Genomic DNA, 144,179 nt, shown 5'->3' on the forward strand with positions numbered 1-144,179 from the left:
GTCGCTTTGGGCAACAAACTGGATTCCAAAGGGAGGAAAGCGTAGCAGGGGGCGGCAGAAAATTAGGTGGGTGGATGAGACTAAGAAGTTTGCAGGGGTCAAGTGGATGCAGCTCGCACAGGACCGGGTTAATTGGAGGAATATGGGAGAGGCCTTCGCCCTGCAGTGGGTATAGTCAGGCTGAGGATGATGATGATGATCTAGATGCTTAAATTAGCATTACCTCATGGTATAGACATCCGCTCACTGGTCCTTGTTGTCATCCATGGCTTGGGCTTGCAACCTCCGACTGCTTGCTCCTTCACACCCTCGTAGGATAGTCGTGCATGGCGTGTGAGTGCCGTACATATAAACCAGTATCCTTCAGTGCTCTAACCTCACCCAGTATTATTGAGCACTAGACTGGCTTCAGCATTTTGCGCTGCCCTAGCTTAAGCATCTGTTGCGAAATTAAATATTAGCAGCCACATTCTCCTGATGTTATTCTTGCTTTAAATGGACATCAGTATACAGAACAACAGAATGATGATGGGAAATCGTATTTCCACAGATACAACACAAATGGAGTTTTAGGCCTCAGGAAAGCTTTAAATAAATATTTAACTTGATCTCAAACAATTCAGGCCTGCCATAGTCAAGCCCCCACTTCGCTAAAAAAAGAAAAGCAAACAAACAGCAACTGCACGCTAAAATGCAAATGCATATGGATACATTGACGTCATTTGAGAGGCTACACATTTCACATTCATGCGACGCAATCGTGCGCAGCCACTGTCACTTCCTTGATACTGTCCAGACCTGTACCTGCTCATTGTGCCTTACGTTCCCTATTCCTGTGAACTGTTTCAAAGCTTTCTCCTTGTCAGCGGCTTGTGTCACCTTCTTCCCACGCTTACAGCCACTTTTGCCCTTGCATGCAACATGCTTGATTCCATGATCTTGAAAAGGCTATAACAAGTTCTGCATGCACATGGAAGCAAATTTGTAAATATGTTGTAAGGCACAATGCTTTGGTGTTATACTGCTACACTTGTCTGTTTATTTGTTTATCTGTTATGTCTAGGCAAGTTCTGTTATGTCTTTTTTTTTTTTTTTTGTCCTACTGTTATATGTGCTTGGTTTTTCCATAACCACTTCTCTTGATGTCATACGACTCGAGATGCTTGGGGCATTAAACCCCATAAACCAGTTACCAACCAACCGTCTCTTGGCACTAGCCTGATTTCTTTTATTCCAGTTTTTCAGTGGCAAGAAAGCATGCTGTCATCAATCTTTCCTCCCTCCATCCTTTTGATCGCTATGTGGTTATTTCTTTCCCTGTATCATATAAGGGGGACGCTCTCCCATGTATAGATAAATCAGCAACCGTGCGGTACCCGCTTATTGCAACATTCTTAACAAACCATATTCACTGCAGCTTAAATGTGGTGCTGTCATTATATCATAAGCAGAACAGGCCTCTCGGCACCCCTGCTCCTGACCTGAAGCTCCGGATTCTACACGGCCTACCCCGACGTGAAGCAACTTTGCTGTGCTGCCTGTGGGTTTGTGTAGCATTCACAAATTCTCATTCGTTTGTGATAGTGATAATGATAAGTGGGAGGCTTAGCGTGCAACAGACAAGGACAGGAGAGGCACACAGGACGAGCGCTAACTTACAACTGAAAATTGGAAGGGAAAAAGTACGAACTCGAGGAAACAATTCATTCATCCATAGACTAGGAACCGATAAGTGCGTAAGTGAAACGTCGGTTGTTCTGTTGAAAAAGGAAGCATCGTTTTTAAATGCTGTGTAAGTTTTTGTATGCTTCCGGTATTTCGTCTCTATTCTGTTTTATCTGCCTTTGGGTGGCCCGAGATTATCTTGAATTATCTTCCCAGTCATGCAAATTCAGGGCTTTATAGAGCATGCGCACATATTGTTTCCTCGAGTTCGTACTTTTTCCCTTCCAATTTTCAGTTGTAAGTTAGCGCTCGTCCTGTGTGCCTCTCCTGTCCTTGTCTGTTCCGCGCTAAGCCTCCCACTTATCATGTATTACCAACTAGCCCAGAACTCTACTTTGCTCTCGTTTGTGATAGGTATGGCTAATAGCCCTGCATGTGCAACCTGTGGGTCTGACGAGACTATAGGCCACATTCTTTGCGAGTGGACCACATACAATGCGGAAAGACAGTTTCTCTGCCCTGCACTAGAGTGTCTATATGGACACCCGCTGACAGAAATCAAGAATATATGCCATTGGCTACGGCGATCGTCTGCGGTGAAGACCTCCCAGGCACTGCTCTGCTTCATGAAAACCACGGGCCTGATCGGTAGACTGTGATTTTGCTGTGATGCGACGTGATATGGCTGTGATGTGACAGTGCTGACTTCATATTTCTGTAACTTTCTTTTACACATCACTTTTATATCCACTTACCCCCTTCCCCCAGTGCAGAGTAGCAAACCGGTTTCTTCTTCGGTTAACCTCCCTGCCTTTCCTCCTCTTCCAACACCCCTGCCTATAGTTACACTCAGAACTTGCCTGTGCAATGAACCTAAACCTGAAGTTGCAAACCAAGATGAGGTGAAAAGCAACATAAAGTACTGCAGTTCATGTTCAAGACTTTTATAGAGACTCCAATTATAGTTTGAGTCAACGGCAAGTATCCGAAGGCTTTTTGCTATGCAGCACGCACAGTGTGGATGTTCTTGATTGCATACAGCTCCCAAATTTATTAAACTGTCAGCACATAGAAACGAAAGAATGCGTCATTTCAAGCATTTAGTCGAGTATCGAGCACACTGGTGATATGTTCATGTTCTCCTTCTTTCCCCTGGCGGTCCGTGAATGGAATGGCTTAGCCGATGAAGTGGTTAATTGCTCATCACTAGATGGGTTCAGTTCACGGCTGGCAATTGTTCCTTGAGTACCCTATATATGTGTAGCCTGACCTCTGTACAAATATAGTGAAACATGTCTTCAGCGTGATTGTATTGTATCATATCCTTCTTTTCCATTTCTTGTTCCACACTGCCATATAGAATTATATATAAATTAGACAAGTGTGGATTGCCAGTATTCCTGTCATTTGCTGTTTCTATATTATGCCCCAAACCTGCAACAGCCTCCAAAAAGAGGCTAGCAGTATGTATGAAATAAAATAAACCAGTTTAGAAAGCTTGTGCCTTTCCTTGCTTTTTGGACGGAATACAAGTTCTCGGGCCATACAGGATCTGCAACTGCTATGGAGGGTCGCACGGACAAGCTAGGCGCTGCCCGATCAGTTTCATTGTCAGCATATTTTATGTATATACTGAGGGATACCCCCCCCCCCCCCCCCCAATTTTTTTTTTTCTCACTGTGGCTAAGGCCAGACAGGAAAGGAAAGAGGACAGGCCACTAAGGGATAAATTTAAGAGAATGTGTAAGGTCACTAGGGGTGAGTTGGCTCATTTTCCAAGGCTAGGGAACAGTGGCCTATCTTACCTTTTCTGCCTAGCCTTGGCCACACTGCCATAAGTTGTCTCCGAGTGTAATTGAAGTCGAAAATGACTATTAGTGGGATTTGTTTTTATGCTATGTATGGCGTAAATTTTTTTTCGTAGCCAAACTGAATCTCCCTTTCATGCCTGGCGTCTGCCTATAAACTCGTCGACTTTGCGCCTGATTTAAACGAAAAACGCCACCCTTCTGCGCAAATTAAATTTTCAAAATTCGCGGCCATTATCATCATTATCGTTTTTGTAGCGTCTCGCGCCATCTGTTGTGTATGTACACCAAAAAGAGAAAAAAAAAATAAAACATTCAAGATGGCTGCCTCCATGTTTTGCGCTGAGATGCGTAGTGACCGTCTTTTTTTTGAAGATTTCTCGTCCTGAATGTTTACCCATAGCAAAATTTCACGGTCCTCGCTAATAAATAACACGTCCCGCATCCAAGGTGCTGCTTTTTCTTGCAGGTAAGGACATAAGACGTCAAAGGGCCGCCGCACGTCCTCGCGACGGCGCGATTGTTCCCGCTATACGATGTGTTGCGTTTTGTTGCGCCGGTTGTTTTGTGCTTTATGAAAGTTACATCTTTGTGCTTAGGTTCAGAAGTGTGCACCTATGTGCCAAGGAATGGGTGACGCCGGGACTAAGGAGGTTGAATCAGGACAAAGAATGTAGGCTTTTCTCTGGCTGTCCAAACTCTTACCGCTGTTTTTGCCCGAATTCCGTCGCTTTTAATATAATTTATTAACCTTTTTTCCTTGCCCAGCACATTGATGAGCACTGTGGCTACGTAGGGCCCATCGCGCGGTATTCGAGGGAACTGCTCTTGATGGCATAGAATGCCACCACGGTAGGCAAGATTTCTCCTTTGGCTACTACTCTTGTCTGCACCCCTCGCTCTGTTGATGACATTCGAAACGGCACCGCATTTTCATTTACCTTATGGAATGAAAAACGCAAGCGGTTTAACTACTACCGAGGCACTTTTTTGTGCGACTTTTATGCTTCTGAGTGTTCTTTGCTAGAAGCTCTCCGGCACCGATGCTTGCTGCTTGTGCTAGTGGAACGGTAGTAGTGGCGTTCACGGTTTACATTGCTTGAAAGCAGTTTGTCTAGTGAACACTTCGCAGACTTGCAGCTTGTGTCAGCAATACGGCTATTTAATGCAGCAAAATAGAAAAATATTAATGCCATTGTCATGAGGCGAGCCCAAGCTTTTAAGAATGGAATTATCTAGTGGTTGCATAGCGTTTGACCCAACAGACAGATGACTCCACAGGCTGAGAATATTTAGTCAGCCATTTCCTTTCCTGTCCTGTGTACGTACCCTCTCTCTATTTTGTAATGTTGGTAATTTCCTACACCTAGAATAAAGCAGCTTGTGCTCTGCCCTGTGAACCATTTAACATCTGCTGTTCTAGACCTGCTCAGCACGAGTGCCAATGCTTTTTTGTGGGTAGTGCACCAATCAGGCCAGTAGAAGACTTTACTGCCAAATAGTGTCATAAGCTTGAGCTTATTGAAGGCACTGTGCAGCTGAAAAAAGCCATTTACAAATCGCCATTCCTTGCAACTTTCAGGCTCCAGGGTGTTTCCGAAATGCAAATTTATTGAAGAACCCTGGCTAGTTTTGTTCAAGCTTGGTTGCGGGTTAAAATGATGCACATTAGCCTGCTGGCAAGCTTGCACTGCAATAATTTGCACAATGCTAACGAATTAGGAACAGCCCAACAGCTTGAGTAAGCTTGAAGCAACAGCTTGAGTAAGCTTGAGGCTTTGTCACTGCAGCCTCCTTGCACACAGCGCAGGTTGTGCACAAATGTTGCTTGTTTGCCAGGCAAAATCTTCTAGAAAATGTTTCTGCACCTGAAAAATGTTTCTGCACCTGCCTACAGGTACACCAGCTGGGAAAACTTTTCATGCCGTAGATCTGTTTTCAGCCATGTTCACTTGTACCCTGCTGTGGTGGCTCAGTGATAAGAGAGCTTGATTGCCGATCCCAAGGATACAGGTTTACTCTCAGCTGCGGTGGCAGCTGATGGAGGCGAAATGCAAGGCGGCTTTGTACTTTGCGATGTCAGTGCACATAAAACACCCAGGTGGTCAGAATTTTCTGGAGCTGTCCGCTACAGCATCCCTCATAGCCTATAGACATTAAACCCCATAAACCGAACAGAACACTTGTCAACTGTAAACTTCCATAAGGAGAAAATCTATGCAGCTCAAAAGCAGGCCCTGTGGCTGCAGACAGTTCACCAAAATGTATATGCGAAATTAATTGCAAAATAATGTACAATCCCTTTGTGCACGTTACATAAGGCATTGCAATCCAAGGCAAGCACAGATGGTGGAGGTAGGTGCAGCGTATGTCTAGTTATCAAAAGGCAGTATTTCTGTGCATATCAGCAAAGTATATGGGGTTTTATTTCCAGGCTGTAGGAGGGCCACAATTTTAGCCTCTTGGGAACCTTTATTGTGCACTACTAATACTGCTGCATATCATACGGGCATTTTCGCATATTGCCTCTATTGAAGCAGCATCACTTTTCTATGTAAAAGTGAACATTCTAGTGTCTCATTGCAGGTCTGCAATAATCATTGTAAAAATGTTGAGAATCTTTCAGACGACTGTGCACAAACTTGACTAACTACACATAACTTTCCGCATCCACAAAACCATATGCTGGCTTAGTCCTTTATCTCAGAGCTTCATTTGTCATTGGCAATTGTGCCAGTATTGCCAGTGACAAGTGGCACTTGTCCAACCTGCTCTTACATTGCTTGCACTGCCAATGAAAAAGGAATAGATTTGGTAAATACATTGATTGCATTTTCAACTCTACAGAGCAATAGTTATCCATGGAAAAAAAATGCGCATTTCAGTCTTTAGCACACATTTTTGGCATGACAAAAGTCATTTTATGATAGTGCCACACACAAAGAGTGCCGGTGGCGGTGATGCCTCAACAAAAAAGAGCTCTTTCGTAAAGTAGTTCAGACAGCAGCTTCGCTGACAATCTAGAATTTGTACCTGACAGTTACTCTGACCCCGTTTGCGATGTGCGTACACTGGTAAAAAAAACAAAACAAAGATGGCGAAGTGACAGCATGCTTTACTAATGAAGGAAACTTTTTAGAATTAGAATGGTATGAAAAACATTACAACTAAACCTGCCGATGTTAGTATGTTTTTCGGGAGTTAATTTGGCGGTTACCGGGTTAACGTGCAGCTAACTCCATATAATTAGCATCAATTAAATGCTGTGTATCTTGGGGACCATCATTAACAATGTGATGCATGTGAGCCATCACATGCTTGAGTTCATTAAACATACAAGATACGTAGGCACCTTTTATTCAGAAAGCATTTGTATACAAAATCAAAAGCACCATGGCAATGTCAGAAGCAGCTTAGGCATATAAGCACAGCCTATTTTGAACATGATGTGGAACAGGTTCCTTAGCCCTCTTATTTTTCAAAGTCGGCTAACAAACAGATGTGCATTTGCAAAAACCTGCATGGTATGCAGATGAGCCATTCCTGCCACTAACAAAATGAGCCACTTCACAGATTTCCATATGGTCCTTCCAGTCTTTGAACTCTGCAAAAAGAAAGATTTTCCAAGTTGTCAAAAGTGAGTCTCAAAAAAAGACAGCAAGAAACAGAACTCTTGTAGACTGGAAAATACAAAATAAAAAAAAAAAAGTACAGGTATTGCCAACACCAACGGATTGCACAAGTAAACTGCGTATGTTGACATCAATTTTTGGAAGCAGATTTCAGAGGCTAGGCTACACTGCCATGCAGTCAGCCATAACTACTGCTGGATGAATGTCAACATATCCAAAATGAGTTATCAAGTTGTCCTTTGTGTGCCTTCATAGAGGCTCTGACTAGGCTCAAACATGGCAAATAGACTTGTCCTCCGCACTCATTGGTTCTTTACGATGCCTGTCACTGGAAAGGCTTGAACGAGAACATCTTCAGTGTAACTCCGCCTGGTTGGGTACTTGAAACAAAAGTTTAAGAAACACCATCACCAACCAAATTTTTTATTAGAACCCGACGTTTCGGGTCCAACTCGATCCCTTCCTCAGGGGCGACTAAAGTTTAAGGCCCGCAGTAGCAGGCACACGTGGCGAAGTCCAATTGTGTAGCAGAGCCAGGGTAGCGTCCCCAGATTCCTGTTCACTGCTGCAGCTGTCAGCCGGATGAACCGAAAAAAGACGTGACGTCTTTTGAAAGGGTTGGTCTCCACCACATCAAGTATGTTCACCTCGCCAAAGGCGATTTTGTGGTCGGCGCATTCGCAGTGCTCGGCGAGGGGGGTTGCTTTTCGAGTTCAATTGCCGGGCGTCATTTTTGTGCTGCAATATGCGCAGACAGATTTTTTGTTTCGCCGATATAAGAGGCAGAGCACTCTGAGCACGAGATTTTATAAATAACGCCTGGTTATTTTTCTCTAGGAATACGGTCTTTTGGTAGCGGCAGAAAACGGCAGACTGTTGAAGTAGGTTTGTGCGACACACAGACGTGTTTGCGCAGGATGCGTGCAAGCGCCTCACTGGTGCCCGCCACGTATGGGAGCACAATGCGAGGGCGCTTCGTCGTTTCCGTGTTGACCGACCCTCTTGTCCTGCAAGCTCGACGGCGGAAAGCACATTGGAATAAAGGCGCGTGTATAGCCATTCTTCTTCAGATCGGCTAAGCATAGGCCGCTGCCTGCTACTGCGGGCCTCGAACTTGTCGCCCCTGAGGAAGGGACCGAGTTGGTCACGAAATGTTGGGTTCTAATAAATAATTTGGTTGGTGATAGTGTTTCTTAAACTAGTGGTTCATCACACCGATTAACAAGCTAATGGCAGAAGGAGCACAGGTAACGTCTTCAAGAGCCTACATATGCTCTTTGCAACCATGTGTTCTTATTCCATCATTTACTATCAGCCAAAAAGAACTCAGTACTCTGTTTGACAGCATTATCTGCACACTGGATTCACTTTTATTTCGTTGCAACAAGGTGCCAATCACGACAAAGGCACTGGTCATCGAACAACAGAATGCCCAGTGCTCAGTTTAAAGGCAACATGTTAACCTGCCAAGTACAATGATCAAGAACAATGTAGAAGCAGTGTTGTGTTGTGGCAATCATTCGAGGTAAATCTCATCATTGTACAACAAAATGAGTAAAAGCTGCGTCCAGGTGGCGTAAAGCGTGAAAAAAAAAAAAAAAAAAAAAAAAAAAGCTTTGCGGTATGACTTCCCCCTCAAAGAAGCATCGGCCCAATGCTCTACATTGAATAGAAAGGTAGGCAAAAATAAACATCAAGCAAAATATAAATAGTGTCCATCAGTTATAATAGGGCTTTAGGCACACAACATACAATTTCTGGACATGTATCACCCCTGGGGTACTGTCAGTAACATCTGGGGACAATTCCATAGCCCATTTCATCTAGATGAGTGAACTTGATTTGCGGAAACAGCAGCGTAAAATTTATAGTTTTCATTAAATCCACGATGGTGATTCAGCATCCAAACCTAGAGTCGGTCTGCTGGCTTGTAATCTTCATTGTCATTGTAGGTTACGTTAGGCATTGGTGCCTTGCTGGCTTTTTATGCGCAGCTGGGCGAGTCGTCGGGCTACTTCTGCACGCTGAAGGTAGGCAGTGACACTGAGGCTGTCCTTTTCCGTTACATGTGGCATCAGCATGACATCGAGCGCTGTATTAAGGCGAAAGCCTTTAAAGGGAAACTGCACTGGTTGTAGATTTTGATGAGTTTCAAGGAATCAAATGATTACAGCTTTCAGGTTAAGCATGCAAGATATCTTCGCGCTAGCATTTCAAACAATGGCGCAAATAGCGATTTAAACCGCTTCAGCTATCGAGCTTCTCCTCACCACACAGCGACGCTTGGGGGGCACATAATGACATCATTGACGGCACCAGTATGTTTCCCGCATAGAATGGCTTGGTTGGAAGAAGTAAAAACAAGGCTACCAAAATTGAAGGCCCAGGAATATTGTTCGATGGCATCAAAAAAGGCACCGCATGATGTGGGCGAAGGTAACGTAAAGAAAAAATATTACCATCCGTGATGTCATCATCGAGCTTCTACGCAGTCCTTCAGTGCTGTGAGGAGAAGCTCGAATTGTAATCGTTGATTACTTCATCAGTTTTAAAGATAGCACACAAACACTTTGCAAGCATTACCGACAGCTTATGGAGAGTCAAATTTTTGAATGTCGCAGAATTCTCGAAAAGTGATGCAGCTGCGCTTTAATGGCTCATACTGTCGGCGTTCGTTCGGTCACAATATAGCTTTCGATCAAATTACATCACCTGAAACCGAAACTAATGTCATCGGAAAGGTAAAAATCCTGCATCCACCGGGAATCGAACCTGCATCCCTCGCATCGCCAGCCTAAGCTTTAACCAACTGTGCCACACCCGGGATCGTGAACTGCACATATATCTTGTCTACAGTGATTTGGTTTGGTTTGGTTTGCGGGGTTTAACATCCCAAACCGACTCAGGCTATGATAGATGCCGTAGTGCAGGACTCCGGAAATTTCGACCACCTGGGGTTCTTTAACGTGCACTGACATCACATAGAACACAGGCGGCCTTGCTTTCGTCTCCATTGAAAAGCGGCCGCCGAAGCCCGGTTACGATCCCGCATTCTTGGGAACAGTAGTCGAGCGCCGTAACCACTGCGCCACCCCGGCGGGCCCTTGTCTATCATGAGGATGAGTTAAAACACACATCATAATTCTCCTTGTCTGCGTGATGCTGATGCGGCCACTCCCCTTTGTAGCGAGGGATCACAGAGTTCTTCATTAGGCCAATAAATAAAGGAAGAGAAAAAGAACAAAAACTATACCAACTGCTGTGCATTGGTCAAAAGTCCAGAAAAAAGAAATGAGGAAGGAAAAGGGGGAGTCCTTCAACAATCTTTTCGTTTACGCCACCAGTCAAGGCGGTGCTTTGTCACCTCTACTGCCCTACCCAGGGTGTGCTCTTTGGGTGGTGACATCGACTGCAGACCAAGTGCTGTCGAAAGAGTCTCCATCAGTGCTGATGTCGCAGTTGTAGGGGGGGGGAGGGCCACAGTTTCGGGCACTCGATCACAACATGCCGTATGGTTTTATCGGCTGCGTCGCACTCGGAGCACTTGTGCGCAGAAAACCACTCCGTGCCTCGCAGAGTAACCCGCTGCCGTCGGCTGTCTCGTGTGTTGTCATAGATGTTCTCATTAGCGATCGTGTGTTTTGTGCTGGAGTCCACCGCCAGGGATGACTTTGCCCGTGCTTCGCTGTGCCATCTCTTCATTTCTGCTTCTCAAACCTGGTTATGGATCTACTCTCTCCACGCAAGCTGGAATATCTCCAACAGGCCGGCTTGTGGAATTCCGTACTCCTATGCCAACCTTCGCGTTCAAAGCATCCATCTGGTGTTGGAGCACTTGAGTACGATGTACTTGTATACCTCGCTGGACCATCTATGGCGAAGTGCTCAGCTGGCGCTGCAAGGCAAGCTTGCGGTTGTCTCACATGCGACGATAGTAGCGCTGACAATGACGCTGCAATTAGTGATAATGACAATGACGGCATTAGCAATGATAACGGTGCATTTAGTTAATAATGATAATGAGAGCAAACGGATGCACCGTGTGCACCAGCAACGCTCAGCCTTTCGCACTTCTGCAGTGTAGATTCCACAGTGCTTTTGGAATTTTCGGGCTCCCTGCCATACACAAGGTGGAATGGAGTTGACCTGCTTCTCCGCTCCTAGCCGGCAGCAACAGCGCGGCAGGCTACTGTGCTGACATTAAAGCGAGAAACTAGTTACATCGGCTTAACTTTCAGGCCGACTGACTGTTAATGCATGCAAGGAGGACAATGCCACGGACAACGAGAAGTGGGTTTTTTACACGACAGATATGATGTGCTTCTCGCTTTCTACAACGATAATTAGTCTGAAGAAGCCTTTGGCCCTTTGCTTCGGCGTTGCGAGTCAGGTAGTCAGTTGCTACTATTATCCACTTGTTGCTAGATGTCAATGTCGGGAAATGACCTAGTAAGTCCATGCCGATCTGTTGGAATGGCCTCGCAAGTGATTGGTTTGGTTGTATATCCTGCAGTCTTGTTAGCAGTGTTCGGTGGCGTTAGCAGTCACAGCAACTCCTGACATAGTGCGTGACATTAGCAGATAGACGAGGCCAATATGGGCCAATATTATTTAACCTGAATGCGACTGAGAGTAAAATAAAGTTTAGACGCCCAGCTGTGGGCTCATCATGAGGGGCCTGTAGGATTTCATCGAGAAGGCCCACAGGGACAAGTAAGTAGGCGGTCAGGGTGCGAACGCCATTATAAAGCGCAAGGGAGGCAAGTCCACGTTTGAACACTCTTAAGTGGCAAGGATGACTTTCCTTCAAGGTAGTCGAAGTCTGAGTGCTGAATTTGCGTGAAGTAGGCCCCAAAATAGCATCGTTATTGTCTTCTTCCAGCACTTTTGGACAGGGGCTCGTGAAAAGCAGTACCATGTGTGCGTGGCCAAAATAGGTGTTTAGAGCAGCTCTTGGAGCAAGCAAATATGCTTTTTGGAGCAGCTAAATGGAGCAGAAAGCAGGACAGACGTGCTGAAACAGCTATGGAGCGGAAATGTTAATGTTTTATAGCAGAAATATCGGCTTTTTGAAGAAACTTCAGAGCATGTGGTCAATTAAATCTCCAATAAGTCATAAAGGCCTTTCTACCCTTCTTGGCAGCAGAAATTGTGCTGCTTACAAACAGGCCCGCTGTGTTCTGAAGATGTTTTACTGCACACTGACTGTAACCAACATGTGACCAGCGTGCAGTTTAAAGGCCCATTCACGATTGAGGATTGCAAAGGGTGTGCGATTAAGGAACCGCTCAGACTGACCGATGTTCACACTTGCAAAGGCAAACGGTGGGTCGCTTTCCCAAATTGGCCTCATTCAGAACGAGACTTGTCGACCTTGACTGCTCACCAAAACAGAAGCCGAATATAAACCGAACTTCGATTCATATCAACTGTGTTGCTGATTGGTTACCGATTTAAGACCAGGAAGGAAACGTTGGACATGTGCCTTTTTATATATGGGAGTGCTTGTTGCTAAACAAGCTAACTCTCAAAACGTAAGAATAATGTGCTTCAGATTGTATGCTTAAATAATACAGCATGAGCACATCTATTTTGGCCTTCTCGACAATCTCTAGACGAAGCCCAAAACAAGTCCAAGGATCGCTAAGGTTGCACACTATAGTGAAGGCTTGCCAAAGTAAAAATAATATGCGAATGAAATATTTTTGCTGAAGAAAGAAAAAGGCTCTCAGTGACCACAATCCACGGCATGCATGCAAGAGTGCCGCAGTCACCATGAATAGCAGAAAGCATGGGGATGATATCGTGTAACGTCAGCGCCCAAGGTTGCCAAACCATAAAGCTGCTTTCGCTATTAATAATAAAAAATCATTATAAACTATCTACTGCACTGAAATCTCAAATTTCGAGGATTTATAATTTATGTGAATGGAGTGAAATGCAATAATCAGTTTATGCTCAGATTTTAGCTGTCATGACCCCTTTAAGTGAATATAAATAGTTCAAGCATATGGTACCAACATAAGAAACACTACAGAATTATATGAAAATGTCACTGAACTACGAGCACGTGAATGATTAAGCTGCTAAATTTGAAAATAATACACAAGACGCGGGCAGGGTCATTAAACAGAGCCTTAGAATATAATTTTTTCCATCTCCTGGAAAAAAGCAGGTGCATTATCTGCTCTGGTTTAGAGCTCTGCTCTTAGTTTAGTGACTTCATATAAAAACAGAACCTCATCTGGACGTAGAACTTCTCTATGCGAAGAGTAATTTTTCTGTCATGGGCAGAATATCCAGGCTCGGGAACATCTGGGCTTTTCAAAAACATCGCGAAATTATGAATATTGCTTGTCTTAATCTCAATTATTGAAATGAAATAAATAATTTAAAGAAATCGAATTTTCCAGCGTGTTTACGAGCTTTGCAAGCTCTGCAGACGTATAAAGAAGACCTCGGTGGTCAAAATTTGAGATGAATTCTTTTTTTTTTTGTTTTGTTTTGTTTTTTTGCACACATAATTTGCTCAAAATTAGATACAGAATAAGTACTACATTTTGATTTGTGCCTGAACTTTCGAGCCACATATCTTGCAATATACCGGGTGCACGAGGCATTTGAGGATGCAATGTCGGCTTCAGGCAGAGAATATCTCCAGCAAATATATATATATATTTTCACCAAACTTTAGGAGATATTTTTCTTACTGTTTATTTTCACATTACTCAATGAATGCGCCACTTGCAGCAATAACCAATTCAATTCGGCTTCGGAAATGGCTGCATGCACGGATCAGGTGGTTCTTAGAGGTACTGCCCATTGAGTTCGCAGTGGCGACCTTAAGAGTTTTTTGTATTATGTGGCCTTTTGTCGGCTTCTCTCTCAACGACGCCAGTGATTTCAAATCTGGACAACTAGGAGGCCACAAGTTGGGAGTGATGTGGTTATTGGAAGTTGTTGGCCAGCCACTCGTGGGTGACGCAGGCGGTGTGGGCGAGAGCCGAATGTTGCTGAAAGACACAAGATTTTCCTTTCGAAACAGTATCAGTCCAGGGCTTCACAATGGTGGCAAGCACCTCTGCGTACTCGGCAGCATTAACGCGGAGTCCTTCTGCAAAACAGTGTGGCAGCATGACATCACCCTTGTTGCCGACGGCTGCTGACACCATCACAAACAGAAATTTTGTCTGCAATGCTGTCGGCACCTCATTAGCGCTTCCGTAAAGCCATCTTTCATTATGGCAATTAGCTTTTTGGTCTTGATCGAAGTTCTTTTCATCTGAGAGAAAAAAAAAGCATTCCAGGCTCTTCAGCTTGCCTAGCAAGCGCTTGGACCAGAGCAGACAATTCTCCCGACCTTTACCAGAAAAGAATTGCGGCCTCCTCATGACACAGAAATGGTACCGCACGTCCTCGTGCACAGCAAGCCTGGCAGCTGACTCTACGACACATCGAGCTCCTTTGCAATGGCCCGCATTGACTTCTCTGGGTTGTCACTCACGATGACTTGCAGCCTCTGAAGAAAATCAGGTGTTCTGACGACGCCTGACCGCTGACTGTGCTTTTTCCTTTTCGCCACAGCGTCACAGCACATCAGTTCTGTCCGCACTTTGTTAACGAAAGGCTTCGCAACATTCAGAAAGTTGGCAATTTCCAAGTCGCTGTGGCGCACGGCCAGTGCGATGAGGACTGCATGGCGTTTCATTTCCTGTGTCAACTTGTGCTTCCATTATGCAACAAACTGCGCAGTATAAATGATAAGGGGTCAACCAACAAGAAGCCGCATGCCTAGATACATATGCTGAGCCTGCTGGTGTCTATGGCGATAAGGAGTAGTAACCTCAAATACCTCATGCACCCAGTGAGCTACGAGACTGCTATAACTGTGCCTAGTGACGGGCAATCGAAGTAGCTTCAACGTCCTCGAGCCTTCCCTCGTGAAGCAGGTGGTCAAATTCATCATTCGCAAAGAACACGCAGTGAGCAAAAAAAAAAAAAGAGAAATTACAGGCTCTCAATTTGTGTTGGAAGTTTTCAGGTGCAATCAAATCCATTCGCTACAACCCATCATGCTTCGAAAATCTTAATGAAAAGCATGGGTGAAAAATTGTTCAGAGTGCAATACGAAAGACCTGCAGTAGACCTGCAAGTAGTGCTAAAGGAACACTGAAAGAAAAAGTAGGCTTGCAGCGATGGTATACTGGCTCCTAATCACAAAAACACCACTTTCACTGAAAACAAAACTCTTATAAGGTAGAAAAAAGAGAACAGAAATGCAGGCATTGCAGAAATACAGAAATCGCAGATGCATGCACAATGACATGCAAGGGATCCCGGAGGCTGCCTAACATGTATTATGGTTGCATGTTTGAATTGTTAATTTTTGTTTCAAAAATGGCAAAAAGACAGGCTAAATATTGGAAGCCAAAAATAAATTTGCGCTTGGCAGTGCCACAGGCAGTCAGGTTCGTTGTGGTATGTTTTGGTTCTTCGAAGTCACAGCTATGCATTTGGCATCACCACATGGTTTCATTTTTGATATACATGCTTTGGTTTACAAGTGCGGAGCAGCAGAGTTTTCCTCTGATGAAGTTCATGCCCCAGTAAGCGCTTCTCTATTGAAAAATCTGGTATGAAATGCACACAGGATTAAGTTACAACTTACTGGGCAGAATAAACCTGCACAGACCCGAGTGGAGCTGGGAAAGAAAAGAAAGGCTGGAAAAAGTAAGATTTAAATTGCATGGGTGCTTAAGAAAAAAAAAAAAGAAAAAAAAAAAAAACGGCCTCGAACAGGATTTAATTCTAAGTCCTTTGGAGTTTTAACTGAATGTCTTAGCCATTGCACCACACGAACAGCTGAGACCTCTCGCATTACATTACTTGTGTAGTGCAATTGCATTTTTTTACACACATTTTTCACTCACCGCTAAACAATTGCATCCCAAGTGTGCTGAATGCTTTTGCTGGCTGTTAATAGTGTCACCGATGTCTCATATCTATGATAAGCATAGGAGTTTGCCAAACTATCTCGTAATATTTCTATTTCTCTATTTTCTACTCTCCCAGTGTGCATGCACAGACCTTACTGGCACATCAGTTTGCCATCTGCAGGGCAGCGACTCTAGAGTGCACCACATAAGGTGTAGACACCCAAGGAAGCATTGAGCGAAAGGGAGCTCAGTTGGTTCATATTAGGAAATACAATAGTGAAGGAAACTAAATAAATTGAGCAAAACAGGCCCTGTGTACCCCTTTTTTCTTTTAACTTTCTGCCACAATGCATTGTTCACCCCTTGCTGCTATTAAAAAAAGACGGATCTGTAGCAGTCTTTACTCGTCACTCGTGATGGTAGCTCGGCAATGTCTGTGGCCGCATCCATAGCTTCGCTAGCTACAAACTTTGCCGCCACGCCGGCACTCGTACATTCTATCCTGTTAGTCAAGTGACCTCAACTCTAAAAAGCACCGCATGCTCTGTGGGCGCAAAGGTCAAGATTCACTGCGAGAACTTTGCAGTCAAGCTCAAGATCTATGCTTGGTGCAAACAAATAGACGGCTTTGGCGAACTGTAGCTTTAATTTCAGCTGCTGCTAGATTGCACTGCTCGCTATGCATCAAGAATCACGGAGTCTATGTCTACACCATCATTTGCATCATTTTCCCAAGTCTAAATCCCTTGGAAGGAAAACAGACCTCTTCAACTTCAAATCGAAATATCTCGGCAATAAATGTGTCTTGCTGCCGGACAAGTGACAAAAAAGTCACGAAACACTGCACAACTGGAATCTGGCAACAAAAAATATTGTGATGGGTCCCATACTGCAGAAAATCTGGCATCCATGAAAAATTATGGGCATGTATCTGGCAAGTGGCAGGAAGGTGACGCAGCACTGCAATGACTGTCCGTCAGATTGTGTGACAACACAAGGCTACATGACATGACCAAGTCAGCAGGTGCTGCCACACAGGGTGCTTTTTATGGTATCAAGTTAAAAAGGAAAACAAAGAGAACATCGCTTGGAGCAATTACGCACCACTATTTGTTTCTTGCAGGTGTATCCGTGACAAAGGTGAATGCAGGGCTACCTGGAATCACTTGAGGCAAATCTTTGAAGCCTTTGTTATGAAATATTAAATATTGCAGAGGTTCAGCTCTCTTTGAACCAAGTCAAAAGCATTAGCCATCGGCCGGTGCCGCATTTGTAGCTGCCGCTTCAGTCTTGGCTTGATTCCGCATTTGGTAAGCTTCTCGGCAATAGGCTAGTCTGGCTTCTCGTTCGATGTCTTGGCAACCTGTCTGGCATGGTTGCAGTCTCTGTCTTTGGCGCAAGTGGATTCCTCTACACCACACTGCCTCCTTTTGTCATGCCGCCTGGTGAATTCACCCAACACTATGCTCGCGGTCTCGACTGCACTTACCCAGAAATGTTTTAAAGCAACGAACAGAATATGGGCGCACAAAACACAGACAACAGAACATGTTGGTGCCGCTGCAAATGAATGAACAACGAAATAGCTATTAGAAATGACAGCAGTGCCTACTCTGCTGGCAGAAATCTTGAGCAAAAATTTCTCGTCAATTGGCCCTAATTGGCTATACAAGGCCATGCGACATTTTCCCATGAAAATAGCAGTGACTGAAATTTTTCATACTTTCACAATCATCTTCTAGCAAATAATGACCTCCGTTTGTTTCGTACTACATGCGCCATAGTGTCAGCAAATAAATTGCAATGCTGTTTGTACAGCAAGCGACTGCAGGCAAGGGACACGTCTGGGTGATATTTTTGAGGTAGTCGTGTAAGCAAGTTTCCAGGGCAAAAAAATTATGGCATGTAATTTCTTCCTAACAAAGATTACCAAAGTACTGCCTGCTGAGAACTTATTCTCGGCAAATAATTTCAACAGTGTATGGAGCAGAGCATGAATTCGGGCAGCCCGAAAACCTGGGCCGGGCTGGAAAATTGCCGTTTTTATGGGTCTGGACCTGGCTCGGGCTTGACATGCAGGCCTGGGCTTGCAGCTTGCAGTGGCGGAACGAGGCCAGGCTGGGTAAAGCTGTGTATGGCTTCTTTTGGAGATGGAATTCCAGCACTAAAATCATTCCGGTGGTTTATGAATAAACCACTACTAGTACATATGTTGACAGAGAATGAGAGAAAGCTCATTTGTAAACAGAGTTTAATCAGTGCCACTCGGTGTTTTGTCCAAGTAATTTAGTACGAACATGCCGGGCTGCATTCAATGACACAAGTGAAAAAAGTTAAAAAGGAAAGGCTCAAAACTCGATAGCGAACTGTACTACAATGGAGGTGTTATGAAGTGCTGTGACCTGTCATGCATGACACAGCCCGTTTGCATAAGCACGTGAGCACGTGCCTACTGAAGTACTCAACACCATCAGCTTAGGATTTCTCAGCAATCAGTGAGCAAGAGGGTAGCTTCTAACCTTTGTGTTACCGCTAACGGCTGGACATTTGAAGCCTTATAACAGCCCCTGGACAAGGACCTTCAATTGACTGCTCGGCAGGCAGCCACCTGTTCATAAAAATTCTGACTCCCCCCCCCCCCCCCCCCCCCCAAAGAATGTCTCTACGCTACAATAAATGCTGTAGGATAAGAGCTTATTGCTTTAGGAATCTTTACATATCCAATGACATATACATGCAAAATGAACAGACGCTACCGCTTTTCGTCTCCACAGAGATGTGACAATGTGGCTGTGATTTCTTCAATGAATATGTAAATTTTGGTTTTTTCTGCCCTTGCCCACTAATGTTCCTGGGGCAAAGTTGCCAGGGGCAGTATTTTTGTAGGTGATTAAGCAAAGAACTTGCACCAAGAGCCAATTGCTTATAAGGAGTCATAGTTAAAATGCCCATAATCCACACCTTTTAAATGTACATTGTGCTAGATAGCTTTACATAAAATGTCTTGTCAAAATATTCTTCACCATGCCTTTGCTTCTGTCGGTGCTTTAACTGTGCCCTTCTCAACCAAGAATATTTTGCAAGGTTTGTCTCTCATCTTGATTTATTGTTATGTGCTAGTTAAGCAATACATTTTTAAGGCGCCTGTTCAGACTTACTTTGCAGGTTTGGCACAGGCCCTGTCGTGGAAGCGCAGGCCGGGTCCGGGCCATTAATCATTGCCGATGGGCTTGGAACCATGGATCCGGGATGGTCTTCAAACGTGGGCCAGGGAAGGGGCTGGAAAATCCAACCCGTGCAGGGCTCTAGTAAGGAGTGTAAGAAACTAAAGGTACAGGAAAAAAAAAATCACACACACATAAGGGGAGTTCAGTAGCGAGTTCATTACTTCGAAGCACCTCTACGTGGTCTCCGTGCTACAATGGAGTTGTCTAAACGGTATTTACGTTATCATTTCTGTTGTCTCAACAGAGCTTATCCTTTTGTCGTACCCGACGCAAACTAGGCAAAATTTCATCAAGGGTACGCAGAATATCATCCATATAGCTGCCGCTTTTAGCTGTGAAAGGTTCAGTGCTAGTTTCGAGCTTTTGGTGCTCAATATGTATCACTAGTTTCAAGCTAGTGATGCTCGAGCGATATCATAGGCAAGTACTTCACCCGGATGTGATCAAAACGAACAGCGTATGGAGAATCGGGGCCAAGAACGTAAAAAGCATAAAATGAGCTTCGTCGCCCTAAGCAGCTAATCACTGACGAGTGCCGTGAGTATCTGGTTGATAGAAGACAAAGCATCAAGCGCCAGTTAGCAGCATCATAAGACAGTGCAGTGCTCGCCTTCAACAGTGCTAAATTGGCGCGTGCTGCAAGTGCATACCTTGGCACAAATCCCTGCAGTATGTGACAAATAAGAACGGTAAGCGGACAGCATATAACCACGAACATTGCACGCAAAACTGGCAGCTAAAATTTGAACATGGCGGCACCTTCATTGGCATGCTTTGTCCACAACTAAAATATTTTCACAGACCGGGCACTAACCTTTCTGTACCGAAGCCGCAGCAGATGTGCCAGGGTTGTTCATGGCGCGCACACCAGTCAGTTCGATCGCACCCGTCCGTGCAACAGGCACAGTCTCGTTTACTACAACAAAAGCCACGGCACCAAACCGCCGCCGCGGCACCGGCGGCATCCCCAAGCAGGGTGGGTGGCGGGCGATGAGCGGTGGCCCGCCGGCACGCCGTGCCGTGCCCTCAACTAGGGACAATCCGACCTAGGGATTGCTAGGGATTCAGGGCGGCTGTCCAGCAAAAATCCAGGCAACACTGGCATTATTCATGGCGAGTTTTAGCCGCTCCCCGTACGAGATGGCTGTTCCACTATGGTGGCTAGAAGGGGGAGGTGGCGCCAGCGCCGGCGTATCCGCCGAGAAGGAGCGATCCTCTGGTTCATGCGCTGCCGCGAAGGCCGCGGTGGCGCTGTGGTCAGCTTGGCGATGCATTCACGCGATCGCGCGCGTGTGCAGGTTCGCGAGCGGTGTATGGAGGGTGCGGCAGCGTTCCTGTTTGTTCGCGGCTGCCAGCGTGATCTCTCGTTTATGGCCAGATGTGTTACGCTGCTGACATGTTAATGTGAGGGCCTAACTTCACCGAACAAATGAACTCCAGCGCAAAAAAAAAAAAAATCACAGTATGTCCCTCCCAAGAAAAATTATCAAATTTTATGTTCTTACCAGGCAGCACTTCTATGTTAAGGCCCAGAACTGTAAGTGCAACGCTAAGCAGGGAAGAATGAAAGTGCTGAAACTTAAGAGGGTGCTCTAAGTTGCATATTTATTCAAGGTCGAATGTAATATATATATTTTTTTATTTAGCGGGAAGGAATATCCTTGCCTCCCCATTTCTTAGTGCCAAGCGATGCATGCAGTGTTGGTAATCAATGTTTAATGTTTTTTTTTCTTTCTAATTACACAGAAGCATGTGTAAATGTATCTGTTATTTTTAATTACCCTGAATGTTATTATGTGCAGTACATTGCTATTACTACGATATGCAATAAATTTTTGCTATGCTTTGTTTTGCTTGTTTGGATCCCCAATCACATTTTTTAGGAGTAATGCTGATGCTTCGTATCCTTGAAACTGAAGGAGGTGGAAAACATCGACCAAAGAAGAGCCAATCTTTTTTGTTTCATTTATTACCCCTTTTAATTTTCTTCTTACATATTATTTTATGCCCTGAGGCAAACAACGTTGTGGGAAAAAAATGCGACCGCACGGAGCCAAAACATCCTTCCATCCTCATTCTCTTGAAAGAGTGCGTTGTTGGGCGAGTCGGTCAGACATATCTTCAAGGTATACTGCGCGCACACAAAACAAGGAGGAGAAAGGTACACAAAAAGCGCAACACCTGCGCTTGTTGTGTACCTTTCTCGTCCTTGTTTTGTGTGTGCGCAGTATACCTTGAAGACTCATTATCTTGGTCTGTCTTCTACTTTCGACATGCACTATCTCGATCCGACGGGACTCATTCAAGACCCTCCAATTCCTGGAACTGAAAGGATAGATACGCCCGTATTCTACGCACCAGAAGTATTGGGGTACCAACCGATCGATTTAAATTGTTTTGTTAGTTGGCTTTCATGTGCCAAAATTACTCGGGCTATGAAAGACACCGTAGTGGAGGACTCCGGAATTTCGACCACCTGGAGTTCTTTAACTTGTACTAACATTGCACAGCACACGAGCGCCTTGCTTTTCGCCTCCAGTGAAAAGCGGTCGCCGCGGCCGGGATGCGATCCCTCATCCTTGGGCACAACAGTCGAACGCCCTAACCACTGCACCACCATGGCTTAAAATTGAATTCTGTCAGCCGTAATCAGGTTCGACTAGAGTTTAATGAGCTAAACCATTACCTGCAACATCACTGAAAGGCCGACGCGTTGCACGCACGGCGGGCATACGTATGTTCAAGTACCGTGGCTGAAGGCGAGCGGCGCGTACCATGCATCGCACTACGGTCAACAGCGCCACCTACACCCGGCTTGAAATGGAGGAGCGGCTTTCGTCCGCCGTTGGCGTCACCTCCCCCTTCTAGCCACCATAGTTCCACGACCTGCCGGTCGCCACCGCGCGATCTTGGTAAGCTGCGCATGCGCGAGAAGAAAGAAGGTAGGCGAGGAGGATCTGTTTGTAATCTGGCGGATGTGACGTAATAAATTGCTTATTTTTGTTTTTTGCTTGCGTGTACGCTCGCACCCAGACGCTTTTTTATCGTCGCCTCCGCAGCCGCTTTTTTTTTTTTTTTCCTTTTCAATTTTGGCGCGCAGTGGTACAAGCAAGCGGGAGGCTTGTTCGCGCCGTGTTTCAGATTGACCAGACTGGAATGTATTCTGCAAAATAGACTGGGTGACACCTATCCTTGCAAGTTTCTTCAGACTTTCGTAAGTACAGCGAAAATGCAGCGCAAAACACTTACGGTGGCATCCCGTACGTTCCTCGCCAACTTAGGAGAGCTCATGGCGCCGCTCTTCTCACGATACAGCTTGTCTGCATCGATGCGTTATTGCTAAGTGATCTCAATTCTTTTTGCGGCATCTTGCTGTGAGTCGGTGGCTTCAAGTAAAGCGTGGAGGATCTACGAAGCTCTTTTCCGTGCGCCAGGAGGCAGTCCCTTCAATATCCATGCTTCGATCGGTCGCCGGCGGCTCATTTTCGAGTGCGCCTCCGTTTTGCTCCCGAATAGCCCTGTCTTAGCAAGAGCAACCATTTCTATTTTTCGTTTCAGTGTGTGCCGAAATACTCTTGCTGCACAGCGATTTTGGGATCTTGGCTACGTCGCAGCTTCTGCTCTTGGGCTCTCCTGCACCATGAATGCCTTGTGCCTCATGAAAGGTGGGTACAAAATGTGTGCTGGCAAAAACAGGTTGCTCCACAAGAGCGCTACTATATGAAATAGAAGTTACCTTATTTATGAAGCTGGCACTGGGCATGCATTTCGGTCAGCACCGTCACAGCCAAAGCAGTAGAAAAGGGTGAGGGGGGTGGGGGTGCCAGTACATATCTGCCGGACCGTTCTGACCACTAGATGGGACTAACCCGGTCATACGACTACATTTTAGCTAAGCGTGATAATATTAATGACATTTTTTTATCAACTCCAGGTGAATTCAAATTCTGTTTCTAGTTATGACTGTATATTGTCTTGTGCACCATACAAGGTAATTGCTGTTGATGGGCACGGTAAAAAAAATGTTTTTCAATGTTCACCAGCAAATCTACTCAGTGACAGTGCTATTTCTGTGGCCATTGTATAGATCCTTTTTGTATTCCTGACTAGAGCTGGTGAAATCGCTTCTTTCAGCTGTAGCGCGTTGATAAAATAAATGCTGGTGCATATTTTCCAGTAGCTGTCAAATACAGTGAGAGGGCATTCAGGTGCACAAGGTGGGACTAGGCTGATTCAGTCTGTTCCATATAGAGATACTAGTGCCCACGTAGGCCTGTCATGGTAGAAAATAGAATTGTATAATTGCTCGAAGAGCTTTCCAGTAGCATGCTTTGATGGGCTAGCTGGCACACCACTGCAGTGTGGTTTGGCTGTGCGAACAGGCCAAGGACGAAAGGAACGCACATGGAAATGCCAAGTTTGTTTTATCATTTCTTCATCTCCGTGTTTCTTTGGTTTACAGTGCCAAATCATATTCACGCTTTCCTATATGTTATCTTGCAAACAGCAAATGCACTGCTGACACTAGGGGCAAATTATATTTGCTCTTTTTGGTTGAGGCCAATTTATTTTACTGATAGAACATTAAATGTTTCCATGTGAGTGCCATGTGACAGCTACTAGCATTATACTTTCCTTCTGTGTTGCAGCGAGATCATTCATGTCTTACCTTTCCCAGGAGCCGGCATTTATTGCATTGTTCCGATTTCCAGGCCCTTCCCTGTTTGGTGCGTGTGCTGAAACAGGAATCCCTTGGAGGCGATTTGCAGCTTTTGTTCATCATCTTGATTCCGTCCCCACATAGGTAATAGCCACTGCGGTGGCACAGGATTAGGGTGCTCAATTGTTAAACCCAAGGACACAGGATGAAATCCTGGTTGCGGCAGTCCCTTTACAATGGAGGTGAAAAGCAATGCCGTGAACTGTGCGATGTTGACACACATTTAAAGTTAAAGACAAGGTTGTTGAAATTTCTGGAGGCCTTCACTAAAGCATGTATCTATGTCCCAATATGGAAACAGTCTGTCCGGGCAATGGACAGGGAGAAAATCCAATGAGGTCATTGAGAGCATATTTACCACGGTAGCAGGGGTGAATTTAGGTGCCTACCCTGTTGGGGGGGGGGGGGGGCACAGCTAGTATTATTGCAACATATCTGTAGTGCTTCCTGATATATATTTTTTTACATAGTGGCCATGCAGACCAGTTGGTGCAAACCTAACTTGCTGGACATGGACATGGGAAGCCAAGGACATGGGAACTCAATACAAAGAAGTACATGGGACAACACTGTTTGGTCTGAGACCCATTTCCAAAGCATTTCACCCCAAAAGAGCCAAGCATCAGGTCAGGGGAAGTCCTGTACCAGTTGGAAAACTGTTGAGTACCTGGCGGCACCTGGAATCAAACCTGGTACCTTCTGAATGCGCAGCATTTCTTTTTCTTGTGTTCCCGTGTCTTTGGCTGGTCCAATATGTTAGATTTAAGTTTAGTACAATACCCCAAGAAAACAAAAATGACAAAATATTTTTGGTCAGTACATAATCTAATTGCCCACTGTTCTTTTAGTTTTCATGGCATTGTTTGTCTATAAAATATATATCCATGAAATTTGTTGCCGCTTAACTAAATTTGTGCAGAGCTAAACACAAAATTTCACCGATCCAGTTTTTGTGTGTGTGTGAGTGTGTTCAGGTAAAGACTATCAGTGTTACAGAAACATTGTTCTACATGCTAGTTTAACATATTTGACAATGGCTAAGTTTCAGAAATAAAAAGCACAGCTATGAGGTTCCTGAAAATTTTCAGACAGCTCGTCCCAGTGTATATTATTTTTTTTTAAGAACATTGGTGAGTATGCTGAGCACTGATGTCTTCTTGCAATGAAATTTTTTCTAGCCTGGTCAGTTCTTTCAAGAACAAACTTAGTATTATCCTTTAACCATGATCATCACGGAATGACACGGATCTGGTGTGTGAATCCACCCCAAGTGCTCTGTAAAAAAAAAAAAAAAAAAAGACGAAAATGTACTGCATACACCAGCGCACCTGTGACCAAGGCCTTTCTGAATTCATGAACGATCATTAAGCTTTTTTAAGATCTTCCAAAGCCACGTTGAGCACCATTAGAACGAGAACCCGAGCAAGGGCTACTACCCCACCAAGACATGATGGCCTTGTGACAGAATCTGCCTCACATTCAGGAGGTACCAGTTTCGATCCTGGTGCTGGTGGGTACAAGATTTCTCCCGGCCTGATTCTGGACTCTTCTGGGATAAGATGCTTGGGAAAGGTATTCTAGTTCACTTCAGGAAAAGGGTCATGAACCAAAATTCACGATTCGTTCCACCATTAGACAACCCTAAGTCCGCTTCGTGCAGCAGAAGCCCATATGCAGTTCCTTTTTCCTCCTTTCCTAAGCCATACTCCCTGGTAAGCCAAGCACCAGGCTGGGCCATAGCTGGTACACATTTGAGAAAATTGTGAGTGGAACTCGAACCCACCACATTGCTGTAATGTGGAATGATGCTGAGATAAGGAAATAGTGAGCCAGCCCAATTACTAACCATTCAAGAAAGACTACTGATTACTCACACTGTGGTTCATTAAAAGGATGTACTCAGGGGTGCAAGAGCTCAAATAAGATTTGTAGCGATTTTTGGAGCAGCAAAATCTTCGTTTTAGAGCAATAAAATTCATATTTGGATCAGCTCACAAGAAAAAAAAAATTAATTCAAATTTTGGAGCTGTTAAACAGGGAAGAAACTTTACTTTCGGCACAAAAGAATGAAGAGGTGTGAATATCGGACTGTATGAATGCGATCCAAAGGAAATCTAGCAAAGGCCACCTATCACCGATGCTGCTTGTACTATTTATTTTTGTAAATAAGCTTTTTGTACTGCTAGGCATGCTATCACACACACAAAAATGTGAATCATAAAATTGAAGAGGCTAAATAAAAAAAGCTAGAGAATATGCTTTTTTTTTTTTTTTTTTTTTCATTTAGCACGGTTTGACAACCTTAATCATGGGACTTCATGTTGCTTGCAAGGCTCAAAAAACATTGTTTTACTCTCTGTGAAATCCACAGCTCGTGTTGTGCGAGGGCAGCTTCGAAAGAGCTTAATTTGAAGCAGTGACTGCGATCAGCCTGTGTCCAGAAGCGAGCGCAGTGCAAAGACAAAATGTTGATTAAAAAGCAAATACAGAAACAGACAAAAAGAAACGCCGACCAAAAGGCGAAATGGCAAATGCCGAAAGCAAGTGTTAAGCAAAGAAAACCGACGAGCGAGCACATCTTCGGCTTGTAAATTATACTTCTTGTGGACTGGCGGTGGCTTTGACACAATATTTTGATAAAGGAGAGGTGGACGATTATTAGGTTATGTATTTCATGCACAATGCATACCTTATAGTACTTCAATGTTGCAGCATGCATAAATGTTAATTTTGGCAGTCTTGGGCTCCACTACGGCATTATGGAATTCAATAGCTAGGCTGCTGTGCGTTTCTCGACCTTCTGATGTTCGAAATAGATTTCACATGTTCCACCTCCAGTTGTATTAGCACAAACTTCGGCGGTGATGCAGGCATTGCGAAATCAGGGGGTAGACGAGTCGTACGTGAAAGTGCTGCAAGATATATTTAGTGGGTGCACAGCAATCATAGTTCTGCATAAAAAAGTAACAAAATTCCCATACAGAAAGGTATTAGACAAGGAGACACGCTCTCCCCAGTACTATTCACAGCTTGCTTAGAGGAAGTATTCAGAGACTTGGAATGGGAGCAGTTAGGGATCAGGGTAGATGGAGAATACCTCAGTAATCTGCTGATGACATTGCCTTGCTAAGTAACTCGGGGGATGAACTGCAAATGATGATTGATGACTTAGACAGGAAAAGTAGAAAGGTGGGCTTAAAAATCAATATGCAGAAGACTAAGGTAATGTTCAACAGCCAAGGAACAGCAGTTTATGTTAGGTAGCGAAGCACTGGAAGTAGTAGGCGAATATGTCTACATAGGACAGGTAGTAACCGCAGACCCGGACCATGGAAAGGAAATAACAAGAATAAGATTGGGATGGAGCGCATTTGGCAAGCACTCGCAGATTATAACTAGCAGCTTATTGGTATCACTCAAGAGGAAAGTATGCAACAGTTGCATCTTACCTGTACTCACCTATGGGGCTGAAACGTGGAGGCTAACCAAGAGGGTTCTACTTAAGTTGAGGATAACTCAGAGGGCTATGGAACGAAAAATGGTAGGGGTAACATTAAGAGATGGGAAGCGTGCAGAGTGGGTCAGAGAAATAACTCAAGTTACCGACATTCTAGTGGAAATTAAGAAGAAGAAATGGACATGGGCAGGACATGTAATGCGAAGAGAGGATAACCGATGGTCGCTTAGGGTAACAAACTGGATTCCAAGGGAAGGAAAGCGTAGCAGGGGGCAGCGGATGAGGTTGAGAAGTTCGCAGGGGTCAAGTGGATGGGAGAGGCCTTCGCCCTGCAGTGGGTATAGTCAGGCTGATGATGAAACACAGAAGCCACCTCCTACACTATCTGATGATGGGAAAGTGAGTCTATCGACAAGACAGTATAAAAATAACCTTAGTGTACATGAACGAACCAACAGGATATCGAAAACTTCCATGAGCCGCATAAAAAACTAAGATACATCCAATAAAAACATGCAGCACTTAAAATGCAGGGTTGAAGTATTGCTCCAAAATCACAAGTACCACTACGGCCCACCACGGAAGCAATAGCAGTGGTGCCTTGTCACAAACAGCCCACTTGCGTTATAGGGTTCCTTCAGCGCATAGACAGTGACTGAACTGGAAAGCGGTGAAAGCACATGGATGCAAAGAAAATATGAGTAGCCATTGGAATGCCATGACGCCATCTCAAAATAAAACTAAAATGCCAGTGACGCATGCTACAGTGTCTGAAGCATCGTGATTGGTTATATCACGGCCGCAGAAAGTTGTCACTGAGTATGGCAAACTTTTGTGGATAGTCGGGGCATTTTGGCACAGCATGGCGCAAATTTCACGCTTAATGCACAGCTTGGTGCAGAAATATGTAGCCGTATCAAAATATGCAATTGGTGCAGCTGTTGCACCCCTGTGTGCTGTCCGCTCATCATTCTTGGATATTCAGCCACCAAGCCGCTTCTGCTCTTTGAGGCCTGGGAGAGGTCTGGTGTCTTTGCCTTTTTAACTGCTTGGAGCACGACAGATTTTATTAACCCTATTCAGTATGCCCACTCTTTTCAGCCTTCCATTAATAGCCTGGTACGCAGATTTAGGGTGTCTTTGGCAGGCGCACCTCCTGCATATCCTCCAAAACCTCTAGCAGTCTCTCCACTGCTTTGAAGCTCCGTTCGATCGATAGCCTTTGTCCTGCGAAGCTCCCTAGAAATTAAATACTGAAACCAAATACTAGAAACCAAATACTCTGGGAAGTCTCGACACTGACAAGAAAGAAAAAGTAAGGGGAACAAAGGACTCCTTTGCGGCGCGACGGAGTCCTGTATTTTTTCTTCATTGTGCATGATCATCCTTTATAGATGTATCGTTGTCATACCTGCTTAAGTGCTTCCGCACTAACTGGGAACCAACATGGCGGCCCACCAAGCCTGACTGCCGTTTTTAGCCAAAATAGGGAACCCTAGCATGAGATGTCACCACCCTAAGCCGGGCGCCGCGGCGCAACATGTAGGCTCCCTATCCTCTGAATTCGGCGCCATTTATTAGTGTTGTGAGAAAGTGTCTGCTGTCCCATATTGCCTCCGAGATCATCCCCACGCTTGCGGGGGTGATCTCTGAGGCCATGCTTCCCGCCCTTCCTCGCAAACATCTCCTCGCCTTCGACTGTCTTTTGACCGAGCCGCTTTTTTAAAAGAGCGAGAATGAGTGGTGACTCACTGAGCGGCCACTCTTTTGGAGAGCAGTCGCTTAGTGAGCAGTGGTTCTTTTGGAGAGCCGCTGGTTCAGTGAGCCATCGGGAACCGTGAGCAGCGTTTCTTTTGGAGTGCTGTTAGGAACCGATCTGCCAGAGTTAGGTCTTCTGTTTGCTGCTACTTTAGCGCCATCTATTAGCAGTACGAGAAAGCAACTCCAGTGGTCAGGCACAGGTGGATTGGGCCGGCATATAAAGAAAAGAAAAAAGTGTGCTGTCTGCACAATCCTTCGCACGTAGTTGGTCGGCTGCTTCGGCGCCGTGTCGAGGCTCCGCGCCGGCGACCTGGTAGCCGCAATGTGTGTATGCTTCGGGTGGTCGCCGCTGTTTTTGTGCGTCTTTTGTTTTGCTTTCAATAATTGCTATGTATAGTTTTCTCAAGCTGCATTACAACAGGGCGAATGTGGAATGCATGGCCCCTTCCGCAGCCAGCCCAGCAGAAAAAAGATATCTGGTTCAGTCATGAACAGCACTGACTGCAGCGCGTCGTGTGCTCAAAACGGGAACAGATGCTTTATGAAAATTAAAACCACACTTCACAGCATGAATGGCGAGCGATTCGGCTTGAAGTAGATACAAAATGAATGAATGAATTAAATACGGTCGGTGTATGTATGTGGCGGCAAAAACAGGAAGGTTGAACAAGTTTGGGTTAGGGTACTGGGCCAGAAACCTGTTGCCAGGAATAAAGGAAGCAGTGGGAGAAGCCGGGGCACTGAGAGCTGTGGGCATTGAGAAAAACTGTCGCAAAGTTGAACAGGGTTATAGGAATATACGAAAAACGAATCAACTAGAGAAAGCATGTGGGGGGAGGGGGGATTTAGAAAGTGAAAAAGGACTAACGCGGACTCAAGCTACAAAGCGCACACTGCATTAAAAAAAATGATGCATTTATACTTCAGGCTCCTCTTGAGTTCACTGTCTCCGGGAATATAAGAGGGACCTCGAATCAGGTAATCTGCTTTCTCTATATTTATAATTCACTATCTATATCTGTCTACATTGTCACTATCAGTATTTATTAACAGTCAGTCCACAAGAGATTTTGGGCTAGAGATTGATGGCCCAAAGTATTTATTAAGGATAATTCTCAGTGTGTTTAATGATGGCCAATGTTATTCAGATAATTTTGAAACGATAGGGTACCAAAAGAACGAAGTCCTCTCTTGGACTTCGTGGACATAAACTGGACATAAAGAGTAAGAATCGAGCCTAAAAAAATATGGATGTTGCTGTTTACTGAGATTTTGTAGTCACCATTAGGGGAGACAGGATGGACACACAAATATTTCCACGCTTTCGTTAAGTTTCGGGAGGTCGAATGGGTGCGTATCAGTGAACGAGAGAGAGGCAGAGTTGGCTTTCTCTCTCTCTCCAATAGACCACTGTTCGCTCCTGAGCGACCCAGGCTTAAGTGAGCCGGTGAACCGTTCAAATGAGCCGGCTCACTTCAGTAAGCTGAGCCGTTCTGAGCCGCTTTGCTGATCTCTAGGTCGTCGTCTCTTCAGCTCACTGTTCCTGAGTCTGCGTCGCTTGGATGGTAGCTATTGGAAGGCACTCTTGAGAAGATAAAGGTGGCAAACACCTGCCACATGGCGGCTGCGACGAGGCACTGGCTGGATTCCCAGGATGTTTTACCCAGCACCTCCACCAAATGTAGCGGATGAAATAGGTTTAATACAGGTCAACGTTTGAATAATGAAGGCTGCTTGCAAACGGCCCAAAGCCCAGAACAGTCTGCACGCATCTCTCTCTTCCTCGAACTCCTCAGTAAGCACTTCCTCATTTGAAAGTAAAAATGGGGTATTTCACATATAAACCTCTGGCACCCATTGCATTGACTTATGCTTTAGTCCACTTCAGCAGATCATAATGGTTGCGGAGCACTGAAAGTTTCATTTTCAACCGTCAAAATGTGGAGCACATGCAGTCGAACCCTGCAAAGGAATTTTTTTTTTTTTTTGTTCCCGCGAGAATTTCACTCTTGCAAAAGTTGACAAATAAGTAAATATTAGCAACTGGCAATTCAGCTATAAGTTGTGATGGCTCAAAAAGTGAGCATGAAAACGGCGAATATGCACTTGTCAGAATTCACAACCAGGCCGTGCTGTTGGAGGTGCTGTAAACTGCACGCAGGTAGTTCTCGTTATCTATAGACATATTGCTGACTGTGTTCGCATACATCAATGATCGATGTATGCGAACACAGCTGGGAGGCCTCTTGTGACCTTAGCAATGAACTGCTGAAAGGTTTGAGTTGGGTTCTGAAGTCCAAAGGGCATCCACACATACTCTAACAGCCCAAACGCAGTTGTGATGGCTGCTTTAGGTATGCTGGCAAACACAGTGGGTATCTGGTGATGTGCCTAACCAGGTCCACTTTGTTAAAAATGGTGCAGCCATTCAGATGTGATGTGAAGCAGTGGATAGCTGTCGTGGACAGTCTTGGCATTCAACACTTATAGTCACCGCACGGACGCCAGTCACTTGGATCTTTTTTTAGATATGAGATGGAATGAAGCCCATGCGCTGGATGATGGGTGTATAATGTCGAGTTGCATCATGATTGAACTCCCGTTTAGCAGGTGACCACCAAACAAGAGGTGTGATCGTGCTGGTGGTGGTGGTCACACCATATGCTTTGGTGGCTGGGTGAGATTTAAACGCTTTGTCAGTTACTGAAATCACACCGGGATGTTCTCAAAGGAGGTGATGGTATCAGCATGCCGATGCCAGTGGGGACAAGGTTAGACTCGACGCAAGATATAGATAGCCGAGTGAAGCTGTCTGTCGGGCTGCATGCTGAATGAAGCCCAAGTTAAAGTACGATAAGAAATATGCGCTGATGATTGGGTCAACATCAGCGATGACGAACACTCATCAAAATGTGTGGCAGGGTACCAAGTTGAGGGTGAGGGAGCGAAGTCTATATGTCACTATGGTCGAAGGGATGGCAGCCCGTTGCGATTGCCCCGCCAGCTAGGCAAGATGGCCTTTTTTTTTAAGGATCACGCTGACCTCTGCACCATTGTTGACAAGGAACGGATTATGACAGGTCTTGTCAATTACCACAAAAGGACCCCGCCGGGGTGGTGCAGTGGTTACGGCACTCAACTACTGTTCCCAAGGACGCGGGATCGACTCCCGGCCTCGGCGGCCGCTTTTCGATCGAGGCGAAAAGGAAGGCGCCCGTGTGCTGTGCGATGTCAGTGCACGTTAAAGAACCCCAGGTGGTCGAAATTTCCGGAGTCCTCCATTACGGCGTCTCTCATAGCCTGAGTTGCTTTGGGACGTTAAACCCCACAAACCAAACCATGAAAGGTGGCCGCATTGGGGAGCCACGAGTTGCCATTAATGGTCTTGAGGGGTTTTTCCCAACCACGAGACATGCACTTAGTGGCAGGATGTAGGAATTGCCAGTCATACCAGCAGTGTTAAGTTATGGCTCTTTGTGCGCGATGGAAAGTGGTGACTGGAATATGGTGAATGGTTTCTTGGGACAGGCTCCTGAGTGTGTCAACTGAGGTAGTAAGCTCATCAGTACAGGCCTCGAGGCAGGAAATTGCCGAGTCTGCCAGTGGTGAGACAGCTGTGGCTTGCTGGAAGGCCACCTCATGAACCTGGTTGGTCAGCTCCATGGTTGTGTCACTGGCCGCTGGGAAGGCAAGATGCAGATGCTTGGGCATCAGCAAGAGCTGAAGAAGAGCTCTCGAAGCAGCGGAACATGGGTGGTGAGTCCTCACCGAGGAGCTGCCAAATCCGGTGAAGCAGTTGTGAAAGGCGACAGTCGTCAAGGTCCACCAGTAAGGAGCTGCTGTAGGTGAGAGCGTTCTTACGCCATAGTTCTCTCGGGCACTTTGGTCTTGAGGTGCTGATGAGGGCATCTCCCATGAGTTTACAAGAATATCCTGCAGGTCACTGATCATGTCAGGAGAGAGCGCAGATACGACATGATTGTACTAAATCACCTTGTGAGGTGATGCAGTCAGTAGAGATGTGCACGGGCCGAAATTCTGAGCCCGAGCTAGCTTGGAATCTGTGTTACAGACCAGAGTCTGGCATGGCAACGTGTTCAGACTTAAAGGGCCCACGAAGAGCTGTTTACGAAAACTAGAAAACGCACTCTAGATATAGGTATCCTATCAGTCCTCTTTGCAACACACAAATTTTTATGCTAGTGTCAGTAATACCGAAAATATTGGCGACTGAAATGGCGCTCGTCCTCTGCACGCTTAACCTGACGCACGCCGCCACAGAAGAAAAAAAAAATGAAAAGCTGAGACGGCACCCCACCACGTTCCATTCTGCCCGGGTCACCTGGGAGCATTCAGTGAGCGGGCACAACCAGCAAGCCCCGATGGAGGTTTGCGCGGGGGAACATGTCGCCCTAATCAGTTGAGAGCTTTAACCAGGAGCACTTTTTAAAAATTAGTTGTCAATTGTCTCCACACAAAGTGTTTAAATTTGACTCAAATACTCACAAAGACCATCTCTATAAATTTCTTTCACTAGAATATTAGAGCAAATATTGTTTAATGGCCCTTTAAGGCCCTGGTCTGGCCCAGAATGATACAGAAAGAAATAATTTCCAAATAATGAGTTGACCTTGAAATGCTCAGTTTTTGTAGAATTTTGTAGAAATTTGTAGAATATATAGAGGCACAGCACAACATAGAATTATATTAATTTTTTTATATTATTACGCAAGAACAATTTATGCATTGATGAATGCTTAAGACATTTGTGGCACTCCTGGATTGTGAATCCAGCAACGCTGAAGTTCTTTTTACTGCTGTAACTTGTGGCTGCAATGAATAATGTGTTCTTAGCAAGAAAGGAAAGATTTAGGTACATGGTTTCCTCACTTCACCAAAAACACTCGGCCTCTGAGCAAGGGGTTGATTCTATGGCCAAGTACTCGGTAAGCTTATCTTGCTCACTGCGTGTCTTTCATGGCATCGACAAGGTCGTGGACCGCAGATGCTTTGACTAGGTGCTACGGCCCATTTCTACTGAGGCTTGTTGAGGCCTGGCACAACAGGTGTGGAAGAGCTGACAGCATACCGCGAATCTGGAAACTGATACCTAAACATCTGCCGAAGAGGAAGAGACAAAAGTCAAAATTCGATAGCCCACAAGCAGCCCTTCTGCTTGGTCGTTGACAGCTAGCAAAGATCTGTTCATGCCAGGGGTGTGTGTTGTAAAGGTGCATAAAAATCTGTATAGAGAATTCACACACTCTTGTGTGGGAAGGATGCTGCAAAATACTGCTGTATTGTGACGCCTAGCACACCACAACCATATTCGTGCCTTTAAAAAAGTTGTGAATACTCTGGATTGGTGTGTCCGGCCTGGCCCCGCCCAAGCTTGAGGCACAGAGCTTCTGAGCGGCCAGAGTACGAGCTTTTGGGTAAACCGAGCCTTCGCACACCTCTAACGGTAAGGGCTGAGTTGTGCCTCAATCTGGAGAAACCACATTTGCGGGTTCTGGGGTCAGAAGGGTGAAAGGCAAAGTTGCAATGATGAAACGTTCTGCGAGAGTAAGGGCGGCTCTGTAGAGCAGGTGCCGGCTTCAGTCATCCTCCAGTCCTAGGCAATCAGTTGTAGATGTGGTGCTCTAGGTCGCAGGGAAATATAAGCTTCCCACACATTTTAAGGCATAACCGAACTACTGAGCTGTGGCAGCACGTGCCTCCGGCCCAGTACATTCTTTGTTGTCCTCCTCTTGTGCAGCCGCGCTTAAGGCACAGCCAAAGAAGGATGCTGCAAGGGTAGCTTTTCTAACCAATTGTTCCAGTTTATTTTTTCTGATATTTTATGTTGAGCTTCTGTACTCTGTGAAATTTCTGGAACTCAGCGGAGAGTACTATAACTGTCGCAGCATTCAACAAATTCTTTTATTACAGTTCTGTATTCTCTGCATGAACAAGACAAATTTATATAAAAAAAAGGAAATGAATACATAACTCTTCAGGGCTGTTTCTTGGACTAGTTAGTAGGGTTTACTCATTTTGGTGAGGTCTGAAGTGCAAAACAGACAGTGACGTGAAAGAAACACAGGGCAAAGCGCTAACTTGCAAATGAATACTGAGCTCATAAAAATATTGGGGGAAGGGGGGGCTTAAACTCTTCCTTTAAGGTCATGGCATGCCAGCGTTAATGGCGCCAGTTGCCGGTTTTCCTTGTGGACCTTCGTGTAGACACACTTTGCCACTCACTTGTTCAGAAGCTTTTAACTTGCGGCTGCATTATCCCATACATAGTCGCAAGATACCACATTATAAAACCACCGCGACAAAGATCTAAAGCACCATTTTAACCAAGCCACACAAAGGTATCTTCGTGGCCTAGGGGTCCTGAAGGGCTGGATTCCGATTTCACCCTTTCATATCACACCTGTGTTGGCAGCGCCTGCCAATTCGGCCATGCCACGTCTCATGCCATCACACAACTCAATGACTAGCCATGCATGACCATGTCGTCTGCCAGCTACCACTTGCCAGAGCCATGCCCATGATTTTTTGCTCATAATGCGGACAATGGCTTTTCTGGGGGACGAAGCCTTTAATGGTGCTGAATGGGAGAACTAGGGTTGGAACACTTTCATCCAGCGATAGAACTAGTGCAGTTTCTTAGCACCAAGAACAGTCAAGGGCAGTCCAGGCTGCACTTCAAATACAAGTTTGAAGGACGTCGCCTGACATCAAAAACACTGCATAATTGCTGTTTCACTCCTTTTAGCAGAACATTTTCGAGAACACTGCAGGATCTGCACTGGACAAATGCGTAAGCATGCTCATTGCTGTGTTGTCCGCAAGATGTGTCAGCGGGATTCCGCGAGTAACAGATACTGCGCCTTTCCTTTCCTGTAAACCAATTATAGAAGGGTGGTGAACTGTGATGCGTTCAATGGAACACTGGTTGTGTTCAACAAGAGGCATGCGATGTACCGTGTGCAGCAGCAATGCTCAGGCTTTCGCAAGATCAAAAAACAGCGCGGCTACTTGGGACAAACAGAGAGGAGAATAACGGACAAGCGCTTGTCCGTTATTCTCCTCTCTGTTTGTCCCAAGTAGCCGCGCTGTTTTTTGATCTTGCAATGCACCAACTAGCTCAGATTTCCGTTCTTCAGGCTTTCGCATTTCTCCACTGCAGATCCTGCAGCGCTCTCGGAATTTTTCAGATTGCAATTGGCTGATTACCTCTCTTTACACACTTTCTAACCATTCCTACCATTTGTGCACGCAAATCACGCCCTTTCCCGCTTGTTCATGTTTCAAACATTTCAAATTTCCTGCCACTGGAAGTTAGTACCACGTGACCCGTTTGGATGTTGCCATTACCCCTCTAATTAATTACCTAGTTAACCCACATGCATCAAATTATTTACCCAGCAAGATTTTTTGGCCCATTCTTTTTCTTATAACTTGTTTCGTTCACATGTAATTGTGATGACAATTCTGGTGACATGAAACTGCCGACATACCTACATAATGCTGACACATTAAAATGGCAGTGACAAAGCATTACTGCCCTGTGCAGTCATACCTATTTGACACATGGTGCCTCTGTTGCCACTGAGGACATGGGCTCAACTTCAATGTCTTAGCCGTGAGAAGCTGAAGAAATGTAGGTTAGCATTTCATTTACAATCATGCCAGTCACAATACTGCGGTCTGGCTAGCGGTGGTGATCGTTCAAGGGGCAGAACATGCACACCCTCTCTTGGCATGCTACTGCACTGCTCCTTACTACTTGGCATCTCTGCTCCGGTCCGCCTAATGCAATGAACTATACGAGTACTGATGCGACAGCATTTGCTGACCGAGAAGAATGTCAGGCATTCGGCGTCAGTGTCCATGCGAAGCCTTCGCCTACTAACTGTGGCAGGTGGTGTTAAGAGGTATTTCCCGCCCTCCATTTATGGGAGAGGAGGGAGATATTTGGACACGAAAGATTTAGCAAAGTTGAACCAAAAGCCACGACGAATAGAAATAGAATATAATCGAGATTGGAATAATTGGAGAGTGAAAAAACGATGGAATTAAAATTGGATTGGTTGAAACATTCCAAATTGACTGGCTATGAGGGACGCTGTAGTGGAGGGATGCAGATAATTATGACTAAGTGAGGTTCTTGAATGTATGTACTCTGAAATCTCACAGCAGGTGGGCACCTTGCATTTTGTCTCTATTGTAACATGGCAAGGGTCGAAGCCGGGTTTCCAGGCTCTGTAGTCAAGCACCCAATGACCAAGCCACCACAGTGCACAATGAGAGTAGTAATACATTGGTGAGTGAATTTCGTCTGCAGTCAGTCAAACTAACCGTCCTTAAATTTGTTTTTCCTACAACAAAACTTCCTATGAAAATGCTTTTTATGAACCGTTCCCAGCACTCAGGGGTGTCAGGCATTGCCCCTAGTATGTGGGCCATTCACTTCTGATCTCTTCAGTAGGCACTCCAATCCTGAGTGACCCTAGTTCATAGCTGCAAAGTGGTGGCTGCACAGGATATTGGTGGCTGCAGGAGACAGGATAAAATGGAAAAAGGTCCAATTGACTTATTTTCAGTAATGCTACTGCACATGTGCGAAGCCTTCTTCTCTATTTCTACATAGTAGGGCAGCAGTTCACTGCGTGTATGAAAACCATGAAAGATGTCTGCTGGGTCATTGACGCGACAAACTGTTGCGCAATAATTACATGCATTGCTAGCATGTACTTGGCCCTCAGGACCACATACATTTTCCCTGCCTGCTATTGCAACAAACGAAAAGACGCTGCCAGGTTTGCCTTCTAAGAGATCAAGTGCCGCTTGGAAAATAAACCTACCCTACTATTGTGAAAGAATTTCTGCAGAAAATATGTGAGGGAGCCTCGGTAACCCGCCCTGCCAAACATACCTTGCCTGACGTCTGCAAGAAGAGGCGCGACTGGAAAAAGGTCTATAGCAGAGCTACATTGCATGTGCTTAACAAAGTTGTTTCCTGGGTTAACTAGTATAGCATCCTAAAATTTGAAAGTGCTTGGAAAGACAAGGACAAGAGAAGTGGACGAGACAAAAGCGTTTTTCCTTGTCTTTCTGAGCACTTTCACATTTTAAGACTGCAAGTGCTGCTGTGTATAGCAATAAATTTGGTTATTCATAATTTGTGTTTTTTATTCTTTTGTTGGCTATTCATGACAAGCTTACAGAGGGGTATTTACATGACCTCACACGTGCCGTTTTATTGCCCAGAAGATAGCTTTTGCTAAGAAATCCGGAGTAAATTGTGGTGAGCCTATGAGGCATGCATAGCAGTTTTTTGCAACGCTCCATGAACAGCAAACTGGTGGCCACTGTGATGTTGGTGAATAGACCAAACGTGCACGCACAGTTTTATGTAATGTAAACCAAGGATTAAAAAAAAAAAAGGCTGAGCACTGCAGCTTACTGAAACCGACGACATATTATTCATCTTCGTGTAGTTCTGTTTGGAGTATTCCTTATATTTTATCTAATTGGTTAATTAGTTGAGATTAATTATTCTATTTTTTTTTATATTCAGTTTAGGCCCAAGTACCCTTAAGTTTTAGAGGGGGTTCAAGTACAAATGACCCAGTTTTTTCTACTAACATACTTCCTGCACGATTGTTTTTTCCAGCATTAAAGCAAAGTGCACAAATATGAAAGGAAAAGAAAATACCACATGACTACGGTCTTGCTTTGCTAAAGTTTGAATTATCCGAATTCAGGTTTTATCTTGCATGAAAAATGACAGAATCCTCTTCATGAGTATGTGGCTTCCGCCCACACTGAAAATCCGGAAAGCCCGTCTTTTTTTTTTTTTTTTTCGAATCAATGAAGCATACACGCCCACTGTTCCAAAGTGAGCAGCCACCGCCACTGTCAGCCAACTCTGACAAAGCTTTTATTGAGCTGTCCCACTGACAAAATTTGGCAATGGCGAACACAATGATGATCCCCAAATTTGGTCCAAACCACCCTCAAAATTTGACTTTGTCCGATTTGGACCAAAACCGACGTTCAGGCTAATTCAGCTATGTCAAGCATGATGGTGACTTTCAAATTTAGTCCAGGCCACTCTCTGCTGAAGCTGGATTCAGTTTATTGACAGGCACACTGGACAGCACTCAAAATATTGTTATGTCACTAGTGAGATCATGTATGTAACAATGCAATAAAACAAGGTGAGCGCTTGTTAAAGAACAGAGAGCACGTGCAATAAAAAAAATCGTAGACTTTTTCCCGAGACGTTACGTGGTTACAGGGATGATGACAGTGTTTCACCGCAAGATATTCCTTCAGTCGTTTTTATGCAATTTCAGTGCCAAATTAAAATAAATCCTCAATTCTTGGATATTGTAGTGCTCGATCTATACTAAATCAGACATTTTTTTTTACACCATAATCTAATTTAATACATATTGTTACATTTTGGTCCATGTTTTGTCCCTTTACAGGTCCAATGGGCACATTCAAGTGCAAGGCCCTTAGTAACGATTGTGCAGCAATAGTACCGTGTAGCTGTGCACTATCAGACATAAAGGGCCAGTTCTGGAAGGCCTTTTTGGTGTCCATGGGATCGAAACATAAGTTATAGTCCTGTGCATTGTTGATAAATTCAGCCTAGCCCCACCATCCACTGGTTGTCCTGGTTAGATGACTTGGTAGACAAACTGCCCCACATGAGTAACAGTCCAGGGTTCACTCCATGGACCACGTCAAATTTTTCACTACTGAAGCTTCTGGAAAACATATAGCTTTTCTTTTTACCTGTATGGCTGCACTTATATGGGTGCTAATGAGTAAGTAGCCTCTATTTGAAGTCTACTTTATCTTGTTTCCACTAAGTATACATTTGACTGATCTAGCAGCCAATGCGTGGTACTGCTTTCTTTGATACACATCGCATAATTCAGCACTCTGCCTGAGATGAGCAGTGCACCTGCTGCTAATCATATTGCTGTAACGCATGTAGCTCAGCCAGAATGTTCTCCTCAGTTGAGCAAACCAACCGTTTTCTGGTCGGAGCATTTCATCAATTAAAATAATTAGTGGACAACACACTTTGAAACAAAATTATCTTTATTATTTCAATCAGTAAGCTACTATCATTTGCTTACCATGCATGAAACATTTTGTAGATTTTGAACTGTATACTCACCACAAGATGAGTTGAAACGGTTCCGACTGATAACAGCTACAAGTGAATGGCATCCATCCTTCCACCAGTGTTCTTGTGATCTGCAAAGAGCAAGGCTCCTGAAGTGAAAGCTGCATGGGCCACAATCTCCACACGAAGTCTTGTATCAAGGCATTTCTAGAACAAAAGAGTTTATTCTAGTAATGTCGATAGGCAGTTCATTGAAAGGTTTTACAGACACAGCTGCTTCTAGCCAAGGAGGAGCTTCAGTTTCTTGGGGTGTATTACCATTTTATTTTTGTTCATGAACTTGCCGCAGAATACATATCTTTATCTGCCAACAGAACTTTTTTTTTATGTACTTTGTTCTTTTCAAGGCTGAAGCAGTACAAGAAAGATAAGGCTGCAAAATAGATTGATTCTTGTGGTAAAGTATGTGAAGTAAATGAAATAGGCTTCTGCCACAGCAAAAACCCTGCACCTAGTAAACAATCTATTTCACTCCGGCAATGTAGTGCAAAGAGCGACGTGTCAAAGAACGCGAACTAAAGAAAACTAAGCGCTGTTAAAGCTGATCACACCATCGATCACTTCAAATCTTGCGTGCACGTTTCTGTACGGTCCTGTCGTTTTTCAGAGAATAACTGGCACTTTTTACATCTGAAACAATAAATTACTTTCTTCCTGCCGATACATTCCGAACATGTTTTTAGTGCGCTCGCCCAAGTTCTGTACTTGCCCCCACGCATTGACATTATAAATGGCACTGAACCATTTTAACCTCGCAGAAGCCGCTGAAATCATTGTACTCTCCTAAGCTCGTTTCCGATGCACGGACATTTTTTAAATAGGAGCGAACTTACCAAGATTAGGTGAATTGCGCGTATCGGTCGGTGGTCTCGGTTCGCCGACGTTGCAAGTGTACGACAACAATGTTTTAGCACAGCGTTTAAGGGTCTGGTTGCAGACTTATAAAAACTGCGAAAGCATATGACAACCACAGCGGTAAAGAGGAAATGTAACAGCATAATAACAGCGCATATTTCTGCCTCTAACGCCGTACGTTAAATGCTTCAAGCACGGCGCCATGAAGAAAAATGCAAAAGCGAATGCAGCGCCACTACTGGAAATTACAATTGCAACTTCATGGAAAATATTAGTAACAGAAAAAAGTTCCCTTCTGAATGACATCTAACGACATGACTTCAACATTTAGAACTGTATTCTTGATGAGAAAGCTGAGTATGTTGCATCCTAAAGAGAAAAAAAAATGATTGATAAGTGCCGCCATCTGCACCGCTCGCAAATGCAGGTTCGGCGCCCTATTTGAAATAATTATTTTAAACGAGCGCATGTTCGCGCAGATAGACCTCGCAAGGGCCGCTTTGCTCCATCGAAGCATTTGACGCACGACATGTAGCAGTGATCGCAAGGCACATCCGCGCAGACCTGTGAGGAACCAGTGCAAATATGAAGATGTTCCCTTGCTCCTTTTTCTTCTCGCAAGCAATATTCCAAGCACAAATAGAAGTGACTATGAAAATACTTTGCCGAGCCCAAAAGGAAGAATACACTGACGCTGAACAGTCCCATTACGAATCCAACTGGATTGACATGTTGGAAAACAAGTGGCTGATTTGAGCCTGGCAGTTTTGTTGATGTGCTCAACTGACAGCAAGCAGCCTAACTACTGGCATCAACTAGGGCACAACTCACCCTTGACGATTTTTTTTTTTACTTTTTACAGTGACTCATGCTATACAGATATTTTATAAATGCACTAAACAAAGCGACCCAAGCATACAAACAAGCGATAGTTTGTTTTGTCTTGCACTCTTATTTTTTCCTTCATGCATGAGCGCCCACACACTAGGAAGATGAAAATCCTGCAGGTTATGCACCTGTATGGATATGAACGAGGAATGACCAATGATGCAGCATTTGTCCAAACAAAGGCACATAATGCTCTTGAAGAGCCTATAGAAACTCTCAAATTGAAATAATCTTATACTACAATCCTTCTTTTTTTTTCTGGATGAACACAACGCTTATAAAATATGTTCTGTAATGCAAGCACCTTTCCTGTCATCAGCAGGACATCCGCAGCTATGCATCTAAAACTTGCCGCCACTGTGGGGAAGCAATATGAAATGCAACAGTAAGATGCACTGCTTTGATCTAGCAATCTTTTTCCGCCTCAAATGAGAATTCAGTGTACTCACCACGTTTACAACTATTACAAGGTCTTTACTACCCATCCGGTTAGCCCCTGAATTTAAATCTCCAAAATGTGCTGCACTTAACATATTTGCTAAATATGCACTCAGGCACAACAAAACACAGTGCCTTTCAGGTCTTGCAGACATGCGTTATGTTCATCTGTCAAGAAATGTCTAAATACTTGCGTGTCTAGTTAGAAACAAGCCCCTATTTCACAAAAACTGGGGCAACTAAAAAATGTTAGGAACTCACACAAGCCGCACAGTTTCATGCTTGCAGAATAGCAGCTATGTTCTTCTACCAAGCACATATATGACCAACTGCTTATTTCTGTTATCTGAAACTGCTTCCCCAACAAAATCTTGGCTCTTCAGTAAAACTTCCCATCATGTCAGAAAAGAAAGAAATGAAGCACCATACAACACTTCCTAGCTGCGCCATAGAACTGAGCAGTGTCCACTTTTATTTTTTTGGTAAAGTTGTTTTTCTTTTTTAGATACGAAATGGCTGCGCTATTCCAAGTTTGACATTGTGTCCACTCCTATCTTCGTCCAGGTTGGATCGATAGTATGTATAAATCGATAAATAAAAAATGAGGCTAGTGTGACTCGATGAAAATAATGCTCGGCACTTTCTGCACATAGGAAAGTACAAAACACTAACCATGCAACAATGACTAGCATCTCACAAGTAGGTTTCCATGGATATTGTGTACGTTTTTATGTAGGGGTGTCTTGCACTTTTTTTTTTAGGTGAAGAGGATGCGATAGTGTGCAACAGCAAAGAAAAAAAAAATGGCAAGAGCATAGCCGAACAGGTTCCTCATCATCATCCTAACCAGCCTGACTGCAGGATAAAAGTCTCCTTTAATTCTCTTGTAAGGAGGAAGATGAGCATGCAGGAAGCTCAATGTCGGCAGCCACAGCCAGTTTGCTCAAAGTGGGAGACAAATCATCAAACTGCATGGGAGAAGTTCTAATTAGGCATTAACGCAGATGATGATGATGATGGTGCCATGGTCAGAGAGAAAGTCAAAACCTGAAATGGTGTCACAGCAGCACGACGAGAGAACAAATTCTATGGTACATAATGAGCTGTGAATGGTGGCCCTGGCCGTGCAGGCAGTCAAAGGCGAAAGACACTGCGCATTACGATGTGAGAAGCGAAAGATCAGATAATGTTGTCCACACTTTTATTAGCAAGTGCAGTTTCCTACACATCACAGATACAGTAGCCCCAGTATCAACAAGGAACGGCCCTACATTTGTTGACGTATTCGCAGTTCTTGCCTCAGGCAGTAACTAGTTTTCCTGGGGCAGAGATGCAGCAAAGAAACCGAGTGGCATTATGAGGATGGAGGCGAGTAGGCAGGTGGTGAGTGGAGGTGTCAAAGTTGTCTGCAGGACAGACGTGGCCAAGGCTCAGGGGCGCGTAAAGGCAGGCACATCTGCAGGTGGCGACAATGACTCACAATGTGACCAGAAACTCTGCACGCATAACAAATAAGAAGGTTGTCATATATGCACCAGGAGTCCACACAAAGAGGGGACAGTTACGTAGGAATGAAGGTGGCAGGCTACAGTGGAAGGCGGAACGGGATAAACATGTCTGACCAGATCTGACGTTGCCATACATGAGCGTTATTGCAGCAGGAACCTGCAGATGAATGAATGGCAGCACTTCAGACACTAGCTCACAAATCAGCCTGAAGGGTCATGGCCAGGCTAGATGAAGATCCCCAAATGTCCTCAATTAGGAGTAGCTGTTATGTCACCTCCCCAATCGCAGTCTTTAAACTGGTCCAGCAGCAAGCTGCTGACGGAACTAAGCTGGAAAGTGATTCAAAGTGCACAGAAGGTGGCTGAACCAGAATGCGCTGCTTTTCTCCTGCCAAAGCATGAATTTATTGGCAACAGTGATAGGGTTTAGGACAACTGCGTCAGCCTCAATGTTTTTGAGAATGTGCTTTATCTGATCCATCTCTGGCTGGAGACTTCTAGATGTGTACACAGGTTCACAATGTCTTCAGTATAACTGGTGAAGGATCCTTGCAGCTGGGTTTAGGCTCACAAGTACTGTTTGGAACACAGCTTTTGTATGCAAGGGCAGCCAAAGATCTAAGAAAAGGCGCGTTTAAAAGCAGACTAGGTGGTGAAGTTTGTACTGTGAAAAACTGGGGCGAAATAAACACTCCACAAGAAAAAAGACGGGACAAAGGCGACAAAAGCGCCTTTGTCCCGTCTTCTTTCTTGTGGTGTGTTTATTTCGGCGCAGTTTTTCACAGTACAAATATGAACCAACTAGCCCAAGAAACGGTGAAGTGGTGAAGTTTGCTTTGCGGTTTCTGTTCTACAAACTGGCAATGCCTGTCACATAAAACACCATGTCGTTCAGCTTCACAGCGTCGTCTCCCTGGTTGTGGACGCTTAACCGCTTGTAAGAGGTAAGCCAATCCTATGTATCTTGGTCATTGAACCCAGTGAAAATGGCCGGGTCCCACTATCGACATCAAGGTCCCTACATACCTATCTTAATGTTTAGCCAGCTGTGGCGACCTAATCCTTGAAAACTTCATCTCATTCGCACACTTCATTTTCTGCTGCCCCTTGCTACAGGAAGTCAAGAATGTAGCACAAAAATAAAGAACAATGGACGAAGAAGAACACATAAGGCGATTGACTAGCGCTGGTCAATCATTTTATATGTCCTTCTTCGTCCGCTCTTTATTTTTGCGCTAAATTCTTGACTTCATGAATCATCAACTAGCCCGGCAGCAAGCTACACTTGGGAGGGAACGAATAAGGTTTGCCACATGAGGGACGGTGCATGAATTCAGGATCTCTGAACAGAACAGATATTCAGCTTAAGCGACTAAGGCGATCTTAGTCTAGAAGCAATGAGCGATAATTTCAGAGCCATTGATAATGAGTGCATGGCAGAGGTAGGCAGTAGGACAATTAGACAGGCTACCAGTAAACTATCTAAGCAGACGAAATATCTGATTATGAAATGGCAAGGCGTGAAAACCTCCCTCCGATGGGTCAGGATAGAACTGGCAGAGATGTTAAAGGTACTCAGTGAACGTAATTTGTTCGACGCAAGGGAGTATATTACGGAGAGAATCGAGCATGCTCTAAAATACAATGCTAGCCTGAAAGAGGTGAAGGGGAAATTAAGTAGGTGAAAGTCCGATGTATGCATACCAAGGTAGCCGAGGAGTTTTACACTTAACCAGGCTGATAATGAGATTAGCAATAGTGAAGAGCAATCAGACGTTCCGTCAGTGACAAAGGAAGAGGTTAAGAAAGCTTTAGAAGCTATGAAAAGGGGGAAAGCAGCTGGGGAGGCTCAGGTAACTGCAGATTTGTTGAAGGACGGTGGCGATATTGTGCTTGAAAAATGGCCACCCAGCACATGCAATGTCTGGACATCGTCACCGGAGTTTTGGAAGAATGCTGACATTATTTTAATCCTTAAGAAAGGGGATGCTAAGGACTTGAAAAATTACAGACCAATCAACATACTACCTGTTGCATATACGGAATTTACTAAGTCATTGCTACTACAGTTATATATATATTGAACTCGAAGTGGATCAGGGAATAGTTAGATACATAGGCAATTTCGTATATAAGGCAAACCAACAGATGAGGCTCTCTATAATCCAGAAGCATGAATATGGTACATGTATGGCAGTGGTGCGTTGCCTGCCGGCAACACACTGCTCACCAAGGGCGCGGCGATGACCCGCAAGGCGTACACACGCATTGAATGTCACCTCCCACCTAGTGCCGAAAAGGAGAGTACATTGGGCACACTTCCAAATGCCACTTCGCAGGCGCCAGAAATCTTGGCAGGCAGCAGCTGCCATGACTGCACAACCCGGCTCTATGCATGAAAATGATTGCCGGTGAGCTGTTAAAACAATCCTTTGCAGGGCACGACGCGCAATTCGATGGACATGAACAACGCTGCTAAACTTTAATGTGGGATTTTCAGGGGGATATTTTGAGAGTTCGATATAGGAAAATGATATATGTGCATTTGATATATCCGGGATCAAATACAGAATCAGGACAACCTTAGACTTTAATCAACCAAATGATCAGGCAGGTTTTCGGAAAGGGTACTCTACCATCGATCATATTCATCATGCTATCAACGAGGTGATAGAAGGATGTTCGGGGTATAACCAGCCTCTATAAATGGCATTCGTTGATTAGAATAAGCATTTGACTCAGTCGAAACGTCAGCAGTCATTGCCTAAGGGTGTATATGAGCCGTATGTGAAAGTATTGGAAGATATCGATAGTGGCCGCATAGCAACTATAGTCCTCCATAAAGAAAGTAATAAAATTCCCATAAGGAAAGGCACTAGGCAAGCAGACACGATCTCCCCAGTACTATTTGCCACTTGCTTAGAGGAAGTATTCAGAAACCTGGAGTGGGAACAATTATGAATAAGGGCTGATTTAATACATTGCCTTGTTAATTAACTCAGTGGACAAATTACAAAGAATGCTTAATGACCTAGGCAAGCAAAGCAAAAACATAGGCCTAAAAATTAATATGTGGAAGCCTACGGTAATGGTCAATAGCCTCGGATAAGAGCAGCAGTTTACAAAAATTCCGAGAGCACTGTGGAATCTACACTGCAGAAATGCGACAGCCTGAGTGTTGTTGGTGCACAAGGTGCATCACATTTGCTCTCATTATCATTACCAACTAATTGCATTGTCATTGTTAATTCCATCACTGTCATTATCACTAATTGCAGCATTATTGTTATCGCTACTATCATCCTCACTGTAGACAAGAAGAATTATGATCTGTTTCACAATTCCGGGCATGGCTTCAGTTTGGTAAAACTGAAAAAGTTTTAACCCGCTGTGTCACGCAAAAGTATGCTGGCACGTTTTATTGTTCATCGTCTTGTTTTGAATGTCCAAGTCGGCAATAAAGAAAAAAAGAAAAAAAAAGGGCCCATGGCGCGCTCGGCAGGGGATCCGAGGTATGGAGGTTCGATTCCCGGTGGAGATCGGACTTTCATTTTTCTAGATTTAAGGACAAAGTTTTCAGCGCAAAGGCATGCGGCCAAAGGAAAGAAGAAGAAGGAAGACTATAGGGACGAACACAGCGCAGTGTTTGTCCCTATAGTCTTTCTTTTTTTTTTTTTCTTTGGCCACGTGCCTTTGCGCTGAAAACTATGTCCTTAAATCTAGAATACCAACTAGCCCAACAACTTACTCTACTGAAGTTCATTTTCCTGATGATGTTATTTTCGGTTTTGGGTGATGACGTCATAGGATTGATAGCTATGTCTGACCGGACGAACAAACAGCAACAGTATGAGCCATTGAAGGCTTTCGCCTTAATAGGTACAGGGGTGGAAGCAGGCTCGAGCATTTTGGAACAGCTCAGGGAGCACTGGTAATGCCACTTTGGAGCACTCAAATTATGCTTTGGAACATGTTTCTAGGGTCAAGCACTTTTAACAACTACAATTTTTTTTCTGATATACAAAAAAATCCATTTGATTACTTTTTATTCAAGATTCAATGCTGTACTACCTATGCATATAAAGATGTTTAAAGTAACACAGCTGACTAAAAGCTTTTGCCAATTCTGACTTGACAGCTTTAGACATGTCCACGCTCAAGCACCACCACTACCTTGGAATTAAAATAAACAAGCTGCACATCGCTACTTTGATTCCACAGCTGTGCTGATAAATTCCTGGGCACTGCTCAGTAGTACCTTCAGGAAGGATAGATGGCACTGAAGGGTAGCCTTTTCTTCCTTAAGCTTCTTTACTTCATGGTTGTCTCCCAGTGACTCATGTTTTCTTTTAAATAACACTGGGGCTACACGTCGGCAACAGGCTTTCTATGCCTTTCCAACACCCTTGAAAGCATTTCTTGCAATTAACACCGTCCTGGCATCACCCCCATAATGCTTCAAGTATGCTTTTGTCTGATGTAGACTGGACAGGTTTGTTGTTAACAACGATTCTATAGTGAAGTACACACTCATTTTCACAGCAGAACTGTTGGAACAACTCGTGTAGTTCTTTGTAACCAGAAAAGTTTCCTCAACAGCTCGTGGTAGTCTGTGGCAATTGCTTCGCTCCTTGCCCTCACTTCTCTCACCACCGGCGATTCAAAAGGCTGGGAGAAGTTGCTGTCATGCGCACAAAACATTTTTCTCGCAATTAATTCCTCCTAGTCGTTTGTGACTCGTTTTAGAATAACTTGAGATCAAAATATTTCTTATGCTCGCTTTTCTAGTTTATTAAAATTTTATATGTGTTAGCTAGGCCCAGCCAATGTGCATTGTACCTCCACCACTAGTGTGCTGCCATCGTTTAAACTATGACGACCCTTATAGACCAGAATACGGAGGGTAAATTGAGGGCGCTATAAGGCTACCTAGAGGTGCTGCAGCGAAATGACTGCTCTGCACTACCAAACGAGGTGGCCATGGCTATTCATAGCGCTAACGCCTTTATGTTTCTTTGAAGTTTTCACAACTTGCTGCTCACAAAATCGTCAAAATTGCATTTCTGCCTCATGGCAAGGCTGTTCTACACATCTCGCAATGGCAGAGGCAAGCACAGCGTCCACAAGTGGAGCGAGTGGTTCGGTTAAGTGCATGGTACCTTTCTATGCAAAAAATACTACGGTTGCGACATTTCTTACCCTCGCGTGGTGTCTGCAAAAATTTGTTGCAGTCCGCACCGCACAAACAGGTGGCATGCCACAAGTGCGAGTAAACCTGATGTCTCCGTTTGCATTTCAGCAAGGAAGTGCCTTTTTTTTTTTAACAGCCATGATAAGCAACGCCAACCAGTCACAAAAATAAGACCTTGATATCTCCTGTTTGGTTGATGTGCTGCTGATTCATTCTTCAACCCTGCTGGAAAGGAAAAAAAAACAAAAGAGACACCGGGGAATCATCGCCAATGAGAAGCATTCGCTCGCAGTAGCGGCATGCGGTCTGTTTTGTGAGGTGTGGGCTGCGGCAGATTTTTTGCAGTCACCACGCAAAGGTAAAACATATAGCAGACTGCAAAGGTTTTGCTGGTACATGGGACATTACTTGGGGGTGCAAATCAAATCAGAAAAGTCACAGCCATAGCAAGCCTGCATTCAATGGTACCATGCGCTTATAGGAACCACTCACTTCACTTGTGGACACAGTACTTGCCTCTGCCCTCGCAAGATGTAAAGAATAGTCTTGCTGTGAGGCAGAAATTAACTTTTGACAATTTTATCAGCAACCAGTTGTGAAAACTTCAAAAAGAAACATAAAAGCGCAAGAGCTAGACACCCACGGCTGCCTCGTTTGACAATCCAGAGGCATAGTTTCACTGCGGCAACTATAGATGGTGCTAGAACGCTCTCAAAATGGCAGTGTTCAATTTACCCTCCTTGTTCTGGTCTATAGACCTTTTCGAAAAGTAGTCGTGGGCGCTGCCATATTGAATACTGGGCTGTGCTGCTAGCATAAGAAAAGTTGAGAATTATCTCTCCCAAAGCCGCCCCACAGCCCAGTCAAACCGGTTTCGCCGAGGCTCGTGAAAAGGTCTATAGCACAACATGCCACTGCCCTGCTGCACTTCTCACAGTCACCTAACCAAATTGCATCGAACCGCATTTCTTGTACCTGGCGCAATTAATGGCCAAATACAATTAATTTTAAGCAAAAATCATGTTTCGCTAAATTTTATGGCAAAATACCAAGGCATCAAAACATCATGGCAAAACATCAAGTTTTGGAGTTTTGGAACAATATTGTGTTTTGGGGCAGGATGGCGCAGGCAAAGCAGTTTGGAGCAGAATAAAGCAAACGGAGTGAATGGAGCAGTACTTCCACCCTGCAGGTAACAAAGCTCTGGATGTTGTTGGCAAATGTGTCTGCATAGGACAGGTAGCAACCGCAGATCCGGACCATGAAAGAGCGATAACTACAGGTTTTCCCCCCGAATTTAATCCTAGTGCTAGTGCAAATAATCTGAGCACTGACTGATATAATCTGCGTGCCATGTAATTTAATTCGAGTGCCAAGCATTTAATTAAAGCGCCAGCATATCTATTTCGAGCGCGAGCTCAAATAATGCCAGCGCCAACTAATTTAATTTGAGTGCCAAAGCAATTAATACAAGTGCTGGCAAATTTAATCCGTGTGCCAACCAATTTAATCCATATGTGGAAAATGAATGCAATAGAGGGCTCCAAAGCACGAAACATGAATTCCAGAAATAAATCAAAATTGAGATCATCTTTCAGACAATGCGCCGAATCAGCAAAGTGTCAACGTATAGGATAGCCTTCATCAGTATTATGACAAACATTGCCTTGATGCAAGTGTTTTAAACCTAATGTCTCCCAGAAAATAAAACTGCATTTTAAAGACGGCCGCTTCTGTGCTTTTACAAGCCTGTAGTTTCCTACGCCGCTACAATTACAGCCCAGGCAAATTAAGCACTGCTGTTTGGGTTAAAAGCTCTGCTGTACATAGTTTCAGCCACTTTGCCATGTCAGAGCCAGACTAAATGCAACGGCACGCGCTCTCTCTTTCCGTGGTAGTGGCCGTGTAAAATTGAGAAAGCGGTAAAATGAGATATGTTTCTCTGGCTCCATGTCTTCTCGCCTGAACCAACTCTGCTTTACACTAATCCTTCTTTTCTGCTAGTAGTGTTGAATCATTATTAGAAACACAAATACATTTCTGCACCGGTTGCCATTTCACAAAAACAGCAGGCTGTTGTGTGAAGGCCGAAATGCCATCAGCATGCAGATTCAGTGCATATGACAACCCATAATAAGCAGTGCTTAACCAGCCAATTAGAAGATGACAGTCATATTTATTCACTTGTCATGCGTCTAAACTAAAAGCTGCAAGAGGCGTGTCATAAACTGCAGTTTTTCAGCTGCACGTGGTCCTTGGTTTTTGCAAGATACAAGAACAAAGCAAAATAGAGCATGCAGATGTGACGCTTAAGCGTCGCATGGTCTGCGAAGTGATCTCAATTTCGATTTATTTCTGGAATTCATGCTTCGTGCTTTAGAGCCCTCTACCGCATTTATTTTCCACATATGAATTAAATCCGCTGGCGCTTGTATTAATTGCGTTGGCAGTCTGAGTCAATTGTTTGGCGCTGTCATCATTCGAGTTGGTGTTCGGATTAAATACACTGCCGCTTTTATTAAATGCTTGACACTAAAATTAAATTACACGGCGCGCAGATCGTATCAGTTGGCGCTCACATTATTTCCGCTGGCACTAGGATTAAATTCAGAAGGAAAACCTGTAGAACAAGTCTAGGATGGAGCGCATTTGGCAAGTTCTTGCAGGCCATGACTAGCAGCTTACCGGTATACCTCAGGAAAACGGTAAACAACAGTTGCATCTTACGAGTACTCATCTATGGGGCTCAAATGTGAAGGCTAATTAAAGGGGTTATACTTAAGTTGAAGTAGATGCATAGAGCTGAGGAATGGAAAATGGTAAGTGTAGTCTAGAGATAGGAAGTATGCAGAGTGGGTCCAAGAAATCAACTCTAAATAATGACATTCTAGTCGAAATCAAGAAGAAATGGTCACAAGCAGGACATGTATTGCAAAGAGAGGATAACCGATGGTCGCTAAGAGCAACAAATTGAATTCCAAGTGAAGGCAAGCGTGGCAGGGGGCGGCAGAAAGTCAGGTGGGTGGACGAGGTTAGTAAGTTTTCAGGGGTCAAGTGGGTGCAGCTAGCACAAGACCGGGTTAACTGAAGGATTATGAGAGAAGCCTTCGTTCTGCAGTGGGTATAGTCCAGCTAACGATGATAATGATGATGAGCTATGGACAAAGAAAAACCATATGGCAACAAAGGGCTCCTTTATCACATAAAAAACTGAATTAAAAAAAAATCTTCCCACCAGTTGAACCAGACTTGCAATGACCTCATTAAAATGGCCAGTTTGCCGCCACTCTGAAATTAATGGCCGAGCAGCATAACTTTTGGGATCTGCACTCGCAAAATCAATACTGACATATACATTTCATGAAGTAAGATTAACCGGCCAAGAAGACGCACACAGGAAAAATCGACACAGAAAGAAAGAGGCTGGACTACCAACTGATTTATTAGCAAGAACGGGGCTCAAATATATATAGGCGCTCAGTCACATGACCTTTCCACAATCGCCATCACATCCTTCCGTCGTGGAACCACAATTCACTTCCATCGTAACTCCTTTATCGTACCTACGCTTACCCAGTAATCACAACGTACATATAAAACTATAAAACAACACTATCTATGCAAAGCTGCGCCTGAAGGAACTAAAGTCATACACAATACAAACATACACGTGATTACAAACAGGTGATTACAAAACAGATTGAATGAACCTGATTTCCTTACTTCGTAAAGCAACAGAACAATCACTACAGCATGCATCTCCTTTCTGTGTTATCATAAATGCTTCAAGAACTTCACGCGCTATTTTGTCGCGACTTCTGCCGAGAATCTTAATGCCGTCAAGCACTGGCTCACACCTGCACTCTTTACAGTGAAGGGGCAAATTAGACCCGGTTCCATTCCTTAGGGAATTCGAGTGCTCCAGTGCTCTGTCATTCACACAACGACCCGTCTGGCCTATATAGACCTTGCCGCAGGTCAGTGGTACTTCATACACCACACCGACCGCACATTCCACGAAGGGTTGGCCATGCCTCTTTTCGCACTGGGGCTTCTTTTTCCGCCCGATGCGTGCACACAAGCCGCTCAGCTTCCTCGGGGCTGAGAATACGACAGGCACATCATACCTGACTGCAACCTTTTTCAGGCTATGGGCGACACGGTGCGTATAAGGGACCACCTGTGGTCTCCCTTTTCGAGGCTTAGCGGTGAAGCTTTTCTTGCCTTTCATTTTTTGTAACAGGGTCTCTGCTACTGCAGACACAACAGAGCACGGGAAGCCTGCCTTTTGAAGTCTGTTAATCTGATTATTAAAACTTACTTCCATCATGTGAGCGCAGGACTTGATCAGCGCCGATTCCAAGCAAAGAGAGGCGATCGCCCTTTTTACCGTCTTAGAATGCGATGAAGCGTAAGGCAGCAATTCTTTCTTGGCTCTGGGGAAATACATCCAACAGGCACGTCCTTTTGAAAAGCTGATGTTAATATCTAAAAATTGCAGGCAATTGTTCTCCGGTATCTCATGGGTGAAAGTAAGGCCTTTTCCTTGTTGTCCGAACAGGCTTAAGATTCCTTCTACCCTACTGGCATGCGTCAAGTTACGGTTAGTCTTTAAAATCACCAGAAAGTCGTCAACATATCTAAAAATTCGCAGGACAGAGCCGTTGTCAATAGAATGTGCTAAGGCACGGTCAATAGAAGACAAAAATATATTACATAGCACTGGGGCGACACAGGAACCTATGCAAATTCCCCTTTTCTGAATAAAAATCTTTGTTCCAAGAGACACAAAAGTGGAGCCAAGGTAAAACTCTAAATAGGTTCCTGTGTCGCCCCAGTGCTATGTAATATATTTTTGTCTTCTATTGACCGTGCCTTAGCACATTCTATTGACAACGGCTCTGTCCTGCGAATTTTTAGATATGTTGACGACTTTCTGGTGATTTTAAAGACTAACCGTAACTTGACGCATGCCAGTAGGGTAGAAGGAATTTTAAGCCTGTTCGGACAACAAGGAAAAGGCCTTACTTTCACCCATGAGATACCGGAGAACAATTGCCTGCAATTTTTAGATATTAACATCAGCTTTTCAAAAGGACGTGCCTGTTGGATGTATTTCCCCAGAGCCAAGAAAGAATTGCTGCCTTACGCTTCATCGCATTCTAAGACGGTAAAAAGGGCGATCGCTTCTCTTTGCTTGGAATCGGCGCTGATCAAGTCCTGCGCTCACATGATGGAAGTAAGTTTTAATAATCAGATTAACAGACTTCAAAAGGCAGGCTTCCCGTGCTCTGTTGTGTCTGCAGTAGCAGAGACCCTGTTACAAAAAATGAAAGGCAAGAAAAGCTTCACCGCTAAGCCTCGAAAAGGGAGACCACAGGTGGTCCCTTATACGCACCGTGTCGCCCATAGCCTGAAAAAGGTTGCAGTCAGGTATGATGTGCCTGTCGTATTCTCAGCCCCGAGGAAGCTGAGCGGCTTGTGTGCACGCATCGGGCGGAAAAAGAAGCCCCAGTGCGAAAAGAGGCATGGCCAACCCTTCGTGGAATGTGCGGTCGGTGTGGTGTATGAAGTACCACTGACCTGCGGCAAGGTCTATATAGGCCAGACGGGTCGTTGTGTTAATGACAGAGCACTGGAGCACTCGAATTCCCTAAGGAATGGAACCGGGTCTAATTTGCCCCTTCACTGTAAAGAGTGCAGGTGTGAGCCAGTGCTTGACGGCATTAAGATTCTCGGCAGAAGTCGCGACAAACTAGCGCGTGAAGTTCTTGAAGCATTTATGATAACACAGAAAGGAGATGCATGCTGTAGTGATTGTTCTGTTGCTTTACGAAGTAAGGAAATCAGGTTCATTCAATCTGTTTTGTAATCACCTGTTTGTAATCACGTGTATGTTTGTATTGTGTATGACTTTAGTTCCTTCAGACACAGCTTTGCATAGATAGTGTTGTTTTATAGTTTTATATGCACGTTGTGATTACTGGGTAAGCGTAGGTACGATAAAGGAGTTACGATGGAAGTGAATTGTGGTTCCACGACGGAAGGATGTGATGGCGATTGTGGAAAGGTCATGTGACTGAGCGCCTATATATATTTGAGCCCCGTTCTTGCTAATAAATCAGTTGGTAGTCCAGCCTCTTTCTTTCTGTGTCGATTTTTCCTGTGTGCGTCTTCTTGGCCGGTTAATCTTACTTCATGCAATGCACCAACTAGCCCAACAACGTGTTTTATTGTATATACATTTCACTTGAGAAATCTGTCACCAACGGTGACACCAGCATTTCATCTCTCCTCTTGAGTATACTCGTAACTCCCTTCCACTAAAAAGAAATATTGCTGACAAGTCGTATTGTCTACGAAGAGGCTTCACAAATTCATAAAACATTTAGCGTAAATATATGTGCGGCTCCAACGCCTCAATTCGTCTTTTAATTAAACTGCACGTGCTCTTTTCTCTCTGTCTGAGCACGTGGAGGGGCAGCTGAACTGTGCATGTGCAAAGGTTATCGCGGCGCGAGACTTGTGCTTGACGCGGCAGAAAGTGTAGATAAAGGGACAGAATGGAAGAATCGGGGGAGTCTGGCAGGAGCCCTGCTTGGGGAGCGATCACGTTGTTAGCTGTTGGCGAGCAGCCCGAAGCATCCTGATGTAATGGACTGTGGAGCAGAGCAATACCAGGATGAAGACGGAAGCGATGCCTCCTGAGCTGGGTTTTTTTCTTGAGTTGCAGCCAGACGAGGAGCAATGTATTTTGTACTGCTCGGAGCCCCTTTTGCCATGTCACATAGGCCATCTTTACACCCCACTATGTTTTGTCTTGCCATGTAAAAGCACTGGCCCCTTACTTTTGTAGCAAAGCATTGTCCTGTCACGAGTCTCGACCACATGCTTCGCATTGCAGCAGCGTGCAGTGTTGTATCTTTGCAAAGTGCTTCTCTGCTGACCCGGAAATAAACTGGCATTTTTATCATCATCATCAGCCAGACTATACCCACTGCAGGGTGAAGGCCTCTCTGATATTTCACCAATTGGTATTTTGGAGCAGAATGGAATTCATGTGAATTTGTGACTAGTAGTCGGGCGAGGCCCTGACTCGCGGACCCATTCTTTAGAAGGCGGGGCCTTCATATTAAACTACAAATAGATTAGGTATTTTTAGACCTGCATCATTATCATCACCACGTCGCTTTGTTGCTTCAGCAGCGAGTCATGGCGAGTCAGTGTGCCAGGTTCATCCATGCTATGATAGATGAAAGAATTCAGAAAATGTTGATGAATTCTGAATCAACAGTTCCTGAATTCCTGACCAAACCAAACCGAATTCTGAGTCAGGTGAAAGTAACACAGATGAAAAAAGAACCTGGAAGGAAGTGAGGAGCAGTCACAAAAAAAAAAAAAAAACTTGGCAGTGAAAGGGTTAATAACAGTGCGCTCTTTGTGATTAGGGTCATCAGCTCTACCTCGTCCATCCATCCCAGAGGTCTTTCATCCTGCCATTTTCCATTCACTTCACGACATCTGCCATCTCAGCATCAGAGCCACATAGTGCCTCATTACCCAGCGGTACGTCTGGCCAAACATTAGACGTTCGCCAGTGGGCCCGCTCGTGTTTTGATTGCCAGTCCGTCAAAATAACTCACTATACAAAGACTCCTCCCCAGTCTTTCCTGCCATCTGGTTGTTGCTTTGACCACGTTCACCTTGACTTGGTTGGACCACCACTTCCATCTAATGGCTGCCGGCACATTCTGATGATGACTGACCGCTTCACTCGTTAGCTCGAAGCAGTGCCCACTCTGGACATTACTGCGCAAACAGTTGCCAAAGCCTTCATTCAGCATGGATTTCCTACTTTGGCTGTTACCACGGATCGTGGCCGCCAGTTTGAATGCATCCTCTTCACTTCCCTTACCAGTCTGCTCGGCACTAAACACTGCCGCACCACAGCATACCATCCTTGTGCTAACGGCATGGTTGAGAAGCTCCATCGTCAGCTCAAGACTGCCCTCATTGCTCGCCTAGATCGCGAGCACTGGGCTGGTCACCTTCCTATGGTGTTTCTTGGCCTACGCACCATTTTTCGTCGCGACCTTGGCTGTTTGGTGGCCGAAGTCATCTCGGAGACTTGTTCGTTCCTTCGGCTTCCTCGTCCCAGCCCCTGCAGTACCTTTAACGCCTTTGGGACTGCATTCAACACCTAAACCCAGTCCCACCTCTATCATCTGACCGTCAGATCTTTGTGCACCCAGATCTTGCGTCCTCGAGGCATGTTTTTCTAAGGCGAGACACTGTAAAGGCACCTCTTAGTCCCCCCTATGATGGCCCGTACCATGTCCTCAACAAGACTACAAAGTCGGCGACTATCCTGCTGGATGGTCGTGAGAGGTAGTCTCCCTGGATCGCCTTAAACCCAAATATATGGAGACACCTCCCCAGGAGCTCCCCTCGGAAGTTGCTGGCTTATCTGTCGACATGCCTGCCGCTGAGGCACCCTCATCCCTGCCCCGTTGGCGCGTACATTTCGCCGCTCCGTTTGGTCGGGGGGCCCTGTAGCGCACAGCGCCGCTGTAAAGCGGAGGCGCTAAGATCGGCGTTCACAGCCAGCAAGCACGGCACAGGCTGCTCGGTTCGAGAAGCCTGCCATGCTGGTCCTCTTGTTCTGGTGTTCCGCTGCAACGCCATAAATTCCTTACATGCTCTTCACTGCAGGACACTTCCTGCCGGCTGCAAATATACACAGAACCAGCACTCCACTGCTTCAATACAATGCTGCTTTAGGCTTGGGCACTGCCAACTTCGACAATAAAGGAATCTGCTGAAGGCCACGGACACAAAGAAAAATTTAAATGAAGCTGTAGTACAGCAGAAGGATCAGAATTCCCCGCAAAGTAATTTGAGATGCGGATCAAAAAGCTGCAAAGAAGACTGTTCTTTGCCCGCAGCTGCGAGGAGGGCTATCAAATGCAGGTGCCATATTCGGTTTGAGGTCGAGCACAGAGACTGGCATTCAACAAAAACAGTATGGAGCTCCTATCGGGATGGAGTCTGATGCCGATTTACGACCTACGGGAAGTCGGCGCAGCCGTGGGCGAGCAGCGCACCACGGGCGTACTGGCGGCCCATGACCGGTAAGCGAGCCATGATAATTCGCCCCCTTGTGTTTCCTCGTGACTGCAGCGACGGGGATTTCAACAGAACGAGTCGGATGTACGGCCTGCATGCGGGGCCCGTTCGGCATAGAGGGTGGCCTGCCTCACTTTGGCAGCGGCACCAGGAGCAGAGCCCAACAACCCAAGTCCCGACCCCTGCCCTGATTCCTGTATTACATGGGCCTGCTGAAGGACCAGCCATGCGACTCCCAAGGGGAAAACGGCACCCAGGTGGAGGTCATGATTAAGGGAGGAGGGTGTGGGAATTTAAGATTACCCACGCTTGCACGACACGGCTCTGTCTGCCTCACGGGGATACCTCATCTCTCTCCTTCCCCTGAAGCAGTGGCGGAGAGGGCAGGGGCGAGAGACCTGGCGTAGCGTGCCGGGCGGCCCCTCCTTCCCCCTACCCTCTAATATTGATGCACAGCATCTCATCGGGGGGAGACGACGCCGCAACGCCAGAGCCCGCGGATGCTGCTATGACCAAGGATAAAAATTGGGCACTCCCAATAAACAGCCCAGCCCGGTGGCTCTGCCTCAGTGTTTCGTTCTTCCCTGCCACGGATGTGGTCAGAGCTAGCGGCGGGGCGTTCCGTTCTGAGCACAGAGCCAGAGTCCCGTGAGAACCCCCACAAGGTGTTGTTACATGTCTCCTTGACGTCAGCTCCAGCATCCATTGCAGTGAAGAGCAAGCACAGAGCTACGCCAGGGTTCAAAGCGATCGCTGAATGGAAATGTTTTTTTTTTTCATTTAAAGCACAAATTAGATTAAACTCTAAAAAATAAATGCCATTGAATGGTACTGTGTCATGCAATATATATATATATATATATATATATATATATATATTACCCCGCACCTCCACCAAGTGTTAAGTGGAGATCCAGGCACTGGTAGCGGGCACTGGTAGCGAGAAGAACCGGAGCGGTGGTGGCTTAACTTTTGAGTCAGCTGGTCCGCAAAAGCACTTCCTCTTCCTCCTTCTCGGCTATCTGTCCGCTTAATCAGAACTTCTTCTTTACAATACACATATATAACTGCAAAAAATTTGCACATTTAAAGCTGACAGTGCCCAGGCCTAAAGCACCATTGCACTCAAGCAGTGGACTGCTAGTTCGCAGCCAGCAGAAAGTGGGCTGCTGCGATGAGCAGGCACAGAGCAACACCGTGGTTGCCTGCAAAGGCTCAACTTGAGAAATTATTTTCTCACTTAAAAGCACCCTGATTAAACTTGCAGTATTAAATGGCAATGAATGGCTCTGTGCAAACTAGTATTTTTCATATCTTTAATAGGGCCACTTCATTACATAACTGACGGAGGAATAAACCTCAAACCTCAATAAGGTAATTTTCTCTGATTTAGAATACTTTTGCAGGTGCACCTTACATTGTTTGATCTCTTTTATAATGTTTTTGCAGGTGCAGCTTAAGTTGTTTGATCTCTTTTATAGGCTTTTTGTCTTCTAAAAAAGTTGGAGAAATAGATTGAGTACTATAATAGTAATAATTGGTTTACAGGAAAGGAAAAGTTTTCCCGTGGATACCTGAATCACGCTACAAGGGAAGGAAGATGGGAGCGAAAGCGGAAAGAGAGAGGCCCCATAGTGGAGGGCTACGGAGTAATTTTGACCACCTGGGGATCTTTAACATGCATTGACATCGCACAGCACACAGATGCCTCTCCGCTTTGCATCCATCGAAACGCAGCTGCCGGCAGTCAGATTCGAACCCAGGCACTCTAGTCTAGTGCCTAGACCATAAGAATATAAAATTTGACAAACATTTCAAAATTTCAGCTTTTTGTACCATATTTTATTATTTATATTTGAACAAATATAAGGCAGAGTTTGTTTATTTCCTGCACATCAAAAGAACAATGCATTTTATTAATATGAAAATTTTTGTTTATAGTGATGCATCAAAAAGTTAATTTTTTTACAAATTTATCTGTGTGACTAGGTTTTGCTATTACTTGCAAGCTTAAAGGAGTATAGACCACCTTCACTCTGGCTACGTCATGAAGATGCGGTGGCGCTGTCGTAATAACAGACTTTCGCGTGGTAGGAAAAACAATGCTTCAGTTGCTTTCGCCTATTGTGATTGTGCGATGGTTTGCTGCAGCCGAAAAAAATAAAAAACAAAGCACCATGCTGACTAGTTGCATCACCGTGGCATGTGCTGGAAGGCAAAGAACGCAAAGTTTAGTAAGCTTGCACAGGTTTCTTATGGGCGAAGGTCGCCGTAAACAGTGGGCCATCGCAGTGTGGCGCGAAGGCTGGATACCGACACCTTTACGCCAGAGCGGTTATGGGCTCAAAGGCCATGAATAACTCGAGTTTGGCCTTCTTTATGACGCGTAATGGTATTTTGTGAGTGCACGTAAAATGTTGACGAGGCAGCCAGTATATTAATGCGTAGACACCTGTTTATAATGTAAGCAATTCCTGAAGCAAATTTTTTTTTTTTCACTTTCTAGTTGTATGTATTATGTGCATAGTGAGCTGCTGCGCATGCGATCAGTATTGCACTCCTCCGTGGTTATATTGTATGGCTAACATTAGCTTTGTTCACCTCAAATTATTTTAAATTTTGTGATGAAATGTGCGTGTGCTGACAGCCACTGATTTGCTCAATTGGAGATGAATTTTATTATACCGAGGGGTTTGAGTGGTATTCACTGCAGCTAATTTTGAATGCGAGTTGTGGGGTTGAGCGTCCCGAGTGACATATGGGCCCCTGTTTCAGATTTTGAGGATCTTTACATCAACTACGTACTGCATGGCACACTGTCGCATTCAGAGTTTATCCTACATAGAAACGTGGTCATGGCGGCCGGGACCGAACTGGGTAGCCCTAACTACGGAACCAGCATGTGGACGCTGCAGCTTGTAATGCAAGCTAAAAGCTTGAATACCCATGAAGAAATTATAAACGCTGACGCCAATAACCTTCCACGAACAGAACAGATAGGCGTGCAGCGTGGTGATTTAAAGGAATAATGCAAGGATAAGCAAACCTGTACGGTGCCAAGGCACAGTGCCCTTGCTACTGTTGCCATGCTTACCAACAACGCTCATTTGATGCTCGGTATGAAGAATCATCCGAGAATGCAATGATGTTTTGAGCGGAATACTTCCTACCTGGTTTGCGTGTGCTGTTTACGAGCGAGAAAAATCACATTCCACTTACCCGACTGAAAGTTGTTGTATGCACCCAAAGCTTTACAATTCTCGATGCATTCTGCGGCTAATGTGCTGGGCAAATAGCAAATAGATATCAATCAACGCTACTCATTTTCAAGGCAGCAACAACTTCACTCGTGCGCTTTGAACCCGCTCTTGGTCTGGTACGGTGTGCAGGACAAGGCGATGCATGCTGTGTACGTGAAGTTTTTCCAAGTATTGCTTTTGTACTCACACAGCGCGTGGGTATTTTATCTGCCAAAAAGGTGCCTGCATATCACAATAACACGCTCTTGGCAAGTATGGCCACAGCAGTGGGGTGGCACCACAGTGCCGCTCCCGTGCTTTCCGCCTGCTCTGGGGCCATAGACGACTGCCACGCCACTTTGATTGCTTTGTTTGTTTTAAACATGGCGGAGACCTATAGACACCTAATTTTTGGGTTCGTGTTTAATTAGCTGTAATGATGTGCAAGGTATTACTGTACAGAAAGCACCAGGTGATATCCACCTATGACCGCTAAACAATTTATCATTGAATTTCTTTCCTCATCCGTTTCGGTTTCAAAAGCTGTGTGATGGCTGTGACGCCAAAGTTAAGTCTAGGTCACGTGACGGGTGAAAAAAAATTGTGATATCCTGCGATGTTTAAATTCACTGCAACGCTGAAGCCAGCCTGCCTCAAGAACAGGAATCGCGAAGAGCTGGAGATTATACTGCGGCTTTTTCATGCTGTGCATGGCTTGAACTTGATTGTGATGTCACAGCCATCTCTCAGCCGTTGAAACCGAAATTGGCGAGAAAAGAAAATTGAACTGAAAATTATTTAGCAGTCGTAGGCAAAAACCACTTGGCGATCCGTATACAGGAATGTCTTACAAAAATGCCACCAAAATTTGGCGTCTATACTCCTTTAAGATGGTGGTCACGGGCAGAAAATATTTTTTCGCCAAAAACAAGCTGGGATAATATTCTTCATAGCAATACAATTTGCTATGATTTTTTAAAAAGAAATTGAGGATGGTCAAGCCCACAACCTGTATCAGTTGGTGTGGAATGAAACCGGCACCTTTACCTTAGCAGATCATGCTAGCCATAACAGCCTAGCATTATCCTTGATGCATTAGCATGACAGGGAAAAAAAAAAAAAAAAAAACAGTGGTAGCATACCATATATACACCATTACAAAATCGAAGAACTTGAAGGTAAGCTGTCTAAAAATTGTAAAAACATTTTTTTTTGTTGTGGAACTGCAGCAGCATCACACTTTGTACCAAAAAAAATTGCCTTGACAAGCACTGGACCATATATATGCTGGTCTGCAAATATGAAACGCCTTTGCCCACACGTACCAGCCACAGCTATCCGATGGAAACTAAGGCAGAATCAAAAGCACAGAAGAAAGCCCCAGGTTGCCTCCAAAGGATCCCTGTTTCAGCACACGCACCAAAGACAGGGAAGGACCTGGAAATCAGAACAATGCAATAAATGCCCACTCCTGGGAAAGGTAAGATGTGAAGGATTTTGTTACAACACAGAAAGTATAATGAATGAAAGTATGAATTCCGCAATTCATGGCAGTTGGTTGTGTCTACTATCTTTGCAAACATTTGTCGTCACTTCAAGTAAAGGATCCATTTCTCGTTCCTAATTCTGAGGCAGTTGCTGATTTGCTCCAAAATGAGAGCTTGGCATACAGTGCTGGTTTTAGCGTAGATGTGGTTGATTTGTATAATCTCTTCCACACTCTCAACTCATCCAGTATGTTCAGCAATTTATTACGAAGGACAATGATGAATGCTGGTTCCAAAATGAGTGTGGAACCTTAACCGGATCCTTTTTGGAAATGTTATCTTACTACCTGAGTAACACGTTTTTTGAGTGAGATGGTCGACTTTATACGCAAAAATCTGGTGTGTGCATAGGTGCCAAGATAGCTCCCATCCTCAGCGACATTTATCTAAGCAGGGTTGATATGAAAGTTGAGAATGATTTAGCCAGTTGTTGCATGCACATTTTCCGTTTCGTGGAGGATTTTTTGGTGCTAGCTAGCTCTGTGAATCCTGAATTTGTGTCAAATGTTCTTGATGTTTTTGCACGTAATGGGTCGGGACTAAGTAAGGCTCACGCATGAAGTCCCCCAAGAAACAGCCTTACAATTTCTCGATTTAAAGTTGTCTTTCCAACCCCACCATGTCTGTTGGCAGTATTCACCTAGGAGTGAAAAGCCCCTTCTGAATTACAGGTCCTTTCATTCAAAGCTCGTAAAAAGTAGTATTGTTACGGGATGCTTAGGCATGGCAGTGAAGAAATCTTGTCATCATAAAATGATGTCCAGTCTCTTAACTCAGGCGGACAAATGCAGGGAAGCTGGTTTCCTGAACTCAGTTCTCGTCTCGAGTGCAGCCAAAGTCCTCTGCGCGCTAAAATTGTCTTCAAGCATGTGAGGGCGGGAAAAGTGTTCGGAGGAAGGAAGAAGAAAGGTATGTAGTAGTCATGCCATATGTACACACGCTGTTGCACCGAATTAAAAGAGTAGGAAGCAAGCATAATGTAAACGTTCCGTTTCCTTCTCCTAACAAACTAGAAAGAGTGGGAGCCGCGGTTCAAAGAATGCACGAGGGGGCAGAAGAAATGTGTGCAACATAAATCATGAAAATAGATATGTTCCTTGTAAGACTGGCATAGTATATCAAATCCCTCTGTCCTGTGGCCTTACCTACATAGGCCAGACTGTGCAATGCATTAAAGTGCGGCTCATGGAGCACGCTAATTCGCTGAAAAAGAAAGAAGCTAACCTAGCGAAGCACTGACCCATGTGCGAATGCACGTCATTTTTTGATGACAGTGATGTTCATTCTTACCAGTGCACTAGAGAAGCTTTTCACATCAGAAAAAGTAAAGGGTGCGTGAGTACGCCTTTTGTCACATTATCTCCTCGGGAAATGAATATGCTGCACAGTGGGCAGCAGTTCTGCCGATGCACTCGTGCTTTTAAATGCTTTTTTTTTTCTTTTTACCAAAACTTGAGGTCGTTGACGTTGCGCATGTGCGCTGTTTCTCCGTGTGCGTATATATGATGTGATTCTTCCCAATAAAAAAAAAATCAGCTGTAAGTTCAGCGCTATTCGTGTGTCTCGTTTCGTTTATTTCTTGGTCTCTGTATTTTTTTCGCTGTTGGGCCACCATTAATTTCGATACTCCCCCGCTTTTTATTGCTTTGGCTGTGGCGGTGCTGATCGAAATTCATGCCCTGGCCACATCAAAGTCATGCTGTGGACTATCCTCATAAATAAGGTGAGTTTGATTACATATATCAGCACCCTTGTGGAGCAACCGGTTTTTGCCAGCACATATTTTTACAAGCGGGTGCACTCAAGTGCTACTCACCTTTTCATGAGGCACAAGGCATACCATCGGGAGAGGCCATGAGCAGAAGCTGCGACGAAGCCAAGATCTCACAATCGCCGTGCATCAAGATTATTTCGGTACATACTGAAAGGAAACAGAAATGGTTGCTCTTGCTGGGACAGGGCTAGTCGGGGCCAAACGGAGGCGTATTCGAAAATGAACTACAAAAGGAAAGCCCTTTCGTGCGAGCCGCCGGGACTGCTTTTAAGCGCACGAAAAAGGGCTCCTTAGTTCCTCTACACTTCACTTGAAGTCACTGATAAATAGACTCATAGCAAGATTACAAAAAAATAATTGAGATCGCTAAACAATAGAGCGTCGATGCAGAAAAAAAATTCCAAACAATTTGTAACGAGAGGGCAGCGGTGCAATGGGTTGGCGAGGCAAGTACGGAATGCAACACGTGCTTTGCGCTGTATTTCGCAGTACTCACGAAAGTTTGGAGAAAGCAGCAGGGATGCGTGCCACCCAATCTAATTTGCAGAATCCATTCCAGTCCGGTCATTCTGAAACAACGCGGCGCGAACAAGCCTCCCGCTTGCTTGTACCACTGCGCGCCAAAATTGAAAAGGGAGAAAAAAAAAAAAGGCACCTGCCTGCGGCTGCAGAGGCGGCGATAAAAAAAAAGCGTCTGGGTTCGAGAGTGCACGCAAGCAAAAAACAACAATAGGCAATTTATTACGTCACATCCGCCAGACTACAAACAAATCCTCCTCGCCTACCTTCTTTCTTTTCGCGCATGCGCAGCTTATCAAGATCGCGCGGTGGCGACCGGCAGGTGTTCCACGCCCCTGGTTCCTCCATTGAGCGGCCTGTGACGTAGTTTCCGCAATGCTTTTCTAAGTGGAATACGGCTTTTCGAAGGCCATTTTCTCGGAAACTGTGGCCGAAGAGGGGAAGAAAATATTTTCCCGCATAGTTTTTTTTTATAGGTTCATCACTAAAGACTGTTTCCTGAAGCAGTGGCTTCGCGCGCGCTTAAATAAAGGCGTAGGTGGTGATGCAATTTTCGCGCGTAATTTGAACCTGTTGCACAAACAACCGGCGGCGCCCGGTTGTTCGTGCCCTGAAGAAATTGGGGCATTCCCAAATGAGAACAACGTTGGTGTTCATTCAAGTATGGGAAGTAAATAGCACTCTTGATAGGACTGCTAAATAGTCCCCTCTGAAACACGGTGGTGGCAGTTCGCACGTCCCACATTCGAATTGTACGTTTTTGGCATTCATCTTAGTTTGTTCTTATAATTCGATGCGCTATTTCTTTACAGTGTTCTAGTTTATTGTGATAAATTTCTCTTTGCCACAGAATAGCGCAGCGTCCCTGGCTGAGTGTGCCTTGCGTGCTATTCCCAGCTTCGCTGAAGGTCTGATCGAGCCAAGCAATGGCCAAGTCAAGTGGCCAAGTCGGATAGTTTCATTATAGTTTCATGGAGGAAGGATGTTGTTTTCTTCCTCCATGGCTAGTTTCGTTTCGTTCGTGCGAGCGCGCGCGTTTTGTTGCACGTTTCATTGCTACAGCACATTTGCGCGATGGCCTTTGAGACTTCAGAAGCAGGACAAGGTAAGCGGCTAGTAGGTTCCTTTATCACTCGCGTCGCGCCTTCGTGCGAATAAGCCACGGCAGCTATGCAGTGCAGAAGTTTCGGCGCTCCCGAAATTGGCATACGAAAGAGGCACGTTCTTTGTAGACACTGTAGAAGATGCCATCGATTTCTCGACTTGCAGTCTGGCGGAACCCGCTGTAGTGTGGCGAAGTTTATTGCTCATTCATTTGCTGACGCACGTCATTTCATGGAGCCAACTTCAGAGAAGAGAGCAGCGAGAATTAAGAGCGCCTTCCACAGGAGATTCAAATTTGGTTGGTTGAATCTGGGCCATACCAAGTGTTAATCGCCGAGACGCGCATTGCGCGTGCCGTGCTTCCATGGAACACAGGCGGATGCTTGGGGTAAAAAAAGCATTTATTCTTTGTTGTTGCGGCTGTAGGAAGAAGGAAATAAAATGTGCGGGCCTACTACTGGCTCTGTAGCTGAGCGACCCCCGCTGCCTCGTGCGGACAGCGGAGAAAATAGAAAAGAAAGAAAAAGAGGGAGAAAGACGACGCAATCTTTCTTTTTTGGGATGTAATTATACATGCCAGAAACATATATCTCTGCGCCCCAATTCTTGGCCGATCCCCCTGTGTGGGTGTGTGCCCTCAAATTAGAGAACAACAACAGCCGTTTTCCACCACCGAAGCGGTGGCGGGTACAATGGCGGCTGCTCCTGGTCCTACGGGGCAGGCTAGCCCCCGCCGGTCCCAGCCCCGTAGGACCAGGAGTAGCCACCGTCCCACGCTCGTCCGCCTTTATTCGTGCACCTCTCAGTCAAGGGTGAGGGGAGGAAGGAATGCGTGATACATGCACTTGGCGTTCGCTACAGTGATAAGGCAGAACGTTTGCAACATTTCTCTTCCCTTAATAAGGAAGTTGCTGTTTTGGCTTCTTTTGCCGTGTGGAATGTCTCAGTGGCTGAAACGTGTATGGTGGCTGTGCCGATGCAGTTTTTTCCTGCTACTGCTACTGAGAACAGCCATTTGTTTTTTGCGCTGCTGACGAATTCGCCGGTGATGTAGCCACTGGAGGTGGGGTATCTGCTCGAGGGACCACGCACTCCACTCCTTTGTCGTGAGAGACCGGCGATGGCGTCTCTGCTTGCACAGCGTTGTCTTCTGCTGGGTTGTGATCCTGCGCACGTGGAGGAGTTGTGTGTCGAACACGCACCTGGTCGAGGTGACGCCTGACCGGTCTGGCTGGCGTCTGTACGGTGACCATTTGTGACCTTCCAGTAGACGTGACTGTTCCAAGAGCCATTTTTATCCTACGCCAAAGTTATGTGCATGCACTGCAGCTCCAGGTAGAGATGGTGACCATTCATCTGTCTCCGAGACTGAATCTGTAACAATGGGTGGGAAGCATATGATCTAAATGGGACCGGAGACTATAACCAAGAAGCGCCTCTGAAGGAGACTTTCCCGAGCTGTTAGGTGTCCTTCTGTAATTAAAAAGCAATCTGGAAAAGTTGGTACCTAATCTTCTGGCCCCCATCTTCTTGACGCCATTCTTAATCGTTCTGACTGCTCTTTCAAGCATTCCATTTAATTGTGGGTGAAACATAGCCATTTGAAGATGCGTTATATTATACTTTTTCATGAAAGTAGCTAATTCATGACTGGTGAATTTAGTTTCACAGTCAGAGACCACAATGCTTGGAATGCCAAACCTGCTGAATAGTTCATGCAAGCAATTCACTGTAGCTGTAGCATTAGCTTGCTTCATAGACACTGCCTCAATTCACTTGCTGTGTGCATCCACTACAACTAGAATCATACTTCACGCAGCTACCCCGGCCAAATCAACATGCATCTTGGACCAGGGCTCTCAAGCACTTGACCAGCTCTCTGGAGGTGCTGCAGCTGGCATGGGCAAGTTTTGGACACAGTTCTAACATGCTGCTACTAGTCGTTTTATGTTGCGGTCCAACCGTGGCCATCAAAATGATCTGGCAACTGCTTTCATTGCTGAAGACCCGTGATGTGTTTCGTGCAGTAGGTGCAAAATATGATGTCGGACTTCCTTCGGCACTATTACGCGGTGCCCCCAGTACACCAGTCCATGGGCCAGAGACAGACCTTGTCTTTTATCAATAATGGGATATTACTCTCATCATCTACACATCTCGCAGTCGACGGCCAGCCATCCTTTGATAACTGCACAAATCTTTTCAGTTGCGGGTCATTTGCAGTTAATTGTTTCAGTTCATCAACTAACACTGTTCAGTCTTTGAATCCTGCTAGAGCAAGAATGTAATTAGGGGGATTGTCTGATTGCAACTCTGTCGTAGGTTGTGGCAGTCGACTCAGCGGGTCGGCATGCAAAAGTTGCTTACCTGGCGAGTACTGGGAATTGTAACGAAAACCTCCAAAGAACAGATACTAACGTTGTGTATGAATGGCTGCCAGGAAAGGGGTTGGTCGATCTACCCTCGGCAATCCCAGGAGAGGCTGGTAGCCGGTAACAAGTGTGAGCTCTCAAGCTATGAGAAAATCCCGGAACTTTGTTACGCCAAATACAAAAGCAAGGGCTTCGTGTTCGAGTTGAGGGTAATTCCTCTCAGCCTTTGTTAAGGTTTGTGAACGGAAGCCTATGGGCTTGTTCACCTTGCCATGTCTATGTGGAATAGCATGGTACCAACCCCATGTTGCGACGCGTCACAGTCCAGCTTGAGGTCTACAGCCGGAAGGATTTGCTTAGCGTGCATAAATGCTACCTCCTGCTCGGTTTCCCAAATCCATCGTGTTTTTTTCTAGCAGCTTGTACAAAGGTGCAAGGACGGATGACAAATTCGACAATAACTTTGAGTAAAATAACCATGCCCTGAAATGCACGCAGCTCCTGCACACTTTGCGGACAAGGAGCTTGCACGGTTGCTTCGACATGCTGCTCTGTAGGATGTAAACCTTCACGGTCAATTCGGTGACCTAAGTAGGAAACCAACACCTGTTGAAATTTACATTTGTCCAGTCTGAGCTTAACCCCGTGTTCTTGGAAACGCTGGAGCACATGCCTTAGTATGACGGTGCCGCCGTGTTTTTCCGATATCAGAATATCGTCAAGGCAAGCCTGGACACCTGAGATGTCTTGCAATACAGTGTCGACTTTACGTTTAAAAATTGTTGGCACTGAAGCCACTATGGCCACTAAATTTCGGTTTTATTGACGCAGTCGTAACTCTATGTTCTTTGATATGCATGCTGGCAATCGCTGTCAGAATTGACCTAATTTTCGTGGACACCACATTTTTTTGCGAGTTGTGCATAGCTAATTCGAAAATAGCTCTTTCAAATAAGCTGTAGAAATAGCAAATAATAATTTAAAAAAGAGTGCCTCTGAGATTAGCATGCGTCTTCGGCTTGAAACAGGAAATGGGGTTTCTCCCGTGGTGGGTGTGTTTATTTAGATGTTTTACATTCAATAAATCCCTTATGCCCATATGGAGACACTATTAGCGCATTAAAAGCTCTCCATCGTGGTCAGGTGCTCGGTGCCGAGACTCTCCCCGCAGACAAGCTACTGTCGAAGCACTATGTAATTAGTTATGATTGGAACAATACTAGAAGCAGTCACCCCCCCCCCCCCCCCCCCCCAAAAAAAAAAAAAACACTGACACACGTGCACACATGCCGTCCTTCCACAGATCATACTTAGGTGAAATAATGGACAGAGCTATAAAGGAATGCTCAGTTTCTTGAACAGGAATATAATTTTCTCCTTCCTTCATCATCATCATCATCAGCCTGATTATACCCACTGCAGGGCGAAGGCCTCTCCCATATTTCTCCACTTAACCCGGTTCTGTGCTAGCTGCATCCACTTGACCCCTGCGAACTTCTTAATCTCATCCGCCCACCTAACTTTCTGCCACCCCCTGCAACGCTTTCCTTCCCTTGGAATCCAGTTTGTTACCTTCAGTGACCATCGGTTATCCTCTGTTCGCACTACATGTCCTGCCCATGTCCATTTCTTCTTCTTAATTTCTACTCCCTTTAATTTCCTTAAAAAGGGGGCAGCTTTAAAGGAGAATAATCTCTTGTCTGCCGCTCTCCTTACTTCTGCAGAACAAATATTCACGCCCGACGTCTTGATCAAAAGCTGTTGCGTCAATCGCAAGACTACATACTCTTTCAGCCGATTGATATTGTTCTGAATGTACCGTATGCGGAACTTAGAGAAAAGTTCATTTGCTTTTTAATCTCAATCTGCAAAGTGCTAGGAATGACTTTAATGCTGCTTTTTAGCTAGCTAAATGAGAATGGCATCGATTGAGATTCCAGGATATTATTTGAACTTTAGAAGCCAAGCAAACGCTTTGAGAATGAATTTCGACACACTGCATGACATATACATTTTGTGTTTGCTAAAAATTTAGGGCTAGAAAGCTGTGGTGAGAGTAGATCAGGAGGCTCATGCGATCATGCAGTCGCACCGAGAGGAGCGCCTGTGCACGGGATATATCTGTGTTTCATGTCTCATAGATCACAAATCTCGCGATGCTGGCTGCGCAGTCTTTGTATGAACTATAAAGATTGAAATGTGAGGGCTTGCAGGTTGCAAGTGATGAGGGTGGGGCATGAAGCGGGTGCTTTCCTTGCGCGTGAACGGCGCTAGCTGAAGCAGAGTGGTGAGGTCGTGGCGACCCTGCCGAGATATGGAAACATACCCCATTGAGGAGGCCGTAAGAAGCGCACTTTCCCTCGAGACAGGCTATGACTTGTGTTCCTACGTGGGTAGCTGGCCTGGTCTGAATAGAGAGGGCAGTGCATGCAAATTTTCTTGATCTGAAAGCTGGAATAAATTTTCATTTGAAAGTTAGCATTCATAGCGAAATTCTCCTGCTTTGTTCTCTGGTTTTCACTGTGGTGTATTCTTGAAGTTAAAGGGAGTGACAGCAGAATCGTGCCTCCACTTTCAGATCAGCTTTCAGTTCATGTGTTGCCTTACGCAAACTATGTATACTGTGAAGAGGAAGAAGTGCACAATGAACATGCCAGTCAGTGGCATCGTGATCGCTGCGCGTGCTGGAGCTGACTGTGTTCGCTGCCGCTGTATTCGCCGCTGATCTGCTCAGTCCTGCTGATCAAGTCCTGTTGATCTGCTGAATAAACCCCCCATTCTTACATTTGGTGGAGCTGCCGGTCAAGATCTATCCTCTCGCCCTGGAACTCCGCAGCCGTACATTACCACCTCCTGCGATGCCTGAGGACGTCAACCACCAAGCCGTACAAGTTGGCTCGGCCATCATCTGTCCCGGCTCCCTCCGCCAGCGAGACCCCGCCATATTCAGCGGCACTGACGACCACGATGTCGAGGACTGGCTCACATCCTATGAACGAGTGAGCGTTTACAACAAATGGGACGTGGAAACAAAGTTAAGCAACGTCATTTTCTATCTCACCGGCGTAGCAAACCTATGGTTTCGAAACCATGAAGCGGACATTCCATCATGGTCCGCGTTTAAAGCCAGCTTCTCTGAAGTTTTTGGCCGACCAGCTGTGAGGAAACTCCGCGCTGAACAGCGCTTGCGTACGCGGTCTCAGCAAGTTGGCGAAAATTTCACGAGCTATATCGAGGACGTCGTCGACTTGTGCAAGCGCGTTAACCCACACATGTCAGAGGCCGAGAAGATCAAGCACATTCTGCAAGGCATCGATGACGATGCCTTTCAGATGCTGTCGGCTCGTGATATCCGCACCGTCGCGGAAGTGGTCACACTATGTCAAAGTTATGATGAACTGCGGAAACAAAGGGCCATAACTCGCGCGAACACCATGCACTCTGAGTCCCTTGCTGGCCTGACAGATGCAGGCGAACATTTTGCGCTCCTGCCACAAATTAAGACCTTCATTCGGGAAGAAGTTGCTCGACAGCTCTCCCTTATATCCTGCCATCAAGAACCTTCCTCACACCTAGCTCCCAGTTTGCACCACATTATTCAAGAACAGGTAGCTGAATCTCTTCCTCCAGCCCCTCAACCCATGCCTGTTACAGCGCCGTTAACATATGCGGCTGCTGCGGCCCAACCGCCACCTACATATGCTCCACCGCCACCAGCCTACGTTCAGCCGCCTCCTGCGCCTGCGCGAGAACCTGCGCAGTTTATGTGACCGGCTCCAAGACCACGTAATCCCTGGCGCACGACGAATAACCGGCCAATTTGTTACACTTGCAGGCTTGCTGGACACATTTCTCGTTATTGCCGCAACCGTCTCCCGGTGTCGGCACCACCTACTCATGGTTCTGCATACTGGTCTCCGACGCCTCAGTATTCCGCGCCTACTGAGCCTCCAGCCCGCCCTCAGTTCCCCCAGACCGCTCAGCCATGTCCGACCGCTGTTCACAGTCGCCGCGACGCCGCTCTATCTCTCCGATGCGACGTTGACAGAACGCTTCACATGAGGAAAACTAGAGGCCGCAGTTCCTGAGGCGAGAACTGCGACCCAGTCGAACTTCCCAAGTCCTCATCTGTCGCCGACAAACCTAATTGAAGTTTTCGTCGAGGGTGTTGCTGTCATGGCCCTAATTGACACTGGTGCTGCGATTTCGGTAATGGACGCAAAACTATGTCGCACTTTAAAGAAAGTGAAGACGCCAATTGCGGGACTTTCGTTGCGAACGGCCAGCGCTCAGCATATCAAGCCTTTAGCAGCGTGCACCGCCCGAGTAGTCATCCCGAATTCCCTTTATACGATTGAGTTCGTCGTGCTGCCAAGTTGCTCGCACGCTGTAATTTTAGGCTGGGATTTCCTGTCGCGTCATGCTGCTATTATCGATTGTGCTCGAGCTGAAGTGGGGTTCTCGACTCTGCCCGATGCCTTACCAGACGCTGATCAATCAAATTCCGGTGCTAAAGCCCTCGTCGCCGGAGATATCGACCTTCCTCCCTGCTCTTCAGTGCTTGTTCGTGTCGCTTGTGCATCTATTAGCGATGACACCGTTCTCTTCACACCAGCCCATACTTTCCTGTGCCGCAAGTGCCTTCCATTGCCCTACGCAGTGCTCGCTATTTCCGCTGGCCTTTCCATGTTATGGGTCTCTAACCCATTTAACTCCCCTACTGCTTTGCGCCATGGCGAATGCCTCGGAAGTATCCAGCCAATCGCATCTCTTCTGATCTCTGAGGAACCTGACGACGCGCCGCACTGTGCCGTGACTGCGCTTAGCCCCCCTTCACCTGCGCCCGCTCCCCCCTCTACAGACTTGTTCCTCCGTTCCATCGATGCCGATCTTCCTCCAGAGAAGCGTACTCAGCTTTTGAACCTACTACATCACTTTCGCTCCTCCTTCGACTCTCATCAAAGTTCTTTGGGTCAAACTTCTACAGTCACTCATCGCATCGACACCGGCACCCACGCACCACTACGACAGCGCCCCTTTCGTGTGTCTGCAACCGAACGCCAGGCTATTGAAGAGCAAGTCGACCTAATGATCCAGAATGGCGTGATTCAGCCCTCAAGCAGCCCTTGGGCCTCACCTGTTGTCCTTGTAAAAAAGAAAGATGGTTCTATCCGCTTCTGCGTCGATTATCGCCGCCTTAATAAGATTACGCGAAGGGACGTCTATCCTCTCCCACGCATCGACGACGCTCTTGATTGTTTGCAAGGCGCCGAACTCTTTTCTTCCCTAGATTTACGTTCCGGGTACTGGCAAGTCCCCTTGGAAGCGGCTGATCGCCCCAAAACTGCCTTTGTAACTCCCGACGGCTTGTACGAATTCACAGTTATGCTGTTTGGCCTTTGTAATGCTCCAGCAACATTTGAGCGGATGATGGACACCATTTTGCGTGGCCTAAAGTGGAAGACATGCCTCTGCTACCTCGATGACATTGTCAGCTTTTCTCGTGACTTTGACACACACCTCTACCGTCTTAAGCACGTTTTGACCTGCCTATCTGATGCCGGACTGCAGCTGATTTTGAAAAAATGTCGTTTTGCCGCCCGCCAGCTCACCATTCTCGGCCACGTTGTTTCCAAAGAAGGTGTATCTCCAGACCCTGCCAAACTTCGTGCCGTAACAGCCTTTCCGAAACTGACTTCCATCAAAGATCTACGTAGCTTCCTCGGACTCTGCTCTTACTTTCGCCGCTTTATTAGGAATTTTGCTTCCATTGCTGCTCCCTTGACAGAACTTCTGTCCGGCAGTTCCGACCTTTCGTCGTGGTCACCAGCGTGCGACGATGCCTTCAATGCTTTACGACACATCCTCACGGCACCGCCTGTCCTACGTCACTTCGACCCCACAGCGCCTACTGAGGTCCACACAGACGCCAGTGGTATTGGTCTTGGCGCTGTGCTCGCTCAGCGCAAAGCAGGTTGTACTGAATACGTGGTCGCCTATGCTAGCCGTACACTCACGAAGGCTGAATCCAATTACTCTGTCACTGAAAAAGAATGCTTAGCGATTATTTGGGCTCTTACTAAATTCCGCCCTTACCTCTATGGTCGCCCTTTTGACGTAGTGACGGACCACCATGCGCTTTGCTGGCTTTCCTCACTGAAAGACCCGTCCGGCAGACTGGCAAGATGGGCTCTTCGCCTTCAGGAATATGATGTCCGCGTTGTTTACCGCTCTGGCCGCAAACATCACGATGCCGATGCACTTTCCCGCTGCCGCCTTACAGCTGAGGTCGCGAGCCTTTCCCCTTCCGACGATTCCCCGCCATCGCTTCACATCAATAACATGCCGTCAGTGCAGCGGCAAGATCCTTGGATAAACTCTATCCTTGATTTTATCTCCAATCCTACAGCTGCTTCTCCATCGCGTGCTCTCCGCCGCCATGCTTCCCACTTCGCCATTCGTGATAACCTCCTCTACCGCCGCAACTACTGTGCAGATGGCCGCAAGTGGTTGCTAGTTATTCCCCGGCAGCTACGTTCGCAAATTTGTGATTATTTCCACGCTGACCCACAATCCGGTCACGCGGGCGTCTTCAAGACATACACTCGTCTCCGGCTACGTTACTACTGGCGGGGTATGTACACCTTTGTACTCAAGTACGTTCGCTCATGCCTCACCTGTCAACGTCGCAAGCCATCTCCTCAACGTTCTGCTGGAGAGTTGCTGCCGTTACCCAGCCCACCACGCCCTTTCGACCGCGTCGGCATTGATTTGTACGGGCCGCTTCCCTACACTGTGGCCGGCAACCGCTGGGCTATCGTAGCCGTTGATCATCTGACGAGCTATGCCGAAACCGCCGCACTTCCATCTGCCACAGCATCAGAAGTAGCTTCCTTCATTTTGCAGCGATTTGTTCTTCGCCATGGCGCACCTCGAGAGCTGCTCAGCGACAGAGGACGCGTTTTCTTGAGTGACGTTGTGAAAGCCTTGCTCACCAAGTGCAACATTATTCATAGAACCACCTCCGCCTATCATCCCCAGACTAATGGCCTCACTGAGCGTTTCAACCGTACCCTTGGCGACATGCTCTCTATGTACGTCTCCTCCAACCACTCAAACTGGGACCTCGTCCTTCCGTATGTCACGTACGCATACAATACCGCAACGCAGTCTGCTACTGGCTTCTCCCCTTTTTTTCTCCTCTACGGCCGTCACCCCTCTGCTACAATCGACACCATACTCCCGTATCAGCCAGACATATCAGAGTATACACCTGCGTCTCAAGCAGCCCAGCATGCGGAAGACTGTCGACAAATCGCTTGCGCATTCACGGCTAACACCCAGTACCGCCATAAATCCAACCATGACAGCCAACACTCGACACCGCACTTCTCGTCTGGCGCTCTTGTGTGGCTATGGATACCTTCCAATGCCCCTGGACTGTCTTCAAAATTTCTTGCGAAATACCATGGCCCATACCGTGTTCTGGAGCACACCTCTCCGGTTAATTATGTGGTGGAACCTGTTATGCCGTCCCATGATCTACGCCGGCGCGGACGCGAGATTGTTCACGTCCAGCGTCTCAAACCCTATTACGACCCTGCCGTCTTGCTCACGCCGTAAGTCGCCAGGATGTCTCCTCTTCGTCCCGCGGGTAATTGTGAAGAGGAAGAAGTGCACAATGAACATGCCAGTCAGTGGCATCGTGATCGCTGCGCGTGCTGGAGCTCACTGTGTTCGCTGCCGCTGTATTCGCCGCTGATCTGCTCAGTCCTGCTGATCAAGTCCTGTTGATCTGCTGAATAAACCCCCCATTCTTACAATACCAAATTTCCTAGGAGTGATTGTGGCTTTATAAAGTTCATGTTTATGTGCCAGCCATATTGGCTTGTACACTATATAATATAGTCAATGCCAATGTTGCAGGTCAGTTGACAGCATAGCGCTGCCACTGTTCTACTGCAAGAATGAATACATAGAATGGCATGCAATATTCTCGCCATGGCAGGTATGCTGGATGTATTGAAAGTATCGTATGTGAATGAAGAAAACGAAAACGCAAAAAAAAAAAGATTTAAAAAGGACACGTCTTTTTTTGCGCTGTGTATTCCTCCATTCACAATACACTAATTAGCATAGAACAACTAGCTTTAAGCAGCATTCTAGGAATCCTAACATGGTGCCTAATCCTAATCGTGGCACTAGGCCCATTGCTGGAGTCTACACAAGGGGTAGCGCTGACTGGGTGCACCAGTGGTTGCCGATGCAGAGACGGGCTGAAGATAAGAAAACTCATTTATTAATGCAATAGCTTATAGTGCATATGAACAGAAAAACGAGGTGTTGGCAGGAAATGTCCTGCTTGGTGGAGAGGTCAGGTAATGTATATGACCAAGCGCTGTTTGGTTGGCGAGGAGTGTGATGTCACAAGACCATGTGACGTGATCTCCCCAGATTGGGTGCAATCTGCATTAATTCACAAAAGTTGCTTGCCAGTTCTAAAAGTTATGAATTTGACTCTGCCCTTTTTTGTACGTTGTGCAAAGTGATGCAGGCAAGCTGTCACCGAGTCATTGCATACTTCGAAGAGATAACAGCAGAATCCAAGACAGTTTGTGTGCGTTAAGGCTGTTGCTGTTCGCATCCAAAATGTGTCGTCAGTTGCCTGTCAATTAAAGAGCATTAACTTTCAAACTCCACAACTTGGGCCTTCTGTTGGCAGGCAGTGGTGGAAGAGTTGTTCTCAGACATTTACTGGCAGGCATGGACAGACTAACGGGCGAAGGTATAGGCTGACTAGCATCCTTGAAACTAATCGCTGCTTTAAGTCGAGGTACCACTGACACTGATGCAGAGGACACCTTCAAAAAGAAATGGGTCTCCGCATGTTGTATCACAAAAAGAAAAAAGAAAAAAAAAACCACAACAAAACAGCCCTTCCCATCTGCACATGTGCCCCTTCCCTTCAGTTAGATTGGTGTTTGACTGAAGGGAAGGGGCACATGTGTTGGAATTACGCACCACGGGCCAATAAAACGCTGCTGAACTATAAATCGCATCATTCTAAGGTAGTGAAATGTGGAATTGTTGTTTCATCATTGTCTTTTGCGTTGTCAAAATCCTGTCACCATGCTATGAAACAAAGTTTCGATAGCCAGGCTAAGAGACTTAGGGAAACAGGTTATCCAGCTGAGCTTATAACTTTGGGTTGCAATAAAATAATCAAAAAGCTTACATCGCCGGCATTGCTGCCGCCTTCACAGAAAGAACAGAAACGGAGAAAGTTCGCAGTCCTTCCCTATGTTCATCGCCGCTGTGCTGTTAAACATGATAAAAGATTTGTGCCGTGCTCCAAAGGGGTAGTTTATAAAATTCCCTTGTCCTGTGGTCAGATATACATTGGGCAAACGGGACTATGTATTAACACACATCTCAGAGAGCATCTCAACTCATTAGAATCTAATTGCTCCACTAATTTAGTTGATCATTGCCATGAGTGTCAATCCTGTCTTCCGTCTTTTCATTTTACTGATATTTTGTACAAACACCCCGACCAGTTGACCAGGGAAATCATCGAGGCGTATAATATGGCTAAGAAAGAAAGATTGTGTGTCAGCAAACCTTCCCTGCTCCTGCATGACTGCAAAGTTGCATATCTGAACATCACATAGTAAGACGTGCGGTCTGGTTTTGGTGTTTTATTGTTTTGGTACCTTATATAAATGTGTTTTCTGCGATTAAACTTTAGTTGAGAGTCAGCGCTTGTTCCTGTTGTTTCTTCCTGTCGTCCCCGTTTGTTCGCGCTGTTTTTTTTTGGATGATGTATCACCAACTCGCCCGCTTAACTATCCTCTGAAGGAGACTTTCCCGAGCTGTTAGGTGTTCTTCTGTAATTAAAAAGCAATCTGGAAAAGTTGGTACCTGATCTTCCGGCCCCCATCTTCTTGAGGCCATTCTTTATCGTTCTGACTGCTCTTTCAGCCATTCCATTTGATTGTGGGTGAAACATAGCCATTCGAAGATGCATTATATTATACTTTTTCATGAAAGTAGCAAATTCATGACTGGTGAATTTAGTTTCACATTCAGAGACCACAGTGCTTGGAATGCCAAACCTGCTGAATAGTTCATGCAAGCAATTCACTGTAACTGTAGCATTAGCTTGCTTCATCGACAATGCCTCAATTCACTTGCTGTGTGCATCCATTGCAACTAGAATCATACTTCACGCAGTTGGCCCGGCCAAGTCAACGTGCATCCTGGACCAGGGCTCTCAAGCAGTTGGCCAGCTCTCTGGAGGTGCTGCAGCTGGCATGGGCAAGTTTTGGACACAGTTCTGACATGCTGCTGCTAGTAGTTTTATGTTGCGGTCCAACCATGGCCATCAAAATGATCTGGCAACTGCTTTCATTGCTGAAGACCCGTGATGTGTTTCGTGCAGTAGGTGCAAAATATGATGTCTGGCTTCCTTCGGCACTACTATGCAGTGCCCCCAGTACACCCGTCCGTGGGCCAAAGACAGGCCTTGTCTTTTATCAAAAATGGGATAATACTCTCATCATCTATACATCATGCAGTCGATGACCAGCCATCCTTTGTCAACTGCGCAAGCCTTTTCAGTTGCGGGTCATTTGCAGTTAATTGCTTCAGTTTATCAACTGACACTGTTCAGTCTTTGAATCCTGCTAGAGCAAGAATGTAATTAGGGGGATCGTCTGATTGCAACTCTGTCGTAGGTTGTGGCAGTCGACTCAGCGCATCAGCATGCAAAAGTTGCTTACCTGGCGAGTACCGGGGATAGTAACGAAAACCTCCAAGAAACAGAATACTAACGTTGCGTATGAATGGCTAGCAGCAAAGGGGTTGGTCGATCTGCGCTCGGCAATCCCAGGAGAGGCTGGTAGCCGGTAACAAGTGCGATCTCTCGAGCTATGAGAAAATCCCGGAACTTTGTTACGCCAAATACAAAAGCAAGGGCTTCGTGTTTGAGTTGAGGGTAATTCCATTTCAGCCTTTGTTAAGGTTCGTGAACGGAAGCCTATGGGCTTGTTCACCTTGCCATGTGTATGTGGAATAGCACGGCACCAACCCCATGTTGCGATGCGTGACACTCCAGCTTGAGGTCTACAGCCGAAAGGCTTTGCTTAGTTTGCATAAATGCTACCTCCTGCTCGGTTTCCCAAATCCATCGTGTTTTTTTTCTAGCAGCTTGTACAAAGGTGCGAGGACGGATGATAAATTCGACATTAACTTTGCATAAAATGTAATCATGCCCAGAAATGCACGCAGCTCCTGCACACTTTGCGGACAAGGAACTTGCACGGTTGCTTCGACATGCTGCTCTGTAGGATGTAAACCCTCACGGTCGATTCGTTGACCTAAGTAGGAAACCAACGCCTGTTGAAATTTCAGTTCAGTCGTTCAGTCGTGTCCGACTCTTCGTGACCCTATGGACCATGTCACGCCACGCTTTCCGGTCTCTCACTATCTTCCTAACATCATATAACTTCATCTGCAGTGCCTCGAGGATGCCATCTAACCATCTCGTTCGCTGACTACCCCTTCTCCGGCGACCCTCAACCTTTCCCAGCATCAAATCTTTCTCCAGCGACTCCTCTCTTCTCATCAGATGACCAAAGTAGCTGAGCTTTAACTTTAGAATTTGACCCTCCAATGAGCAGTCAGGGTTTATGGTCGACAATATCGACTGATTTGATCTTCTGGCAGTCCAAGGAACTCTCAAGAGTCTTCGCCAGCACCACTATTCAAACGCGTCAATTCTTCGGCGGTCAGCCTTTTTCACAGTGCAACTCTCGTATCCATTTATTACAACTGGAAAGACCATAGCACGAGTTATACGGATCTTGGTTGGCAGACTAATGTCTCTACTCTTTACTAGGAGGTCAAGGCTAACCATTGCTCTTTCCCAGAAGCAGGCGTCTCCTAATTTCATGGCTGCAGTCTCGTTCCGAGGTAATCTTGGAGCCCAAGAAGAGAAAATCTGTCACAGCTTCCACTTCTTGTCCCTTGATGCTCCAGGACTTGATAGGGCAAGATGCCATGATCTTTGTCTTTTTAATGTTCAGTTTAAGCCCAAACTTCTCACTCTCTTCTTGTACGTGCATCAGAAGTCTCTTGAGTTCCACTTCACTTTCTGCCATTAAAGTGGTATCATCCGCATATCTAAGGTTGTTGATACGTTTTCCAGCAATCTTCACTCCAGCAAGACTCGTCCAGACCAGCCTTCCTCATGATGCACTCTGCATATAGGTTAAATAGGAAGGGCGACAGTATGCAGCCTTGCCTCACTCCTTTCTCAATCGGAAACCAATCAGTAAGACCATGCCCAGTTCTGACTGTGGCCCCTTGCCCTTTATACAGGTTCCTGAGGAGACAGATGAGGTGAATTGGAACTCCCATCTCTTGGACAGCTTGCCACAGTCTGCTGTGATCTACGCAGTCAAACACTCTCGCACAATCCATAAAGCAGAAGTAGATGGGTTTTTGGAACTCTCTTGCTTTTTCCATGATCCAGCAAAGGTTGGCAATTTGGTCTCTAGTTCCTCTGCCCTTGCGAAACCCAGCTTGCAAGTCTGGAAGCTCCCGATCCACATACTGCTGCAGCCTACCTTGGAGGATTTTCAACATCACCTTGCTAGCATGCGAAATAAGCGCGATCGTGCGGTAGTTGGAACAATCTTTGGCACTGCCTTTCTTTGGAATGGGGATGTAAACTGACCTCCTCCAATCCTGTGGCCGCTGCAGGGTTGTCCAAATCTTCTGACATAATGTATGCAGAATGTTAACTGCGTCATGGTTGAGGTTTTGAAGCAACTCAGCTGGAATGCCATCAATTCCGCTAGCTTTGTTCTTAACAAGGCTGGCTAAGGCCCATTCAACTTCACTCTTCAGGATGCCCGGCTCGAGATCAGTAATCACAACCGTCTTATGTTGGGTTTGCACATTCGGGTCCTTCTTGTACAGTTCTTCTGTGTATTCCTGCCACCTCTTCTTTATCTCTGAGGCTTCAGTGAGGTCCTTGCCTCGTTTGTCCTTTATCACGCCCAGCTTAGCACAGAAGCTTCCTTTGATATCTTTTATTGTCTTATACAGAGCTCTTGTGTTTCTTAACTGGCTGTTGTCCTCAACTGCTTGGCACTGCATGTTCAGAAAGGCATTCTTATCTCTCCTTGCTATTTTCTGAAAATCCGCATTGAGAACCTTGTATCTTTCTCTTTCGCCCATAACTTTTGCCATCCTCCTTTCCTCAGCTTTTTGCAAAGCCTCTTCAGATAACCAGTTTGCTTTCTTGCATTTCTTTTGCTTTGGAACTACCTTAGTAGCAACTTCTTGTATTATATCACGAACCTCAGTCCACATCTCTTCGGGCTCTCCGTCTTCTAAATCTAATTTTTGAAATCGATTCCTCACTTCCACAGCATATTCTAATGGAATTTGATCCAGATCATACCTGGATAGATGGAAACAACTTTATTTAATAAAGAAAAAAAAATGTCTTCCAGGGTGGTCCCTTACTAGTCCAGGAGTCCACGGGCGTTTGCTTCACATATAGCCCGATCTACCAGCCATTTCTGACCTGCGGGTTGAGCTGTCCGCAAAGCAGCCTCCCAGAGAGAAAAGGTGGGATGGGGGATGGGGGGCACTGCCTGGGGGGAAGGACATTCCCACAGGTAGTGGAAAAGTGAGGATTTGGGCTCGCCCAGGTGTCGCAGTGAGGGGGCAAGCCAGGGTGAAGGCATGAGAGACGGTAGGGGGAAATGAAACAATCCGTCTGCAATTGTCGCCATGTAGCACTGGATAAGGGTGACAAGGTGCTGTGGGGTGGTGGCAGTGTCATGCGCTTGTGTTTGTAGAATGTGGTGATTTGGTGGTATGTAGAAAGGACCGATGCGGCCTTCTGCGCGGAGTTGGGTGCCTGATCATCCGGGGCTCGGGTAGAGAGTTCTCGAGCCAGCGCATGAACACGCTCATTACCGGGGATCGAGGCATACCCTGGGATCAACCGTTCGGTCGAGAGAGGTGGCGGTGATAAGAATATGATGCGCGGCCGGTGTCGCCACGTCGCTTAGGTAGTGGCGGTATGCCGCCTGAGAATCTGTACAAATTTCTGTAATGTCTTTGTCAATGGCTGAATGGGCAAGCACGAGTGTGATGACCGCTTCTGCAGGCGAATTAGTTTGGATAGCGGCGGCCCCCACTCTGCCATCTTCGTAGGCAGCGACTGCAGTGAAAAATCCTACTTTAGAATTCCCTGCCGCGTCGACATAGAGGATATCAGAGCGGTTGCGGTATCTTTTGGTGTAATAGCTGGCTCTAACTTTCCGCCTTCCCTGATAAAAGCAAGTGCCCATGTTGCGTGGTAGGGGCTTCTGGTATATGTGATCCTGCGTGCCCGGAGAGATCATGAAAGGTGTAGCACTTGCTGGGGTGGCGAAGGGTGGATTGAGACGGAGTTGTCGCAGTAGGCATTGTCCTGTTTCCGTGCGACTCAGGCGGACTAATTGGTTGGTGCGTTGAGCTTCTATTAATTCGTTCACGGTATTGTGAGTACCAGTGGCCAGCAGACGTTCTGTGCTAACCGTCCGTGGAAGACGTAGGGCGGAGGTTACGGCCATGCGTATTAGGATGTCCGCCTGCTCTGTTTGGCGCTGAGTGAGTATATGATATGGGAGGAGGTATGTGATTCGGCTAATGATTAATGCATTGGTCATATTGAGGGTTTCGCGTTCCGACAGCCCATGGTTGCGCGCAGCCACACGCCTGATTATTCCGGCAACCTGCTTGGTCTGTCTTTGCAAGAGTTGAAGGGTGGCGGTTGCATCAAGTGCGTTGTTAATGAGAAGGCCGAGAATCTTCATCTGAGACACAATGGGCACTGGGTTTCCGTACATGTGAAGTTCAATGGGGGGATCTCCGGGTATGGGTTTAAGCTGCATTAGTTCCGATTTAGTTGGGGAGCATCGGAGGCCTGTGTTGTCTAGATAGGTGGTGGTGATGTCTATGGCAGACTGCAAGATATCCTGGGCTGTTCCAAGGGATCCGCCTGTTGTCCAGAGGGTTATATCATCTGCATATATGGCTGTGTGGAGCTCTGGGATAGCAGCAAGGGCCTTTGCTAATGGCGCTAGGGCCACGTTAAAAAGTAGCGGTGATAGGACCGCCCCTTGAAGTGTTCCGTGGTTAGGCAGGGGGAAAGGCTGGGAGGCAATATCCCCAAGGTAAAGTTGTGCCGTGCGTCCCTGAAGAAAGGCCCGAACATACTGCCATATGTGCGTTCCGCAGCCCGTGGTGGCTAATGTCGTCAGGATGTGGTCATGGCTTATCGTGTCGAATGCCTTGTGAATATCCAGGGCCAGTATGGCGCGCGTAGAGGCTGTACGGCGCTTAGTGTGTAAGAGAGACTCTTTAATGGCGAGAAGTACGTTTTGTGCCGAGAGGTTTGGGCGGAATCCAAATTGAACATGGGAGAGAAAGCCTGTTGCTTCTAGGAATGGTTGCAGATGATTGAGAATGACATGCTCGAAGAGCTTGCCGACACAACTCGTTAATGATATAGGGCGCAGGTTTTGAAGAGTGAGCGATTTGCCCGGTTTGGTTATAAATCGCATGCTGGCATGGGTCCAGGTTGATGGGAGTGTCCCAGCGTGCCAGTGGTTATTAAAGAGTTCCGTGAGTTCCTGGAGAGAGACTTCGTCAAGATTGAGTAATGCCTTGTACGTTATGCCGTCCGGTCCTGGCGCCGTGCAGCGGCGAATCTTAAAGAGTGCTCGGCAAATTTCACTTAAGGTGATGTCAGCATCAAGTTCGGAGTTAGGCGGAGGTGGACTTAGTGGATCTGCTGACTGAAGGGATATGGGTATATAGGTGTCCCGTAGTTGACCAATTACGTCGGTGCCTTTTTGGAGTTCTAGCTGTATCAGATGTTATGTGTTTACTTGTGTCTGTGCTTTAGTGGTTGTTGGATCTAAAAGAGTGCGTAGGAGGGCCCACGTGCGTTTAGTGCTTAATGTACCCTTGAGGTCGTTACAAAAGGTTGCCCAGTTTGCACGGGCTAAGGCGTTGGCGTATTCTTCTGCCTCACGAGTGAGAGCGGCTATGCGGAGTCTCAATTTACGATTGTGTTGCTGGTGACGCCAGCGTTTGAGAAGTCCCTGTCGGGCCTCCCATAGATGAGCCAGGTGCGGATCAACCTGCGGTGCAGTAGGAGTATTTTTAATGCGTTTGCTGTTCACCCGGATGGCCTCCACCAGGCGGTCTGTCCAGTCGGTGACAGTAGGGACTTCGATAGAGTCAGCTGCCAAGTATGAGCGCAATTTATCCCAGTCGGTGAGAAGGTGAGTGCGAGGGCCGAAAATCTTGGAATCGTAAGCGATAGTAGTGGACACTGGGAAGTGGTCACTCCCAAGGCTGTCTTGTAGCACCATATGAGGTTTAACAATTAAATTTGGTATCACGAGTGACACTTGTGCCGATGCGAGTGGGTACAGTGGGGTTTGTGATCAGGCCGAGGTTATGATCAGCCATTGCGGTAGATATTAGGTTACCTTTGGGTGCGTCTGAGGTGTATCCCCATTGCGTGTGGCGTGCATTAAAGTCCCCCACCACAAGGAGTTGTGAGGTGTGAAAGGAGCCCAGGATTCCCGGAATAGATCTGCCTTTATCTTTAGGGTTGCTGTATATGTTAATAATTGTGAGGCTGCTTGTTTGCCCGCGTGAGCTGAGCTCTATCGCGGTATATTGAGTGTCTTTACTGTTGGGCGTGCTTGTCGGTGTGCGGTCTAGCACCTGCATTGATACGAGTGTGAGGATTGCCGTACGTAATGTAAGGGCTGCCGTCCGATAACCACGGATATGAATGAGATTTGTTTCCGTCTCTTGCAGAGCGATGACATGCGGGGGATTAGGGGACTTTGCGATATATGCTGCTAGTTGCGCTTGTTTTCAGCTCATACCCGAAAGGCCTTCTAGTTTTCTGTGTTTTCCTCAATCGAAGTTTAATTTTGGCAACAAGAAGCTGATGATCGGTGCCACAATCGGCCCCAGGCCTTGTTTTTACTGCTTGTATAGCACTTCTCCATCTCTGCCGGCAAATAATATAATCGATCTGATTCCTGTACAGACCGTTCGGTGAAGTCCATGTGTACAGGCGCCTCTTGTGCTGTTGAAAATGAGTATTCGCTATGGTCAGGTTGTTTTCTTGACAAAACTCCACTAGCCTCTGCCCAGCTTCATTTGTCCAGTCTGAGCTTAACCCGGTGCTCTTGAAAACGCTGGAGCACATGCCTTAGTATGACGGTGCCGCCGTGTTTTTCCGATATCAGAATATCGTCGAGGTAAGCCTGGACACCTGAGATGTCTTGCAATACAGTGTCGACTTTACGTTTAAAAATCGTTGGCATGGAAGCCACTACGGCCACTAAATTTCGGTTTTATTGACGCAGTCGTAACTCTATGTTCTTTGATATGCATGCTGGCAATCGCTGTCAGAATTGACCTAATTTTCGTGGACACCATATTTTTTTGCGAGTTGTGCATAGCTCTTTCGAATAAGCTGTAGAAATAGCAAATAATAATTTAGAAAATAGAGTGCCTCTGAGATTAGCGTGCGTCTTCGGCTTAAAACTGGAAATGGGTTTTCTCCCGTGGCGGGTGTGTTTATTTAGATGTTTTACATTCAATAAATCCCTTATGCCCATATGAAGACACTATTAGTGCATTAAAAGCTCGCCATCGTGGTCAGGTGCTCGGTTCCGAGACTTTCCCCGCAGACAAGCTGCTGTCGAAGCACTATGTAATTATGATTGCAACAACGCTAGAACCAATCACCCCCCCCCCCCCCCCCCCCCAAAAAAAAAAACACAGACACACGTGCACACATGCCGTCCTTCCACAGATCATACTTAGGTGAAATAATGAACAGAGCTATAAAGGAATGTTCAGTTTCTTGAACAGGAATATAATTTTCTCCTTCCTTAAATTTCCTTAAAAAAGGGGTCAGCTTTAAAGGAAATTGATCTCTTGTCTGCCGCTCTACTTACTTCTGCAGAACAAATATTCACGCCCGACGTCTTGATCAAACGCTGTTGCGTCAATCGCAAGACTACATGCTCTTTCAGCCGATTGATATTGTTCTGAATGTACCGTATGCGGAACTTAAAGAAAAGTTCATTTGCTTTTAAATCTCAATCTGCAAAGCGCTAGGAATGATTTTAATGCCGCTTTTTAGCTAGCTAAATGAGAATGGCATCGATTGAGATTCCAGGATATTATTTGAACTTTAGAAGCCAAGCAAACGCTTTGAGAATGAATTTCGACACACTGCATGACATATACATTTTGTGTTTGCTAAAAATTTAGGGCTAGAAAGCTGTGGTGAGAGTAGATCAGGAGGCTCATGCGATCATGCAGTCGCACCGAGAGGAGCGCCTGTGCACGGGATATATCTGAGTTTCATGTCTCATAGATCACAAATCTCGCGATGCTGGCTGCGCAGTCTTTGTATGAACTATAAAGATTGAAATGTGAGGGCTTGCAGGTTGCAAGTGATGAGGGTGGGGCATGAAGCGGGTGCTTTCCTTGCGCGTGAACGGCGCTAGCTGAAGCAGAGTGGTGAGGTGGTGGCGACCCTACCGAGATATGGAAACATACCCCATTGAGGAGGCCGTAAGAAGCGCGCTTTCCCTCGAGACAGGCTATGACTTGTGTTCCTACGTGGGTAGCTGGCCTGGTCTGAATAGAGAGGGCAGTGCATGCAAATTTTCTTGATCTGAAAGCTTGAATAAATTTTCATTTGAAAGTTAGCATTCATAGCGAAATTCTCCTGCTTTGTTCTCTGGTTTTCACTGTGGTGTTTTCTTGAAGTTAAAGGGAGTGACAGCAGAATCGTGCCTCCACTTTCAGATCAGCTTTCAGTTCATGTGTTGCCTTACGCAAACTATGTATACCAAATTTCCTAGGAGTGATTGTGGCTTTATAAAGTTCATGTTTATGTGCCAGCCATATTGGCTTGTACACTATATAATATAGCCAATGCCAATGTTGCAGGTCAGTTGACAGCATAGCGCTGCCACTGTTCTACTGCAAGAATGAATACATAGAATGGCATGCAATATTCTCGCCATGGCAGGTATGCTGGATGTATTGAAAGTATCGTATGTGAATGAAGAATACGAAAAAGCAAAAAAAAAAAAAGATTTAAAAAGGACACGTCTTTTTTTGCGCTGTGTATTCCTCCATTCACAATATACTAATTAGCATAGAACAACTAGCTTTAGGCAGCATTCTAGGAATCCTAACATGGTGCCTAATCCTAATCGTGGCACTAGGCCCATTGCTGCAGTCTACACAAGGGGTAGCGCTGACTGGGTGCACCAGTGGTTGCCGATGCAGAGACGGGCTGAGGATAAGAAAACTCTTTTATTAATGCAATAGCTTATAGTGCATATGGATAGATAAACGAGGTGTTGGCAGGAAATGTCCTGCTTGGTGGAGAGGTCAGGTAATGTATATGACCAAGCGCTGATTGGTTGGCGAGGAGTGTGATGTCACAAGACCATGTGACGTGATCTCCCCAGATTGGGTGCAATCTGCATTAATTCACAAAAGTTGCTTGCCAGTTCTAAAAGTTTTGAATTTGACTCTGCCCTTTTTTGTACGTTGTGCAAAGTGATGCAGGCAAGCTGTCACCGAGTCATTGCATACTTCGAAGAGATAACAGCAGATTCCAAGACAGTTTGTGTGCGTTAAGGCTGTTGCTGTTCCCATCCAAAATGTGTCACCAGTTGCCTGTCAATTAAAGAGCTTTAACTTTCAAACTCCACAACTTGGGCCTTCTGTTGGCAGGCAGTGGTGGAAGAGTGGTTCTCAGACATTTACTGGCAGGCATGGACAGACTAACGGGCGAAGGTATAGGCTGACTAGCATCCTTGAAACTAATCGCTACTTTAAGTCGAGGTACCACTGACACTGATGCGGAGGACACCTTCAAAAAGAAATGGGTCTCCGCATGTTGTATCACTAAAAGAAAAAAAAAACAAAAAAAAAAAAACAACCGCAACAAAACAGCCCTTCCCATCTGCACATGTGCCCCTTCCCTTCAGTTAGATTTGTGTTTGACTGAAGGGAAGGGGCACATGTGTTGGAATTACACACCACGGGCCAATAAACCGCTGCTGAACTATAAATCTTATCATTCTAAGGTAGTGAAATGTGGAATTGTTGTTTCATCATTGTCTTCTGCGTTGTCAAAATGCTGTCACCATGCTATGAAACAAAGTTTCGATAACCAGTCTAAGAGACTTAGGGAAGCAGGTTATCCAGCTGAGCTTATAACTTTGGGTTGCAATAAAATTATCAAAAAGCCTAAATCGCCGGCATTGCTGCCGCCTTCACAGAAAGAACAGAAACGGAGAAAGTTCGCAGTCCTTCCCTATTTTCATCGCCTTTCTCATGGTCTTAAGAATGTTGCCCATAGGTATGAAGTTGATGTTTTTTCGGCCCCTAATAAGCTCAACAAAATTTGTTCAGTGGTAGAAAATAAGTCCTGCAATCCTAATAAATCTGTAGCGTTTTGTGCTGTTAAACACGATAAAAGATTTGTGCCGTGCTCCAAAGGGGTAGTTTATAAAATTCCCTTGTCCTGTGGTCAGATATACATTGGGCAAACGGGACGATGCATTAACACAAGTCTCAGAGAACATCTCAACTCATTAGAATCTAATCACTCCACTAATCTAGTTGATCATTGCAGTGAGTGGCAATCCTGTTTTCGGTCTTTGCATTTTGCTGATATTTTGTACAAACACCCCGACCAGTTGACCAGGGAAATCATCGAGGCATATAATTTGGCTAAGAAAGAAAGATTGTGGGTCAGCAAACCTTTCTGCTCCTGCGTGACTGCGAAGTTGCATATCTGGACATCACATAGTAACACGTGCGGTGTGGTTTTGGTGTTTTATTGTTTCTGTACCTTATATAAATGTGTTTTCTGCAATTAAACTTTAGTTGAGAGTCAGCGCTTGTTCCTGTTGTTTCTTCCTGTCGTCCCCGCTTGTTCACGCTGTTTTTTTGGATGATGTATCACCAACTCGCCCGCTTAACTATCCTCTGAAGGAGACTTTACCGAGCTGTTAGGTGTCCTTCTGTAATTAAAAAGCAATCTGGAAAAGTTGGTACCTGATCTTCCGGCCCCCATCTTCTTGAGGCCATTCTTTATCGTTCTGACTGCTCTTTCAGCCATTCCATTTGATTGTAGGTGAAACATAGCCATTCGAAGATGCGTTATATTATACTTTTTCATGAAAGTAGCAAATTCATGACTGGTGAATTTAGTTTCACATTCAGAGACCACAGTGCTTGGAATGCCAAACCTGCTGAATAGTTCATGCAAGCAATTCACTGTAGCTGTAGCATTAGCTTGCTTCATAGACAATGCCTCGATTCACTTGCTGTGTGCATCCATTACAACTAGAATCATACTTCATGCAGTTGGCCCGGCCAAGTCAACATGCATCCTGGACCAGGGCTCTCAAGCAGTTGGCCAGCTCTCTGGAGGTGCTGCAGCTGGCATGGGCAAGTTTTGGACACAGTTCTGACATGCTGCTGCTAGTCGTTTTATGTTGCTGTCCAACCATGGCCATCATAATGATCTGGCAACTGCTTTCATTGCTGAAGACCCGTGATGTGTTTCGTGCAGTAGGTGGAAAATATGATGTCTGGCTTCCTTCGGCACTATTATGCGGTGCCCCCCGTACACCAGTCCGTGGGCCAAAGACAGGCCTTGTCTTTTATCAAAAATGGGATAATACTCTCATCATCTATACATCTTGCAGACGATGGCCAGCCATCCTTTGTCAACTGCGCAAGCCTTTTCAATTGCGGGTCATTTGCAGTTAATTGCTTCAGTTTATCAACTGACACTGTTCAGTCTTTGAATCCTGCTAGAGCAAGAATGTAATTAGGGGGATCGTCTGATTGCAACTCTGTCGTAGGTTGTGGCAGTCGACTCAGCGCATCAGCATGCAAAAGTTCCTTACCTGGAGAGTACTGGGGATTGTAACGAAAACCTTCAAGGAACAGAATACTAATGTTGCGCATGAATGGCTGCCAGCAAAGGGGTTGGTCGATCTGCCCTAGGCAGTCCCAGGAGAGGCTGGTAGCCGGTAACAAGTGCGAACTCTCGAGCTATGAGAAAATCCCGGAACTTTGTTACGCTAAATACAAAAGCAAGGGCTTCGTGTTTGAGTTGAGGGTAATTCCATTTCAGCCTTTGTTAAGGTTCGTGAACGGAAGCCTATGGGCTTGTTCACCTTGCCATGTGTATGTGGAATAGCACGGCACCAACCCCATGTTGCGACGCGTGACACTCCAGCTTGGGGTCTACAGCCGAAAGGCTTTGCTTAGTTTGCATAAATGCTACCTGCTGCTCGGTTTCCCAAATCCATCGTGTTTTTTTCTAGCAGCTTGTACAAAGGTGCGAGGATGGATGATAAATTCGACATTAACTTTGCATAAAATGTAATCATGCCCAGAAATGTGCGCAGCTCCTGCACACTTTGCGGACAAGGAACTTGCACGGTTGCTTCGACATGCTGCTCTGTAGGATGTAAACCCTCACTGTCAATTCGGTGACCTAAGTAGGAAACCAACGCCTGTTGAAATTTACATTTGTCCAGTCTGAGCTTAACCCCGTGTTCTTGGAAACGCTAGAACACATGCCTTAGTATGGCGGTTCCACCGTGTTTTTCCGATATCAGAATATCGTCGAGGTATGCCTGGACACCTGATATGTCTTGCAATACAGTGTCGATTTTACGTTTAAAAATTGTTGGCACTGAAGCGATACCGAAAGGCAAGCAGTTGTGGTAGAACAACCCCCGGTGCGTATTGGTAACGCACAGTTTCTTAGACCAGTTATCTAGAGGGATCTGATTATAGGCATTACGCAGGTCAAGCATGCTGAACTCTTTGCCACCATTCAAAGACACAAAAATATCCTCAATAGCAGGTAGCGGGTATTGCTCCAGCTCACATGCAGGGTTTAGGGTTACTTTGAAATCTGCACAGATTCGAACGGTGCCATCCTTTTTGATTACCGGCACAGTTGGTGTATCTCACTTTGCGTGTCTTACAGGGGACAACACACCGATGGTTACAAGCCTTTCAGTCTCTTTGGATACCTTTTCGCGCCAAACAAATGGAACAGGAGCAGCTTCCATTGGGAAGCTGGTGATATGCCATGGCTGAAATGGTTGTGTCCGCGACTCAGCCTTGATAGGCGGTTCTTGGGTTCGCTTTGAGCTCGTCACTATTCTTACATCACTGATATGCACATTACGCATGCCATGCTTCCATGGAATACAGATAGACGCTCTGGATAAAAAAAGCTTTTATTCGTACCCCTCAGTCATCATATATAGTGTGACGGGTCGAGGGTGAGGGGAGGAGGGAACGCGTGAGACATGCGCTTGATGTTTGCTGAGGGAACGAGGAAATGCATGAGACATGCTCTTGGCGTTCGCCTCAGTGATAAGGCAGAATGTTTACAACACCACAGTGCAAAGGAATGTCTGGACAATTGTGTTCAGGCTTGCGGCTAAGCGGCAGTGTTTACAGGGATTTACAGGGATGAAAAACATGCAGGATATGTGAAGTGGCTGCGGGGGCCTAGTCTGTTTTGAAAAGTCAAACGAAAAACGAAAGAAAAATGACGCAAATGTGCTGCAGGCCTCATAAAAGTGCTGAAAATCACTCGTTGCAGGAGGATCGCCTGGCCAACAGCCAGGGGCTCTAGCTGCAGGGAACATGGGGCTCCTGTAGTAACATTAGCTGCCACATTTTGAGAGAGGTATCAGGCTAGACGCGTTTCTTTCTGTGAATTTTTGCGGAGCTGCAAAAAATAAAAATTGTTGCTTGTGTTGAGCCATGGCCAGGTAGCTGTTGATATGGAGGTTTCATCATTAATTATAACTTAGGGCCACCTTGACAGAAAAGTAGAATTTTTTTCATTGAATACGGTAAAAGTAATCGTAATATTTTTGCAAAACTGCATATGTGGTGCAAAATGTTTTACTACGGCTCCCTAATAAGCCCTTGAAAGACCTTGAAATCTTTGATATTTGTTCCTATGTCTTGTATGAAAATTCCCTTGATGTTTCGTGCTGCCCAGTCCTGTGCGTGATTGGCCTTCTTGGCTTTCCCTACTGCACTCACCGGTTTCTGAAGACACTGTCTCTTATCTGTGTACCAACATATATGCGTTTTGTTTCTTTGTGCAGGCTCAATTGCCACTGAAAGCAGAGGTGATTCACTGCCTCAACGAATATCACAAGGGGGAAGACAGCGGTATAAGTGCTCAGAGTGTGACTTTGCAACGGATATCCGCGCCCGCCTCAAGTACCACCAGAGGAAGCATACTGGAGAGCGTCCCTTTCAGTGCAGCCATTGTGAGAAGAGCTTTAGAGAGAACGCTTACCTCACATCACACCTTCGCACTCACACAAAAGAGCGTCCCTTCCAGTGTGTCTATTGCAGCAAGGGATTCACACGGAGCACTCACCTTACACACCACATCCGCATTCACACTGGTGACAGGCTGTATAAGTGCAAATATTGCAGCAAGAGCTTCACTCAGAAGGCAGCGCTAACACCACACCTTCGAATTCACACTAAGGAGCGCCCCTTTAAGTGCACCTATTGCAGCAAGGGCTTCACGCAGGGAGGTAACCTTAGGGATCACCTCCTCACTCACACAGGCGAGAAGCCACACCAGTGCAATTATTGCAGTAAAACCTTCTCGCGGAAGGATGTCCTGGCAAAACACCTTCGTATTCACACAAAAGAACGCCCCTTTAAGTGCCTCTATTGCAGCACAAGCTTCACACAGCAGAGTCACCTTAGAGATCACCACCTCCTCCACACAGGTGAGAGACCACACCAGTGCAACTATTGCAGCAAAAGCTTCACAACGAGCAGTGGCTTGACACAGCATCTTCGCACGCACCAGGCTGAAAAGCCCTATCAGTGCAATCATTGCAGCAAGACTTTCAGAAAGCGTGGTAGCCTGACAAATCACCTGCGCATGCACACGGACTAAAAGGCCATATCGATACCACATATGTCCAGTGGCCTTTGTAACCAAATAAAGCCTAAATCACCGTCTACAGTCTCACAACAGTGCTGTTGTAGTTTAGTTTTGTTCAAGTGCATTAGCGCACAGTCGGCATCAGAAGTACCATAAGAAGATATGTTCAGCTAAGGGAATCTGCTGTTGCATAATGATGTTGGATGTTCTTCCAGTTCCCCCGTCACAGTGTCTGAGTGGCTGGGGCACTCAACTCAACTACTGGACTGGTAGACCAGTGCTTGTTTCCACTCGTGGCAGCTGCTCTTCAATGGAGGTGAAATGCAAAGTGCCTGTGTACTGGGCGGTGCCAGTGCACATTAAAGAACCCCAGGAGATCGAAATAATCTGGAGCCCTCCACTACAATTCCCCTCATACCTGAGTTGCTTTAATAAGTTGAACCCTTTAAACCATAACTGTGTTCTTTCTTTTGCACTGCGGAAAATGTTGTACATCTTGCGATTTCACTTTTTCACCCCTTGCGCGGATCAAGGACCATGTTAGTGATGTGTGCTTAAGTGGTCCAGTAGGATTATATAAGCCTAACAGGATGAAATTTTAGAGGTAATAATTGTTAAAAATGCCCATCTTGTGTATTTCTTTCTGTGTCTCCTTCATTTAGGAAGCAGTTGTTGATATATTTTGCCATCTTGTAATACTTTCTTAATAGCATGAATTGCAATTTCATCATATTTGAAGTAAGTGCACTCACTTCAGGCAATGCCCTAGAATTCCATCACGGCTGGGCTTGTTGTTGGGTGACAGCTGTTATTACTGTCGACACAAAATTTTATTCACATTTCGTTATTATTAGCCTGGAAGCATCATAAGTATGAGAAATGTGTGTAATGCTGATGAGGCAACATTCCATGCTATACAGTTCAAATAGAAGGAATTGGAAATTCCTACCACGACAACTACAGTCGAGTCCACATATAACAATATTAGAGTGCCATGAAAATTCCATTGTTATAGCTGATAATTGATATAAACAGGTTGTACGAAAATAAGCAACTGCAAAGAGGGGTCACGGGCGGCAAGTGACATGCTAGCTCTGCCGAAGCATCGTTTTGGTGGCCCCGAAGGGGGCCTTGTAGAAAATAGGAGGTTGCCGCGGCTGCCTCTCAGCTTGAGGAGGAGGAGGAGAAAAGGAGAGAGGAAGGCAAGGATGTTAACCAGGAAGAATGACTTCCGGTTGGCTACCCTGCATGGGAAAGGGGAATGGGGGATTAAAGGAGGGCAGAAGAGGAGAGGAGGTAAGAAAGTCACAGTCTGTTAATCAGGCTAGTCTCTCTTAAAAAACGAAGAAATCCCGAAGAAATGCTGGGGTGAAATCACCACAAGCATATCTCTACATACTTCTTACTGGCTTTCACGAGAAAACCCCATGTTTGTCGACCTTGCTTTCCTCACGTAAAGCTTGCCAACATCCTTCTCCATGGCATCCAGGTACTCCACGTAGTGCAGTGGAAGGTCTCTCATGAAAACAAAGCCACGGATGGACTGAATCAACTGCAGGGCCTCCTGCGAGGACAACATTGAAGCAGCCTGCCCTACCATGTCATTGCTGCCGTCGTCGCTGTCAGTGTCATCGTCACTGTCCGATTCAAGCTAGGTTCGCGACTATTGCCTCATCGATGGGAAGTTCTTATGTTATTAATGCGTCGTCTGCATGCAGAAACTTTTCGAGTCAAGCATTTTCATTGACTGCGGACTAAAGCTCTGGCATCACTTGGTGGGAACTTCGCAGGCTTCATCTAAGTCACTCCTGCTTCGTACAAGCACGTTTTCCTAAAGCAATTTCACACCTAGAAGCGGCAACTTCGGACCACGCACCAAATGTAAACTGCACACGGCCATCAGCAGATTGACTTTCAAGTCTGGTTGCTCCCTGCTTCTTGTCCCCACAGCCATGTCCATAAACAAGGCTAACTTGCTCAGGATGCAGCGACGATACATCATCTTAAAATTGGTGATCACGCCAGCCTCCATGGGCTGCAAGCCTGCCGTCTTGTTCAGAGGCAGAGAAAAAACTGCCACGTTTGAGAGCTTGGCTTTCCTCTTCGATCGCTCGATGCACTGATCAAACTCCACAACGGCCACTCGCGAAAAAGTTCTCACGTCATCCATGCCTTGCGATTGTTACAGTAGCTTACTGGTATCCTGGCAGCAGTGCGGAAGCAGCGGGAATGTTTTTACTTCCCAATGACGAATGCAGGGTACTTGTCGCTCCCATCCATGTTGGTGCACAAAAACACAGTTGTATCGCGAGACACCTGTGCAAAGGCGCGGAAGAAAGGACACACCGGGCAGACAGCCCCAAGTCCAAGTAACGGTGAACACCACAAAGTGAGCGTTTATTTTCAGCAGCGAGTTTATATAACCTACGGCACATGGTTATTAGCACGCTCAGTGCTAATAACTTATCACTTCCTTTCTGGTACACAATATCAAAATTGTAGTACAGAAGTCTTTCTACCAATACCTCTTGTCGATAGCAACATCACCAATGCTTGATGATCAGTTTGGAGAAGGAACCGTCAGCTCCATAGGTAAACATGCCAGTGTTCGCACGTAAAGAGACATGCGAGAGCTTCTTTCTCCCTAGCGGAGTATTTTCGTTCTGATGCTGTCAATGACCCGGATGCAAAGGCTACCATTCGCAGCTCGTTCCCTGCTTGCTGCTGTAGCACAGCGCCGAGCCCTGTGTCGGATGCATCTGTAGTCATGACCACCAGCAGTTCAGGGTCAAACGTGAATTACGCTGCATGACGATAATGCTTCTTTGATTGCATCAAAACTATGCTCTGCGGCTTTGTCCCAGGTGGATGCTTGTTCTTTGCGCAAGTTTTCTTAGTGGTTCTACAACGTCAGCATAGTGTGGCACGAAACGAGAATAGTAGCCTGCAAGTCCCAAGAATGATCGTAATGCAGAAGCATCTTTTGGTGTGGTTGCTTGGGTGATAGCTTATTCCTTTGAGTGCATGGGAGCAAGGCCCTCACTACTCACTACATGTCCCAAAAAATTAAAGAGCACTGCAGAACCTGCATTGGAGTAATGCGATTGCACGAATGCCGCTGTTGGTTGCTTGCTGTTGCTTCTAGTTGCTTAATTCACTTCTTGTTTACCCAGTTTAGTCTTTCGTACTTTCAAATTGTGCACCAATCCCTTCCTATGCCCTTTTTTGGCTCTACTTTCGGTTTTGTGATGACGTCACATCCTCTACGTCACATTACTTCACTTCTTGTTTATGCATTTTAGTCTGGTTATTTCAAACTGCGTGCCACTCCCTTCCTGTGCCCTTTTTCGTTTCTACTTCCGGTTGAGTGACATCACGTCCTTGACGTCACCCTAATTGATTGACAGAATTAACTATTTGTTTTTGGTACTTTCAAATTATGCTCCAATCCCTTCCTTTTGCCCTTTTTATGGCTCTGCTTCCGGTTTCGTGATGTCAGCTTAATTGACTGATTTAATTAACTATTTAGTATTTGATACATCTCGCCGTCACCGTAATTGACTGATTAATTACTTTAGTATTTGATACATTCAAATGTGGCACCAAGCCATTGGCTCACGGTAGACAAGTGGAATTATGAAGAGCATTTCACGATCCAGGGCATGGCACAGCGGTAAAGCGCTTGGCTGAGGATCCAAGGGATGGAGGTTCGATTCCCGGTGGAGACTAATTTTATTTTTTTAATGAGGAGGAGTCGCACACCTCTTAAGCAATGCTAGGCAACGCTGGCAGAGCTTGGCGAGGGGGCTGCACAGCTGGTCTTGGCTGTGACTTCACGCGCATGCGCAGAACTAGGCTATGTGGAGCCACGCAAAGCTGCGATCTGACACGGGTAGTGAAGCTTTCGCTTCAAAATGATATTTGGTCTGCATAAAAAACACATTTTTCATTGAATGTGAGGCCTGTATTAGACATCCGTTTCAAAACCTCTCAAGAGTTCTCGTCATGTTCACGGGAAGTCTTGCCCCAAACTATAATACACCATTATTAATGTAGCAAAGTACCCCTCTGCACCCTTTCAGTATGGCTGACATCAACTTCTGGAAAGCTGCAGATGCTAGGCCAAAGCACATCCTCTTAAACTGGAACAGACCTTCATGCATTACAAATGCCGTAAGCTCACGGCTTTCAGTTGTCAGTTCCAGCTGATGGTAAGCAGCCTTCAAGTCCAGTTTAGAGAATCTAGTTGCACTTACCAGTTGACGCAGCAGCTCCTCCGTGTGCGGAAGGGGGAACCCATCCACTTAGATGGTCTTGTTCACCTCTCGCAAGTCAAGGCATAGACGTATAGTCCCGTTGGGTTTCCATACGACCATTGGTGACACCCATTCGGATGCATCCACTTGTTCGATGACACCTGACAGTTCCAGTCGGCGCAACTCGGCAGACACATTCCCATAGTGCAAGCGGCAATCTTTGTAGCTTGGCGGCTACAGTTTTCGCCCAAGGACGGACTTTGACTTAGTGCACGAAGACTTTGACCAGGCCAAGCTCGCTGGAGAATAGGTAGGAAAACTCACTATGCAGGTGGGCTGGCAGCAGTGATGAAGTCTGGGACTCTGGAGACAACGGAGCATATCTCCTGGAATGTGCAGTTGGAGATTCTGTATAGCATCAAGTCCCAGATGCGAAGCTTCTTGCTCTACGACATGAAAAAGAATGGATGTTCGAACCTGCTTGTAGGCTGAATTTGCTAGAAAGCAACCCTTTACTGCAATTCGTTGCTTCGAGTAGTCCACCAGTTTAGCTTTCACATCTGGAAATGGACAGCCGAAGAAATGTTCTTGAAAACTTGCCTCACTCCGAAGAGTGACAGACACCCAGTGTCGATGAGGAGGCTCAGGGTAGTATTGTTAACATCAACGTCGATATGTAGATACGTCTCAGGTGATCTCCAAGCGTTTCAGCTTCGTGCAAATCGCTGCGGTTCTCAGCTTTGACCAGAGTTGCCTAAATATTGTTGCTACTATAAATAATAAAATACGGTACCGGATAGAACTTTGGTGATGTTTTGTAATGCCTGTCCCCAAGTACACTGAAGCAAGCTTACGCGGCTACTTTGGCGACAGCCGTTCCCACCGTTCAACGCACAAGGTCGCGATACTGGTGCCTTTCAATAGCAGTATAAGCAGTAGAAACGGAAATTTCTCTTAGAAAGCAACGCCTAGCAACTATGGGGGCGGCCAAGGAGCGATAGTAAGCGGCAGGAGCGCGATTTTGCATCTGAATATCACAGGCCTTTCAGTCACTGTAAGGGCATTGTGTCAAACAAGCATCACTGTTGAAGTGAAGAGAAGAAGCACCACCTGATTTCAGCAGCTATCTACAGTTTTAATGTAGTACAGTTACTTCCAATATGAAAGGGAATACATTATGAGCATTAGGCAAACGAATGCCTCATATTAAAACAAGCACATTTTCTCGTGGGTCCTTTATAATCTCTTAGTATGGAAATGGCACTTTTTTTTGTGCCTTATAATGATACCTGTGCATTTGCAGCATTTTGAGATTTGTTTGATAATTACATTTGTATATTTCATAAACATTACATTTCTTGCCAAGTGTTCACATTCTTTGCTCCAAAATTTGCATAATATAAAATTATCCACCAAAGAAAACTGCTAGTCGTAGCCCTAACAAGTTTTTCCTGTAACTATGGAATGTGAAGGAGTAGTGTTCTGTATGCAAGGTAGAAGTGCCAATAGTTTGCTCGGTGAAATTGATTTTAGCCGCAGCCACCAGCAGCATCATTTGAGGGTACCATAGACACAATCTTTGCAATTTGTGGCTGGGCAGTCAAATTATCTAATCTGCAAATCGTTCACTTCAGCTATCAATGCAATGGCAGTTTAGTTAGAGCATAGCCGTGTCCGTGTAACGATCCCTCTTGTCCTCGGACAGATGCGGTCCGAAATTGAACATCTTTCAAGGCAAGTTAGCAGACAGAGAACAAGCATGCATGGCTTAGGAGGTGATCTTAAAGAGCTTTTAGTGCTGACCAATGTTACCTAGTTAGTACTGCTTTTACCACTAACTTTAACTTGTTTTAACACTGTTTAGCAGGCAGAAATGTTGCATTGCAGGAGATGGGGTTTTAGTGATTTGTAAGTCCTGTTGGCTTCTTTATGAGTGGTGTTTGGTGGTCCTACAATTTTTGTTTAGAACAGTCGCTCTTCCTTAAAATGATATTAATTTCTGCAGGAAAACTTCGCTGCAAGGGCGTGGTCACTGCGATGTCAAGGTGGCGAATATTACTTGCCCACTACGCCTTGAATTGGTTTTTGTGGCATTTCTAATGCAATAGTCTAGTCTGCTGCCGGGCTTTCGGTCTGACATTACTAGAACCTGTGAAGTTTGTGCAAAAGTTTAGGAAAGGATGGCTGAAGGACTATCAAGACTAAGTACTGGAAGTTTTAAATGCAAATGAGCATTATTTGTGTAGTTAGAGTGTCGTCAGTGCCCGTAACGGAAATAGGTACACGTGAAAAAACTGTTGCCTGTCCAACTGCAATAGATACTCTCATCAGCTGAAACAGCCGTGAAAGATGAACTTTATTTTGAGATGGGGAAGTGAACTAGCACAAGGATGTTTCCAACCAAAATCCCTTCTTCGAGCAGGCCGAATTTGCTTTCTCCATGCTGATGCAGTTCTGGTAGAACACAAAAGTTAGACGCATGTTCAGTACCTAAACATCAAATGTAAACAGGGAACCTTAAGTGAATAGAGACGATGGTTCTCATCTTAATTATTCCAGCCGGACTCCGAAGGCAGAGTGTATATGCTGCTTAAAGTGCCAACTGCTCGCATATGTAATCCAAGAGAGCTGTACAGCATGAATGTGTATGCTGGCAGCAGTGCTACAATCCCGCTTAGAACTGGCAGTATGAGCGGACTGTCTCCCGCGGAGTGCTAAGAAAACTTGCAATCGCCATTACACACGCTGATCATAATTTCCAGCATCAGGATGCACTAATCGAAAAATAATCTGCAAAAATTTGCAGAACACCTTAAAAATTGTTGTGGAATCAATTGAACATCTCAGAAAGCAAGCTTTCCTTGCTCTAAAAATTGGGCACTTAAAGTTCAGTATTTGAACTTTTTAAGATTTGTGGTGATAGTTAACGCTCAGTGTTGCCCTGCTTTCATGACAGGCCCAACTGCCTTAAATGAATAAATCACATGCTTCCTGAGCAGAATAGTTTGATATGCTAATTGCTACCTAGTCTTTGCTGGAGCTATGTGACGAATGTAGGCTAGAGGTTCAGTCCCGCAAAGTCATACCAACCGCTTAAAAGAGTTGATTGGTACTATGGGTAGATTGTAGTCTTTCACTTTTGAAGGTCATGTTGCTTTAATAATCAAGTGTATCACTTCTAAGTGGGCATCACCTAAATTGTTTATTGCTCCTTCATGTGCAAGCCAGGCTGAATACTCGTTTTCTGATGCGCATTCACAGTGCGCCTGTACTAGTTTACCACAACATATTCATGACTAGAAGATGACCATTCTACTCGACCTACTGTATAGACAAATACTGAATTTGCATAAATTACATTTCAGAAGAAAAGGCTTCTTAATTGCAACGACTATTCATTGACCAGGTTCTTTCATGAAACCACAGATATCTTAGCCACAAAAAGAACTATCCATGGCAAACTATGAAAACTGGAAATGCCCAGAAGTACAATGCTCCAAAGGGCAGTGCAATTACCATGGTCATTTTATTTATCAAAGGAAATAAGAGGACGTTTATTAGTGGGAAATAATCACTGGAATAAAAATGCAGCTGCTTTGATTTTATGTGCTTGTTGCCCAATCCATTACTTGAATTATGGCTTCTACTTTGCTGCATTCAGCTTTCGCACAGAAATGACAATTTTTTCTTGGAGTTATGTGCTGCATCCCGTATTTTGCTTCTTTTGAATTCAGCGTCATGTGAAATGCTAGAACCCTAGCTAGTGAAGCTAGTTTAGCAGTGCTCTTACAGGAACTAGAAGGTATGAAATGGGATGTCATAGGACTTAGTGAGGTTAGAAGGCCGAATGAGGCATATACTGTACTGAAGGATGGGCATGTATTGTGTTATCGAGGCTTACCGGAGAGGCGAGAACTAGGAGTAGGTTTCCTTGTCAATAAGTATATAGCGGGTAATATCGATTAATTCTATAGTATTAATGAGAGGGTGGCAGGCATTGTAATTAGGCTTAATAAGCGGTATAAACTGAAGGTTGTACAGGCCTATGCACCTACATGTAGTTATGATGACCACGCAGTTGAAAGCTTCTACGAAGATGTAGAATCGGCAATGCGAAAAGTAAAGACGCAGTATACTGTACTAATGGGCGACTTCAATGCCAAGGTAGAGAAAAAGCAGGCAGGAGACAAGGCAGTAGGTGACTATGGCATTGGTTCTAGGAATAGCAGGGGGGAATTACTAGTTGAGTTTGCAGAGCGCAATAACTTACCAATCATGAATACCTTCTTCAGCAAACGGAAGAACCGGAAATGGACATGGAAAAGTCCGAACGGGGAGACTAAAAATGAAATCGACTTCATAATGTGTTCAACCCCCGCCATTATGCAAGATGTAGAGGTAATCGGGAAAATGAGATGCAGTGACCACAGGATGGTGAGGTCCCGAATTAGCCTAAATCTGAAGAAGGAACACAACAGATTAGTAAGAAAGAAACCCATCAACGAATTAGCGGTGAGGGGGAGGGCAGAAGAGTTCAGGATCTTGCTACAGAATAGGTATTCAGCTCTAACTGAGGATGGCGACATTACCCTAGAGGCAAGGAACAATAATTTCAGAGATATCATTACTGAGTGCGCGGTAGAAGTAGGCGGTAGGATAGTTAGAGAGGATACCGGTAAGCTGTCTAAGGAGACGAAAGATTTGATTAAGAAACGCCAGAGTATGAAAGCTTCCAATCCAACAGACCGGATCGAATTGGCCGAGATATCAAAGCTAATCAATAAGCGCAAGGTGGCCGATATAAGGAAGTGTAACATGGAGAAAATTGAGCATGCTGTAAAGAACGGGGGAAGCCTTAAAGCGGTAAAGAAGAAATTGGGCATAGGAACAAACCAGATGTATGCGATAAGGGAAAAGGCGGGCAACGTCATCACGAATATGGATAAGATAGTCAAAGTAGCCGAGGAGTTCTATACAAATCTCTACAGTAGCCAAAGTAGTCAGGACCATAATGAGATTGGCGGTAGGGAAAAACATTCAGACGTTCCACCAGTGACGAAGGACGAGGTCAAGAAAGCATTAGAAACTATGAAAAAGGGGAAATCAGCTGGAGAGGATCAGATAACTATGGATTTGCTGAAGGACGGGGGGGATATCGTGTTAGAAAAACTGGCCACCTTATATACGCAGTGCCTGGTGTCATTGACGGTACCGGAACCATGGAAGAATGCAAACATTATCCTCATTCATAAGAAAGGGGACTCTAAGGACCTTAAAAATTACAGACCAATCAGCTTACTGTCTGTTACGTATAAGGTATTTACTAAAGTAATTGCTAATAGAATCAGGACAACCTTAGGCTGCAATCAAGCAAAGGATCAAGCAGGGTTTCGGAAGCGGTACTCTACTATCGATCATATTCATACCATCAATCAGGTGATAGAAAAATGCTCGGAATATAACCAGCCCTTATACATAGCATTCATTGATTACGAAAAAGCATTTGACTCAGTTGAAACCTCGGCGGTGATGCAGGCATTGCGAAATCAGGGGGTAGACGAGCCGTACGTGAAAGTGCTGGAAGATATATACAGTGGCTGCACAGCAACCATAGTTCTGCATAAAGAAAGTAACAAAATCCCCATAAAGAAAGGTGTTAGGCAAGGAGACACAATCTCCCCAGTACTATTCACAGCTTGCTTAGAGGAAGTATTCAGAGACTTGGAATGGGAGCAGTTAGGGATAAGGGTAGATGGAGAATATCTCAGTAATCTGCGATTTGCTGATGACATTGCCTTGCTAAGCAACTCGGGAAATGAACTACAAATAATGATTGATGACCTAGACAGGAAAAGTAGAAAGGTAGGCTTGAAAATTAATATGCAGAAGACTAAGGTAATGTTCAACAGCCTCGGGAAGGAACAGCAGTTTACATTAGGTAGCGAAGTACTGGAAGTAGTCGGCGAATATGTCTACTTAGGACAGGTAGTAACCGCAGATCCGGACCATGTAAAGGAAATAACAAAAAGAATAAGATTGGGATGGAGCGCATTTGGCAAGCATTCGCAGATTGTGTCTAGCAGCTTACCGGTATCGCTAAAGAGGAAAGTATATAACAGTTGCATCTTACCTGTACTCACCTATGGCGCTGAAACGTGGAGGCTAACCAAGAGAGTTCTACTTAAGTTGAGGACAACCCAGAGGGCTATGGAACGAAAAATGGTAGGGGTAACATTAGGAGATAGGAAGCGTGCAGAGTGGGTCAGAGAAATAACTCAAGTTACCGACATTCTAGTGGAAATTGAGAAGAAGAAATGGACATGGGCAGGACATGTAGTGCGAAGAGAGGATAACCGATGGTCGCTTAGGGTAACAAACTGGATTCCAAGGGAAGGAAAGCGTAGCAGGGGGCGGCAGAAAGTTAGGTGGGCGGATGAGATTAAGAAGTTCGCAGGGGTCAAGTGGATCCAGCTAGCACAGAACCGGGTTAAGTGTAGAAATATGGAAGAGGCCTTCGCCCTGCAGTGGGTATAGTCAGGCTGATGATGTCATGTGAAATGACCTAATGAAGCACTCAACATTTATACTGTTTCAGTATTAATGTTTTGATTGTGTGGCTTCATGCTTTTTTTTTCCTATCTTCCTGTCAGCAGACGGTCATCTTGGTTTCCTGTGCATGTTCGAGAGTACCGGGTGGGTTCGGTACCTGTGGAGTCCCTTTCCACGGGTAACAGTAGCGAGCCCAAGTGCAGTAAATAACATATTTTAATGCAGTAGCATCAAAGGCCCTGTTATACAAAAAATCTGTTATTGGCATTGTTAGTTAAAAATCAATGGCATGGCTCTGGCTGATGGTAGTTGGATGGTGACATGGTCGTGCACTGATTAGTTGTTGGGTTGTGTGACGTTCGTGACGCAGCTGAATTGGCAGGTGCTGCCAACTCGCACTTCTGTCTTTGAGGTCGGAGCGCGAGATTGAACTGCAGCTTTCCAAGTTTCTTTGATCCCAAGTTAGACATGCGCCCCCCTTAGACCACACCGGCATGCTCGTATAGCTTATTTAAAATGGGGACTTATGTCTACGTTGGGTGGTCTGTCAAATGATGGCATGCCTTCCAACCCTTCTGCCATGATCATGACATGACATGATCATTGCTTTAAATCTTCCAAAAAGTGGTTTCTGCCTTCGTAAGAAGGCTCGTGGCGACGTCCTTGTAGGCAACAAATTCGGCGGCAGCTAGCAGCAGCGCGCAGCCGCAGTAGGTGTAGAAATTAGCTGGCCTCGCCTTCGATCTCGACTAAAGGGCTTCTTAGCGCACTTGGTGGTGAAGGGTTATTTCTGCAGCTTTGCCCAAATATCATGCCATCTGATGCTCCTATATTGCGCTCGGCAGCGTGTCTCATGTTACTGAACTGCGCCATGCCCATCAATAGCATGATAGCTCTTCTTTCGGAACTATCACGACCAACAATGGTCACGAGCAGACTTCCATGTAAAGGGGCTAATAATGGGTTTACATAAAACTAAAACAGTGCACCAATGACACCGAGAGAAAACTGCAGCGGCGGCTAGCCAACAAGTTTGCGTCGACCAGCTGCGGAAATGTAGCGAGATCACTTGGTGGCGGCGTGCAGAGATCTGTAGGACTTGCCTTTCATGCATGCAGTTGCTGCTTGTATTTTGATTATCACTCACTGGACGCTGCGTCCTGAACGTGCCGCTCCCCCACCCCACCTTAGCCCAAATAAAAGATCTTCCGATTTTTGATCTCGCCAAGTTAGCAGGTATGAGATCGGATATATTTTGCGACTGTGTGCTAATGAATGTGCGTGGGATAATAGGTGCACAAATAAGACTACTGATTAGGCAAGTAGCAGAGTGAATGGACGCGAACGAATAAGAGGAGCTGAGCCATTATTGCTGTTGCGACATACCTTTAAAGGCCGAGCTGTAGTGCCCCCCTCCCCCCCCCTTTTTTTGTCAGACGAGTTGAGAGTTGGGGTCACACGAGGCATACAAAAGCAGCGACGTAATAGCTGTATGTTCATTTGCATGATAACCACCGATCGACTGCTGAAACTGATGGCTTGCTAGCGGAAATTGAATTATGCGTTATTTGGTAGACAGGGCCCAATGCTATGCTTATTTTGTAGTGTCATGAATTATTGAAAAAAAAATGATAGCTTGAATTTTGGTGTCCACACTTGCTTAAATTAAAATGAATACCATGAACGCCTAAGCAATGAAACTAATGTCCCAGCTGAACTATGGCACTACAACAGATTTGCCTACAAAGTGAAGGAATGTCGGCAGCTGTTACAGCTTTACAATGAACACACATAGTGGGGATGCGATTGCCGTCCGCTGAGCTGTGGTGCATATAGGGACTTGTTTGGGGATTTTAATTTTAAAGGCCCAATGTCCACCCTCCGGTCAAAAATGTTTTCTTCTCCGGTTACTGTGAGACGTCGCCCCCAGAATGCAAGGCCACAAAAAGTGCGCAGTGAGCGGCAGACACCCATCCTTCACCTTCAGACAGCGAGACGGACCAATGGATGTCGTTTTCGACTACGACGTCATCCTTGCGGCTCATAGAGAATAGGGAAGCTGGTTTTCCGACGAGAAGGATGAGAGAGTTTTGATTTGTATTTTTGCTGCTTTGCGGTGCGTGTATCGCTGTAGCATTTTGCACAGACTATCTCCGGTACCTGGTCGAAACACTGGGCTCCTTTGCTTTAAAGGTCCTTCCCTGGACAGTGGCCCTTTAAGGTAAAAGTCAATGACTCCAACCAAATTTTTGGTTGGTTGGTTGGAGTCATTGACCTTTACCTTAAAATTAAAATCTTGACGAGTGACACTAGCACTACCTGCCACCAGAAAAAGTAGAACTAGGCAAAATCAATCTACATGCTTCCGCTTGCTGATGGGCACTGGAAAACTGTAAACAGCAAGTGTGAACATGCCTACAGAGCCGGTGGATGTAGCCGGCCGTTTTGCATTGATCCAGTCCGAAGGTGTCACAACGACACTTTAATGAGCACTTGCTGGCATTTCCTATCTCCCTGCTTGTGCTTTTGCACTGCTCTTGGATTTCACCATGGAGCATGCCATGATAAGGATATGATAAGGATCAGCTACAGTTGCACATTTCATTGCAAGAAGTGCCCAGCTAGAAGAAAAGTAACAACTTGTTTCATGAAATAGTTCATCAGTTGATGGTAAATAAAGGTTTTCTTTTATAAGACATGCTTACCGTGCTCTATTTCATGTGATAAAGTGGTCTGCGCATGACTTTTACGATGAAGTAACCTGTATTATGAATGATTTTCAAGGTCAAAACCACTTCATTACAAAGGCACTTGATTGCACTAGCATTGCATTCACCCGAATGCATGACTACAGACATTTTCAGTGCTGGCTGCTTTTAGTGACATAAATAAGTTTATTTCTGCACTTTCATAAAGCTTTCAGCAAGATTTCAATAAGGTGACGTCCTGGCACAGTTGCTCCATGGTTAAAGCGCTCGAGTGCAAAACCAGAGGACCCAGAATCGAATCCTGGCCGCTGCAGCCGCTTTTCGATGGTGGCAAAAAGCAAGGCCCCTTTGTGCTGTGCGATTTCAGTGTATGGAAAAGAACCCTAAGTGGCTGACATTTCCAGAGCCCTGCACTATGGCATCTCTCACAGCGCGAGTCATTTCGGAACATTAAACCACATAATCGAGGCTAACCAGTAAAGTGATACTCATCCTGCTTGTGAATCTTACTATGGATGCTATGCATCTTTAAGAACGGTGGGACCATTGAGTCCAGATTTGAGCAGCTACTTGAAGTGTTTATTGATCTAAAATTGCCTTTTCAATCTGCATAGCTGTGACATGCTATTTGAAAGGGTGATTGTAGTGAGCCTTCTCATGGCACTCTCTCATGTCTGTCTACTTTGTAACAGCCTATGCAGATTAGAGCGTGCCATGGTAAGATGCAGCTTAAGAAAACAGCAGTTGCTATGGTGTGACTACTGGCGCATGTGTGAGCCATGATGATGGTGTTTTTTACAGAAGCGCATATCGTACAACACATGGCAGCCAAAAAACGTTTTGAAGGGATAAAATTTTGGTGCCGGCTTGGCCCACATTTCATAATCTAGCAGCATGGGGCAAGGTATGCTTTGTGACTCAATATGGCACAGCACTCGCATCACTGCAGTCGACTTTCTGACATGTTGTGCAGAGCATTCATGATTCTTTGAAGAAATGACTTTAGTCCAGTTGGCATCTCCATTTTTTGGTACCTGTACGGAGTCTGCACTTTTATATCAATTGTTGTGTATTTATATTTGCGCATTAGTATGGTCTTGCTACATCTGCCTAAATATGGCTCATGTTCACAACTAATTTCAGATGCCTTGGAACGATATGAATTGTACTTCTTTTTAACTGCAGTGCAGACCCCTTTTTGTTATGTTGTGCACTTCAGCGTATCTTACCTTAATGACTTGGGCCATTTCCTTGAATAAATTTGTCAGTCCGTGCATTTACTATTTTTGGTATGTTCTATACATGTGCACGGCTGGTTCTGAGGGAAAGTGCAGAAAGTACGCACTTCCACATGACACACTAAGCCGAGAACAAGCCACTACACTTGGGCGCCTACAAACAAACCCATATCCAAACAGAGCCCTGTGCCATAAGATATGGCCAACACAGTACAAAAGCGAATGTGTCTGGTGCGGAGACACTGCTACACTATATCACACAACATGGTGACGTAGGGCAAGCCCCATAATGCCTAAAATAGATAGCCCTAGTCCTGAGCAGTGGGAGGACCTTCTAGCCGACTCGGATGCACAGCATCAGCTCATGCTGGTGCAGCGGGCCTGAGTTGCTGCTGAGGTCAACGGACTCCTGTAGAGAGGACTACTGACTACTGCCCTTTCCTAACCCCAATTTTCCCCAATAAAGTTTATCAATCAAAAATTCTCAGTTGCCGCGAAAGCAATGGGAGCGGTTCTCTTTTATTTACACTCTCTGCCGCCACAAGAGGCGCGACCAGCTCAACGTTCGCTTCTGCACCTGTTGGAGCAGCAGCAGCGGGTGGTTTTTGCTTGGTTTCACGCTGTCATCTACTGGTTTTGTAGAACACTCAACACCGAAATAAAAGAAAGCATAGCATAGCTGCTTTAGATGCATGTCTCCAGGGTATTCCACATGTGAACGAAGTCCTTATAACACAATCTGCCAGTTAGAACCATCAAAAAGATGAATCATTCTTCTTCAAAAATATGACGTGCATATACGACAGGTACTGCTCTCTTAAATGCAGAAGATGGTGTATTGATCCATTCTTTGCAAATATTTATACTGGGCTGACAAGTACTATAAGTAAGCTTGTTAATGCAAGGTTAGCTTGGTGGCATGGCTATGTGGATTAACGTCGCAAAGAAACTCTGGCTATGAGAGGCGCTGCAATGGAGGTCCTGGAAATTTCGATCACCTGGTGTTCTTTAATGTGCCCTGCATTGTGCAGAAGTTGGATGCCTTGATGGTATCGCTTCCATTGAGATGTGGCCGCCACTGCTGGGATCGAACCAGAAAGAAATGAAAGCCGAAGCGCTCCTAGATATCGCCCTGTAAAAACGTCTACGACAACTACGGCCACTAAATTTGGTTTTATTGACGCAGTCGTAACTCTATGTTCTTTGATATGCATGCTGGCAATCGCTGTCAAAATTCAACTAATTTTCGTGGACACCATATTTTTTTGCGAGTTGTGCATAGCTCATTCGAAAATAGCTCTTTCGAATAAGCTGTAGAAATAGCAAATAATAATTTAGAAAATAGAGTGCCTCTGAGATTAGCATGCGTCTTTGGCTTAAAACTGGAAATGGGGTTTCTTCCGTGGCGGGTGTGTTTATTTAGATGTTTTACATTAAATAAATCCCTTATGCCCATATGAAGACACTATTAGCGCATTAAAAGCTCTCCACCGTGGTCAGGTGCTCGGTGCCGAGACTCTCCCCGCAGACAAGCTGCTGTCGAAGCACTATGTAATTAGTTATGATTGCAACAACGCTAGAAGCAATCACCCCCCCCGCCAAAAAAAAAAAACACAGACACACGTGCACACATGCCGTCCTTCCACAGATCATACTTAGGTGAAATAATGGACAGGGCTATAAAGGAATGTTCAGTTTCTTGAACAGGAATATAATTTTCTCCTTCCTTAAATTTCCTTAAAAAAGGGGTCAGCTTTAAAGGAGAATGATCTTGTCTGCTGCTCTCCTTACTTCTGTAGAACAAATATTCACGCCCGACGTCTTGATCAAGCCTCAATCGCAAGACTACATACTCTTTCAGCCCGATTGCTATTGTTCTGAATGTACCGTATGCGGAACCTAGAGAAAAGTTCATTTGCTTTTTAATCTCAATCTGCGAAGCGCTAGGAATGATTTTAATGCCGCTTTTTAGCTAGCTAAATGACAATGGCATCGATTGAGATTCCAGGATATTATTTGAAATTTAGAAGCCAAGCAAACGCTTTGAGAATGTAATTCGACACACTGCATGACATATACATTTTGTGCTTGCTCAAAATTTAGGGCTAGAAAGCTGTGGTGACAGTAGATCAGGAGGTTCATGCGAACATGCAGTCGCACCGAGAGGAGCACCTGTGCACGCGATTTATCTGAGTTTCATGTCTCATAGATCACAAATCTCATGATGCTGGCTACGCAGTCTTTGTATGAACTATAAAGATTGAAATGTGAGGACTTGCAGGTTGCAAGTGATAAGGGGGGGGGGCATGAAGCGGGTGCTTTCCTTGCGCGTGAACGGCGCTAGCTGAAGCAGAGTGGTGAGGTGGTGGCGACCCTACCGAGATGTGGAAACATACTCCATTGAGGAGGCCGTAAGAAGCGCGCTTTCCCTCGAGACAGGCTATGACTTGTGTTCCTACGTGGGTAGCTGGCCTGGTCTGAATAGAGAGGGCAGTGCATGCAAATTTTCTTGATCTGAAAGCTTGAATAAATTTTCATTTGAAAGTTAGCATTCATAGCGAAATTCTCCTGCTTTGCTCTCTGGTTTTCACTGTGGTGTTTTCTTGAAGTTAAAGGGAGTGAGAGCAGAATCGTGCCTCCACTTCCAGATCAGCTTTCAGTTCATGTGTTGCCTTACGCAAACTATATATCAAATTTCCTAGGAGTGATTGTGGCTTTATAAAGTTTATGTTTACGTGCCAGCCATATTGGTTTGTACACTATATAATATAGCCAATGCCAATGTTGCAGGTGAGTTGACAGCATAGCGCTACCACTGTTCTACTGCAAGAATGAATACATTGAATGGCATGCAATATTCTCGCCATGGCAGGTATGTTAGATGTATTGAAAGTATCGTATGTGAATGAAGAATATGAAAACGCAAAAAAAAACACATTTAAAACAGACACGTCTATTTTGCGCTGTGCATTCCTCCATTCACAATACACTAATTAGCATAGAACAACTAGCTTTAAGCAGCATTCTAGGAATCCTAACATGGTGCCTAATCCTAATCGTGGCACTAGGCCCATTGCTGGAGTCTACACAAGGGGTAGCGCTGACTGGGTGCACCAGTGGTTGCCGATGCAGAGATGGGCTGAAGATAAGAAAACTCATTTATTAATGCAATTGCTTATAGTGCATATGAACAGAAAAACGAGGTGTTGGCAGGAAATGTCCTGCTTGGTGGAGAGGTCAGGTAATGTATATGACCAAGCGCTGATTGGTTGGCGAGGAATGTGATGTCACAAGACCATGTGACGTGATCTCCCCAGATTGGGAGCAATCTGCATTAGTTCACAAAAGTTGCATGAAGTCTAAAAGTTATGAATTTGACTCTGCCCTTTTTTGTACGTTGTGCAAAGTGATGCAGCAAACTGTCAGAGTCATTGCATACTTCGAAGAGATAACAGCAGAATCCAAGACAGTTTGTGTGCATTAAGGCTGCTGCTGTTCCCATCCAAAATGTGTCGCCAGTTGCCTGTCAATTAAAGAGCATTAACTTTCAAACTCCACAAATTGGGCCGTCTGTTGGCAGGCAGTGGTGGAATAGTGATTCTCAGACGTTTACTGGCAGGCATGGACAGACTAACGGGTGAAGGTAGAGGCTGACTAGCATCCTTGAAACCAATCGCTACTTTAAGTCGAGGTACCACTGACATTGATGCGGAGGACACCTTCAAAAAGAAATGGGTCTCCGCATGTTGTATCACAAAAAAAAAATGAAAAAAATAACCACAACAAAACAGCCCTTCCCATCTGCCACACATTCCCACTTAGACTTGCTAAGTGTGACCACCATAGTCATCTAGCACATGGGAAGTGTGGCAGGAAACACTTTTACTAAAACAAGCATGACAACAGATTAGTTTGCAATGGAATAAATCAAGCAGATATTTGAACGAGAAGAAGACTTGTGGGTAGGCTGGTGCAGAAGAATTTGTGCAGCATGGCGTCAAATCGGAAGTGTAGATGGCACAAAGCCGCACTGACAAATTGTACTTTGAGAATGCTCTCAACTGGTGCAGAAAGCGCAACCTAATGGAGGCCTCTGGCAGCCATTTACTACACTACATACCGGGCTTTCCCAGCTGTATCAAGCATACTGAACCTGTGCTTTTTCGATCCCGTAAGTACAGTTTTTATATGGACAGAAGCAATGCAACCAGTATAATTTGAGTTGCCAAATTTCAGCGTTTTTCTGGCTTATTGGAGACTGCAAAGTGGCAGACACTATTACAAGGGCACTTCAAAACATACCTCGACAGCTGAAATCGTCCATACTTTCCTCAAGGATACCTAGCCCTACTTTGGCATTGTGAAGTGGCATCCATGTGGGAAAGAGTGTTTTTTATAAATTGGCTGTGTGACATGTTGCAATAGAAACAAAATGAAGGAAATGACTGCACCCTTATATTTTCACCCCGTCGAGGTGGCAAAGTGGTTAGGGCACTCGAATAGTGTTCCCAAGGATGGGGGATCACACCCCAGCCTCGGCGGCTGCTTTTCGATCGAGGCGAAAAGCTAGGCGCCCGAGTGCTGTGCGATGTCAGAGTACATTCAAGAACCACACGTGGTCACAATTTGCGGAGTCCTCCACTACAGCGTTTCATAACCTGAGTCGCTTTGGGACTGTAAACCCCACAAACATAACCAAACTAAACCTCACATTTTCAACAAAGATTTTTGACCATCTGCAAATTGTTTTAGAAGCCAAAATACGAAAAATCTTTTAAAACTTGCACAGTAGTGAAACAAGGAAGGTACCAGTGTCAATGAAACATTTGAACATGACATATCACAGAAACTTGTAATGAAGTTTCCAATATGCAGGGATTAGGGCACAGAACAATCCTCATATGCCAACAATATCTAGTAAGACTCCTTGTATCTAGTTTGATGTGATACCTGCTGCTTTGTTGTGTAACTTGGAGCGAAACAGAGCGAGTGGTCATGTCATTCACTGTGTACTACATTACTTATACATTTCACAACTGTGTTGCCTCCAAATGTTGGAAGCCTGAGTATTTATTTTTGCATTGCGCTGGTACCATAGGAGCACTTTCGAGAGATGTGCAAGTCAGTGCGGCACCCTGCAGGTCTGCTTCTGCTGTGAACTGAACTGCATTTCTTTTTTTGCCAACGACCCATACACCTGCATCAGTATGATTGGCCAGCAGAGCTGCACTCTGGTGGTATCTGCAGAGTGGCACTGCAGGCTATATGCCAACACAAAAGGTATTTTCGAGCATTCTACAGATTGGATGAAGTGCAAGGCTGTTGTGCTTATATGAATGCTCAAGAAAGTAAGCTTCAGATGGCACTGCACTATAAGACAAATGCGGCACCCTTTTTTTCCTTCAATTCACTCCATACCCACGGCACCCATGGTGCAATCAAATGCAATGGAATGGATGGTCAAGTACTACCACCAAGGTGCCCTCAGTCTCCTGCAATATGAGAGCATGTGTCGTTCATGGTGGTTTCATAGCATGAACAGCAGCAAACCACATCACACACTACTGCCATGGATGCAATAATGAATGGCTACATTAATTGCGTGTACTGAGAACGGTGTTCTCTGCTTCTTACTATCTGTAGCAGTTGCAGTGTTGCAGAAGCAAGCAACGTTTAAAACCGACAACATTCTTATGTGTATTACAAAACCCGGCAATCGATACAAATGTCGCGACCTCGAACTCTTATCTACCGTCCTTAGCTGTGAGCATATACACAAAGCGACCGAATGAGAGTCGACTCTGATCACTGTTTCTGCAGCACCGAAGCTGTTCGTTCATATGCCTTGGTACCCAAACCAGCGAGCAGAATATTTGTGCCGCCCCTGACCAGCAGCTATTGATAACACATAAAATATGAAGGTAAAACAATGCTGAACTGTTGCAGCAGTACTGCGCAGCACACTAGCTGTGCCTAAATTGGCCACTGTGCTCATTTTAGTGCATTTATCGATATACGTCCTCGGCAACGCCCAGTATATCCCCTGAAGCATATGGCTAGGACATCAGGAAGTTTGTTTCTAATGCCGCACAAAACAGTTTAAATAAATATGCACACACTTCCGACTAAGTCATGGGAGTCTGCCCTCCCGATGGCGGCATGAGGGAAGCAAACTGTTTCTGACGATGCTCTTAATTATGTAGTTGAAGAACGAGCAGTAGGCGCATCGAAAGCACTGTTGCAAAAATTACAGGAAGCTTCTGACATACACTATAGTGGTCATTCCCGCACAAATTTATGTTGACAACGTGAAGACTCATTTTTCGTATAAAACAGCGTGAAGACACAGGACAAAGTAGAAGAAAAAGACGCACACGGCGCTGAAATTGCAACTGCCTTTATCAGAAAAAAACACTGTCTTATAAAGGCAAACATCAAGCATGCGCGAATGCGCTTTGTCAAACATGCTTGTCACATAATTAAAACGAGTCATATCTGCACGTGAGATCATCGTCATTCCCCCCTGTTTAACATATCCATTTCCTTATGAGATAAGGGTACTGATTCCTGGCTGACACGTTTTTCCTCCCTCACGATATGGTATGCCTCGGCTACTTCCCTTGTCACACGATCATTATGAACGAACAGGACTTCGATGTAGTCAAGGAACAGAGTGCACTGACACTCTAGACAATGCTTAGCTAAACTTGTTCAACATTTACCTAAACAATTTTGGTGCTCTGAAAGCCGTACACTGAGGCGCCGGCCTGTCTGTCCAATGTATGTACAGCCACAGAACATAGGAATCTGGTATACCGCAGCAACCTTACACGAGATGAACTTGTTTATATGATTAATTTTACAACCGCTTCTCTTGCCAATTCAATCTTTCTTCCTTTGTACTGCTGCTCCAACCTTGCCCACCTTATTAGGAGGACACCATATTTTGCCCCCATTTCTTAAATCTGTGTGAAAGGCTATGAACATATGGCATCACAGCTATATTTTTCCTTCTCTCATCAGGACTGGAGCGCTTCTGTGAGTCACTTTGAGAGGGCTTCAGTTTTTTTGAGGATCTTGCCTGAACACGAAACAAGAACAGAATTGGAGAAAACAGGCTGCCTACAGCGGTGAACCTGGGCTGTGATGCTATTGCTCATTTTGCAAAAGCAGGACTTTTTTAAGAGCATATTCATGCATCTGGTTACTATCCCATTTTTAACTAATTTCGAGTGACAAGGTTTGCAATTCAACAGAGGCTTTTCACTCAGAGGGTAATATTGCCAGCACGCATGGGATGTTTCAAAGGCCAGCGGTAGGTTCAAATACTGCTGTGTGTCAGTCCGAGAAATTTCATGCGGAAATTTAAGTCCGTACTCGTTTTTTTACAAAAGATTCTAAAACATAGGTCACAATTTCTGGTTGAAGGGACTTTGTAATCCCAAGATAATTATCAACGTATCTAAAAATGTGTACACTGTCACCAGTCAAATCGTTCACCACTCTCTTGTCGATTTGGCTAAAGAAAATGCTGCTGAGCACTGGTGCCACTGTTGAGCCTATACAAACACCGGACTTTTGTAAGAATGTTTGGCTCTCCCAAGAGGCGTACATACTGTTGAGATAGAAAGTGAGGAGTTCTAGAAAGGATGCAGTAGAAATCCCGCATCTATTTTGAAAAGCGTGCTCATCATTTTGAGCTTCAATGGATTGCTGTACGTATATACTGCAGGAGAAGAACATATGGTAGAGAAAAGATCTTCTACATAAACACTAAAACTAGAGCAGCCTCCAGGGTTGTCATAAAGTAGGAACAAACAACACCCTCTGAATTGGGAACCAGGAACGGGTCATTCACCTGAAGTGTTCAAACACGTGGACACAACCATCTGCCAGGAGAGGTGCTCGGATATCACTGCCCTGAAAGGAATCTCAGGCTTATGCTTCTTGGCTGCAAAAAAGATTTCAAGAACACCTAGCTCAGCATCTTTCACTTTCTTTGCGAGACCTTCAAAATGTTTTTCTAGCAGAGCCTCTGCCATCTGCTTAAAATGCGAGGGTTGTACCTTAACGTCCCAGAAATTCATGACAGTCTGGCGGGCTTTTTGGGCAAAAAGGTCTTCCGATAAGACAACAAAAAACCCCATTTGTCGGACTGCATCGCTCGAAGCTGCTTCTCAACCAGATAGTTCACCAATTGGAGCAAAACTCTTAGTAATGCCACTGTGACCTACAGCGAGAGGTGTCTTTCAGCAGTGAATTAAGCTAAACAGCATCCTGGTACTTGTTTTTGAGCTTGCAGATATGACAGATCAAAATTAGTGTGCAATTTGTCAATTACTTATATCGCTGCGGCATGCATGTCACCTTCCATCTTTGGAAAGCAAACTGGAGACGGTGCAAAGTGTGTTTTATCAGAACATGTATCAATAAGCAGTGCAGGCAAAAATGACTTTAGAAGGAATGAAATTCTTTCCAACAAAGCTTTGCGCAAATACATTTTTTTTTTCTATCAGGAACTTTCGACAGCGCTACACAACAACGTAGGCACTGGGTATACTGTGTCAGCTTGTTTTACGTAGTTCAGCAGTCTGCTTATCTGATACTAATTTAAGATGATTAGCATTAGCAGCATTTGTTGTTTTAGTGGTTATTTTATTATATATACAAAAGCAAGGAAATGATGCTTGCCAGCCCCAGGTGAAAATGTGGTTATGGGATTCTTTATGGTCCCAGTTCTTAAGGTTTATTGGCCCATTCCCTGTAGCTGCTGGTACCATAAAGATTGTGGGACCATAAAGCTTATGGGACCATAAGGCACCAGGGACCAGTAGCTTCTGGGACCAGTAGCTTCGGGTCCCAGAAAGGAGGATGTGGGACTGAAAGGGCAATGAAACATGTTTTGTTTACATTTTCCGATGTTTGGTTTGGTTGGGTTCGTGGGGGGTTTAACATCCCAAAGCGACACAGGCTATGAGAGTATGGCGTAGTACTCCGGGCGTAGTACTCCGGGCGTAGTACTCCTAGTACTCCGGAAATTTCGACCACCTGGGGTTCTTTAACGTGCACTGACAACGCACAGCACACAGCACACGGGCGCCACTCTGTTTTGCCTCCAACGAAATGCAGCCGCCGCTTCCTTAGGCACAGTAGTCGAGCGCCGTAACCATTTTCCGATGTTTATGTTTATTCACATTCCAACTTCCGTGTTGCCTTATGGGCACCATGCATCTTTTCGCTCAGCACTGTGTTGATGTTCTTGAATGTGGGGGTGACATCCTGGGCTTTCATTTTGCCCCAGTGTTTCAAAGTCTCTGCAAGAGAAAATGCAGGTGATAGCACAAATTAAAAAGAACATAATTTGCCATGGCTACCCTGACTTGACATACCTGCAACATATGTCCTCACTTTAAAAATCTCATGAGACATAAGGAAATATAGCACTTGTTGGGGTGGTGCGGTGTTTAGGGCCCTCGACAACTGTGCCCAAGGATGTGGGATCAAATCCCAGCTTTGGCAGCCCCTTTTCGATGGCGCCGAAAAGCTAGGCGCCCATGTGCTGTGTGATGTCAGTGCACATTAAACCCCAGGTGGTCTAAATTTTTAGAGCCCTTCACTCGGTGTCTCCCATAGCCTGAGTCGCTTTGAGATGCTAAATCCCAAAACAAACCATAATTAAGCTTCTTATATACTTAAGTTAAAAGTGAGGCAACTGCGGTTTAAAACTTAGTAAGGTGCCTTAATATAGCCTTGGCAGAAAAATTTGGTCAAGGATAGCAGTGCATAACATCCCTAGATGTGCCAACCTGCAAAACGGAATGGTTGCAAGGGTGTGTGCCAGGCCACCTGTCACATTGTTCATTAGGTGATTGCTTGACTTTATCCACTGTGAAGCTATTGGCATGAATGGAAGCTCCTTGAAAGATCATACCATAGCAAAAATTGAGGTAATAAAAAGGGCTACATTGTGACTCTAGCACTGAAAAATGTTCTAGGAATATGCCGTATCTGGAAATGCTACCCTTTTTTTTTGCAAAATATACTGAAAGTGGCCATGTACTATATTATGCAGGAAAGGAAGAGATAGCACATTCAGACTTTGTAGCTTCAACTCCATTACAAAAAAGTCAACATTTCAATGATGTAAGCTGTACAGGCCAGAATAACAAACGTGCATCACTGAAAAAAGGCCCATGAAACAGTGACGGACATAGCTCTAGCACTGTGGAATATCTAATACTTAGAATCTAATCCAAATTGAATGTGTGAACGGATGGTTCACCAGAGCTTGTGTGCTTTAGGGCTAGCACATCACAAATGCTCCTTCTGGCAAGGATTTCATCCCCCCATATGGCCCGTGCAGTGACCTTCACAAGTGTGGGCTTCTTGTTCTGCAGTATTTTAGCTGCTTGCATACCTTTCGCCTTTACACCATTCACAAGGTGAAATTGCAGAAAACAGTACATAAGAGATCTCTTATTAATATGCATAAATTTCTTTCAAATGACTAACTAGGTCAAGATAAATATAGAAGTAATCAGTGTGCGTGCATGATGTGCGACATTTGCTATAAGCACTAACCGCATGGGGCAGTGGGCTGAGGGCTGCCAAAGCATTGCCGCTAGTCGCAGTCGCTCAGGTTCTGAGTTTGTAGAAAATTTTGCATGTCGCCCGGAAGCAGCTCCCGAGGCAGCCAATCGCAGAAGGCTTTCGGGTACGCAAATTCCATGTTTTTTTTTTTGTTTTGTTGTTTGCGAGAGAAGTTTTTCCTAGTTTGGTTTGAGCAAGGAGGGTTTGAGTGAAGAACCTGCAGATGCTACTTCGTCTGATCCGTGCATATATAAGCGCACCGAGACAATTTAGTAAAAGTTTGGTAGAGTAGTAAACGCAAAAAAAAAAGGCTAGTATGGCTAGCTATTTCTAATTTTCGAAAGGAGCAGGAGAAAGTCACTGCTTGCAATGCAGATCTGCATTACAGTGTAGTAGCACACCGCTGTGCAGTGACAATTTTTTTTTTAAACACGATGCGTTACAATTTTCATCAGTGTTTTATCGTACTTCATGCTAGCTGTTTACTGTTAGAAACGGGATATAGCGTAACTGTACTCCCTCTGACCGAACGGCGAGGCGGCGGTAAAAAAGCAAAGCTGAAAACGCACCTCTCCGTCGCCAAATCCCGTCTCCGTCATCACCGGCATGCGGTGACAAATCCGAGGCAGCAACAATCAGGCAACGGAGATAAGCTTTTACGGGCACCATAGAAAGCCAAACATACCTAACAATAATAAGGCCCATTTCAAACTTCGGGACAACAAACGTCACCTCATTTAGATATTTCGCTAATTTTGATTAGCGGCGGTAATCACTGCCGATTTCCACTTGCCGTTGTGCCCGCTTGCGTAACGGTTCGTCTTTGTATGTGCTGCTGGATTTCAGCCCAACCTTACCACACCTACCACAACTGAAGGAGCACAAAAGAAGCGAAAAACATTTTTTTACTTACCCAACAATCACCGGTCCTAGGCCTTGTAGAAATCTCTTCACATTTTTGAGTCTTGCCAGAAGTTGTCAAACCGCCAGGTCCGTTTAGATTTCCCTAGACGCTTCGGAAGTAATGCCCTGAAATTATTGATACCAACGACGATGCTTAAATCGTGTTAAATCCGCAAAATATGAGCCGCGTACCGCGCTCACAAAAACATATTGCCGCCATGAACCGAACCGCCGCCATGCTAGACTTCGGAACGGCTACTCCGCTGCGTGGTCATAGAGAAAGAGATTGGTAAAGAGCGGTCACTCGGCAAAAACTGGCCCCAGGAAATGACGCGCGACTTTTTGCGCTGCCGCCGATTGATGGATGGCGGCACCAACGTGCGCATGCGCGGACGCGCGCGACGGCACTCGCTGCAGCGGTAGCCCGCCGCCCGCCGGAGCAGACGACAAGAAGTTGTCGAAGGGAGCGGATGTGTGCTCGTGGCTCGCCGCGCTTGTGCGGCACAGATTCAAACAGATCTGTCTAATATGCGTCCAAGCTGGAATCTGATACTGGCAAACTTTTTGGATGCAAGCAGAGCAACGTTCATGTACCGCTTTGCACACGGACGGCTCCCCATCCGCAGCAAGGCATTCACACGAGCGAGCTTGCATCCAGTTTGCCCGTTCTGTGGTGGTCGTGAAGACATTGTGCACATCTTTACACAATGTCTTCTCCCATCAGCCCTCCTTCGACGAGTGGCTACCTTGTTTAGTATTCCAGGAGTGTCATATCAAACTGTCAGGTACCTCAACCCGTTACCCAGGCATGCTGTGAAACAGTTTGTGCTCTTGCTCGTTGAGTGTGATAGCAATGAGGCCAGATGAGGAGTTAAAATCAAACTGTTTATTAATACTTAATACTTAAAAAGAGGTTCGGTTGATCTGCAGAGGGTCGCCTGGCTGGATGTGGTGCGCCTTCGTGCGCGTCCGTGCTTCGTCTCGTCTCGGCTCCGAATGCCCTCTTCTCGAGGCGTCGGGTCCTCGCGTTTCTTCTCCAAAGTTCGAGGGGAGACATAACTCAGGCGGGGTTCGCGGGGCGCGAAGTCTCCGCGCCGTCGTAACGGTGGTGTGAATAGACAGACAACAGACCGACCGAGCGAACGTGCTCTTCGCGGTATCCGCGCGGTCGTAACGGAGGTGTGGAGAGATGAACACACCGACCGAGCGAATGTGCTCTTCGCTGGGTTCCGCGTGGCGTGAGCACGCCCTCTCGGGTCGCCGCGGTTACGGGAGAGTTGGGTCGTCTTGAGCGTTGTCTCAAGTGATGAACTGCGTGCTGACACGGCCCCTCTAAATTTTGCGCCTGTCCTCAGGCGCTCGTATCCGCTGGTGTCAATTCATCGGTGTCCAAGGCGCGTTCCTTGTACCGTCTCAATTGTTCAACGTTGACGGTTTTTTCGTTTCTTTTTCCAGGAAGATGGGGAATTCTGCTTATAACAGCCATGTTGGGACCAATCAGTTCCTTTATCTCGAACGGCCCCTCGTATTTGGCGTCTAATGTGGTCCTCGCGCCGAGCTCGAGAAGAACACGATCTCCACACCGGAAGGTCGGCGTCCGACGTTTTTCATTATACCGTCTCGCTGTTTCTTGCTGACTTTTTTCGAGAGAGCTCTTCATGTCGTGGCGCCCCTTGGCCATGTCATGTAGTCTTTGTGCGTCATCGATTTCTTCACTAATAGTTCCGATGTTAAGTTCCCCAGCCACTTTCGGGATGTAGCCGTGCATTAGCCAAAATGGGCTTTCTTTGCCGTAGCGATGTTTCGTGACGTTGATGGCGAATGTAGCCTTGGGTAACCCCTTTTTCCAGGTTTCAGACTTGCTTATGAGCTTTCGTAGAACTTGTTTCAATGTTCCCACCATTCTTTCAATCAGTCCGTTTGACTATGGCCAGTACGGAGGTGAATTCAGGTGTTGGATTCCAAGTCTGGTGGATTTGCGCTGTTCGCCTGTTCACGAAGCCCCTTGCTTGATCTGTGATGATGATGCTCGGGACGCCGAATCTGGGAATCCAACGGTTCGTGAGGAAATCCAGGTAATGTTTTGAAGAAGTGCTAGGCACTGCTACCGCATCCATGTACCTATGTAGCGTGATCGATGCACGCCAGAATATAACCTTCCCTTCCATCGAGGGGACCCATGTGATCGAGAGAGATGACAACGTTAGGCTCGCTCGGAACCTCTCGAGGGCTGAGGCGTCCTTCGGCTTGAGTTGTTCGGGAATATATCGTCTGGCAAGTGTGGTATGACTCGACGTAGCGGCGGATATCGTTCGCAATCGACGGCCACCAATACTTTCGTTGCACCAGGTTTCTTGTTTTTTCGCTTCCCAGGTGACCGTTGTTGTCATGAAATACCGTCATGACGCTGCTACGGAGCGCCGCAGGAACTACAACTCTTTTGCAAACGCGTCCTCCCTCGACTGATTTTCTCAGGACGATGTTGTTTTCGACTTCATAGCTGGAGTTGTTCTTTCCAGCTTCGACACGGAACTTTTGGCACTCGGGGTCGCTCTTTTGAAGTTCGCGTATTCGGCTGTGTTTGCTCACAATCACGGCGAGGCAGGTGAGATCATTGCTGATCACTTCGTCTTCGCTTGGTTCCGCTCCAACCGCCTGTCTCGAGAGAGCATCAGCAGCCGCGTTTTGCCTTCCCGGCCTGTGTTTAACATCGAAGCTGTATTCCGCGAGGTCGAGGGTCCATCTTGCGAATCGGCGGTTTTTCGCCCCCTTTTCCACCAGGTAGGATTGACTGAAGTTATCTGTATGCACTGTGAATCGAGGGCCTCCACGCAGATAGATGGGAAACTTTTCTGTGATGGCCCAGTGCAGCGCCATACATTCGAGCATGTTCGAAAGTAGATTTCTGTCATGCTTGTTCAGGGATCGGCTGGCGTATTCAATAACACGTTCTCGTCCGTCTTGTGTTTGTGTCAATATCGCTCCAAGTCCTGTCTGAGAAGCATCGACATGCACTTGCGTTGGGCAGTCTGAGCGAAAGTTCGCCAATAGCGGTGGATTCTTCAATGCACTTTTGATTTCGTCAACGATTTTCTGGTGCGCTGTCGTCCACAGGAATGGCATATCGTTTGAGACAAGTTGACGTAGTGGGTGCGTGAGTCTCGAAAACTCAGGGATGAACTTGCGGTAATGGTTTGCGAATTGCAGAAACGAGTACAATTTCTTGGCGTTGCTTTCAGGCTGGAACTTGTCCACGGCTGCGACTCTCGACTCGTCCAGGGTTCGCCCTTCTGCGGAGATCTTATAGCCAAGAAATGAGATGCCGTCTCGCACAAATTGACACTTCTTAATGTCCATCTTTAAGCCGTTGATGACGACTCTTCTTAGCGCCTCATCGAGCAGTGCCAGCGCTTCGGGGATCGTAGCTGCTCCCTGGCCGACATCGTCCATGTACGTGGATGTTCTTTTCATGCCGTCAAACGTGTCTCGCATGACTCTTTGCATGGTCTGCGGTGCCTTGCAGAACCCGAAAGCCATTCTCAAGTATTCGTATTTTCCGTCCGGCGTAACGAAGGCGGTCTTATGGATGTCGTCGGGCCTTACTCGCACTGTGAGAAAGGCGGACTTCACGTCCAATACAGTGAAGTACCTCGAGCCTTCTCGCATGATGTCGTCGATTACATCTTCCATCACTGGCATTGGGTACGGTGGGTTGATGGTCTTCTCATTCAGTTTCCTGTAGTCGTGGACCATTCGTCGGGGCGTGGTTGGGTGGTTTGGTTGGTCCACCACAATGGTAGGAGCACAGTACTGGCTTTCGCCTGGTCGGATAATCCCCTTAGCCACGCAGGCGACGCAGGACGGCCTCACTGCTATCACGGCGCAGCCGACAGGATCTGCAGAGGCGTCTCGCGCGCGCGAAGAACCACCGGACTCCACAGTGCGCAGCAGAACAACCTCGACGAGTTCCGAGACCACCCTCATCTGGTCACCAGCGAAATCGACAATGCGCAGTGTTCTCATGGAGTTGAAAAAACAGCGGCTGGCCGACGAGCTTCGAACCCGTGGACTACCGTGCAGTGGCCGTAAGGATGTTCTTGTCACACGCCTCCTGGACGACAACGGTCGCCTTCAGGCCTCGCTGGCTGCGTCCGACTCAGCTACCAGCCAGGCTGAAGCAGTAGGCGATGACAACGGAGGAGCGGACACGGAGGGACCGACGACAGTCGAAATTCTGCAGGCAAGAGTTGACGAACTGGAACGGCTTGTAGCCCAACGACGCAGGTCACACGCAGCGAGTGACGCAACGGGGCTACTGCATCCAGTGTCGACACGAACGGGGCACGATACGGACTTCCAACGTAACGAAGGAAGTCTCGCGCCTACTACGACAACGAACCAACGGCCGGCAGACATGAATCGTGGTACACCTCCGCAGTCCTCGCGGGAGAACAACGCTCCAGCTCCCGAGGGTTCGCCAAGCCTGACTGAAATCATGGCCATGTTCGCACGCGCGCAACTGCAAATGACGGAGGTATTGTCGAGAGTGTCGGAGCCAGCTCAGCCCATTCTGATCCAATCAACGAACGACACCGCGTCCGCCATCCCCGAGTACGACGGCAATGCGCAACAAAATGCCCAGACGTGGATATCGCAGGTGGAGCGCGTAGCTGCCTTGGCACACTGGTCCCCATCACTGACGCTCGCTACTGCAGCAGCACGGCTGCAAGGAGCCGCGAAGGATTGGCACAGCTCTTACGGCATGAGTTGCGAATCGTGGGACTCATGGAAGCAAGCCTTCGCCTCGCGCTTCGACAGAAGGCTCACGATGCAGGAATTCCTGGACCTGCAGGCTGATTGAAGACTACGCAATTCGGAGACATTGGTTGAGTACATGTATTCGAAAAATGCTCTGCTTGACAAATCTCCGTACCCGATGGCGAACGAAGAAAGAATTTCGCTGATTCTCAGCGGAATCGACGACGACACATGGGCTAATCCACTCGCTGCACAGCCCTGCAGCAACGTCATTGAACTGATCGACCGCGCAGCGCTACTCGACACCAGGCGACGCAGGACAGTCAAGACGCAGTTCCGACAATCTGGTCCTGGGCGGTCTAACCAGATGAGCAGCGACGGATCAAGGGCGGCGACAGACGGATGCAACGATCTCCGCGAACAGTCAAGGCCGCGAGAACAGCGCGAACCGATGCGGGCCACGCGAGTGCATACCTGCTTCAACTGCGGCACTACGGGCCACTTTTCGAGGGATTGCACGAGGCCGAAGACGGGAGCCACGATCGCTGCGGAACAACGCCGAGCAGCCAGATCCAACGGCGCAGGCAATACCGGGACGATAAACAGGCAAGCGAATTGTTTTCTGCAATCAACGGGAGGCAATTTGCCCATCGTCAAGGGCCTCGTCGACAACCAACCGGTGAGAGTCTGCATCGATAGCGGCTCAAACGTATCCATCCTAACGAAAGCTCTGGGGGCCCTAACGTTCGCCCCCGACCGTGGGCGTCCCCAGATCACATTGAAGTGCTTGACCGATGCATCAGACCAACGCGAGTGGCAGCGTTGGACGTGACCGTCGGAACATCGACCGTGCGGCTCGAAGAGGTCGTGATCGCGCCCTTGCCCAGTGCCATGGATCTGATTCTTGGTTCAGACTGGCGCCGTGCCGCGAACCTCCACGTCACGTTCCACCCTACGAACGATGTCACCCTCGTCCCAATACCGCCATCGGTGAGTGAATCTACCGTACACACTCCAGGCGCATGCAGTGTGAATCGTACTGGCGAGACACTGATAGCAGCCTTCAGCAACCGCACAGTCGCTGAAGAAATTTCACCAGAGAGCGACATCGGCTTCGTTAGATTGAACTCGAAGGGCCCGGGTCCCGACGAAGATTTCTTTGACCTGGTTGAAGAGACTATATCTAAAATGACCCGTGACGCGAACGCCAACGAAAGGGATGAGCTCCGCTCAATTCTGACTCGTCATCACGACGCATTCACAACGAGCACAGATGCGCTGGGGCTTTGCACTCACGTAGAGCACAGCATTGAACTTAGGGACAATATTCCCGTCGCCACAAGGCCGTACCGAGCTTGCCCCGCGGACCGACAGTTCATGAAGGAACAGGTCAATGACTACTTGGCTAAGGGGATTATCCGACCGAGCGAATGTGCTCTTCGCTGGGTTCCGCGTGGCGTGAGCACGCCCTCTCGGGTCGCCGCGGTTACGGGAGAGTTGGGTCGTCTTGAGCGTTGTCTCAAGTGATGAACTGCGTGCTGACGACTGCGCCAACCCCGCCTGAGTTATGTCTCCCCTCGAACTTTGGAGAAGAAACGCGAGGACCCGACGCCTCGGGAAGAGGGCATTCGGAGCCGAGACGAGACGAAGCACGGACGCGCACGAAGGCGCACCACATCCAGCCAGGCGACCCTCTGCAGATCAACCGAACCTCTTTTTAAGTATTAAGTATTAATAAACAGTTTGATTTTAACTCCTCATCTGGCCTCACTGCTATCAAGTGCATGTACCAAGTCTGGTCTGCCTGGTGCGCCGCTGCATTTTCGCGCAGTGTTCCGGGCCTTCATGAGGTGCTCGCGCGAGTACGCAGGGAAGTCTGGTTTCACCTAAGCCGTGAGCAGCGTCACGTCAGCGAGCCAGAGTTCATAGACACGTGGAGCAGGCCACCGATTATTTGCGAGGTTTCCGGGCGTACCATAACAGTGTCAATATGAAGCCCTTTAAAGTTACAGTTGTCCTTCAGGACATCCGAGGTCCAAAGAAGGTCCGGTCTCCCTGTGTTCGGCCTGCTATCACAGCGGGGACCTTAAACACAGTTAGCATAGTGTACGGTGACTGCTGTGTGCGTGTCACCACACGACTGCCCCCTTGCCAGGGTATGGCCGTCGTCCCGAAACAAAAACCTCCGCTCCCCGGACATCCGGGAGGGGGGGGGGGACGTACCGGGGATGATGTATGAATGATGACGGGCAGATAGGTTATGTGAGACCTTGAGGTGCGGCGCCTTCTGGTGCCAAACCTCCTCCCATCTGACAACGGCACCTCTCGTGGGCTGCTGCGCGGAACGACGGCAAGGTGAGCAACGTTTTTTGCTTAACTACGCTGCATTTCAAGCAGTTTACGCTGACCATGCCGGCCGGTGCCAATAAGTTTCGCAGCTCGTGAACAGGCGCGCCGGCTGTTCAGGCGCAGTTCGTTACGCCGTAACTCTGGCGGTTCCCAACCACGGCAAGGTGTAATATGTTGTGTTCCCGGGAAACAGCTTCATTTCGAACAGTTTAGCTCGTCACGCTTGACAAAGTGACATGTGAAGGCACAAAGGAACGCCGTTGCGCCAAAATGGCGTGTTCGCCGGCCGGTGCGGCCGTGCTGACGCAGTTTGCCGAACGGCTAGTTTTGCTAAGTGTCGCGTTTAGCAGAGCAACGGTAAAGTGAGAAACGTTTCATTCTTGACTTTCTTGTCAAACTGTGCAGTATTTCAGGCAGTTTAGCTCAGTACGGCGGCGACTGCGCTTCACAAAGTCGCGCGTGAAGAGCAAGCTAACAGGCATGACAAGGCGGGCTGACCGCCGCGGTGACCTGACATGGCGATTTTGCGAACGGCTAGTTTTGCGTGGTGTCGCGTTTGACAGGGCAACCGCAAGGTGTGAAATGTTTCATTCTTGTCAAACTGCGAGGCATTTCGGGCAGTTTAGCTCAGCACGGTGGTCTGCGCTTCATAAAGTCGCGTATGAAGGGCAAGCCAACATGGCGTGCCCGCCGGCCGCGGTTTTGCGAACGGCTAGTTTTGCATGGTGTCGCGTTGCATTTAACGGGACAACGTTAAAGTGAGAAATGTTTTATTATGCAGCAAGCTTCATTGCTTCAGCTGTTCAGTGCTCTTGAGGAATATTGTTAGTTTAGTGGCTGTTATTTCACTCACTGTAGAAATGCATTTTCAGATAGGTTCGGTTAGCCTGCATTTCCTGACCTCTACGTTTCAAGAGTAGCTTTTGTATCAATTTTACGAATCACAGCTTTTCTGTTCTGGACCATAACTGCTGCTCACCAATTCTTTAGTACGCACCCACATGCACTGTTGTGTGCCTTACATTTCATTGCAACCTTCTGCATCATGTTCATTCCTTTTCCAACAGCACTGAATGGACCCACGGACTGCAGCCGAAGCACGGCAGATGCGACGAGTGAATGGTGTGGCCTTCCCCCAAGCGTCAGTATTTCTCTCAGCCCTGAACAATACAAGTTACCCTTGCTAAGGTAGCCGCGACTGGGACTGTGTAGTTTATGTATAATGCCTGTTTTGTTACATATCATTTGCCATAATTCGGAAATCAACGTTATGCTATTGTTTGTCTCTACCTAAGTGCTGTTTCTCGCCTTGTGTATTTTTATTTTTCTGTATTTTGCACATCGCCTAATGTGTGCCAAGTTTTGTCAATGCATCCGTCTACATCTGTTGCGTCTTTTGTGTGTTTTATATGCAGCAAAATAATGTTCATTTCACAAAGCACTTGGCGTTTTTCTGCAATACTGTTTTGCAAAGGCTGTGACGCAGCTGCGTTGATGGCCAGTTTAGAGAACTGGGAATCTATTTTTCATGTTGTTATGCATGCTGAACATAAATAGAAACACTAGCAGACCGTGTAAAACCAAAATAATGAGCCAAAAGGGCAGGGAAGGGCGCAGCGCATGCTAGCATTCAAATCACGCGCCTTTCAGCAAGACCGGAAGTAGTTGCCGCCGGCCGCTTGGTGCACTACAGTCAAGTGGGCCGCTGGGCCTTATGGGAGTGTCCGCTCTTTACCAATCTCTTTCTCTATGGCGTGGCTTGAAGGAGCCATGACCGGATATCCGGTCTCTTCTGTCTCTCATTACGACATACATCCTCATCCACTTTAAACCAATTTACCACAATTTTTTATTTATTTCTTCACATTCCGTCGTGTGACTTTCTGTACAACTATTTCCGGCGACAAGTTTCGCGCTGCATGAGGGATGTACGGCTCTCAGTTTAATAATGTTTTATTCAATTAGTCATTCCTTGACTGGCATTAAACACATTTTCAGTTTAGCGTGCAATGAAACTGTATTTTGTGAAGACTTTTCGAAAGTCTTGGACACCTTGGTAAAGATGGGAAAGTGTTCTCTCTGCTGCCCGCATTTCGCTGAATTGAGTGGTGACCTCGAGCACTTTTTTAAACGGAGGCACCGGCAAGAATTATCGTCTGGTGCGAGCGGAGAGGAAGAAGGCGAAGCTTGCCCGAGGCATGTGTTAGTTATAGAACACTGTGCGTATTTTGCTTCGTCTTACTCTTGTCATTGTGCACAAACTTACGCAGAAGAGAGAGCCGCGACGACGAACAGAACTATCGAGTGCCACTCCGCGCTCGGCACGCTAGGCCCGCTTGGCGATAGCCCAAGAACGTCCTTTACCGCGAGGTGAGAGTTGCAGTGCGTGAGCACAGAGTTGTTTTCAGAAAGAAAAGAATAGTCCGGGCATCAACTGGTGGCTGTGTATACATGCAGTGTCGCGCACATCTTTCGGGAAGGCTCGCTTGTATGCGGGCGGGCTCCATCATAAGCAGCAGGGTTGTGAGACGTCTGATTGCCTGGCACAATGCTTTCACCTACGATCCTCTTGTGTGGCGAAAAAAGCGCCGCCAACAAACCATCATTTTCCAGTGGTCATGCCGGCCGACGTCTGTGCACGCTTGTTTTTTCCACTGGGACATACTGCGGCGTCACGTGAAGTGCCAAGCTGCCCGAAGATACTCGCGCGAGCTGCTCGGGTAGCACTTGTTTGTCTATAAATACATGCCGCCTGCACAAGGCTAAATTTATTCGGACGTCACGCGCGTGCCTGACCCACGCTCGATGCCATGCGGAGAGGAGGTGAAGAGAAGTGCTTACATGCGGTGTCGGTAAAAAAAATGAATACAAAAATAAACTCGTATTGTGGATAGCAGACCTTTGCCTAATCGTGGCAGAGACATAGTTCGCAAGGACTCTTGAAAGATCGCAATAACGCTATCGGATCTCATTCGCATAGCGCATTCCCTTGGTCCATCTTCATTAAGCTCGAACCAAGCAGCATTTTCTCACCTGTGTCAATAAACAAAAACAAAAAATGGTTTCTCTACATGCCTTGCACTCGCAGTGTCCTGGTTTCGATTTCCGTAAAACGTAAAGCAATGTTCTTTTCAACTCAAGCACTTCCCTTTATATTTACTGGAACCTCCTCGATAAGTTTGGCGTCATTAAAATATAGCTGTTTGAGAATTTTACTGGTCTATTAAGATTTTCTGCTACGACACCGACGACCGCGCGAATAGACCTATTATACAGACGCCGTGCTGTCGAATTATCGTGTTCGCGAGCGATGAAAAGCAAGACAGTTAGATGCAAATAGTAGTTCAAGATAGATAGATGGATTTATTGAAAGGAAAAGGCAGAGAGGTTGGCCCGAATAATTCAAATCTGGCCTGCTACTCTGCACTGGGGAAGGGGAAGGAGAGAAGAAAGAAGGTCATGATGGGTGACGATGTGGGAGAAGGCATATGAAATATATATACCTATACAGACACAGCAGCTTGCTTTACAAGCGCGAATCAAGCCCGCTGGCGCTCAAATAACGGCAAAGAGCACGCACTGCCTGGACGCCCTTCCCCTTGTCCTGCCAAGCGCCCAGCAGCAGTTCCTCCGACAGAGGCCTCTTGTCTAAACGCCTCAAGGAAGCAGCTAGCACACTTCTTTCGCGCGCATACGCTGGACACACCAATAATATATGGTCCACAGTCTCTGGGATGCCACAAGTTAAACATTCCGGTGAGTCCATCTGTCCAATTAAATGTAAGTACTTGCGCGTGAAAGCTACGTTTAAACGAAGTCTATGTATCAAGGATGCCTGATGACGCGGAACATTAAATTTAAATGTTCGATCGAGCCTTCTGAGACGGATGTGTCGGGCGTCTGGTTGAGCCCAGTAAGCTGCTGTAGCAATATTCATACAACTCTTTAGAAGACACGTCTTATCCGCTCTTGAAAAAGGCACAGCTGTTTGGAAGCCATTGATGAGTGCGCTTTTCGCTTCAACATCGGCCTGCTCACTCCCATGGAGGCCGCAGTGGGCAGGGATCCATTGAAACATTATCATGTGGCCTTGCAGATGTCGTGAGCTCCATAATGTTTAGTGCCAGGGACTGATAGGCAGTGTGGCGTAAGAAGTTTTCCAAAATTTGTAATGCAGTCTTCGAGTCCGTGAATATACACCATTTTTGAGGTTGTTCCCCACATATGTAGCGAATAGATTCCCGAATGGCTACAAGTTCGGCAGCGGTTGATGTAGAGGTATGTCCCAAAAGGAAATGCAGAGTCGTTTTCTGAGCTGGTATGGCCACAGCTGCAGTGGATGCCTGTGCTGACACAGATCCATCGGTGTATATGTGAATATATTTGGGATATTCTGACCAAATGTGTGCCAGAGTAAGTTGTTTGAGTCCACTAATTGGTGCCATTGATTTCTTTAGTATTCCGGGAACACGAAGGTGCACCAAAGGTTTATCCATCGTCCATGGTGGTTGGGTGGGACGATATGGGAGGGCATATCCTGTCGGTACTTGCGACTGATGGCAGCGGAGTGCACTTGTAAAACTGCAGTCCGGCCTCTCATGCAGAATCTTGCTGAGTGGGTGAAAACGGTGTCTTGTAAGTGCTCGTAAATATACACGAAGTGGTTCGTGTGACAAGTATATGGACATTGGGCGAGCATGTGCCTCTTCAATTGTGCCTTTGTTAGAGGTGCATCTGGGCAGTCCAAGGCATATTTTCAGTGCCTGCGCTTGCACGCTCTCTAAAGTCCGCAAGCAGGAAATGCTCATACTAGAGAGTACTGGGAGACTGTAGCGGATGTAGCCAACAAACAGAGCCTCGTAAAGCCGTATTAAGGAGCGCTCAGTTGGACCCCATTTGATGCCAAGTATGTAACGAAGTACATGGCAAAAAATAATTAGCCTTTTCTTCACCATAGCAATATGTTTCGACCAAGATAGTCGGTGGTCAATAATTACTCCCAAGAATCTGTGCCTGGAGACGTATGGTATTACGACTCCATGAAGGGTAATCGGGTAGCGACTAACACATTTTCCCGTAAACGCGATCACTGCACACTTTTCTGCCGCTAAAAGTAAACCTTGACGCCGTAAGTACATCGATGTTGATGACACAGCTCGTTTCAGTCTCGCACGTAGTTGTGGGCGCGTCGAACCAGAGGCCCAGATGCAGATGTCGTCAGCATATGCACTTATGTGGATGTTAGTTGGCAGTTCACTCACCAGGCCAATTAGCGCAATGTTAAATAAAGTTGGGCTGAGAACTCCTCCCTGTGGAACTCCACGACCGACCTGAAAGCGGGTAGTATCTCCTTCAGGCGTAGTCATGTAAACAGAGCGGCCGCTGAGATAGCTTACAATCCACAAGTACAGCCGGCCACCAACTCCGACGTCGTCAAGTCCATCAAGAATAGCTTCATGGAGGACGTTGTCGTAAGCTCCCTTTATATCTAGAAATGCAGCAGCTACTAGTCGACGGTGACGCTTTTCGTGTTCTACTGTCACCACAAGGTCGATAGTAGTTCAATGTTTCTTGTAGACACAATACAAAGAAATTATGTGTACAAGGAGTCTACAAAAATCTCCTCCAAGTTCTATTTTTTTTACATTTTGACCTCCCACTGAAAAACCGCGATATCGTGATAGCGATTATACTTAGGCGACTGATTGTGCAAGTCTGGACCTTTCTAGTTCAGCCAGCAAAGGATCCAAAAACGACAGAGGCTTCACTCCGGAACGCTGCTTGTGAGTGGAAGCGGTGACAGAATCGATCGTACTGCTCCAAATAGCACGAACACGACCAACTTGTACCAATGTGATGGAAGCCTTGTGTTCAGACAACGACGTTACTGCTGATGCTGCCATCGAAAGTCAATGTGCACAAAGAGAGGATCCGAGGGATGAGCTTTGCAGGCAGATCGTTGGTGAGCAGATCTCTTCAACTCTTGAGTGTACGTAATTGAAGAATCCCAATTGAAGAATACTTGCCCGGTTCCTGACGTGCACATCTTTGCAGCGTCAGCGAGTGAAACACAGCTCATCATTCTACCATTTTATAACCAGTATAGGCAGTCGAGGCTAAGAAGCGGTGCATATGGATTGGCTGATTTTCCATTCAATATTTTACGTCGTCGAAGTAATCAAGGCCCAATGTTTTGAGGGCAACCAGAGAAGTAAGCAACTCGATGCATCAGCAGTTCGCGCGCCTGAGTTAGAGTACTGATTTAAACTCGTTGTGCTCATGGTCCCCCGAACCGATCTTGCATCGGCCCGGACTGCGACAGTTCTTCGCCATGTGGCTGGCAGTTGAAGCAACGAAGAGCGGGACTAAGGTGTTCGTGTACGTGATAATTTGTGAATCCAAAGTGCGCTTTTGCTTGCTTAGGGCGGCCTTCCTTACATGCATCACGGAGTAGAGGGGTCGGGACTCGACCGTTCTATTCTCTTGTCAATGGAATCTTGCTGGGGAGCGAGAAAGATTTACGCCAGCGTCTTTTAAAAACTAAACCCGCAGCCACCCATCGCTGTACAGAAAAGGCACATGACACATTTTGAGTACGTTCACTGTTATGGGGGTTCATTTTCGCAGAGATGCGCCACGGGGGCGGGGGCTAGACGCTACAGTCGCCTTCTAGCCCCGACGTGCCAGTCCTAGCAGACAGAGCTGTGACCCCTAACCCGCGGTGCGAGAAATCGCCACTGCGGCGGGTTCGGGCCAGAGGGGACAAACACCGAGTTACGTACTCGAACACAGTTTATTGTGCTCGAGTACACGGCAAAGGAATAGCAATCAAGAACAACCACCGTGTAGCGAGCGAACGCCGCGTACAGAAAAACCACCTAATGGGGAAGCGCGCCAGGGTGGTGAGAGGAAGAGTCGTCTCACCTGACACGGCTTCTCGCTCACATTCCGTTGCGGTAAGTGCCTACGGTCAATGGGCGATTCTCGGTGACGGCGGTGGTCTCCTCGGTGGAAATCATGAGCCACGCGCGTGCGCGCCCATTCGCCCTAGAACCCCGAGCGAGTTGCTACAGTCGCGCTCCTCGATACGGAACGGGAGAGGAGGTCTCCCGGTTACGCCGGCAGGAAAGAGGGAAACCCGCGGTAACGTCGCCGCAGGAGACCGGGAAGCGGCGGTGGGTGGCCAGCCTGCCCTCTCCTCCTCCAACCTCTCTACCAGCGCTGGTAATCACGCGTGTTAATTACGCGCGGGCGTTATAATGGAGGAAGGGGATTGTGAATCCCCACACTGTGCATGTCTCAGGTAGAAGAAATAAGTCCCTTAAATCAGCCATTTTCACAATGCTGTGTCAGACGCTTAGCAGCTGCCCAGAATGCAACACTTACCGAGAAGCTTCCGCCCCTATGTACTCTGAATGACGTAGCTTTCTATATGGCGGCTTTCGTGATCTTCGAAGAGAGTCTATTAGATTTCACCTGTCAAAAGTTCCGGTATTCCTGTAACGGGCAAGCCATTGCAAAATTCCTACCCGCCGTTTTCTCTTACATGTGAGTTAAATACGGGCCACATCAAATTTCTTATCTAGCCTTCTGGGCACGTGGACAGGGCTCATCATCATAAAGTTACTGTCCTGCAAGCGAGGATTCTTGCTCTCCGATTAAACTATTCATCCATGACTTTTGACGTTCTCAATGAAGTTCCTGCTGTATCAAGCAGCAGTTGTGACGGCTTCGGTATGTTGTGCAATGCTTGAAGACCAACCGACTCTTTACTGCACCCAGGATTCATGGCTCGGAATAGTACTTAAGCAGTCGAATGAGATGACTGCACGGACCACCCACGTGGCTCAAAACTCAAGGAAATGCAGACAAAGCCTGGTGAACTCATAGACCTACAAACGTGCCCCAGAACAGCGTCCGAACAGTTACATTCGCTCTGTCTTGTTTTTGCGTATTGGATGGATGGATGGAAACAACTTTATTTAATAAAAAAAGAAAAAGTCTTCCAGGGTGGTCCCCTACTAGTCCAGGAGTCCACGGGCTTTTGCTTCACATAGAGCACGATCTACCAGCCATTTCTGACCGGTGGGTTGAGCTGTCCGCAAAGCAGCCTCCCAGGAAGAAAAGGTGGGATGGGGGATGGGGGGCACTGCCTGGGGGGAAGGACATTCCCACAGGTAGTGGAAAAGAGAGGATTTTGGCTCGCCACAGGTGTCGCAGTGAGGGGGCAAGCCAGGGTGAAGGCATGAGAGACGGTGGGGGGAAATGAAACAATCCGTCTGCAATTGTCGCCATGTAGCACTGGATAAGGGTGACAAGGTGCTGTGGGGTGGTGGCAGTGTCATGCGCTTGTGTTTGTAGAATGTGGTGATTTGGTGGTATGTAGAAAGGACCGATGCGGCCTTCTGCGCGGAGTTGGGTGCCTGATCATCCGAGGCTCGGGTAGAAAGTTCTCGAGCCAGCGCATGAACGCGCTCATTACCGGGGATCGAGGCATACCATGGGATCCACGTTAGATTAACCGTTCGGTCGAGAGAGGTAGCGGTGGTAAGAATATGATGCGCGGCCGGTGTCGCCATGCCGTTTAGTTAGTGGCGGTATGCCGTCTGAGAATCTGTACAAATTTCTGTAATGTCTTTGTCAATGGCTAAATGGGCAAGCGCGAGTGCTATGGCGGCTCGTTCCGCTTCTGCAGGCGAATTAGTTCGGATAGTGGCGGCGGCCCCCACTCTGCCATCTTCGTAGGCAGCGACTGCAGTGAAAAATCCTACTTTAGAATTCCCTGCCGCGTCGACATAGAGGATATCAGAGCGGTTGCGGCGTATTGGATGCCTTTCCGGGAGCGTATGCTGAATGCATGAGAGGCGCATTTTTTCGACTTGGCGGCTAACTCGACCGAGCGAGAAGTCGCGCCGCTGCGGTTTTGTGCCTGCTAGGAGCGGGATTTCATAATAAGCTCGAGTGGGGCTTTATTGCGCGATAGAGTGCCGAGAAGCTTCTTGGTAAGTGGTTTTCATTACCCCGCAAGGAACCAACTGTTCTTGCTGCAGTTCTTGCCTCGCCGCATAACAAGTCCTTCTGCCGGAGGGAGGATGTCCATATTAAGTTGGCCGTTTTCTGCTTTTTTCGAGCCAACCTTTCTTTGTCTACCGTTGCTTGTTATTCGTGCATTTAATTCTCGTTTCTTTTTTTTTTTTTTTCGCGGGAAAAGTACCGGCGTACGCTGGCAAAAGAGCGGCGCTGCGCTTACGAATCTCGGGTTTTCTAGGCTCACGTTTCGCGGCCCCGTTATGGAGTGGCGTTCAGAGCGTCGGCTTCTTATTTGATGTCTTCTCATTTTGTTGCTCCTCGCTCCTCAACGTGGGCCGCGGGTTGCCTTCCTTGCGCACAGCAGAGTTCGAAAGGCCGCACTGCCTGTTAATTTGTGAGAGATAATGAACGGGGCAGGTGAAAGAATGGGGAGAGCAGCCGGGTGCAGTAATGGATTTAGAGCACTCCTCGGGCAATAATTTTAAAGAATGAAAATTTACAGCCCTTTCGCTTTTCCAAATGGCTGGCCATTGTAAGAGGCTGTTAAGGTCGGCTCCACTCTTCCGCATCTCTCAGGCGAGTCCCGTCGCGGTTATGCAGTGGTTAGGGCTTTCAACTGCTGTACCCAAGGATGCGGGTCCGATCCCGACCGTAGCGGTTGCTTTACTATAGAAGCTAAAAGCAAGGCCTGCATGCACTGTGCGATGTCAGTGCACGTTAAACTATCCCATGGTCCAAATTTCCGGAGCCCTCCACTACGGGCCTCTGATAGCCCGAGTCGCTACGAGACGTTAAACCGTAGAAAAGAAACACAACCTATCAAATGTGCGCTTTTTCTGTTAATCCAGGGTTTCACGCTGTCTATGCCTTTGCGGCTACATTAAAGGGATGAAAACATCGTCGTACTGAGGGACTACTGTGCACCCTGCGTTAAGGGAATCGTAATCATACTTATTCTGTCAAAACATGGTACTTGTCCAGGATATCCTGGCACATCTGTATGATTCCTTTCACTTGGATTACTTTGCTTTTGCTAGCCGCTCACTATAGGGGTAATAAAAATTTAATTGTTACATACTGCCGACGTAAAAAACAAAAACAAAAAAGAAATGGCTGTAACCGGTGCGAAAATGGACATTCACATTTCGATATAAAGAGCAATGAACAGGGAAGACAGCCTTGCAATACCGATTTACAAAACTGCTCAAGTTTCAAGTTTAACAGCTGCTGCAGTTAGCTACAGACCTAACCTGCATATAATACGGGTAATTACGAACGGTCGTAAGCAGTTTTCTGTCGAGCATTTGATAGATGCTGCATTTCAGGCTTCCTAATGTGATCATGGCAAAGAGCCAACTCTTGTTCCTTTAAGGTCGCAACGAGAGATATTAGTTTGAAAGCGCCTTCATTTTTTTCTGGTGCCTTCTCTTTTTACACATGTCGAGAGAGAGAGAAAAAAAAACTTTATTTCAAAAAGAAAGAAAAGGGAACAAAAAGAAAAAGGGGGAGGGGGCAGTGAGTGGAGTCTTCACTTCAATACCCCAGTGACCTGGGCTGCCGCTCTTGCCTGAGTTACCAGCCTACGCTGGGTCGCTAGGTCAGAGCATAGAAGAGTGGCCTTCCACTGCGCCTCCGAATGGTGTGTGTTTATGTCTGCAGGTTTGGGACCCGTGTACCCCCATGTGATGTGGCAGGCGGTGGGCTGGTCGTTGCACCAAGGAGATGTCTGTGTAGTGTTTTGAGAAAATGATGCTGTATTGGTGTAGGTTGGGGAAAGTGTTTGTTTGGAGCTCTCTACATTCCCGCGTTTCCTGTGCATTTAGCCCCTTGTGTGAAGAGGGTTAAATCCGACGTTGTTCGCGAAGGTACTTAAGTCGCGCGCCGTAGGCCACGAGGACATGCAGGGATGCTAGTTGTGAGATCGGAGAGGGTAGTCGCTCGGTTTGTGTGACCTCGAGCTAGCCTATCCGCGACCTCATTACCTTCCAACCCGGAGTGGCCCGGGACTCAAGTGATCTGACGTTGGAGTAGTGAATCTGTAGCCAATGGATTAGTTGTGAAGTGAGCTAATTTTGTAGGTAGTCTGCCTGCAAAAAGGAGCCGACACGCCGCTTGTGAGTCTGATTACGTGAAGCTTTCGGTTGGTCGCGTCTGCATAGGTAATGACCAGCACGATCGCCGCCACTTCCGCTTCTGTGATAGTACAGTGCGGGATGGACATGCTTGAGACTTTTGTGCAAGAAGAGCCCACCAACACGGCTGCTGCTGCGGTCGTTTTACGCTCGTATAGAGCGGCATCCAGATAGACAATTTTCGGACTGCGTTCCACTGCGCGCTTAAGGTAAGTCTTCTGCCTTCGTTTAGGACTGGGGACATGTTTTTTTGGGAGCTGGGCCACATATACTTTTGCCCGGTACAAAACAGGAATGTTAGTCGTTGACTGGATGGCTTGTAGGTCCGTCGGATAGCCAACGCGCTCGAGAATGAGCCGGCCTGTCTCAGTTGACAGAAGGCGTTCCCTCTGGGACAGAAGGACAGCCTCTTGAATCTCTTCAAATATGTTGTGCAGTCCAAGAGCTTCCAATCTGACGTTGGAGGTGTATGGTGGGAGGCCTAACGCGTTCTTGTAAGCTGCACGTATCATTGCATTGACTTTGTTGAGATCTTTTCGGAACAGAGTGAGGTAGGGTAGTCCATAGGAAAGGCGACTGACGACAAGCGCCTGCACCAGACGGGTCGTGTCTTCTTCCTGCATTCCTTTTCTGTTTCTGGCCACCCGGCGGATCATTTTAGAGATCTGCTGTGTTGTAGTCTTTAGGAGGTGGAGCACGGGATCTACTTTCCTATCGCTCTTTTAAGCCAGAGACCTAGGATCCGGATGAGTGGTACTTCCCGGATTGTGACCCCATGCAGGAGGATGCTAAGATTTCCTGGTGATGTGTAGTGGTATCCATGTATGCGGATAACTTCGGATTTATCGGGGGAGCATCGTAGCCCGCATCGAAAGGCCTCTGTTTCCACGCAGGGTACTGCTGCTTGAAGTGTTTCTTCCATCTGACCTAGAAAGCCGGTGGTTGTCCAGATCGTAATGTCATCAGCATACAGGGTGTATCCGATGTTCGAGACCTGTTGCAGAGCCCTTGCGACTCTAATTATGGCGATGTTGAAGAGCAGCGGGGAGATGACTGATCTCTGTGGCGTGCCCTTGTTTGGTATGTCTTGAAGGTCCGATCTTATGTCACCCATTCCAATCGTTTGCCCTTTCGGTTGGAGAAAAAGTTCTTGACATATCGGAAGGTGCGTTCGCCGCAGTTTAGGTTATTTAGCTCAGATAGGTTTGCCTCGTGAGACACGTGATCAAACGCGCCTTTGAGATCTAGCGCCAAATGATGTGATCGCCTCTTCTCGGAATGTTGATGCTAAGGCCTATATTTAGTTCGGGGGCGGATTTTGTCCGAACGTTCGTGCAAAACAGAACACGACTCATGTCCCGCATGATGATTCGAAGGGCGACCGAAGGAAGCACAGGGGACACACTTAACGTTCGGGTCCCGGACGGAGCTAGGGCAAGCCGCGAAGGCTTGTGGTCCCGCACAACGGGTACAACCCGCCTTCGAAGGATCATTATTGAGCTTGTACATCGTCAAAGCATGGCCATAGTGCGCACAAAAAGTGCAAAGGGGAACACGCAGGTCCTCATGGACCTCGACGGAAGTCCAACCGATGGTTACACGACGCGCCGCGCAGAGACGGGCAGAAGCGAGGGGAGGGGGGGGGGTCAGTTTCAATAACGTAAACAAACTGTCCGGAGCGCTGAGCAAAATAGAGCCGGACCTTACAGGAAGAAGGGTCCAGATGAAGAGCGTGGTTACAATGATTAGGTGCCGCGATGAGCTCCTCCGGCCTTATATCGAGGTCAACCCCAGTCAGTCGACCGTGCGGGTTCCGCTGCTTGGAGATTCGAACATCGACGGAGGTCTGCGTGGCCTCGATCCGTGAGATGACAGACTTCAGAAGGTCGTGGTCCTCAGGGTTCCTGGAGGTAACCGTCAGGGCGTGACGGAGGCCCGGAGAGTAACAGCTCCGATTCCCTCAGCTTCTGGATCGATGTTCACTTTGAGCAAAGCCGCCACCTCGCTACCAACGTGGCCTAAGGGTGCAACAGAAGTTAGGAACATCTGGTGCGGCTGGTGATCCGGGCAGGAGTCTGCAGACTGAGGAGGCCCAAACGGGTCAGAGGTCGCAGCAGGAGCTGGAATGGCAGCGCCTCCCTATTGAGATTCTGAAGCGTCTCTCTACGTGGCAGAATATGTCCGAGGGACCTCGGGTTGCCGCCTCACGTCGCAGAGGTCTGTCGCAGTCGTGGTATCCTGGGTAATCACGTCAGCAAGTCGCATTCGGAGGACACTCAGTTCATGTTCTTGCGCAGCCAAAGAGGTCCGGAGCGTTTCTGAATGACTAGGCTCAGCGACCGCACACGCAAAGAAGTGCGCAGTGTGACGGTACAGGGCACAGATCAGAGGCGAAAAGACTGCCCTCGTTGCGGGACTAATTTTGTCCAGGATTGCCGCAACGATCTGCTCATGGACCCTCATGGTGTCAGTTTCCGTGCCAAACTTCAAGCGGCTCGATTGCAGCGACTCCGAGTCCGCAGTTGACCGCAGCGGAAGGCCAGGAGCCCCGAAAGCTTAGAGATGTCGGGTTCCAAATGGGGACTGGCGGAGGAGGAGGCAGGGTTGGACTCACGAAGCTCACCAGGAGGTGCAAGGACGTCGGGGTGGTACGAAGCCTGGTCCGCGACGGTGTTAGGAGCCGCCCGACATGAGGACGCGTCGCACAGAGACGGTAGGCTGCCTGGAGCAGCCTCGTCGGCCATGGCCAAACAGGCTTAACTAGCCAACAGCCAGAGATAAGAACGAAAAAAAAACCATCCAAGAGCGCGGATCGCCGGGAAGGAGGCCACTCGGAGATTCTCCCAGGTCTTACCGGGATCCTCCGAGTAACATGGGTATCAAGCAGACATGGCAGTAATTGAATTACAGTGATGTAATTACTGCAATTTAATTACTTTTCTCGGTAATTTGTAATGTATTTAATTTTTTAGGTTTAGTAATTTAGTAATGTAATGAATTACTTTTTGGTAGTAATTTTGTAGCAAAAGTAATTAATTCCTTTCGTAATTACTTTTACTAAAGTGCTCCACTACTTCAGTAGACAACAAAGTAGAGTGTCGCGAAAGCAGCAACGACGCGCGGCAAGCCGAAGCCAGCGTAATGGATCGACAAAAGGAGACAGAATTGAGCAGAACCTAGTGCGTCTGAAACCTCGTCTGTAACAGGGTCACTTAGTGCGGCTATCCCATGGCAACCATTCTCCAAGCAGCAAGATACAAGGCTGTCAAGGGAATGCTGAAGGGAAGGATGGTGCAAAAAGGCTGGAGTTGAAAACTAGTTGGGAGCGCGGCGCAGTGGCACTCCCTGTTGCGTCGGCTGGGGCACTTTGGTGCCTGTTATACTCGTCGCCAAGGGGCGAGGGAGGATTGGGGGGGGGGGGGAGACAGGCGGAAGGGTCCATGGCATGGAGGAAGGAAAGAACTGAGAGGCCCTGACGTAATTTTTTTTGAAGCCGGCCGCGACCGGATGCTGCAACGTCTCTCCTCCTCCTTTACCCTCCGCATTTTCTTTCTCCGCGACGCTCACTTACCTAGGGCCCTTAGCAACGCTGTTGCTAGTGGCCTGAGTTTTCATAGCAATATCGTTGCCGTTGCTAATGGCCCGACTTGGCTAACCCTAAATTTTGACGTCACTTCCGCCACACTTTCTCCAATGCATTGGGAATGGCAAGGGCCTCTCCTAAGTTGTTTCCTTCCTCCGTGGTCCATGGCGTGAGCCACCGTGGCTTGAGCATTACTGAGCAGTTAGCACAAGGTGCCGACGTCGATTCTTGGGACTGCGAAAGCAATAAATAACCTAGCTTCTTCGGGCCCTTCAAATTGCGAAGACAGCTCCGGGCCTGCACGAAGCTGGACTCGCCAGTCATTTCCCGACCATTCGACAATGCTTCGGCTTTGGTTGTTGTTGTTTTTTGCGGTTGTATTGTTTTTGTAATGGCAAGTGCTATAGGAAAGAGGGATGGAATAGCTCTCAGGGACGGAATTTGGTGGGAAGACAAAAGAATGCGTGTTCTTCGCGTCTGGGGAACAAGTTGTTTTGTTAACTATCTTACTTGGTTTTTGCATGGATGGAAACTAGAAAGTAATTTGAAAGTAATTGAATTACTCAGTATAAGTAATTGTAATGCAATTTCATTGCTTTTTGGGAGCTGTAATGAGTATTGTACTTTAATTACCTTTCTGCGACTTTCAGCAAAGTAATTAGTTTTGTAATTTAATTCCTTTTAAAAAGTAATTTTGCCATGTATGGTACCATGCAAGACATCCGGCAATTATTATAAAAGCCAAGTAGCAAGCGAAGCGAAAAGAACCGCCTGCCAGCCAGCCATCACACGTCGACAACGCACCCATGCTATCTTATCATAATGAATTTAATCTGTGAAATACACGATGCTAAGAATATTGCACGATGTTTTGCACTTAGTAGCGGTTCCTATAACTAGCGCACAAACACCAAAGATGCATATTATTTTTATTTCATGGCAGTCACTTCCTGTTAGTGCACATACGTCTATTCTCGCATTATGTTTACTGTCACAAGAGGTTAAATGTATTTTTTGGGATCAGTGCTTAATTCACCGTTTCTTGTCAATTTGTTATTTTATTTTCGTAACCTTGCTGGTCGTTGGGGGCAAATAGAGAGCGACCACGCCATCAAGATACTCACCAATGCAGCTCACCACTGAGCTGCGCTCGTTTAATGCCATAGCGCGGGGGGCTTATGCGAAGATCTGGTATGTTACAGTGCATAGCAACATTGGAAATTAAGGCCACTAAGCAGAAGTACTAATAAGCATTAGTACTTCCCACTACTAAGTAGCACTGCATTTTGGTCATTCTAATCAGCATTATTCGTTATCACTGCAAATTAAGATGGGTAATTATTAACTAATGTTAACCACACTGTAAGAAAAAAGGGTGTGCGAAAGGGGTAAAAAGGGCATAGCATGGTCCTTTACCCCCTTTAGAAGGCCTTGGGGGTAACTTTGCACCTGCTGGAAGCAGGTCCCTATTCACTTACCCCCTCTTAGAAAACTTGCACCCTACTGCAACCTTACTTACCCTCTCTACCAGCGTTTGTGTGTTTGTGTGTGTGTGTTCGTGCCCCTTAGACAGCGGTGTGAATAGTTTGGGCACATGTCACGATGGGGCGCTCGTGTAGCATTCTGTCCCATCATGTCTCGTTCCTGCACCGTCGCTTTCAGAGAGGGGACGCCTTTTGTGCAACCTTCGCCACCGTTTTTCTCTCGCGGCGTTTGGGTCCTTCTCCATGTTTACTCTCCCCAGTCAGGAACTGCAAGCTGCAGGTGTGTCCTGGTTTCTATGGGGTGACGTAATGACTGCAAAACTGCTTCTAAATTGTAATGAAACAGCAGATACTTTAGTTTTGCTTGTGGGAGTAATGCTCTGGCAGTGCACAGCCTGTTTCAGGCTTATAGTGGAGCCACTCCGACTGCATAGCGAACTGTCACGGGCCGTTCTGCAAACTTATTTCCTAAGCTGCTTAAAGGAAAGAAAAGGCACAGTATCTGTCACACTTCTTGGTAGAATCCC

The 144,179-nt window shown here is 46.2% G+C and overlaps 2 protein-coding genes and 2 long non-coding RNA genes across 10 annotated transcripts; 2 read left to right on the forward strand and 2 right to left on the reverse strand.

Moving 5' to 3' along the window:
- Positions 1 to 6,819: 6,819 nt before the first annotated feature.
- LOC146182657 (uncharacterized) lies at positions 6,820 to 20,282 on the reverse strand. Its single transcript, XM_084608892.1, has 3 exons — positions 20,083 to 20,282; positions 19,200 to 19,346; positions 6,820 to 7,077 (listed from the first exon to the last, which is right to left on the reverse strand). The coding sequence occupies exons 1-3, from the start codon at positions 20,231 to 20,233 to the stop codon at positions 6,962 to 6,964; spliced, it is 414 nt and encodes a 137-aa protein (XP_084465018.1). The 5' UTR covers positions 20,234 to 20,282; the 3' UTR covers positions 6,820 to 6,961.
- Positions 20,283 to 22,300: 2,018 nt separating this feature from the next.
- LOC146182658 (uncharacterized) lies at positions 22,301 to 25,079 on the forward strand. The gene is made up of 3 exons (XR_014708651.1): positions 22,301 to 22,482; positions 22,827 to 22,933; positions 23,981 to 25,079. It is a non-coding gene; the product is annotated as an uncharacterized LOC146182658 (long non-coding RNA).
- LOC146182659 (uncharacterized) lies at positions 24,457 to 65,813 on the reverse strand. Of its 6 annotated transcripts, none has more exons than XR_014708647.1 (5): positions 65,472 to 65,813; positions 65,018 to 65,122; positions 62,980 to 63,091; positions 40,401 to 40,480; positions 24,457 to 25,263 (listed from the first exon to the last, which is right to left on the reverse strand). It is a non-coding gene; the product is annotated as an uncharacterized LOC146182659 (long non-coding RNA). The 6 variants fall into 6 exon arrangements; XR_014708648.1 differs by lacking the exon at positions 24,457 to 25,263 and adding an exon at positions 37,615 to 37,753; XR_014708646.1 differs by lacking the exon at positions 24,457 to 25,263 and having other exon boundaries at positions 38,782 to 40,480.
- A 306-nt stretch (positions 65,814 to 66,119) lies between these two features.
- LOC146182660 (uncharacterized) lies at positions 66,120 to 95,195 on the forward strand. Of its 2 annotated transcripts, none has more exons than XM_084608894.1 (5): positions 66,120 to 66,246; positions 68,418 to 68,501; positions 79,204 to 79,287; positions 90,478 to 90,561; positions 93,267 to 95,195. In XM_084608894.1, the coding sequence occupies exons 2-5, from the start codon at positions 68,498 to 68,500 to the stop codon at positions 94,082 to 94,084; spliced, it is 990 nt and encodes a 329-aa protein (XP_084465020.1). In that variant the 5' UTR covers positions 66,120 to 66,246; positions 68,418 to 68,497; the 3' UTR covers positions 94,085 to 95,195. The 2 variants fall into 2 exon arrangements, with proteins under 2 accessions (XP_084465020.1, XP_084465019.1); XM_084608893.1 differs by lacking the exon at positions 66,120 to 66,246 and adding an exon at positions 66,408 to 66,599 and having other exon boundaries at positions 93,267 to 95,194.
- Positions 95,196 to 144,179: the final 48,984 nt, after the last annotated feature.

Source organism: Amblyomma maculatum, chromosome 7, assembly GCF_055883805.1.
Source record: "Amblyomma maculatum isolate TAMU_Amacu chromosome 7, ASM5588380v1, whole genome shotgun sequence".
Lineage (NCBI taxonomy): Eukaryota > Metazoa > Arthropoda > Arachnida > Ixodida > Ixodidae > Amblyomma > Amblyomma maculatum.

Excerpts from the sequence above, each read along its gene's own strand:
- LOC146182657 (XM_084608892.1), bottom strand. The coding sequence starts at position 20,233 with ATGCCGCCGGTGCCGCGGCGGCGGTTTGGTGCCGTGGCTTTTGTTGTA. Across the intron at positions 19,347-20,082 it reads TGCGGCTTCGGTACAGAAAG|AGCCCTGCACGGGTTGGATT; the intron begins GTTAGTGCCCGG and ends ACTCCTTACTAG. Across the intron at positions 7,078-19,199 it reads GCCTGTGCCAAACCTGCAAA|AGTTCAAAGACTGGAAGGAC; the intron begins GTAAGTCTGAAC and ends TTCTTTTTGCAG.
- LOC146182660 (XM_084608893.1), top strand. The coding sequence starts at position 66,569 with ATGGCCTTTGAGACTTCAGAAGCAGGACAAG. Across the intron at positions 68,502-79,203 it reads AGGTGCTGCAGCTGGCATGG|TTGGCCCGGCCAAGTCAACG; the intron begins GCAAGTTTTGGA and ends TACTTCACGCAG. Across the intron at positions 90,562-93,266 it reads AGGTGCTGCAGCTGGCATGG|GCTCAATTGCCACTGAAAGC; the intron begins GCAAGTTTTGGA and ends TTCTTTGTGCAG.